This window comes from Callospermophilus lateralis, chromosome 1 (assembly GCF_048772815.1).
Source record: "Callospermophilus lateralis isolate mCalLat2 chromosome 1, mCalLat2.hap1, whole genome shotgun sequence".
Taxonomy (NCBI): Eukaryota; Metazoa; Chordata; class Mammalia; order Rodentia; family Sciuridae; genus Callospermophilus; species Callospermophilus lateralis.
In genome coordinates this window covers 202,320,847-202,428,186 of record NC_135305.1, presented here as the reverse complement: position 1 = coordinate 202,428,186, position 107,340 = coordinate 202,320,847, and the positions used below count along the sequence as shown (strand labels likewise).

Genomic DNA, 107,340 nt, shown 5'->3' with positions numbered 1-107,340 from the left:
GGGGTGATAAGATATCAACTGTGGCGGAAATGGTGTCTCCAGTACATGGCCTCTTTCAGTGAATCAGAATGATAATTTCTGGTGTCTTTCGGAAAGCCAATTAAAAAGGGTAGAGATTGTGACATCAGTTCAAGCAACAATTTGATCAAGTTTCAGAGCAAAAGAAAGTACTACTCTTTCCTAAGTTTATCCCATTCTTTCAGCTGGTGGAGCGGCCACTGATCCCCAGTTCTGGAAGGAAGCCCAGGGGCCTTTCCAGACCCTTCTTCCCTTCCTCCCTGTTCTTTCTACTTAGTCTCTGGGTCTACCTCCAGTTCCCAAACACCTGCTTTCATCCGTATATGAATATTACATATTCTTACACATGCATAATATAAAAATACAACTGGGCCAATATCATTTCCCAGAGGCATGTGTATTTCTAAAAAGCCTTCCTAATTCCCCCTCCCCCACATGGTTAAGAACTTTTAGCTATCACAGAGGTCCTCAAGATCAAAAAGGAACATACAATTGTTCACAGAAGAAACAGAATCCCTAGACCCCAAATGCATCATTTTGGAAGAATAAGAGAACAAAAGGCAACATGAAGGAGATGTGAGGAAACAGGAAGGAAGGTAGGAAATCCAGGGATGTTTAAAACAGATCCTTGACCCTCTGAGCCTGTCTCTAGGCAATGTGACTATTCAGCCCTGACTGAGCATCTCCTCCACAGGCATGCCAACCTTAGTTAATTCTGTGTTTTACATCATTTTCTAGACCATAGGCTTCCAGAAGGCAGGAGTGTATCTTTCTATCTCCACTTGACTATTGCCAAGAATTATGCTTAGCACAGAGTAGACACTGAGGCAACGCTGCTGAATTCAGTGAATGGATATGTGTTAGCACTCTATGCATGGATTTCTCAGGATGTTCCAAAAGCATCTTTAACTCTGAATCATTAAAAGCTGATCTTTTGGCCAAGATTCTGATCAATCTGTTTCTTGATTGGCTGGTGGAATCCAATCACTTAATCAGAGTCCTCAGAGCTTTTGGGTTTCATACTACTTGATTACTCACGGGTTATTCATTTACATTTTCCTTCTTGCGCTTCCTTGCTTCCTGAGTTAATATTCTCTTCTGGTCTTTCTTCTACCTTCCTGATTGCTCTTCCTTTGCTGATGCAGGTTCATGTGTCCAGGGTTCTTGATTATTATTTCTTCTTCTCCTCTCCTTCTCCTCCTCCTCTTCCTCCTCCTTCTTCTTCTTTTTGGTACCAGGGATTGAACTCAGAGGCACTTGACCACGGAGCCACATCCACAGCCCTATTTTCTCACGGAGTTGCTTAGCACCTTGCCATTGCTCAAGCTGGCTTTGAACTTCCAATCCTTCTGTCTCAGCCTCCTGAACTGCAGGGATTACAGGCATGTGTCATTACACCCTGCTTTGATTCTGTTCTTTATTATAGATACTCCTCCAGTGAACTTATCCATGTGTACACCTTCTATTTCCATCTATACCCCTACAACTCACAGGTCTCCAACTTCAGTCTGATCTCTCCTAATGCAAACTCACCTCTTATACCTCTTCACCTGCCCAGCATCTTAAACTAAACATATTGATAATTAATTCATCTTTTTTCATTATCCTCCAGCTCAGTGCGTAGAATCAATGTTTTCCCTATTGTACAATGGCGAGGTGCTAAGCAACTCCGTGAGACCCTGTCTCTAAATAAAATACAAATATATATATATATATATTTTCCCACCTGCCATAGTCTGGCTGGGCACAAATCACGAGCCACTGAAGCAGGAACAAACTTTATTTTTGAACTCCACCAGCAACTCCTCCCGAACGCCAAGCAGCTTGTCCAGGAACCAGCCATCAGTAATATTTCCTCCGGAAATCCCTCCTCTTGCACTTCTCCAACCAATGGGAACTCCTGGGGAATCCCCGGGAATCCCCACGAGAACTCCAAAGTAGCGGGAGAACTCAAAAGTAGCAGCCGAGGTGGATAGTAATGCCTCGCCTGTCAATCAATACTGTTGGCAAAATGCCAGGGGCCATACAGATTCGGCCATGGCTCTCAGCACCCACCCATATCTAATCAATTTCCAGATCTCATTCTTTCTCTAAAATGTCTCTTGGACCCATCAATATTCTTTTTCCCTAATGCCCTAGTCTAAACTGGCTTGACTTCTTCCTGGATTCTGTAGGAAGTCTCCTTAGTTATAATGTGTTATGACACTAAAAAAGAAGAGTGATTAAAAAATTAAAACCACAAAATAACTGTTCAATAGCTTACTATTAATCATAGACGTATAACAAAATGCACTGTATTAATCCAGACATGCACATAAATAAAGTACTATGCCAAATGACAGGAAAATTCTTCTTTATGAAGATGAAGAAATGACTCATGAAAGTAGGAGAAAAACAGTATCTTAATATTGATTCCCCAAAGTTTGCCCATATAGAGAACTGTCTGTAGGTAAATGCCTTTGTGGGTGTGTGGGACACTGACAAGATGCCCTGCATTTTCTCTGGGGCCAACGCATCAGGAAGGAGATAAGACTGGAGTCCTCCATAGGATACATCAGACTAGTGCTGTATGGGGAGCCCACTAGTGAGAGGCCAAAGAGGGCTTTTGAATAACAGGAATGTCTAAGTTGAACTTCCAACTATTAGTAGATATGCTGTGTAATGGTTTAAATGTTTGCATCTCCCCAAAATTAATATTGAAATTTAAGCCCCAGTGCAATAGTATAAAGGGCTGGGGGTTTATTAGAAAGTGGTTAGGTCATTAAGGCTCCTTGCAAATGGGATTAGTGCCCTATGAAAGGACTAATTTGTCCCTTTTTGCCCTTGCATCATGCGAGGACATGGTCTGAAGATGCCATCTTGGAAGCAGAGAGCAAACCCTTACCACACAGCAAATCTGTATGTGTGTATGTATAAAATATATATTTATAGCATCAGTCATGGGCCTAGATAAAAAAAAATATTGGTATCAGAAGTGGTTACTGTTATAACATAACACCTTAAAATGTAGAATTGACTTAGAACAGGGTAATGGGTGAAGGCTGGGCTGTAACATCCTATTCTGATGAGGTCTTACAGGAGAACAAAGCTTTAGGGAAAGCCTCAATCTTCTGAGAGATTTTTTTTTTTTTTTTTTTTTTACATTTTTAGTTGTAGATGGACACAATATCTTTATTTATTTTCATATGGGGCTGAGGATCAAACCCAGGGCTTCAAGTGTGCAAGGCAGGCACTCTACCACTGAGCCACCACCCCAGCCCCTTCTGAAAGAGATTTTCAAATGCAACTATTTAGAATGTGCCAGAAGTATTGAGAGTAAAGGCAATTCCAATGCAGTCCTAGATGGAAATGAGGAACATTGTACTGGGCAATGGAGGAAAGGCTACCCTTTTTATAAAATGGCAAAGAACCTGACTGACTTATATTCATGTCCCACTGTTTTCTGGAAAACAGGACTTGTGAGTGAAGCTTTAGGATATCAGGCAGAAGAAATCTCCATGTCAAGTGTTGAGGGAGCTGCCTAGTTTTTCTTGACTGCTTATCATAAAAAGTAAGAAGAAGGAAATGAATTAAAAAAGGAATTTTTGATCTGGAGGAAAAAAGAACTTAAAGAGTTGGGAAATTCTCAGACCATAAAAAGTAAGAGAACGAGTTCAGTAATGAACATCAGGGGTGTGGTCAAGCAACTGTTTGGCAAGGAGATTAGGTCCGAGTCTGAGGAAGCCAGGTGCTGTTGATCAAGACCATGGAAGAATGACCTGAAGGCATTTTGGATATTGTCCAGGCTGCCAGTCCTAATCACAGGCCCAGAGTGACAAGGCTCTGAGGGCAGAATTATTTTAATAATAAAGGAGGGGACCAAGGTGCCTGTGAGACCATGGGCTCACTGCCCAGCACTGCCTCAAGTCTCTGCTCCCCACATTTGGGCACAGTATTTCTCAGCTGCAGTGGGTCCAGGTGCAGCTCGGGTTCTCTATGGAAGTCACAGGTGATAAACCTTTGTTCATCACAAGGTGATAAACCTTGGCAATGTCCACGTGGTGCTAGTTATACAGGTGCACAGAGTGCACAAGCTGTGGGGAAATGACTGTCTCCATTGAGATTTCAATTATACCCTGGGAAGCCTTGGGGTTCAGATAGAGAACTGCTGCAGGAGCTGGACCATGACAGAGACCCTGGGTCAATGCCTAGCAGAGCCATTGGGTAGAGCTACCCCTGAAATCCCTGAATTATAGAACCTGGGGAAGCTGCAGGCATGAGGCTCTGACTCATGAGAACTTCTGTGTAGACTGTACCCAGCAAAACTGTCAGAGTGGGCTCATACAAAATCTTGGGAGGCCCAGCCTACATCCTAGTATGTCCAGAAGATGGGACATGGAGTCAAAGATTATTCTATGGCTTTAAAATTTAATGTTGTTTGCCATGTTGATCTTTGGACTTTGGACTAGTTACCCCTTTTTTCCTTTCCATTTTTCCATTTTGGAATGTAAGTGTCCACCCCATGCCAGTCTCCCATTGTGTTTGGGAAGTACATAACTTATTTGATCATATGTCTAAGGATGAATTGCACCTTAAATCTCACCCATATCCGATTTGGATGAGACTTTGAATGTAAGACTTTTGAGTTGATGCTGGGATGAGTTAAGAACTTTGGGACTACTGGAATGGCATGAATATATTTTGTATGACAGATGGACATGAATTTTACAGGGCCAGGGAAGGACATTAATGGTTTGAATATTTGTCTGTCTCCAAAATGCATATTGAAACTTAATCCCAGAGGCAGTAGTATTAAGAAGTTGGGAATTTAGAGAGTGATTAAGTCATGAAGTCTCATTCATAAATGGGATTAGTGCCTTTATAAAAGGGTTTTAAGGGAGTCTGTCCCTTTGTACCCTTCTGCCATGTAAGGACACAGTGAGAAGGAGTATCTTGAAAGCAGACAGTGAGCCCTCACCAGACACCAAATCCACTGGAAACTTGATCTTGAATTTCCCAGCCTCCAGAACAGTAAGAAATAAGTTTCTATTATTTATTAACTACTCAGTGTAAGGTATTTTGTCATACTAGCAAGAACAGACCAAGATGTGCTGAGTATATCCTCTCTCTTCTGCTTCTTCCAGCTCTGCCAATCTGCTCTTTGGTGAAGTCAACCAGGGTTGGGTGATTACTCTTTTGTTGTGTTAAGTGAATATGGTGAAACTTTTGAATTTCTTGTTTGGATTCATGTGGTACAAGTCAGAGACTACAACCAGAAACCATTGATTTCTATAACCATAAATCCACAGGCTTTGGGGAAAGGCTTTGGCCTTCACAGGAAATAGAATTAGGGGTGTGAACCGGTGTAGGTGTGAACCTAGATTTTGAGTGGCGTGGTGGGCGCCTACCCTCCCTCTCTCTCTTCACTTTGTTACACTATGATTCTAGGGAAGGGTCGGGGATCATCACGGAGGAGGTGATATTTGAGCTGAGCATTCTTAAAATATGAAGAGGGATTTTTCTATGTCCAAGCAAATCATTCCAGGAGAATCCAAAGTAAAGTGGGACGACTCAGAGTTGAGAAATGTTCTACTTTGAACGGTCTGTGACCCTCAGCAAGTAAAGGGGTCCTGCTAAGAGCTGTTACCTGGAATTCTTATAGGGTTACAGCTCTGATAATGCTTGAAAAGGCTTTCCAATCACATTTAGATTTACCGTTTCAGCATTAGCTAAGAAGTCCATTTTCCCTGCAATCAAGGACAGAGTGCAGGCAAAAGAAGGGAGAATCCTAACTGCTTCAAGTCTAAAAGGGTAACTTACTGCTTGGTCATTACACAATTCATCAATCGATGGGCACCAAGATAATGTCAAGCTGAGTGACATCAGCAAAAACTGTTGTGTCCAGATAGCATTTCTATAGCTCAGACTTATGAGGAAGAATTTCTTCTGAACCCGGAGAACACAGTAACAGCATCATTTAAAGAAAAGGCACCTCAGTCCTGTAGCCACATGACAGCATCCCATTCATCACGAGGGTGGTTCTACAATGACACAAACTTCAAATGGGTGTAAATGCTCCTTCACAGTCTGTCCACAATGGAACATTCATTGCACATAGTCTGTGTTTAACCAGGCAAAGAATTCTTGCCCTGCTGTCCTTCCATAAAGACTGGCTTAGCAACTTTTTTTTTTTTAATTTCCTGGTGCATTGTCGTGAAATGAATGAAATAGTAGAGAAGAATAAATCAGAACTGAACGGTCTCTGAAGGTGCAAATTTTCCTTATTACCAGGAAATAGCAAAGGTCATTTGAAAACAGAAGCACAATAGAAAATATTTATTACCACCACGGCCGACCAACAGTCCTTTGGTCTTCAATTAAGTAATTACCACACTGCCCAGGGAATGACGACAATAATGACATTCCTATCCTCCTGTCACCTCACCACTCAATGCGTCATGGTTATGGCACTCATGGCTCTGAGCCTTCTGGGCCAACTGCTTCTTCTCCTGTTACACGGTTCCTAGAGAAGAAGGTGGCTCTCACAGCCTTGAGGCTGTTGGCCTCAGTTCTGTCTCCTTGAATTTCCAAGAGCAGGTGCAAGACTGAATCCATGGCTGACTTGGAGGGACCATCTGAGTGCCAAGGGCATGCCGAATTGCCCTCTTTCTAGCAGAGTCTAGAGTCTCATGGAAGGTCTTAAGAGCTGACAGATAAACAGGAGGCTCAGTGCACTTCTCCTGCACAGACTTTGCCAAGCTTGTAAGCAGCTGTCACAGCCTGGCCAGGTGGCTTGGGCACTGTGTACCTGGAGAGAGGCAGGACTGGATACAGAAGGAAGCCATTACCTGGATCACCTGCCTCATAACACAGTGTGGCTCTTACCTAGGATGGAACAACACAAATCCCAGGACTTTATTCCTCCAGTGAGGACCACTGATAGGTTGCGGGGTGGGGGGTCCTCTGTAATACCTCTCCACCTGTTCTGCTGCCTGTCTAGGAACTAGGGGTGCCATCAGGAACCAATTGGAAGGGAAATAATCTGTGTCAACAGAAGTGAGCTCAGTTTTCTTTTTCTTATTTGTAGTTGTAGATAGAGAGCATGCCTTTCTTTTATTTGTTTATTTTTATGTGGTGCTAAGGATCAAACCCAGTGCCTCACACATGCTAGGCAAGTGCTCTTCCACTGAGCAAGTGCCCCAGCCCCAAGCTTGGTTTTCTAATAGGTAGATGGTTTCTAAACCTTTTTAGTCACACATCCATCAGTAAAAACTATCTGACAAGGCACCCTCTTGGCATGTATATTCATTTATATATTATTTACATGTACTCTCAAATATCCACATCTTTAGTACTCGGGAGGGTTACTTTTAGATAAAAAGTCTATACAAGTGAAAGGTCTACTATTTTACCTGTCCACAGTTGACCATCTTCTATACCCCATGTGCCATCTGTACCCCACGTTGAAAACTGTTGCTCTAACCTTTGTGCTCCCCATATTCCAGTTTATTTTATTTTATTTTATTTTATTTATGAGCAAAGGAGGCAGGAGAGAGAAAAGATGAGCCATAGTTGGGCACTCGGGCTGTGTTCAAAGAAATCAGGAAAAAGAGTGAATATCTCAAACTCTCCCCCTGACTTAATAATGAGGCAGTAGGGTGCAATGGCATCCAAAAACTCTGTGTTCACTCTTTGCCCAGAGACAGCTAACCTAAGCCAGAGTGGCTGTTGTGTCCTGTCACGACCCATGGGTTGTCAGAGTGTGAACATGGGACTCTGGGAGCAGGTGCTTGGACCACTCATTACCCCCTGGGGTTGCCCCACCTTCTGTAGAAGAGGGGTTGGAGAGGAGGAGAGGTTTGATAAAGCGTCCTCTCCTCCATCTTGGTGTTGGGATTCCTCCTCATCCTTCAGAGCTGGGGCAATTGTTATGGTTGAATTGTGGTTTGTCTCCCAAGGGTTTGTGTATCAATGGAAGCTTGGTCTTCAGTGTGGCACTTTTGAGAGTTGGTGTGGATCTTTAAGAGGTAGGATGTAGTGAGAGTGCCTTAAGTCGGTGGGACACTGACTTAGAGGATTAAGGTGGTTCCCTTGGGACCTCTGACTGAGTTCTCTGCAGAGGATTGTTATAAAAAGAGTTAGCCTGGCCCTCCCAGCTCTTTGGCATCCTGTCTTGAGGTGTGAATCATTGTCCCTTATGTGCTCCTGCCATAGTGATACTATCCTCCAGTGCTGGAGCCATGCCCTTGAACTTCCAGGTCTGCGAGCTAAATAAAACTTCAGTATTTTGTTATAACAGTAACAACAAAATAGAGGGATGCTAACCCCCAACCCCAGGAAGGACCCAGGAGCTGCTCACTTGATCTGCATGATCTCCAGTTCAGTCACTTGGTTTAGGTAACCACAGCTTAGAGCTCAAGCACTTGCTCTGTGCCAGTCTCTGGGCAGGACCAATGAAACCCAGTTCCTCAAGAAGATCTTGGCGCCATGCAGGAGAAAGACATGCAAACACACACATGCAGTACAGGAGATGATTTAATTTGGGCTGTTTCCCAAAGCAGATTCTAAATCAAGTTGCTCACTTGGGATGCAATCCCAGGATACATGATGAGGAGCAGAAATGTGAGAGAAGGAAGAGAGGCAAAAGGGGACATCAATGAACATGTTACCACTGTGCGTAACCACAGGCTTCAATCCCCCGAGGGACCCCTGAGGAACTCTGCTGACCTGTGCTACTAGAAGCATGGCCCACAGCTTTGATTTCACCTTGGAGCTTGTTAGAAGTGCAATATCTTGGTCCCACACCAGATCCACTGAGTCAGAATTGGTCTGCATATTCAAGTTTGAGAAGCACGGCTTTAAATCTTTTATCTTTACCAAACATGACAACTTTGATATAAATATATGTATATATTTTAAATTTTAGGACTTGGTGTCTGCCAGACTGTATCTCTCTAATAACTCTTTTGAAGTTTCCAATATGGGAAGTAGATAACGAAGTTTTCCAACTCCTAGAAAGCTCTTTAAAATGCAACTCCATTTACCTGTACTTTGTCATAATTATAACTCAGTTGCAGAGGCAGAAGGTTCGCATGACCAACTGTTCTGTAAAATGCAAATTTTGTACGGGAAATACTTCTGGGGGAAAATAGGCCATCATGCGATAAGTTATTTTTAAGGGAACATAGCAAATGTCTCCTGTGCTTTAATGTGTCATCAAAAAATTCAGTGAATAGAGGAGCTTTATGAAAGATCAAGGCAGAGAGATAGAGATAGAGATAGAGATAGAGAGAGAGAGAGAGAGAGAGAGAGAGAGAGAAATCCTCCTAAAAATGTAACAGAAGTTTCACACATAAGTTGTTAAATGTCAAAAACAAATAGCTCAATACTAGGCACTGGTGTTGATTTACACATCCTTTATGTAGACATGTGACTTCTGATATTCACTGATCTTCATTTCATTCCCAACACAGGAATAAATCTAAAGGGATAAAACTAATTTTTTTCAGGTAGTGAAAAGTTATAGCCACCATAATGCTGCATAACAAGATGCCCTCTAACTTAGTGGTTCAAAGGATCAATGGTTTATTTTTGCTCACTTGTCTACAGAGTGGCTTGGGTAGCTCTGCCGAGTTTGGCTGGACTCCACTGAGCTTAGCTCTAACTTGCAGATTGGGTCTGGGTCTCTTTCTTGGGCCTGTGGACTGCCTGGAGCATGTTCTCCCAGTGAATGACAAATCCAGTTCTCTAAAAAACATTTCAAGGGCTGGGGTTGTGGCTCAGCGGTAGAGCACTCACTTAGCACGTGTGAGGCCCTGGGTTCGATCCTCAGCACCACATTAAAAAAAATATGAATAAATAAAATAAAAGGTATTGTGTTCAACTACAAAACTAAAAAACAAAACATTTCAAGCCTCTTATGTACCAGCTCTTCTCTTGACATCCCATGGGCCAAACTTACATAGTCAAGTCCAAAATCGGGGAGTGGAGAAGTGTGCTCCACCTGTCATGAGGCAAGTCCTCCCAGAGTTAGGAGATGAAGGGAGTAAATATTTGCAGAACAGTCATCTTTTGTGTCATAAGCATTAAAATTGAGGCATAGGGTTTTGTGCTGTAATAAGCTACGGTGCTGATATTTGAATGATCTCCTTATTCTAAGAGGAAAAGGTAGGGAGAAAACAACACAAAAACAAAACGTGAAGTACCTGTGGTTACCAAGCATTCTGCTGAAGGGTTCCTCATGTGTTATTTTGTTTATCCTTTTTAACAGCACCACAAGGAAGATAAATGTAATCTTATTATACAGATGAGCTGGCAGGTCTTGGAGCTGGTAGACGAAAAGGGCGAGAACAGAGACCAGTTTTGGGGACACTGCCTTCAAAAGCTCTGGATATTGGATCACATTTCTTTTGCCATGGAAAATCAAACATTCATTTCTTAGGAGAAAAATATCTTTGCGCTGTGTCTTTTTAACCCCTCTTCCCCAAACAAGAGCATGAAGAGGTGTGTATTTTCTGAGGAGAGCTGCTTGTCACTTGCGCTTCCCCCATCCCAATCATTCATGCACATGGGTTGGTCATGCATGGTTTTGGGGCATCTGGCTTCAGGAGGCTGAATATGCATGTGATTTGGGTGTGATCTGGACCCTCTTTACTGTATTACATGTTTTGCTTTTTTATGGGAATGGGAGTATAGGGAAATCAGGAATTCTGGCCAGGAAATGCCTAATAGGATTTCAGATGTTGTACTGATGTGCACTCCCTTCTTCCAGCAGAAGTGCCTACATGTTGGCTTATTTGTCAGTAATGTTTAGTGCTGTAGTTTATATCTTAAATGCCCCACAAAGGCTCAAGTGCTGAAGGTTTGGTGCCCAGCCTGGGGTGTTATTGGGAGGTAAGGGAATCTTTAGGAGGTGGGGCCTAGTGGGAGGGAGTTAGGTCATCGGGGATATGCCTTTGAAGCAGGGATTGGTACCCTACCCCTTCTCCTCTCTCTCCTTGCTTTCTGGCTACAATGAAGTAAGAAGCTTCCTTTGCTATGTTCTCTTGCCATGATATATTATCTTGTCATAGACCTAAAGCAACAGGGCAAACCAACTATGGACTAAAGCCTCTGAGACCATGAGTCAAAATAAACCTTTTCTTCCTTTTAGGTTGCTTATCTCACATGTTTTGTAACAGCAATGAAAAGCTGGAGAACACACTTAGCAAACCTTGTGCCAGGTACATTAATGGTGGTGTAAAGAAAGATAGACTGAGGACTGAGAATGACCAGATTTATTCCAGGAATCTTGCTTTCCCTCAAGGAAACAAAATCACCAGGTGCTACACCAAGAAAGAAGAGAGTAATGGGAATAAAAGGAGCCATTTGAAGAAAACTTTCCTGATATGCCTGCAAGTTTAGGTTAGGAATAACAGCCATATATCACTGACATTTTGGTCAGTGATAGGCCACATATACAATGGTGACCACATAAAGTTATAAAGGAGCTGAACATTTCCTGGCACCTATTTATGTGTAGCCATGCTGGTGTTCTGGCCTGTACATCACTCACATGTTTGGCAATGTAGGTATAAACAAAACTATTACACTGCCAGTCATATAAAAGCATAGCACCTAATAATATGTACAGTGCATGATCCTTGATAATGATAATAGATAGCTATGCTACTGGTATGTCTATTTACTACATTATACTTTTTATTGTTATTTGAGTGTGCATTCCTTCCACTTATAAAAAAAATTTACTGTAAAACAGGATGCTGAAAATAGTGGTCTCATAGAATTCCTCTTTATCATGTGTTCAATTTCATCATTTTCCTCTTGTGTTTGATTCAATCTCATTCTGTTGTGTCCTACATGGTCCTAGAAAAAATGGATCATACCATCTACTGACCACATAGCCTGAGTATGCAGTTTTGTGATAGTACACTGCATAATGTTTAGAAAATGACAAAAGATGCGTTTCTCAGGACAAATCGCCATTTCTAAGTGACATGGACTGGATTGTAAGTAGAAAGCTGAGGGGGTCTTTATGGGGGCTCTGCACTATCTCTTTTAGTGGCAATGGAGGAGAGGGAAAGCTCTGAGTTTCCTGTTAGGATTAGAATTTGTCCTGGGGAAAGAAGGGTTGAAGAAAATCCAGAGAAGCTGAAAAGGTGATAATTTGCAGGTACCAGGGGCAGGACTGCTGGACTCACCACATTTTGGGAATGGTTCAGCAATTTGGTTCAACAAAGATTTAATAAAGGGCATTGGTTGCTGGGGATGTGGATTAATCCAGCGTTGTTCCTACTTTGGGTCTAGGTGGGAAGGAGGCACTAAGGCAATACAGACTGCAGACTTGAAACTTTTGACTTAGTGTTTTGGACTTTTGATTTAGTGTTTCTGGCTACAACAAAGTGAGAAGCTTCCTTTGCTATGGGCTCCTGTGCCACATTGGAATCTTGAAAGCGATTCATTCACATGATCATGTTCTTAAAGTATGAAATCACCTAATCATTGGCAGAGTCAAATTCAAGGGTGGATTATCCAGAGTACCAACCTACAGGGGGCACTAAACCATCAGAGGAATGAATTCTTTAAGAAAAATGTGTATGTTCCAGAACTCTCTAAGAGGGTCCTGATGGTGGGGAGATGATTGGAATGCCAAGTACCCCCGTCACTCACAGGCACACTGGAGTAACATTGATTGTTGCTATCCTGGGTTCACAAAGTGGGGTGGATTTTTTTGGGGGAAATGGTGGTGGAGAGAAAAGGCCATGTGTGTTTAAGGCCAGAGCCGAATTGCTCGGGGGGGAAAAGAGAGATGCTGGATGCTACCACTGAGATAGTCAGGAACCATTAGAGGCACAAAGGAATCTGCACTCCTGGACCTTGGCTCATAGCCTGGCCGTCTTTAAAGGTCCTCATTTAACTCATGGTTCTTCATTTAGCCCCACCCTTAAACAGTCTGGTCCGCTTTCAACCCCAGGTGCATCATCAGAGCCAGGTGCCCTCGCCATAACTCTTCCAGTGCCCAAAGGGTAAAGCTGTAGAGGAGGTGCCAGGGGCCCTTAAATTGCTACTTGCTCTTTTACTTAACTCAGCCTTGTCACAGGGCCAGGATGCTGAAGTTAAAAAGCCCTCACGGGCTGCAGTGCACCCAAAGCCAATGAACATTCCTCAACGGCAGCCCACCTCTGCAAGCAGCTGGTAAAACCAGCTCCTTTCTTTTGTTCCAGCAAAAAGCCTGCCACTTCCCTTCTCTCCCCAAGCGGAGCCCCCAGTAAGGGCTTTGCCTGTATATTCATCATCATGTGACTCATTTCTGTCCTCAAAGTTCCCGTGTTCAGAATCACCACCAGGCTCCATTTCTCCTCTGCTTTGGCTGTTTGCAAATCTCAGCCTCTCTTCTAAATAAAGATTTAAAGAATCTCCATTTGGAGCTATGTGACAGTATTAGTTTGCCTGGACACCTACAGTTTAAGCTGATTGATCTGAAGGAGTCAGAATAATTCTCACCTACCATATCTTCAGGACTTTTAATTACCCTTCCTCTCTTAGTTTGATGCCCATAAAAAAAGATCTGTATTCTACTTTTATGCCGTGCGAGATAGGCTATGTGTGCCTGTGAATGCTTTTATAGGTGGATGTTAATTTCATTAGATTAATTGGGGGGAGCCAGATAACCAGAAATAAATTATAGATTAGTTTCATCTGTGTTTATATTATCCTAGAAGAGACATAAAAATTGCAAGGAAAATCATAATTCTTTCTGAGAGCCTCATAAGACTTGCTTTTGTAGACAGAAATGATGTCTAGTTAGCATACCAGTTATTTTACGAAAATGGTGGTACATCCCATATAACGCACGCCTCATTCCTCAACACCAGCTACTTTGGAGGTTGAAACTGCTGTGTTTTCCCACTCAAATCTTCATAGGTTAGCTATTGAGGATTAAGAATTTTTCTTTTTCCTTTGTCTGTGTCTTCAAAAACCCATTTAAATATTTGATATCTCTATCTCTTATCTACTTTAAATAGATAATATGTTTCCGGGATTCAATTGGTACTAAAGGATATAGAGTGACCCATTTACCCTTCACCCCCCCCATCAAAGAGAAATCGTACTGGACATTTGTTAAAAATGGCAGGACAGATTTTATTCAAGCTACTGCAATAGGAGAGAGCTCATCCCTGAGCTCAATTTACAGCCAATTCACAGGGTGAAGGAACCAGTGGATGGAGCATTACTAAGAGGAAGTTGATTTGATGTCAGGGGTGAGGAGGGAGGAAGTGTCTTTATATCAAGGGTGGGGGATTCTCAGGAAACTGACTTGTGGGTACTGGGCTTGGCAGGGTCTTGTCAAGAAGAGGGCTTAGTTTGATCGAGGAGGGAATCCTTGTCACCTTTCTATTACTGTGTTTGTTTTCTTTTAGTATTCTTAGACATCTTCTTTATATTATGTTAAGAGAAGTTTCATTTCAACCAGATCTGAGACAACCTTATGATCTATTCAGGGAAACGTTGGTTCTGGAAAGAACTGTGGGGTTCACCAGCTCGGTATGGGGTCTCAATTTTTCTCGTGTAAAATGAGGTTTCTGGGGCCTCCTTAGAGCTACCATAAAGATCCACAGATGCACGGCGTGAGAACTCACTAGTTCCCGGCATGTGACTGTCATTGGGTAGCGCTTTCTCTCTCATCTGATTACCAAACAAGCTTTACCCTGGATCTCTAATCTGAACCACACTAGCTACAGAGCCTCAGCAGACCCAGGGATTCACACTTGATGTATGTCTGTCTCCCCTTCTGGTCTCCACTGAGGAGCTGTGCATATGTGGGAGGCATCCACAGCCTCTGAGTACCACCACCACCACCACCCCCCCGCCCATACTGTTGACGGGCAGCAACGTCTGAAGAATGAGCTCCTCACAAATAAATGTTCTCAAGCCCATCCGATCACTGTTTTTACCTTCAACACCTTTAAAAAGATTTTCACCTTGTGCTGCATGACATTGGTGGTTGGGGCTCGTGATGTACCTAAATCCTCTGATTATTCTGGAAGTTGTCTGAATGAAAGATTACCTCAATTATGTGAGGGCACCGTAGCTAGTGTTTGTCTGGGTTGTTGCTCCGTGAAGGACACGTTCAAATTCCTCTTTGCCTAGCAGTCTCTCTCAGATATCTCAGTACAATGAGACAGCCCTTTCTCTTACGTAGGGACAAAAAGGCACACTGTGATGTGTGGTAGCGTCCTTTAAATTCTAGCTCCTTCAGTTAGAGTACAACTTTTTCAACCCTTTGAGCCCACCACAGAGAAACCTGTGGACTTCTGTTGGTATTTTCACACTCATTCATTTCAGGTTAGTGGGGGGTTCCTGTTCCTATTTGGGGAGGGCAGGGGCTAGGGTCTGGCTGGAATATTCTTGGGACTCCAGCCTTAGAGGTGCAACAACCTCCTCCTACCCTGCAACAGATGGGGACAGTCACTTTTGGCTTTTGGATCAACTATGCCCACTGCACAGAGACTGGCGGGTGGAGCTTCTCCCCTGATGTCTAATGCAAGGCTATGGCCATTCTGGGTTGCATAATTCTTCATGGTAGGTGCAGTCCTGTGGCTTGGAGGATGTTCAGCAGCACTCTTGGCATCTACCCAGTAGATCCTGGCTGCTGCATAGACCTACTAGTTTGCATAAAAAATATCTCCAAATATTGTCAAATGTCCCCAGAGTGTGTGTGTGTGTGTTGGGGGGGGCAAAATCACATCACGCCATCCTCCTTGAGAACTGCTCTTCTTGCTCAGTTGGAGGTGGTCACTGAGATCAGGAGAACCTGCAATGGGTGAGTGGTGTACTGGGAAGGCAGGTGGGGGCGACAGGCTTTTGGGATCAGTGCAATTGCTGGTCACCTGTCTTCTCTATCCTCTACTTTTTTGTCTGGGCTCCTTTAACCGAGAAACAGACAAAAATCCACACACATGCAAACTATTTTCATAAATGACTTTTACTTCTTTATCATTTCTCTTGACAGAAGTTCCTGGCAATGTGCATATAACATGAAGGCAAGCATAAATCTCAGAGGTCATCAAAGATATTGTCCTAATTTTCTTAAACCATTAAAATATTTTCATTTATAAAATTAATCTAAATATAAATATTGACACTAAAGATCAAAATCACTTGATGACAAAATAATTCTTCTGGAACTATAACATATGCTTATGGTTTTTAATAGTAAATTAAATCTTTGCACTTATTTGGCACAAGGAAACCTTTATAAAAGTTCAAATGCCATGGAGCAGGCTTCTTTTTGTTTTTTTGTTTTGTTTTGTTTTTTTTGCAAGGCTTACACAGTACACGTTTTTGTCAAAGAAAACTGAAGAGTTTAACACTGGAACACAACAATAGTTGCTTTTCATGCCTCTTAAAGAAAACGTTCTATTTGGAAGTCAGATTTTGTTGTTGTGTTTTTGAAATTTGTTTTTGTTTGCTTTTGCTTGGAATCACACCAACAGAACAAAAAAGCCAAAGATTTACTTATTTCAAAGGAGTCGTTTCTGTTGGATAACACATACACAGCATCAGCAAGGAGTATTATTGGAAGATACAGAGACCCCCATCAGGAGTGGATCAGGACACACAACTCGGCAGCCAGTCGGGGCTGGAAATGTACATGGCAGCTAAAGAACAGAGAGGCTGAAGACAATGCAGGCTTTTGGGAGGCATTCCAATCATAATTAGCTCACAGGTGTGGTTCTGGCAAAATAACCTCTCTGGCCTTGGTTATCAAGTCTGAAAAATGGGTATACTTACTGAAATAGGGATGCTATGGAGATTAAAATGAGAACATTGCCTTCTTCAGAGCTGGTGCGTAATAAACTCTAGTCACCCTATTCCCTTGCCTCCTTCCTCAGATCCGTAATCAATGAGGAGCAAACACTTAAAAACATGTTAACATGTTGCTAATGCCCAATTAATTGAGTGAAATTCCAATTCTACTTGCTTGTACAAATACTCTCTGAATAGTCATGCAGTTGAGTCAGATTCAAACAGACCATAAACATGCAGTGAGTGTCAATTCTTGTGTCCCTTAAACTCAGTTTGTTCTTGATTCTTTTCATACTTTCAATTCTCTAAGGCTATTCCCTAACCATTTTTTTTTTTTAAATCCATAAGGTCATTTTGCTACTGTGCTGAATATTCATTAGGAAATCAATTCTGGAGGACACAAGTTTTCGTATGTGGTTATGTTTTGCAAGAATTCATTTACCCAAAACTCATTGAGGTGCCGCCACTGCTCAACCGAGTCACGTTGATTCTGGACATTGTTCTAGAAAAAGCTGAGCTAATGGTGGTCTTCCTCCACCCCTTCTCCTCTTCTGAGTGAGGATACTCTCAGTAAGTCTATGGAAGAACCTCAAATTCTTAAGGAGACATTGTATCAGATGGATCTGGCATGATGGGGACGAGTCAGGGCTTTCCATTCTGTGGCCTGTGGCTGTAAAGCAAGGGGAATCGCTAGTAATGAGGTGGGTGAGGAGGAAGTAGCTAAGGGTCACCTGCATGCTTGACGGTTGAGAGACCCCCAAGTTACACCGTCCTAAGTGCTCGCTACGGGGGCCTTTCTACTTTCCCCCTTAGCATCTGTAAGACAAGGATGCCTGTGAGAGATTTGGTTATGTTGATGAGGAATTAAGTGATAATCTCCATCTCCCTTCCCTCCACCCACCTCCAATAATTTTCCATGGGACAAATGGTTGACACAGAATTCTAATTGAATCAAAGGGACTGAAAAACAAAAAGATTTTTACAGACAACACACAGTAGCAAAGCAAACCAGGAAAAGATGCATCTTTTGAACATGGAGCTCTGCCGTTGGAAGCCAGCATCTTGGTTTGCTGTCTTGGATTCTCCAGGAAGCCTAAGGCAGAGAGTGGGCAAGACCGCAATGCTGAAGTCTGAGGCTGCTTTCTGGGTGAGGTATCAGGACAGCCCTGTGCAGTGGAATGCTGTGGCCACCCCAGGCTCTCTCCTCAGGTGGAAATCCATATGGTATTCGATGGCTGTTGGGTCAAGGCACTGTTGTGTATGGCCGGAGGCAGTGGGTCACTGGCAGTGGAGCTCCGGTGGCGTTAATACAGGGCAGCAGACTCCAGGGCGGGCTCCTGAGGTGACATAGGGAGCACACTGTCACCAACCACTTGGCAAATTGATAATGTTTGGCACTATGATCATAGAAAATGATTTTATAATTTCCACTTTTTGAAATTCATTGAGGTTCTCTTTGTGAATTAGTATGAAATCAACTTTTATGAATGATCCATGGAAACTTAGGAATTTAATGTGTAAAGTATGATGTTAGAAAAATGTCTTAATCAAAGCTTAATAACAACCCCATTCAGGGGCTGGGTTGTGGCTCAGTGGTAGAGTGCCCGCCTAGCATGCATGAGGCACTGGGTTGGATCCTCAGCACCACATAAAAACTAAATAAAGATATGTGTCCACCTAAAACTAAAAAATAAATATAAAAAAAACCCCAACCCTATTCAGGTCTCTAATTGGTATTTATTTCCAGCACACTGGGCCTGCCAAAGGCTGATAGGAGAGTTTTAAACTCACTAACCACCACGGTCGATTGTGCTGTTCTGTTGTGTGCAGAATCAAGATGGGCTCGTGACTCTCCTATTTCATCAAAATCAAAACATCCTTACTCAGCACGTTCTCTGAATACATCTTGCCTTCAATTCTACTTTGTTCGAAAGTAATGTTTCTGCCCTGTCTTTTTTTTTTTTTTGTGTGTGTGTGTGTGTGTGTGCTGTTTAGTGCATATTGTGCCTTGTTTCATTTTTAACCTGTGTGTATTCCTTTAAGGCCATTTATTTTTAATTCACTCAAAATAATCTATCGAAGTGAGAGCCACACAACACAAAACCAACCATTTTCAAGCAAATAATCCAGTGGCTTTGGTATGTTCACAAGGTTGTCCGCCCATCACCTTTGTCCAGTTTTCATACACGTGCATCACTCCGACGTCACCCCTTAGCCATCAGCAGTTTCTTCTTCTTCCCCAGCTCCTCAGCTCCCAGCAACCACTGCCTATGTGCTATCTCTATGAAGGGTCATTCGCCATGTTTTTTATAACCTGTTCCTTCCCTGACTCTCGTGGTCTGCCCTTTGAGTATGAGAAAGCATCTTTTTGGCTCTTGGAAGTAACGGGCAGGAACAAGGTGAAAGGTCAGGGATATTGGCTGACCACGGAAGGGGCGACGAGCAGCTCTGCTGCCATTTGGGGTCACATTGGAATGGCTGTGTCCTCCATGATGCCATCACCTGGCACTTCCGTGTTCACAAGAGAGACTGTGCACCGTGGAGGGGAAGAGGGAGGGAGAGGCTGGTGATGCCCAGAAGGCAACAGAGCAAGTTTGCTCTCACTTCAGTCTTGTCCTCCCAGACGTGACCTGCCGTCAGCGCAACAGGTGTCACGAAGGCAGCTTAGCAGGATCACCACTCCAGTGCAAGCAGCACTAAGCATCTGCTGAAACTCTGATGCTTATGTTGGTTTTTAAGTAAATGATCCTGTAACCCTCTCCTGATGATCTCTAGCGTTTGTACAAATTATCTACGGTCCACACCTTTGCCACGTTTAGGGGCACTGCCGACTCTTAAGGAAAGTGACATTAATAGCTAACAAGAAATTTGAAGAAAGAGTGAATCTGGATCCAAAACAGAATAAGGGCTCCTACACCTCACCCAGACCTGACACACATATTTTTATTTCTCTTATATCAAACCTGGTTTCTCCAAAGAGCTGGAGAAATAATTGAGAGGAGATAATGAAGAGGTGACCACCACCAGGTGGATGTCATTCCCCCTCTCTCTTAGACCCTTATCCCCTCCCACCCAATAGGCCATGAGGCCAGGCAGAAAGGGTGCTTCCTGGGGGCTCTGTTAAAGGAGCCACAGAAGGAAGACTACGGAATGGAGATCCATCAAGAGTGAAAGGAAGGGCATCAGGGCAGAGATGATGACATTTACCATCAAATCCTGGGCGGGGCTTTTCCTTTCTTTGGGCTCATTGGTTGAGGAGCCTTGGAGGATAAAGTTGTGGTTAAATGTTTTCATGGTGGTCACTGAAGATGCCTCCATTTTTTCAGCTAAAAGGAAACAAAAAGGAATAGGCATTACCCAGAAGATGGACTGGTTAGTAAGGAAGAAAGACGAGGTGGTCAGATCACTCAGATTTTTCTCCCCCCCCTAGACTTGGCACTTCCTTCCTGTACATTTTTATTTTTATGATGGATCAAATAAGTCAAGGCATCATGGGTGGCTATCTGGGAAAAGGTATCTCAGGGATAAACCATCACAGTCCCTAAATTCTTCTTTGCAATCCTGAAAAATATAAGAAGCTGTAAAATCTGCACAGTTTTATAAGTTTGGAGTCAAAAATCATCTGATTGCAAAACCTGACCTGAACTCACTTGTGGCCACTGAAGGTTCTTGTCCAGCATGAGGAGTGTGAGTGTCCTCACGCTTTGCCGTAAGGATATTTGTGTTTTGACTGTCAGATGCTGCCTGGACACCATGTTCCCTTTTTGGTACACAAGCAATTATGGAACACCAAGAGATCTGAGGTTTCAGTTAAAGGACTGTGGAACTGTGATAAATTTTAACTGTCCAAAATGGGGGGGGTGGTTTATAGACTATCAAAGTAAACATTTGATAAATATTTATTGAATGCCAAGAGGTGAAAGCAAGGTTCAAATGCACATCTCCTGACTTTCTACTCCCTTACTGTAAATCCGAATTTCTAGTTTGGCATCATCATCATGGGCTCCTTAATCCAAGGAAATGGCTGAACATGAACACAGGGTGATCTGACTGGCATCACTGGAATCCCTTCCTGGTGGGGCACTGTGGAAGATGCTTTTGGTGTCCTCTGTACTTCTTCCCAGTGGTCACCATTCCAGCACATTCTAACAGTATCCAACTGCAAGCACCACCACACTCTCTTGGAAGATTCAGAAGTACCAGGAAGTTCATGCATCAAAAAGTATCCCTCAGCCATAATAGATGAGAGTGGAAGGTCGAACACACCATCTTCCTACCCTGTAGGCAGGAAGCTCTGAGGTGCAGTCAACACTGTCTTCCCGAGGTCCCCAGGAGGATTTAGCTTCATTTGCCCAAAGAAGTAACTTACCAATTAATTAACCTGTACTGGCTTCCTATCTTTCCTTTCCCTGAATCCCCTGCCCACCACCAGTGCTTCCTTGGAACCACTTCCCAAATAAACTTGTATTCCTATCCTTGTCCCAGTGTTTGCTTCTGGGGTGACCCGAAGCAAAGTCAAGATAAGGACAAAGCTGGGTGCGAATTCCCCATTGTACCTGGTCCTCAAACTCAGATCTCTGAGCTACTCAAAGGAAACAATTCAGCCTTCGTCCTTTGGTAGCTCTGTGGTTCTGGTTTGAGCTTACCTTTCACTGGGGGAGCGGGTAGTTTCCTCCTCTGCTGCCTTGATGTGTCTATGGTTTGTACCTACAAACACGACACTGCAATCAATACAACTTTGGGAAAGCCAAAGATATCTTATCTTTTGAACTATCCAGCTCATGCAATGTTCCACCAGAGGGAGCAAGGGACAAACACACCTGGTTCCTTTGCTTCTGATCCCGTTTTCTTGTGAGGCGCACACACGGTGCTATGTTTAAGCCTGCAATGGTCAGGGCTGAAATCCGGCTTTCGATATCAGAAATCTTCATGCAACAGAAAGACGGGATCGGTGGGGAGAAGGTACAGAAAGAATCGTTGTTAAAAGCGTTTGGAGTTTATAAAGAACACATCTGCTTTGACGCATGCACATTCATCTATTCAACTTTTACCAAGCATTTCTCTATTTAGTGTTGCAATGAGAAGATAAGATACAAACTTTTCTTTATGAATTTAAATTGCTAGTTTGGTAGCTCTAGAGTGGGTTAACAACTCTGTCAGAGTAGGCCTAGGGATAAATGGAAGCCAGGCCACTATGGGAGAGCTAGCCTAGAGCCACCTAGATGGGCATGGGGTCGTGGGGAAGGGTCAAGGAAGACTTCTGTTATGGTTTGGACATGGTTTGAGTGTGTCTCCTAGAGCTTCACCTACTGGAATCTTGGTCCTCAGTGTGGTGGTGTGGTGGTGTGGAGGAAGCTTTAAGAGGTGGAGCCTAATGAAAGTTGGTTAAGTCATTGGGGGTGCTTCCCTTGCAAGGGACTGTTGTAGTTTTCACAGGACCCCAGTCAGTTTCCACAAAAGTGAACTGTTGTTTAAAGAAAGCAATCCGGAGTCCCACTGGCTTCCTGTTTCATCATGTATATCAGCCTATTTTCATTACTATCCCCAAAAGCCTGAAATAGGCTAGCTTTATAAAGAAAAGAGTTTTATTTAGATCATAGTTTTGGAGAGCCAAAGGCAGGGCATTGGAATCAGCTTACCTTGGTGAGGGCCTCTTGGCTGAGTCACATGATGGTGGATATGAAATGATGTCATAACAGTGGGAACATGTATGGGAGTGATATAGTACATCCCAAGACAGGAAGCTAGAGAAAGGTGGCTGGAGCCAGGCTGGCTCTGTTTACAGCAACCCTCTGAAGGGAACTGACTCAGGGATTCCATGAGAAGTACTTTAATTCCTTCTGTGGGCAGCACCCTCAGTGACCTAAGGACCTCCCACCCGGCCTCACCTCTTTCCACATTGCCACCCTGGGGGTTATGCTTGTTCAAAGTGTTGTGAGTTTTTAGATTTTTTTTAAAAAAATTGGTGCATTCTAATTATACACAATAGTGGGGTTAATTGTTACATACGCACAAAAAGCGTTCTGCGTTTATAGCAAACAAATGAATACTCCAACACATAAACCCTTGGGGGACACATTTAAACCAGATCCAAACCCTTACACCCCTTGATCTCTTCTGCATCTGTGTTTCTGGAGTTGTGATGCCATCTGCCATGAGACCCTCACCAGAGGCCAAACAGATGGTGCTACTTGTTCTTGGACTTTCAGTCTTCAAAACTGGTGAGTTAAATGAACTTCTGTAAAAAAGCACTCTGCCTCAGTTATTTTGTTACAGAAACATAAAAAAAATATTTATTCAGATTCCACAGGAGGCAACACTTGAACTTTAAAGGGCAAGTATAATTTAAAGATCTTGCTATCTTCTTCCATAATTCTATGAATCCAAAGCCACAGCATGAGGGTTTAGAGGCGAGGCCCAGCAGATCCCAGTCCAAAAACCGTCTCTTCCACTCAGGGGCCAAGTGGCCTTGAGAAGTTCCCTCCTCTCTCTGGGCATCACTTTCCTCATTTGCAACATGGGAAGGTCAGAGAGCTCAGATTTCTTTCCCAGACTCTGAAGGCAGATGTAGAGAGCAAGAGCTCACTCGGTGCCCAGGAAGAGCACTGATCCTCCCCTTCCTCTGGGATGAAGAAGGCACTGTCCCTGCTCTTAGAAAAGTGCACTATGATAAGGGCTTAAATACATGAACTCATTCATGCTTCAAAATAATTCTAGAAAGTGGGGACTGTTCTTTTTACTGTTATTTTTACAGACGGAGAGACTGTGGCTCAAAGGACTAAGGGACATACCCAACAGCACACCACGGAGTGGAGGGGAGAGATGGGAATCACAGACCTTTTGCTGAGATGGTGCTACCTGGGTGTTGCTGGGGCATCAGATAGGTAGCCAGAGGCAGGCCACCAGCCAATGTGTGTGTGTGGACCACTCCCAGACCGCAGTGCCTCCCCAGTCCCTCTACAATTTGTGCTGCTCAAGACAAATCTCACTTCTGCTGTCCTTTACTGAGGGCATCTTTGGACAAAGTCTACAGGGATCAGGTGCTATAGGAGGTGCATAGTTGAAACCTGAAGAGTCAGTTAATATGGAAGATGCTTCCCTTACCCCCTGCCCAAAGCAGGCAGTCTTGATTAGACAAAGAAGAATAGGTATATGAAGACCAAGTCTGTCACAGCTGGTGAAAGAATGCAAGTTAAGCTCACTGACAGCCAATTTCCAGTAGGACTCACTGTGAGGCTCTGCCCCTCCCTGCTCCCCAGATGCCTTCTTGTTTGACTCCTCAAATTTCATATTGAGAGTTGCATTCCTTTCATTTATAGGCCAATAAGTTGCACAAGTCTCTGAGAAAAATTTCAGGTTAAGCTCTTATCAGTCATTTGCAACTGATGTGGATTAGAAGATCAAATTCTTCTCTGGAAGCAATTTTGATGAAGGGCTTTCTCAGAGAGTCCTCAGAGATAAGGTCAATGGGAAAGCACTGTGTTGGCCTTTAATTTGCTGACTGTCAGGTTCTGGAGTAAGAAGCACTAAAACCATCAAGTTTTAGTCCAGAAGACAAAGAACAAAGAGAGACGAAAGAAAGTATTGAGGGCTGGTTTTGCCTGTATCTTATCTTAAGACTGCATGCTCAATGAGCCGTACACTTGCTAAAAGGGTAGACCAACTCAGCTCTGAGTTTCTTGGGAGCCAAAGTAAAGAGCTCAGGGTTGGATTCTATGCCTGGAAGTCAAAAGCCAGTACTCAGAGGAGCAGCATTGACCACAATGCTACCAAAGATGCAGTTTTAAGATGCAAAGTATAGAAATATTTTGAACCAGGGGTCTGTACTGAAGTTATGCTGCAGAGACCGGTGTTTCTGAAACCAGAGCAGCATATGGGCTCCTTTTAAAGGAAAAAACAAACAAACAACAATGGAAACCTGACATGGGCTCCTAAGAGCATGTCCACAAACCCCAGTTTGAGGATTAGTTGTTCTGCTCATGATCAGTTCTGATCCATAGTCAAAGGTCAAGAGAATATCCAAGAAAACTGTCAACAACCATCTTCACCAAGTTATAGAAACTACAGGGATCAATTCTGAAACAATCATATCTAAATCCTGCCTACTCCTCCTGCAAAATATTGGCCTGAGAAACCTATTTATCTGATTACAGTCATTTACTCATCCCATTTTTACCATGTGTCTGATGTTGTGCTAGGCACTGGAGTTGCTAAGTTAAGCTAGTCAGCCATAGTCCTGTCCTCATGGGGTTTTTAGTCTATGATGGGGAAAACTGGCTTTGAGCAAGCAACAGTGTGGTGAGGGCCTTGGAATTAAATGGGAATCTCCATAGAAAGATCCAGATCTGGATGTGGTGGTGCACACCTGAAATCCCAGTGGCTCAGGAGGCAGAAACAAGAAGATTGAAAGTTCAAAGCCAGTCTTAGCAAAATCCAGGTGCTAAGCAACTCAAATTTTTATTTAGAGACAAAATAGGGATGGGGATGTGACAGCTCAGTGGTCAAGTGCTCCCAAGTTCAATTCCTATTAAAAAAAAAAAAAAAAAAAAAAAGGAAGGAGATCCAGGTTTGGGTCAGGTAAGTTGTCAAGAGGAAACCAGCATAAGATTTTAAAGGAAATCTGATGTGTTAACACAGTCATGATTTGGGAGAGTAGAAGGCTGTACTTTAAAAAGTAAGATTTGGTGGAATCCTCCACCAAGAAGGGCCTTTTTTTCCTTGCAGGTCCACTCTGAACAGAAAAGAGAATTCTCACCTGGAGCTCAGCATGGTGGACGTGCGCTGCAGCTGTCGCCACCTGGTCCTCCAGAGCCTCCAACTCAGTCTCATTCGTGCCACTGTGGATACAGCGGGCAGCATCTTCCAGCTCACTCAGTTGGCCCTCCAGCCCATACACAGTGCCAGCTGCCAGGTACACCTGGAGAGAGAACATGGCCTTTGAACTCAGGTCTGCAGGTTCTGGTGGGACTCCTTCAGGGGACCCCGGTGATTCAAGGAAGTGAGAGAGAACTGCGCTCAATACTGGAGGAAAGGAATGGGAACCCCCATTTATAAACATTCTTCACACTTAAGTGGTAGCATGAGATCTTGTCACCCCCATGTCAAGCATACCTCCTGTCCCCTCCAACTTTCCTGCAAGGAAAAACAATTTGCAAGTTGATTTTGGTAATACAGGACAAAATACGTAGAATGAGCTGTTGTAAATTATGAGTTTGTCCAGTGATTTATAAAAACCAGTATCAAGAGAAAAACTTGTGATGGGTTTTTTTTTTCTCAGTAAGAGTTTTGGTTGGCCAGAAATGGTGGTGCACCACCCAGCCTTTCAGGAGGTGGAGACAGGAGGATTGCAAGTTCAAAGTCAGCCTTAGCAACTTAGCGAGGATCTGAGCAATTCATCGAGAACTTGTTTCAAAATAAAAAAACAAACAAACAAACAAAAAAAACAGCCTGGGGAATGTGGCTCAGTGGTTAAGTACCTCTGGGTTCAATCCCTGGTATCAAAAAAAAAAAAAAAAGAAAAGAAAAGAAAAAGAAAAAAAGAAAAAAGTTTTGGTTGGCATTTAGTGATTGAGAAAAATTTAGAAAACATGAAAGGGGTGAAACTGACTTAAAATAATTACAAATTTTGAGCCTGACTAATGACCTTCTGCTTATTTGAAACAAGTTAAGGAAATTAGAATGAACCTAAGGGGTATAGTAGGGAAAAACTTCATTTCTTAGAAAAAAATAGGATGTTAAAGAGAAACATGTGAAATCTATTTGTCAATTAGGATAATTTTGGGGAACTACTGAAAATGAGCAAATCAGGTAGTAATTTGAAAGTGGACAAACAGAAAGTAGAATCATTGGAATAATTCAGACAAAAGGATGCCAGTCAGTGGGAATTTTTGTGACAAACACTTTCTCAGCTTAATCAATAACGTGGTGAAATAGCCCGACACGGGTACAAGATGTATCTAAAGAAGGAAAGAACTTAAAGAGAAGTTCTGGAGGTGTGATGGATGTATGTGAAGTTCTAAAACATGATCACTACAGTTTAGAGTTGATCTGAATGAAGTGCCTGGTCAGGACTTCAAGAGTTCCTGTAACTAGAGTTAAAAATATAACAGAGCTGAGGAAGAGCCAAACGCTTAAGCGCAGGAGTCAAGCACCAAGTGATGGCTGAGTATCAGCAAGGAGGCAAAGAACCCTGAGATGTTCCTATTCTGTCAGTTCCTTGGCATGATTCATTCATCTGTGTTTAAACTGGCAATTTTACAAAACACTTCAAAGTGGAGCAGAGGCAGGTAGAGGGTGGATGAAAATGAATTTGACTGCATCTCCTCACCAGGTGTATTTATCTGGGCTGTGGGAGCTTCCTGCAGTGATGGACACAATGGACCAACATCAAATGACTACCCAGCCACCTAGGGGGCTGTGACTTAGTGAATTAAACGTCTGCTGCTATTGCCACATTTCAGCTTATCCTTTTGTATTTCTTTATCATATCCAGTGTATTAGGGAAATTCTGTTTCTAAAAGATCTTCACAGTTTAAGATAGCCACTTGTTCTTTGTCAAATGAAAGCAATGATGACTGCTTCAAAGGAATTCAAGTGGAGAAATTCTTCAAAAAACATATCTCTTAAGATAAAAAAAAACTTCTCTTGACAGGAGAAGAAAAAAATAAAGGTGGGGAGTCGGGTTTTGGGAGGGACACGGAGGGGCTGGGGAGGTAGGAGAGGAGAGAAGGAGAGAAAGAGAGAAAGAAGGAGGGATGGGGTGGGGGAGAGAAAGGCAGGGTAGTTTGGAGTTTATTATACTTTTGAAATACTTTTCCTTATCTGCATAAAAAGGTAAATTTACCTTAATAACTTTAAAGTGCAAACTTACAGTTTTTAAACAGTGAAACAAACTTTGGAATTACTACTTAAAGGAAATGAATAATTTAAGTGTGGCAAAGGATAAACATGACTTTGGTCTTGGAACCCTCATTTTACCACAAACATGCAAAACTCAATTATTGTCATGCTGCAGGACTGTAGTCACCCATGGCTGTTCACATTTTGAACATGATCATAGGCTGTTTCTTCTGTTATTATTTTTTTTTCTTCCAAGGCAAAACAGTATGAAATAGCTCCAGGTCCTCAGTAAGGCCAGAATGTTCAGCTTTACTTTGTGCTCCCTAAAAATCTGCTTTCCTGACATGAGGAGGAAGGGGACATTGAGTGGTTTGTCAGAGACACCAGCTGAACAGGAACTTCCAACCAGACTTCCAGCCAGAGTAATGACGGTGCCCAAAGGACTGCAGGATGGTGACGGAGGTGCTGGTGGGGATCGTCATGGTGAGGATGATGATGATAGTAGGTATTTCTTGGGCCAGGAATGAGCTAAGGATTTTATATGACTTATCCTATTTAATGCTCATGGCAAGCCTTGAGATAGGGACCATAGCAATCACTATGTTAAACATGAGAATATCTTATGTCTTAGGAAAGCTCAGTGACTTTCCCAGTTCTCACTTCTGGGAAAAGGTGGAACCCGGAAGTGAGCCCAAGAAGGCTGATCCCAGATCCTGGTCCCCTCCCTGCCCTATGATGTGGTGCTTCTTCATCTTAGTTGGAATGTTGCTATGTTCTAAATTTCAAATTTTAGCATAAACATACTACAGTTATCGTGGTTCTAGATGGGCTTGATAATGGCTCTGTTGCTGGTCTGAAAAGACAGAAGTTACATGCCATGTGGTAACAAATGGAAAGCACGTGGAAACGTTATTCTAGCAACCAGATGAATGTTCACCTGCAGTTGCTTGCTTAGTCAAGGTCCACATTCATTGAGAACTATGGTTATCTTGTTTAAGCAATCTATATCCTCTTCAAATTCTAGCCACTGGTGACCCCACTGGCTGGCTCCTAGTTCAACAAGCCTTTCTTTCAAAGTCATTCAGGGTTTGAAACTAGGTATTTCATTAAGGAAGGACTTCATAGTCATATGCTCTAAAATAAAGTGCTCTAACCAGATTTCTTTTCTGCAGGACTTATGGGTTAATACGTATCTCATTTTTCCTGGAGGGAATATACAAATTTCCCAAACTTATTTGGCCCTCGGCTGGTTGGGCTTGGCTTCCATGAAATACACTTCAGGGGACGAAGATAGTAACTGATAGTATTTCTTTTCTTGCTCTCTGGGGGCAGAGAAGCACCTGAGTAACCATGACCACCCACGCGAGTTCTATATCCTCTGTGCTGCTGTCAGTGTTACACAGAGCTTAAGAAGGAGGACCACCATCCTTTGCTGGGTCCTGGACTTGGTGGCAGAGCTGGGCTCTATGGGACAGTTCCGTGGCATCTGAGGCCACTATTATATATTACATGGGGCAATATGGGGCAGAGCTACAAGGAAACTGGGACTGCCCCCACTGCCTCTGTGGCTGGGGAGTATGGGTTACACCAAGTTGCTTGTGTCATACAGCAAAGATGAAAATGAGGTTGGTGCTCGCCTCATCTCTCCCACTCACAGCCCTGTGTGAATCCATAAGGCAGCTGCTGCTACACCTGACGTCTGAATAGTTGTTCTTGTTCTCTGCTGATCTCCTAGGTCTTTTTCTACCCTTCTGTGTCCTGCTTTGTTCCCTGTTTGATTGACTTATGTGAACTTGGCTCCCTGGCTGGCTGGGATGGTTTTGACCAATGGCAGATACCAGCAGGAGAGTAAAGGTAGGAGGAGGAAGAAGTTGAAAACATTTCTTTCCCTGTAGGCAGCAAGGTTCTGGTGGAAGCCCATCCCCATGGTCAGAGCTTCCTTCAGGTAGCCTCTCCTCTTCCCACTCCAGGTCTCCAATGGCTCTGGTTACACTGCCTGAGGAGTAGTCCCACTCTTTTCTACCCCTGCCCTTTGACCCTGTGGTATCCTGTCTTACTTACTAGTGCCCTCTTGAACCGCTCCTCTCCCAGCCAGACCAGAGCAAATACAACAGAACTCTTCACAGCAGGAATTTAAAATACCAGGAGAGAGAGAGAGAGAGAGAGAGAGAGAGAGAGAGAGAGAGAGAGAGAGAGAGAGAGAGAGACACTCAGGCATTCTGCTCAAGGAGGGGAGCCCCCATTGTGTGCTATTGCCAGGTTAGGATTAGCACAGGTCATTGCTGTCTTTAGGGGAGATAAGAGCTGATTTCATACCTAACACCAGGCAGCAGGAGACAGGAGTCAAAGCTGAAAGGCTCCAGGATCTAAAACTCCCATCCCCCTTCTAATTAAGTGGGCTAACAGCAGTTCTGAACATTTGTAGACTGCATATATGAATGTGGTATTTCTTTATCTTATGCAGCTCTGAAAGCCTCAGAAGCATTTTTTTAAAGGTGAATATTCTCAACCAAATGTTCTCTTTCATCTGAGTCCTGGCACTCGGTGGCCAAGGTTCAGGAGAGAATAGTGTGGCTATTTCTATTCCTGACAGTCCCTGGTTCCCCAGCAGGTAGACGGAGGCTAAGGAATGAAGGCGAGCTCTTCACAACCCAGATGGACAAAAGCCAGGATTTAATTAAATCAGCCGCACCCAGAGTCCAGTTTAAGAACCAGCTCTGGCCGCCTCCTGCTGCTCAACTCAATTCCAACCTGGAGACAGACCAACGGAGCAACCTGCCCAGGACTCTGTGATCTGGTGAATTGAAAGTCATCCCTTCTCTGATTAAACATCCTCAGAATTCAAAGGAACCTAGATGGTGTTTCTTCAGAGATGAGATTTGAAAAGCTGGAGGATGGGGAAGCAGGAGGAGGGGAAGGAGGCAGTTAACAGTTAGGGAACGGGAGTGGCATGGAAGGTGCTGGATTGGGGTGCAGTCAACTCCAAATCCAGCCTTGAGCCACAGGACCCTGCTGGGTCTTCTGACCTCTTGAATCCATCCTAAGTGAATGTGTTCTGAATTGAAAATGTTAAAGAAGGCGGGGCTGTAGCTCAGTGGTAAAGCACTTGCCTAGCATGTGTGAGGCACTGGGTTGGATTCTTAGCACCACATATAAATAAATAAAATAAAGGTCCACGCACAACTAAAAAAAAATACTAAAAAAATGTTAATGAATCCCCCCCCCCCCCAAACATAGTGTCCAATAAAAGGAGCTTACAAAAAGAAAACTCAGCACAGGCTAGACCCTTTTCAGTGTGCTCCTTGGAGAGGAAAGAAAAGGCCCACTGTGTTTTGTGTGTACTGTGAAAACTGGCCATTGTCATTTAAATTGAGGTGTTACAGGAATTATGCACCAGCTATCATACTTTGTAAAAAAAAAAAAAAGAAAAGAAAAAAACATTGCTTTCCTGAAGAATCATATTTTACTTTAATCTCATCAATTATTCTGTGAGTCTTAGGACCATCGGCACTAAAAGAAACTATGTCACACAGACACATTTAAAGAACAGAGCCCCTGTGCATCTGAAATAAAACCTTCCTTCCTTTCTTTCTTTCTTTCTTTCTTTCTTTCTTTCTTTCTTTCTTTCTTTCTTTCTTTCTTTCTTTCTTTCCTATTTTTTTAAAGGGCTTCATTCATCTGATGCAATCATCAGTAAACATTGGCTGTGTCAGGCTCTGAACTGAAGACTAGGCGACGGATGAGAAAGACAGCAGATCTTGTTATGCAGGAATTTGTATATCTGGTTTCCAATCTGGGGATGATTTTGCCCCCTCTCCAGTCCCCTAATGTTTTGACAATGCTTGGAGATGTTTTTGATTGTCCTGAGTAGGAAGGTGTTGTTACTGGCAGCTTAGTGGCAGAGGCCAGGTATGCTGTCTGATTGCCTGCAATGCATGGGACAGGTCCTCACAAAATAATTATTCAATCCAAAATGTCAATAGGGCTGGTCTAATGGGAGTCAGATGAATGAGCAGAAAGATGGAAAGTGAGAGATGCAGCCAGAGAGACAAACACTTAGGTTTTTATGGGAGTCCAAGGGGAGCGAGTTCTCAGCTTTCAAAAGTGATATGAATACTGGCATTTTTCACCTTGAGTCATTTTGATTTGTTGTCATTGCAACTTTATTCAAAAATGCCTGTACTAACTGTTGCTGATTTCTGGTAAGAGCATTCACGGTCATGCTCCAAAGGCAGGGCTGACTCTGCTGCTCTGAAAGATGAATCACCTGCCCGGGTGTGATACAGCTTTGTGGGAAGGGCGCATCCACAGGTGACAGTGACTATGATCTGAGTGGCTAATGTCCAGATCTCTCTGTGTCACTCTTGCTGTAGAGTATTGGAAAATTCTCATCATCAGACATGTGCTGAAAATACTCAGCAATAATTGTGGATATTTATATGCAAGAATTAATTTTTCCTTCTTTCTTTTCTCACAAGTAGGAGGGTAGAAAAATCAGTTCCTGGCAGATGTATCTGCACCTTCCCCTCCAACCCCACCCTCCTTTGCAGGAGCCGGGGAGGTCCCACTCCTCCCCTGTGTCCTGACTCTCCTGCAGGCTCTTTTCAGGCAGCGGAGGAGCTGGCACCACCAAAGACCCAGAGCCTACGGAGGGTCCTCCGTAGACCATCACGTACAAACAGGATGAAGGAGGGAGGAGACACTCCCTGCCACCCTGACTACACTGCAGTAAAAATGGATGATTTTTTGGCAAAGTATAATCACCAATGAGACTTATTTTACTTCCTTTCTTTCTTAAATGTCTTTTTCTTGAAAGTAGCAAATGTGTACTTGTCCTAGAATGAGAGAAAGTGCATCTGTTATGAAAGCTGGAATGACTTTTAACAACTTATTCCTTTGTATAGTTTAATGGGAGATTTATGTATAATGTGTGTGTGTGAATATATATATTTACATACATATATAATAAATTATGAAATTTATCAACTATATATAATAAATTGCATATATACATAACTATATACTATATATGTATGTATAAATATATACATAATTTATTTATATTTGGTATTAGGGATTGAACCCAGGGGAGCTCTACCACTGAGCTATATCTCTTGTCCTTATTATTTTTTATTTTGCAGCAGGGTCTTGCTAAGTTGCTGAGGGTTTCACTGAGTTGTTGAGGTCAGTGTCCAACTTGTGATCCTCCTGCCTCAGCCTCCTGACTTGCTGGGATCACAGGTATACGCCACCATGTCTGGCTTAACATGATATTTTAGAAGTTGGTTGGTGACATACCTGAAATATGAATATCTAATGTTTATGGGCTATTTATTTTGAGCTAAGTATTGCATTAAGTATTTTCTTTCCAGAGAAGAAATATATATTTTAAAATATACTTGGGATTAGGCATTTTCCTCTTGATCAGCCAGGTAGATTGAGAAAAGGGGTAGGGAGGTGGAAAGGGAGTGACGGCAGAGTCTGGGACCTGTGTGTGGTCAGAAGGTAATGCAGGTAGTGCTGCAGGGTCTTCCCCAGTTCTCAGAGTACTTGGGTAACTCTGGAGTGAACTGGAAGCCTCAGGAGAAAGGCGGCAGGCTTCCTGCTTTTAATGGCACATGAAGGCTCAGTAAGAGACAGGTTCTGGTGTTGGTGTCTTCCCTTAGGGGAGCAGAGCCAAGCAGGTGTAATGACGGGGCCTCTTTTGGCAGCAACCCTCATTCCCTGCAGTGGTAACTGCCAATATTCCATCTGGATCTCCTTGGATCTCGTATTCTCCACATACTTACCTTGACCAAGATTTTTTGCTTGGCCAAACTTTAGTCAGGCTCTGAACCTTCTCCTATTTGTGTACTTCTTTACAAAATCCAGTTTTAGCAAAAGAATCCTGCTTAATTTAGCTAGAATCCCCCATCTTGGGATCTGATCATCTGAATATCTAATTAGGTTCCTCCCCCTTTATCTCCCAGGGGATGTCCAGTCTTCCCTGGACTGTCTTCAGCAAGAATCCTGTGGATTTAGCTAGAACTGCTCTTACATCTGAGGGTTCCTTTTAGTGACTTTTCTCTCTAGTGACTCTCACCCTGCTCCTTAGCTATGAATCCCCATTTGCCCATGCTATATTCAGAGTTGAGTTAGTGGCAGAGCCCAATCTCTCCTTCTCATCGGAAGACCCCATTGCAGTGGTCCCTATATCTACTGCCATCATCCTTATTAAAGTCTTCCTCATTATATTTTAACCTGTGCTATTGAATGATTTTTAAATACCATTCCTGTCCCTAAACTTCAGTGAGCCTTTTTTTATCAACATCTTGAGTCCATACAGAGGACTTCCTTTGGAGTCATTTTGCAGAGACCAATGTGCCTGCTGGCTGGAGGGAGTGCCAGTTCCTTTGCCTTAGATCAGGACAACTCTGAGACAAGTTACACTTCAGAGCTCCAGTGCAGAATCAGGCTGAAGCTACTCTGGATCTACTCTGTTTGGCTTTTCCCCTTTACCTTCCTTTCACAATTCCTTGGCCAGTTTCTCCCGGGAGAATGTCCCTGCTTGTCACTTGCATCAAATCTTCATCTCAGGATCTGCTTCTGGGGAACCCCATCTAAGCCACTTCCTGAGACTACACAGGTCATGGTGTTGTTGGTGTGTGTGTGTCCTGTGCTCCGTGATGGTCTACAGCATCACCCGTTTCTTCCTTTGCACACCTTCACCCAGACTGGGCACACCCACGCCCTCTTACGTTTTCTTCCAGGGAAGTCAGCTGTTCATCCAGTTTCACTTGGTCTGTCCCAAGAGGAAACGTCCCCTTTTCTTGGTCAGAAGGGACTGGCGGGAGCTCCCAGGGCCCTGTAGACTCCGCTATCAACTCCTCTGTGGCATTGATGACTTTCAGGACTTCTGTGGAGATGTTGCAGAGAGAAACAGCAGAATACTTCTGTTTGGTCCAATAACAGAAGGGGACAGAAGACAAGAACAGCACATTAACAATGACACAGAAATTCTACGTTATCGTGGCACTCATCCTGAGCTTGATTCTGTAATAACACACAAACATCAATGTGTCAAAGGGATGAGAAGATAAAAAGTGAATTACTGCCGATTCGGAGGGAGGAAGTAGAGGCTGCCTGTCCTCTGCCCATTGATGATAGTTTAACATCCATTACTTGATTTTCTGGATGATAGTCTACTTCCTCAATAGAACTTCAAACCACGCAGAGAGTGTGGAACTGAGGGCAGCTATCTGGACTAGGAGTCGAAGACCTGGACTCCAGGTCGGGCTCTAACTTCTCTAGTCATGGAAACTTGGCCACGTTACTTTCCATTTCCGGAACCCACTATGTCATCTGTACAGAGAGGGATGGAGTATAAAAAAGAGCACTGAGAATACGGAATCAACTGAAGTCCTGGCAAAGGCTTCCACGGCGGCCCTGTGGGAGGTACTCGTGCTGATTCACATACCTGTTCTCGCTTGCTTTCCTCTCCCACAGAGGCAAACAGGAGAACACCCCTGCTTCCCAGCCTCCCTTGAGAAAGTCACGGGACATAGTTCTGACCACTGAGCCTGAAGGGGAAGTCCACTGACAGGGTTTCTAGAAAAGCCTTTGTTTTCCTATTCAAGGGAATAGATGCACCTGACCCCTCCCACCTCAGCTTGTTTCTGCTTTGAAGATAGATAAGCAGCTCATGAGCCAAGAAGAGGGAGGATAAATGCCCAGGGCTGAGTAAGATAGAGCAGAAGGACTGAGAGAGCGGGGTCCAGACAGCTAAACCCTAGGGAGCCACCACCAGCCTCTGCATATCTGGTTGCATGAAAAAAAAAAATTAAGAATAGGATTCCCTCTCTGTTGAAGCCACTATTGTTCAGGTTTCCTGTTATTTGTGTCTGAACATATTCCTAACTGACAGGTCACTTCCAGCTTTTACATTCAACGTAAGATAGGTGTCTCCTCTATCCAGGACCCTATAACTCGATGTGGCAGATTTTGGAGATGAGTTGGGTTCAAAATTACAATCAACCCAGAACCAGGCTCAGGTTATTAGTGCAGTAGAGGCATTTCAACCATGAAGAATCATCTGCAATCTTTGAGCTTATCAGAACATATAGCATCCTGCTGAGATGTATAAATGGAGCTGCATGTTGCTTGGCAGTCAGGATTTCCATCTGCAAACAGGTTTGTTTACCCCATCATAGGGTTTGTAAATTAGGCATCAAATAGTGTCCACAAGCCCTTTTGTTTCACCAGCAAAGTGTTTCAAGGTGACCTAAAATGGTAATGCTTTTGGTGGGCTATCTGACTCATGTATCCTGTCCAAAGTATTAATAGTACATATAGCTTGATTTTTGGCAACTTTGTTTCTCTAAGTGGATTCTACTGTATGTTTTGTCTTACTGGAAGGGGATTCTGACAGCCCTCCCACTCTGCAGGAGATTGGAAGGGTTAAGTGATAATTCGTGGCTGAGCTCACAGCTAGAAGCCTCTGGGCTTCCACATGGGTGCACATGGTTTCCTACCCTTGGGTGAGGTCACAAGTGCCCAGAGGCCTCTTTTCTAATATGCCTGTCCCACAACAGATGTCAGACCTGACAGCTGTGTTCCTTTTGGTTCAAGGGGCTTTGCTCCATACCAAAAAATTTGTATCTGGGTTGTCAGGGGAATGACATCAAGGGAAGACCATGCAGAACCATCTGAACAAGGATAGCATCCAAGGAAAGAGTCGTCATGATGCTTCACCTTCAGAAAAACCTGCACAGGGCGTCTCCCCTATCCAGGACCCTATAACTTCATGTGGCAGATTTTGGAGATGAGTTGGGTTCAAAATGATGTTGGTGTGAACTAGCCATCTCTGTTTGCTTATGTCCATTTTAGAAAAGTCAGCATTGGTAGGTGTGAAAACGGATCTGTGATCCTTCTCTTAGCAAATAAGGTATGTATTTAGAAAGTTTGCACCTTGTTTGGTAGATGAAATTCCTTTCCACATCTTTTGGAAAGAAAGACACATGACTAAGAGGTTCGGGGAAAAAAAAGTTAAACCATCATAGGATGATGGATAGTGTGAGAATGTACACACGTTTTTAATAATCCAGGGGCATTAAAGGGCCAAGGTTATTAATGGGAAGAACCTGAAAGACATTTGAATAGAAGGATTCTGACTTCAACTAAAAATCTGATACCAAAGGGTAGGTTGGACATCAATAGTGCATTGAAGTGATTGTCCCATTCTGTCCATAGACAACACTTTGTAAGACATGCAAGCTGGCATGCTTTTTTTTTTTTTTTCCTTTTTGACAAGAATGCCTTCTGTGAGCTACACATTTCCTAGTTCTCTGAAGTCCCTGCCACTTATTCTGCACCTCTTACTGAGGACTTGTGGTGTGTAGACTATGCTCCAGGTCCTTGGATCAAACAGTGAACACAGTGGATGAAGCCTTTGCTTATGGCTTGCCTTTGGCCTTACCCCAGCCATTTGACATGCTGTCCTGGTCCCCAAAGCCACTTGCATTTGCCACTAAGTCACAGTGAGGAATCTCTGGTAGCTGGTGTGTGGAGAGTGCCACAGTGTCACTTGGAGGGTTTGTGGTCAGGATCATTTTCAGAAGGGATTTAGCCTCCAGTTGAGCAAAGTGACTAAAATTTTAAAATTATATGAAATCAGAAAGAGACCTCTCTGTTGCTTGGTGTCCTCATTTTGATCCGGCGAATCAGGATCTAGATGCCATTTCCCACCAGTATGAACCAAGTGTCTCTTGTTCGTACCTAGGAATGATCTGTTTACTCAGACCTGGGGCTGGAGGTGGACAGTGCACCTACTGAAAGCTGGAATTCATTGCTGGATAACTGGAATTTCATTGCTTGTATGACAGGAAAGGGTCACCTAATCTCTCTGACCCTTAATGTCATGGCTCAATGAAGGAGACTAGATTTCATAGATGGCTAACTTTGCTTGTTATGCAAATTTCTCCTTGCTTAGTCTAGAGTTAAAAATTGAAAGCACCTTCTTTCTACTACTGTGTGACAAAAACTATATTTAACAGTGGACAGGATTTTGTTCAGAGAAAAAGCTGGTGGAGATTCAGAGGTGGCTGGCAGGGAGCCCTGCATGCAGGAGAAATGAAAAGCTCAGGGATCTTTTCTGTTTCTATTGCCTACAGCCCCCAGAGCAATGAGCTGAACGTCACAAAGCACGATTTGAGAGCCCAAGAGCATGCTCCATTACGGGAGTCGACACTACTCCAGATATTAATTTCAAGATGAATCAGATGTGAGTTTCATGGGAGAAGCGAAAATGTGAAAAACGATCAACAGACAGAATAGGAGGCTGACCTCAGAGACACTGTGACCCAGGGAGTCTGACATGATGGAATTGAAATAGCTGGTAAATCCCCAAAACAAAATCCAAACCTTCAAGTGATCAAAGAAACACATACTAAACAACAATTTTATTATGTGCCAGATTAATGCATGGTTTTCTTTGAAACTGTCAAGTGTATGCCAACATGCCTTAGCACTGGTATGGCAGGCACCTTGGGCTGCTGACCCACCACGGGATGTGTTTATTTTGATGCATCCACACTCCTGGTCTCCTGATGATAAGCATAACTTCTGAGAGCCCAGGTATCCACTTCTAGGGTTCAATCTGTCACAGCCCCATGGGGTTGGCAAATGCAAATCCATAACATGAGCTAAAACAAAAAGCCCACACTCAGGGTACAGAGGTAACAGTTGTTTAGCATTGCAAGGTTGGAACCCTGCCAGAGGCCACAATGGACCCAAGAAAGAAGGACCATGTCATAAATCTCCTAAATTCTCTCTAGGGGCTTCAGGGTAGAAGGAGACAACTTTACTTTTTGTCTCATGACCTACAAACTTTACCCTTAGCAATCTCTCTATCCTGTCCCCCAGAGGCTTTCTCTTTCTAAAAAAAAAAAAACATGCTGCTACAGACAAATTCTTACTGCATTTACTTTTCCTCAAAAACTGATTTCCAAAGGCATGCAGGACATGAAGCGTTGCCAGGGGGGGTGATTCTGAGCTTGGAGAGTTCTGAAGAAGAAAATATTTTCATTCAAACACCTAGACGGGCAGTACTTATTAGCGATCCTTGCAAATTCTCCTGAAATGTCCCGTGTCATCATTCTTTTCAAAGCTTTGTGCTGGATGGAGAAAGGCAAACTCATTTTGAGCTGTAATAAATGAGAATGCTCCTTCCCAGAATACGGGGCATGCTCCAATCATTGGCTGCCTGGCTGAACAGAAAGAGGCCACCTTGGAGTTAAAGAGGGTGAACCTGCCGGCGTGCCCTTGAGCATGTGCATACCTGCGATTGGATCTCAGCTGGGCTAACACACAGTCAGTGTCAGGTTGGGTGTTATGAGTGGGGGTTGTGCCACTCACTCCAGTCTTTGAGGATCAAGCAATGTGTACAGGTGTCTCGGCAGAAAAGAGATTTTCCTAGCTCTGCCTTGGGGACTATTCTGACACCTATAACAAGAGAAAAATGGCAAGACTAGTAGAAGGTGAAGGGACATTGACGAGAGGTTTTTGAGAGACACAGAAGCAAGCAATCTACCTAGGTGTTCGTGGGTCCATCAAGAAACAGAGAAGGGCAATGGCCAGGGGACTGACACTTCAGGGTCTGGCAAAGGGCCCAGTAGTCACCCATGGGATCCCTTTGGCCCCTATGAAAATGCTTTCTTTTAAAATCACAAGAAAAAAAAATTAAACCTTTGGTCCAGGAATATGTTTTAATATATAATATTAGTATATTAGTATTTAAATGAACACAGCTATAAAATGTGATTTCCTATATATATCTATTTTTTTTAATGAACAAAGAAAAAGTAAAAATGCCTGGGCCCACCAAAATCACAAGATGGCAATGGTCCTGCTAATCTGGAGTCCCTCTCTGAGAGGTACCTGGCAGGGTCCTTGTTCCCATGATGACTGGGCAGGAGCTGGGGGCTGTGCCAACTTCAGACATTAGTGAGGGCCTTGAGTAAATACCTACTCATGAACTCATGGTATAACCCTCCCTGGGACTCCCAAAACTAAAGGAGGGAGATGGTGGAGGCTGGTGCTATGGTCTTGAGGTTTCCTGCTGGGGACTGATGTGGATGTCACCTCCTCATTTGTACACACAGGTCTATGAAGCCCGGGAAATTCAAGTTACACTGTGTGACTTTGTGCAAATAACAACCTCTCTGAGCCTCCCCTATGAAATGGAGCTAGCACTATCTAGCATAAGAGGCTGAAAGCAATGAATGAAACAGCATGTGTCAGTGTCCACACAGCATCTGGGTGCAGAGCTGTGGGCCCCTCCTCAAGCACTTGCTCTTGCCCTACAAGACTGTTTCCTGGCTGGAGGTGGGCACACTCTTGGTGAGGGCCGGGTGGCTCAGCTGCCTCTCCTTATATACTGTATTCTGAAAACATCTTTCTGTGCCTGCTTGGTGTTGTAAAGAATGGTTTTTTACCATTCATTATAAAAAAGTGAAACTTCATTGTTTTTTGTTTTCCAATTATTTTTTTTCCATATTTATTTTGCCAGCTAAGAATACTTTAAAATGGAAATATTTTAAAAAGGGGAAAATCCACTATAACCTATTGGCTACTGCCTCCATAATTTCATAAAGAAGGGACAACTGGATATCAGGAAGGACGTATCTAGTATCAGAACTCAGAATAGTCTCTTCTAAGACTAAGCAACCAACCTCACATACATAAAGAAACACACACACCACACCACACCCATACACACATGTGTGCACACACAGAGGGAGAGAAAAAGAGAAGTCTCAAAAGAGAAGTCTCATTCTGTTCTTTTCCACTCTTTTTTTTTTTTAATATTTCTTTTTTAGTTTTCGGTGGACACAACATTTTTATGTGGTGCTGAGGATCGAACCCAGGCCACAAGCATGCCAGGCGAGCATGCTACCGCTTGAGCCATATTCCCAGCCCTTTCCCACTCTTTTTTTGGGAAAGCAGGGGGGCTGAGGATTGAATTCAACCACTGAGCCACATCCCAGCCCTTTTTTATAATTCAGGGTCTCACTGAGTTGCTTAGCACCTTTTTTTTTTTTTTTTTCTGAGATTGGCTTTGAACTCATGATCCTCCTGCTTCAGCCTCCCAAGCCACTGGGATTATAGGCATGTGCCACTGACCTAGCTCTTTCCCCCTCTTAAAAAAGAGCGTAACAAGAGAGTGGATGGAGGAGGCTGTATTTCCCTTCCTGGGGGTCATCTAAATGGTGCACACTGATAACAATAGACAAGGTCATCACCTTGCTGGGACATTGAAGATAACAGGCCCCAAACATCATTGACTATTTCCCATCCTCACTCATTTAGTTCAAGCCTCCAGGAAGCATCTATTCTATTCTAGATACTGCACTGAGTCCTGCAGGGGATGCAGAAGCAAATAAGCCATGGTCCCTGTCCCAGAAAGCAGAAAGTTCAAGAAGACTAACAGAAGGTAACAGAAGACAAGACCTATCCTGCACGTGAGCATCAGCCTGTGACCTGTAGAGGAGACAACTGGGTTCCACCATATGACTTTGGGGTTGAGTCTGGAAACACAAGAAAGATGTTAGGCTAAAGGAACCACAGTCCAGGGCAAGCTGTGGGTGGGAGACAGATGACAGAAGGGAGGTAGGTCCTGGATTTGGGTTTGTACTGCTGGCAATGAAGTGCCCCTGCAGGTTTTTGCAGCAGTTTTTATCAATAGCTGTCATTTACTGAGCTCTCTGTGTGCCAGGGACTGGGGTTATTATAGTGAACCCTCTCTTCCACCAGAGTCATCATTAAGCTTCTCCAGAGATGCTGACCGTCACTGTTCTTATTAATGGAATATCGGCAAAAATCTTTTTGAAGAACTCAATATGGTTTGAGACTTTCTACTTTCTGTAAGGGCTAAATTTCTCCATTCTGCAAAAGCTGAATTTGCCTGCAAACTTGATGATGTACAAAAATGGCTACTTCTGCTTTCTGTGGTAAAGACTTGCGAAACCTCTGTGTAGCCTCAAGAGGGGACAAAGAGTAACTGTTACATACCCTGCCCCCATGGATACATAACCACACCACTGAGTATATAAAGATTAAAGAATTTTTAGACTCAAGTTCCAGAGGTTGTTTTTTTGTTTGTTTGCTTGTTTTTAGGCAACAGCTGCTCTGGAACACTGTAGCTAATAAACTTGCTTCCTGCTAATTCCTTGGGTGTCCAGCCTCATCTGCTGTACATCAGGGTGAGCACTGTATGTGCCTTGCTTCATTGAACCCTCCTAACCATCCCAGGATGCAAGGACTAGGATGACTGAGATAGAAAGAGCTGAGGCTTCAAGCAGTGACAGGGATTTGCCCTGAAGGAGTGAGATCTGCACCCAGATATGTCTCATGTCAAAGCCTGGGCTCTTAACATGCCAGGGTGGGAGACTTGTGCTTCACAAAGGTAACTGTGACTGTCACAGGAGGGCCAGGGCTAGGGCTGGAGAAAACTGGAGGCAGAGAGGAAATGCAGGAAACTATTATCTGGAGCTCAAATCAAAGGTCACAAAGGTCAAATGTGGGAGCAGCCATTGTAGGGATAAAAGGATATAAAGCGCAAGATTTTGGAAAGAGAACTAAGAGATGCGTGGCTATGGAGTGAGGAAACGGGCAAAGGCAAGACAGTGCTGCTTTTGAGCTTGGTGCTCTGGTAGAAACTGAGACAATGAAAGGAGATTTAAACACAGGGAGGAAGAGAAGCATTCATTAGACTCCTGAAGAGGGGAAAATATAACACCCCAAAACTCCTTTTCTTACAGTCCAAGAGGTTGGGTGCTTATCAAATGCCCAAATGGAATAACATCCAAGTCATTTGTTCAACTTTTATTTTAAATTTGTTCTTCTTGGTGTCAGGTCCTGCGTGAGGGGGAAGGGACATGACTGTCACAGTTGCTTTAGGAAAATGGAGCTATTGGTAATAAGTTGGGGGCCCTCCATTCCTCCTTTCAGCCCTGTGATAAAGAAACTTTCTTTCAGGGATCAGAGGACCCACAAACAACAGAAAGAACTTCATCAGAGCTCTTTTGAAGGCAGCTTTGAAGATAATGGAGTGAATGGGGGAATTATAGGCAGGGCTGAAAAGCCTTCTGCAGTTCAAGTTGCATAGAGTAAATGCTGAATGTTGCTCTGATGCTCCAACATCCAACAGAACTGTTTAGGAGAGGAGAGAAGAAGGGAGGAAGGAAGCCAGCCGGCGGTCAACATGGGTCCATCTTGCTCAGGTCTACTCCAGGACTCAATCTTGGCAACAACCTGACGTGGTTGATACGCTCATGACATCTCTAGAGATGACGAAACTGCAGTGCAGTGAAGAAGATGCAGAGCTAGCTAGGAGCCCAGAGACTGGCCTCCAAAGCCCATGCTCCTTCCCATGGTCACCACCCCCACTGTGTGTAGTTCCCTGGACCAAGTGGGCCATACAAAGCGATGATGAAGAAACAGGATCCAAGGGACCATCAGATCAGTGAACAAGAGATCAGCAAGAGAAGGGTCTAAGGACAGGGAGCCTCAGGCCATCTGCGGCCTCTACCAAGTGGCATCAGCTGGCATAAGCTCATGGAGTTGGCAGGCCCAGTCCAAGCCACACAATGGAGCTGGAGATTTGTCCAGTGATAAGCTTCTGCTCTGAGCCCTCCAGAGCCCACCTAGGGTGGAGTAGCCCATGACAACCAGTGAGAAAGAATGTGCTCTGTAAGAAAATCCAGACACCACCATCTGCTCTCGACTTTACTCTCCCCTATTACAGAGGCTGTCTTGCCATTATGAACTATTTCCATCAAACTACCAGAGCAAGCAGGGAAATTTGTCCCAAAAGCCCTGATTTCATGTATTTTTCTCCCTTTCAAAGGTAAGAAAAGAAACTCCATATGTCCTCCTAAATAGTTGACAGAAATCTGTGAAAAAAATTCAGTGCCAATGTGTTTCAGTTCTCATGAAACATAAGGCACTCTGGCGATGCCTCTAAAACCCGTCAAAATACATTCTCTATGAACAGATTCGTGTCCCTGAAGAGTGACTTGATGAAAGAGGGTGGAACAGAACTGTGGGAAGAAATTGGAACATGAACTTAATAAATTAGCATGCATAATATACCAATACAGCTAGACATAACTGAGATCAGAGGAGAAGAGAGCCAGGAAGAACCTAGTCCTTGGACCATCCAGGTTGTGATGGTCAAGATCATTCATGAAAGAAATAAGATTTTCCTTTTTTAAATGGTGTTATGGTTTAGATAGGAGGTGTCCCCCAAAGCTCATGTGTGAGACAATGCAATAATGTTCGGAAGTGAAATGATGGGGTTATGAGAGCCTTAACCTAATCAGTGGATTAATCCACTGATGCAGATTAACAGGGTGGTAACTGTAGGTGGTTAGGTTGTGGCTGTAGAAAGTAGATCACTGGGGGTGTGCTTTTGGGGTTTTTACTGGGTCCTTGGTGAGCAGACTTCTCTCTTTGCTTCCTGGCTGTCAAAACCTGAGCTTCCTTCTCCCATCTACTCTTCCGCCATGATGTTCTGCCTCATCTCCAGCTCAGAGCTATGGAGTCAGCTGACCATGGACTGAACCTCTGAAACAGTGAGCCAAAATAAACTTTTCTTCCTGTAACTGGTTATTGTCAGGTCTTTTGGTCACAATGAATAAACTTTTCTTCCTGTAACTGGTTATTGTCAGGTCTTTTAAAAAGCTGACTAAAACAAATAGTGGCAAAAAATGAAAATTTAAAAGTGTACCACCTCTAGTTTAGTTCCAGAATTAAATCCAGTATCTGCATGTTTCCCTGAGATCATTTTCTTGTCCTTCCTGGGTAGGAACCTTCGTTGTTGATGTAGGTCACTTGGACAAGGCCCCATTAGGGCCTGGTGAAGATCACAGACAAGGAGAATGCTGAAGCCATCACCTTGGACCAAACCTGCCCTAGCCAGCTGTAGTGCAGGCAGGACTGTTTCTTAGCCCAGGATGTTCATGGCCATTGATCTTTTTTGCTTTTTTTATATACTGGCTATTCCTGATATCAATTGGAAACATTTCTCCATTGCTGATAGTAGCCAGGGGGCCGGCAAGGGGCTAAATTTTGAAGAAGCCATAGGATACAACATCACCTCCCAAGTTCACTCGGAAAGGAATGTGGTAGCCCAAGTGACCTTGGTAAGTGTAAGGCCTCTCTGGTTATTTCTTTGCTCAAACTTTTCTGTATGCCTCCTAACACGCCAGCAGTATTCTGTGTGTCCCACCTGGTTCTGCTTGCTCTGGCCCCTGCTCTCCCTTCTCCTACTACTCTTTCCTTGACCACCATGCTCCAGCCAGAGAGATCCTTGAACTTGTCAAGGTCATTTTCCTCTGAGGATCTCAACTGGCTTTCTCTCCCTGGAGAGCCCCTCCTGAGATCTTTGCCTGAATTTTTCCTGCTTGTCCTTGAGGGTCTCAGTTCAAAAGACACTTGGCCAGAGAGTTCCCTGCTGTCTAAGACTTCATCCTTTGAATTCCCTCCATTACTCCCTGGTTAAGCATCTTTTTAGCACTTAACCACTATTGGACATCTTCCCCTTTATGTGTTTCCATATTTTCAGCTGCCTCCTGCAACATTCGCTCAGGAGAGCTGGGAGCTTTCCTTTTCCGTGCATAATGCATTGTGATTCCTACAATAGCTTAATAATTATTTGTTGAACAAATGGTGAATGAGCAGGGATTCAAACCACAGTTATACCACCAGCCCTCGCAAGAGAAGCTGGCCTATGTCTACTGTTGGGACTGCTTTCTAGAGGGATCCATTTATTCCTTCATTGGAGTAAAAATTAAGGACTTTCTCCTCTTTCCACATCCCCTCTGCCCCCCAGACAAGAAGAAAAAGTCAATAATTGCCACAATATCGGTAACTTTAAAAATCATCTTTTTCTAAATATGGGTGGAAGGTGGGTTAAAATCATGAGATAAAATCTTGAGTTAATTTACATTTTAGGTTGTGCTTCTAGACCATTCCATCCTATTGTCTATCACAAATTTAAGTACTGTGTCTTTAAAACATATAAATAATATCTTCATTCATAGATGGGTCCTCTTCATTTTTGACTATTTATTTTATCTGGTGATTTTAATTTTTTAGAATGTTTTTGAAAAATTAAAAAAAAAATTGGTTCGAATTTTTAATTTGAAACTTCTACCTAAATTTGGAAGAGTTCATCTTTACAGTCTTCCCTTCCAGAAAACAGCTACACTTCTTGGAGATCTGCAGTTTTCTTGTCAAGTTTTAACTTCACATTTTTTTGCTCTTATTATGGATGGAATTAGTTTCCATTTTATCCCTCTGTCCCCCCAATCTGTTTTTGAGATTCATATGCAAATTTCAGTTCCCAGAAAATTAATGGCTGAACTAGAAACTTCTGAAGTGGGGAGTTCTAATGTAAATCCCAGAACCACTTGAGCCTTACTGTATAATTATGCCGAATGATGTGGTTTATGAATAGACTTGCTATGAATAGACCTTTCCTTTGACAAGAATGGATTTTTAATTTTGCACTTATTTGCATTCAGGGTTGCTGTATTCTTTTACAGGCTTTTTGTATTTCAGGTAAATGTTCATGATCTGACCTCCTGGAGGAATTTAGTGCTGTCTGGGGATCTTCCCATTTCTCCACATTGTTTTTATCACATTCTATGGCAGTAGCTGTTTCAAATCCCTTCTACAACCTTAAAACTCCAAGTCTATTATTCTCTCACTTTCAGAAGAGAAATTTGTCTTCTGAGAGAGAGAGAGAGAGAGAGAGAGAGAGAGAGAGAGAGAGAGAATAACAATAACAAAACAGCATAGAACACACAATAACATCAAACAGTGTCCCAACATCAAATTCACCTGCTCGCTCAGATCTGACTGAGGCCACTATTCCAGTGCTTATCCCCCATTTGACTTCTGGACCTCATCTTCCCCATCTCCAAGAATCCCTTATTGTTGGACATTTAGACCATTTCCAACATTCCACTACAATAAAAACCCAATGCTTAATGAGCTGCATTAATACACCCTTGGCTGCTTGCCCCATTTCTCCTGAGGATAGGTAATTTACTGGATCAAAGGTTACGTCCACTTAGATGGTTTTGGGTTACCAAGTTACCAAGATGCTATTATGGGTTGTCACTCTTTCCTGAACTCTTAACCATCAATTACTTTTTTTTTTTAAAGAGAGAGAGAGTGGGGGAGAGAGAGAGAAAGAGAGAGAGAGAGAGAGAGAGAGAGAGAAAGAGAATTTTTTAATATTTATTTTTTTAGTTCTTGGCGGACACAACATCTTTGTTTGTATGTGGTGCTGAGGATCGAACCCGGGCCGCACGCATGCCAGGCGAGCACGCTACCGCTTGAGCCACATCCCCAGCCCCAATTACTTTTCTTTTTAATCATCTAATTTGTCAGGCAAAAGTGGCATCTCATTCTTTCAATCTGCATTTTTATTGACTGAGAAACAATAAACTTTTCTCTGTTTATGGTTATTTCCCTAATGCTTCAATAGTAATGTATTGAAGCATTTCTGTATTTTCTGTGTTTTATCAATCTTTTTGCTTATCCAGTGCTGCCCATACTGCTATTATGAGACACTCAGTAAACATTTGCTGAATGAAAGAAAAAATGAAAGTAGGCCATATGATAAATTCTGGGTTAGGTGTTATATTAAATCAAATTGTAATACAGTTGAAATTGGACATTTTTTATATGCTTATTAACCATTTACATTCTCTTTTGTGTGGATTGAGAAAGACTAGCATTGTTATGTGCATTCTCTTTAAATATTGATATCATTAGGAAAATAATTCTTCACTTGTTCTACATTTAGGCAGTGTCATCCTAATTATTGTTTTCTTTTTAATATTATGGATTTTTGATGACTGTAAGTTCTTTTTTTAAAATTCTTTTTAGACATACATGACAATAGAGTATATTTTGACATACGATATATACATGGAGTATAACTTCCCATTCTTCTGGTTGTACATAATGTGGAGTTAAAGGGTTGTGTACTCATATATGAACATAAAAAAGTTTTTTCTGATTTATTCTATCTTTCCTATTCCCATTTCCCCTCCCTTCCCTTCATTCCTCTTTATCTAATCCAAAGCACTTGTATTCTTTTCTCCTCCCACCTCCCTTATTGTGTTAGCATCTGTATATCATAGAGAATATTTGGCCTTTAGTTTTTTAGTTTTTTTCAGTTTTTTTGGGGATTGAATTATTTCACTCAGCACGATAATCTCCAGTTCCATCCATTTATCTGCAATGCTATAATTTCATTTTTCTTTAAGGCTGAGCAATATTCCCTTGTGTGTATATACCACAACTTCTTTATCCATTCGTCTGTTGAAGGGCACCTAGGTTGGTTCTATAGCTTAGCTAATGTGAATTGAATTGCTATAAACATTGATGAAGCTGCATCACTGTAGTATTCTGATTTTAAGTCTTTTGGGTATAAACAGAGGAGTGGGATAACTGGGTCAAATGGTCATTCCATTCTAAGTTTTCTGAGGAATCTCCATTCTGCTTTCCAGAGTGGTTGCACCAATTTGCAGACCCATCAACAATGTATGAGTGTACCTTTCCCCCCACTTCCTCCCCAATATTTATTGTTACTTGTCTTCTTGATAATTGCCATTCTGATTGGAATGAGATGAAATCTTCTCAGTGTAGTTTTGATTTGCATTTCTCCAATAGTTAGAGATGTTGAACTGATCATATTTATTCTTCCATGAAGAGTCTCTTCAGTTGAATACAAGATCTTAAATTTATGTGACTATATATTTCAATCTTTTAAAGTCTCTGACCTTTCTTGTTTGAATGTTACAAAATATCCATCTCTAGTGCATGCTAGTAATTGTATAGCTGCTTTCACTTAAATTTTAAACTCCTACCCATTGAGAATTTATTGTACATGGCATGATGTATGAATCTTAGTTTTTTCTTAAAAGATTAACCACAATTATTAAAGTATGATGTGCTACAAAATTTGTTGAATAATTCAATATCTGAAAAAAGAATCTCTCCTCACTGATATTAAATGTACTGTCATATGTCATATTATATCTCTTTCTGTATTTTCTGTGTCTTATCAATCTTTTTGCTTATCCAGTGCTGCCCATTCTGCTATTATTGTGGTTGAAAATTTCTTGACTATCACCACATTTCGGAACATTCATTCTTCCAGATGAACTTCAGAAAAACTTCATCAGGTTTCAAAGGAATTTCACTAAGATGACTGGAATTATGTTAAATGCATGCATTCATTTATGGAAGACTGACATCTATAAAAGTCTGAAATGTTCCCACTGACACACAGGATACATTTCAATATTTATTCATTCTTTCTTTATGTCTCTTAGCAAAGTTAGTTCATTTTATTTGTGGATCTTACACATTTCTAGTCAAATTATTCAAATCCCCCATGTTTACATTTGTCAATGTATGTGTGTGTGTGTGGGGGGGCGTATATGTGTGTGTGCGTGTGTGTATTACATACAGAAAAATTCACCCTTTAACGGAATATAGATCTATGAGTTTTGACAAATGCATGCAGTTGTATAGCCACCATCCAATCAAAATATAAAATATTTCCTTTACACTAAAAGTGTTTCTTTATGTCTCTTCTTAATAACCTTCCACCCACCCTATCCTCTTGCAACCACTCATGTTTTTTGTCCCTTTTCTAGGATGTCATTTAAATGGACAATATGTAGCCTTTTGAGTTCTTTTTATTCATTGTCATTCTCTTAAGATTAATTGAAGTTGTATGTTTTGGTTAGTGATTCTGTTCCCTTTTCTTGCTGAGTAGTATTCCATGGTAGGGGTATAACACTTGTCCACCCACCAGCTGATATACATTTGGATTGTTTCTAGATTTTGGTGATTTCAAACATTTCCAATCCTGAGTGTGTATGTACATAGATCTTCATTTTTCTTCAGTAAACACTTAGGAGTGGGATTGCTGAACTGTATGCTAAGTAGGTGTTTAGCATAGATATTTTTGTTGCTATTGCAAATAGAGTTTTTCCTCATATTTTCTGAGAGGTTATTGCTGGCACACAGGAAATCTTTGCTTAAATATTACTCTTTTGTGATAAGTCACCCTGCCCCACTCCTTATTTCCAATAAGCTTTTCAGTTGATTTTTATGATCTCAATTCAGATGTGTACATCATCATTTTGTTTTCTGCTGTCCAGGGCTGGTAACTTTTCTTTCTTATTTAATACACTGGTGAAAATGTCAGATCATGACTGAATAGGAAACATAACAAAGACATCTTCATTATCTTCCTGTTATTAATGAGAACTTTTAAAATTTGGGTTGTATGGATGAGCTTCCCGGAGTTGGTGAACTCTCCAATTCTGTCCAAATCATTTTCATCTTTCACACTTAATGGAAAGAGGGTCCACACATTATCAAATTCATAAAGAGATCCAAAACCCACAGAAAGCAAGCAGCCTTTGTTATTGAATTTTTAATGATGCCTCTACTTTATCGGTTGCTATTTTGGAATTTATCAATTTAAGAGTTTAATAAAATAATCATGTTTTTCTCCTTTTCACTTATAAATGTGATGAAAAATGATAAATGTATTTCCTAAAATTGATATTATTACATATATTCCTAGAATAAATTCTATTTGACCATTGTACATTATAATTTGCTAACATTTTAAAAATTCTCTACATGTGAAGAATTAATATGTGAGTTAGTATGTAAATTGGTGGGGGTGAAATGATTTTTTTTGTGTGTGTGTGTGTATGTGTGTATCAGGTTCAGACTAAGATTTAATTAAATAAAATGAATTTGGATGCTTTCCAGGTTCTTAATGTACGAGGACAGTTTAAAGAGTATGGGAATAATTAGTACTGGAAATGTTTGATAGTCTTTATTGTCAAAGATAACCTGGGACTAGCTTCTTTCTGAGGAATAATTCTTTGACTACTTTGCCAATTTCTTCCATGGTCTGTTCAGGTTTTTTAATCCTTTCAGAATCAGTTTTGCTCATTTACTTCTTAAGGAATGTGCACTATTTTCTGAATAATTTTAAATGACAGATTATTCACCTATAATTTAAAATGAATCTAAAAACCATACATATTTATTATCTTCAAACACATGTACATGCTGTTTAGATTAGCAAAATACACATTTATGTAAAAATATTTACAAATTCATCTCTTTATCATGTATTTTTTTGACCAATAGTAAATATTATAACGTTCATGATGTCTTTGATATTTAAAACGAGTTTTCATCCAGAAAAGAATAAAATATAGGATCTCACCATGTTGCGCTGAGATGGATATCCTTCATCACATTACAGAATTATCTTTGAATGTGTTGAATGTTTCCAAGTGCTATTTTGGCATCAGTTGAGATTACTCTGTGCTTTTAAAAGACAGTATTTACTAAGTGATTTATTATAACTCTGAGGTTTCCTGCTATTAACTTTATTTTAGAATCTCAGAATAAAATATATTTGATATGTTTCTCTTAATATTGCAAAATTCAGCTTGCTTTAATTTTACTTTGGATTAAGGACTTTGTGTTTGTAAGAAACGCTGGTATATATGCATTTCTCTCTCTTTCTCTCTCTCTTCTTCTTTTGGTACCAGGAGATTGAACTCAGGGGCAATCAACCACTGAGTCACATCCCCAGCCCTATTTTATATTTTATTTAGAGACGGGGTCTCACTGAGTTGCTTAGTGACTTGCTTTTGCTGAGGCTGGTTTTGAACTTGCAATCCTCCTGCTTCAGCCTCCCGAGCTGCTGGGATTACAGGTCACACCTGATCTTTCTTTTTTTTAAAAATAACTTTATTTTATTTGTTTATTCTTTATTATATTTATTTATTTATTTTTTTAATGTGGTGCTGAGATTGAACCCAGTGCCTTACATGTGCTAGTCAAGTGCTCTACCCCTGAGCCACAACCCCAGCTGCCCTTCCTTTTGTTTTTACAATCTCTCTACCCAGAAACACTTCCCAGGAGCAAATCCTGTTTATTCTACTGAGCTTCAGATGCACAGGATTATCTTTGCCATCTTTGCTTCTGTTCCCCTCTCACATCCCACGATCCTGCATTCCCAGGGCATCTGACTTTGGGGCTTCTGTTGGGAAGAGCTCAGTGTCTTGGTTTTTAGACCATTCTACTTACAACCTTCTAGAGAAATTATGCCTTTCTCTCTTTCAAATCATATCTGTCCTATGTCTCATCCCACTTCTGTGGCTGGAGTGATCTATTTTTCTTGTCTGTTCTGCCTGTTGCAGACTCAGGGAATATCTGTATTGGAGTTCTGGGCAATCTTTCCCTAGAGCCCTGTCCACCTTTTGTCTAGAGAGGAGGATATTCTGCTCAAGCCAAAGTGATCCAGGAGAGGGCTGGAACTCTGCCTACCTGGCCAGGCTGACCCCCACCCCGCACACACTGGACACCCTGGAAATGAATCATACCAGTGACAACATGAGTGAATGAAAACTTCTCGCCTGCTCAAGTGCTGTGGGTAAGAGCTCTAACTCTAAGTGGACAGCGAAAGCTTCTCTCTCTTTCCCTCTGGGAAGCAGTTAAATAGAAAGTTAGAGATGTTAATTTCTCAGTAGGGATAAGACCTACAGAGACCAGTGTGGCTGGGAAGTTACAAGGGTCCTCACACCATATTCACTATAGCATCAAGTGGGAATAAAACGATACCAGGTGGCCTCACAGGAATGGGAAGGTATTTTTACAAGGGTGAGATACCCATGGAAACCACATTTGACTTAACGTTAACACCATGACATCAACACAAATTTTGTCACAAGCACAATGTACTTGAGAAACCAATAGATAATAGTCATTAATTCTGCCTTTCACCTGTCCTAGTATTGTGTTTCCAGGTGGCTTCAGTAACTGGGAGCAGCCATTTGAAAATTGGTCTCTTATTTGGGGAGAAAGACATTTATTGGTTCAGCAAAGTCTCAGGACTTTGAGGAGCATAATTCTGTGACGCTATAAATATGGTAGATGTCTGCTGGTCTGTGACTCCCTTATGAAAATAAGACACAGTGACTCAGCTACTTGTGGTGATAATTAATAAACAAAGACACTTTCAGTGTTAAAAATATTTCAGGATATTGGAGATACAAATTTGACTGTTGTGCATGAATTTACTAATTTGGGCCTTTAATAAACATTCATGTTCCTAAAGTACAGCACATCTTTTGTCACATAAATAGTATTTTAAGTGACACTTAGTTTGGAAAACAAAAAACCTATGAAACCTATTAGATATCTAGCATTACAGGATTTTGAAGCTGGAAGGGTCCTTGGGAGCGGCTCATCCAGATCACAAAAGATTAGGGGATTTGTGAGACCTTTGGTTCCTGAAATGTAATTTTCAAGCCCAGGCCAGGAGTTCTAGAACCTTCTTTACATCCTTCTTTTTGGAGCGCAGCACCTGCACTCCTAGACGCAAAGAGTTCCAGGAACCACTTCAGCCAGGATTTTTTTCCCAGAACCATTGGCAAGGCCACCTGCCCAGTGGTGGGGAAGCAAATGCTTATTCCCAGGCTCTGAGGACCACAAAGCTTGGAAGGCTGACCACTGATGAGTGATGGGATCACGTAGTTACTCAAAGAAGAAACATGACCCTTTGGGCAACCAGATCCTGAGAGGGTTTTGGATGGACCCCAAGTTCTACATGCTCATTGAAGGATATGGAAAATAAGTCCTAGAACATTTTCCCTAAGCTTTTGTCATTTAAAATCCCAAGCCTCAACAACCCAATCCATAAGTGGGCTAAGAAGCTGAAGAGACCACTTCTCAGAAGATTTACATTCAATCAACAAATATATAAAACAAATGTTCAACATCTCTAGCAATTAGAGAAATGCAAATCAAAACTACTCTAAGATTTCACCTCACTCCAGTCAGAATGGCAGCTATCAAGAATACAGACAACAATCAGTGTTGGAGAGGATGTGGGGGAAAAGGCACACTCATACATTGCTGGTGGGACTGCAAATTGGTGCAACCAATCTGGAAAGCAGTATGGAGAGTCCTTAGAAAACTTGGAATGGAACCATTTGACCCAGCTATCTCACTCCTTAGTCTATACCCAAAGGTCTTAAAATCAGCATACAGTGACACAGCCACATCAATGTTTATAGCGGCTCAATTCACAATGACTAAACTGTGGAAGTAATCTAGATGCCCTTCAGTAGATGAATGGATAAAGAAACTATGATATATATATATATATATATATATATATATATATATACACACACACACACACACACACACACACACACACACAATGGAATATTACTCAGCAATAAAAGAATAAAATTATGACATTTGCTTGTAAATAGATGGAGTTGGAGAATATCATGCTAAGCAAAGTAAGCCAATCCCCTAAAACCAAAGGCCAAATATTCTTTCTGATAGGTAGATGCTGATCCATAACGGGGAAGGGGCAGGCATGGGAAAAATGGAACAAATTTGATTGGGAAAAGGGGAAGGATGGTAGGGAGGGGGCATGGGGGCAGGAAAGATGGTGGAATGAGATGGACATCATTACCCTAGGTACATGTATGACTGCACATGTGGTGTGGCGCTACATCGTGTACAACCATAAAAATGTAAAGTTGTGCTGCAATTATGGACAATGAATCAAAATTCATTCTGCTGTTATATATACCTAATTAAAAGAAATAAATAAATTTTTAAAAATCCCAGAACTCAGCCAGAGGGAAGGAACTCAAAAGGAACTCAATCTGACTGGAACCAGACCCCCTACTCTAATGGGTCACCTGATGCAAATACAATAAGCCCCAGGAAATTCCCTTTTCACATTCCTGTCCCACCCTAATGGGTCAGCAGGACCTCAATACAATGGACTCCAGGAATTGCCCATCTGCCCCATCCTAAATAAAGCCTATATAACCCAAGCCCTTGCTGAGCCCGGTGCCATTTTCTGCCCTGCCTGATTCTGTCGCTAAATACTGAATAAAGAAAAGCCTGCTGATCGGAGGTTTGTCCTTACATTCATTCTTCAGCTAGTTAAAATTCAGACAGGAGGGGCCATCCTTAAATCATCACTGGTCCACGGAGAACCAGCCAAAGCAAGACATTTCATGTAACTGGAGGGATAAGTCTATCTATAGCAAAGGTCTGATTCCAATCACAAAAAAAGACTGTTTCTGAAATGGTTCTGCTGCTGCTGATCAGGATTCTGAAGACACAATTCCTAGATAGGAAGCCATACTAAGCCATGAACTACCACCAATGTCCCTGTGTCTATGCTAATACATATGCACATTTCTCTGCTCTGGCTCCCAGAGAGCAGGGATGGGGGTAGCTGCAGAATGGTCCCCTGGGTAAGATCAGGATGATCTTATGGTCTAGGACTTGGATTTCCACACGGCTTATTTACTACACCGAAGTGAGATGTGTAATATGGGGACTGGGCTCCCCCAGAGACTGAGCCTGAGACATGGACCTGAGTGCAGGTGGTTTACTTGTGAGTCGATCCCAGGAGACAGAGGTAGAGGAAGGGGGATGTGAGAGAGGGAAGGGAAAGGCTGCCTTCTTAAGCCATTTACAGTGTGGGTACCTAGAGCTAAATCTGCTGAGGAACTGGGGATCTGCATATAGCTCACACCTTGCTCAGCATTACCACTCCTCTGGGGCAGAGGAGGTGGGATATTTACGTTCTAATCAGTCACCTGCTGGGGTGACTTCTGAGAGTGGCATTTCTGTGCATTCCCAGCCCACCTTCTGTCCAGGAAGAGGAGCCTGAGAAAGCTGCCTGAGAAAGCTCTTGGGCAGTTGGACTTTAGGCCAGTGGGCACGTCCAAGGTAAAGAGAATGGGTGGAGCACTGGCTGCTTCTGGAAAAGTCACATTAGTGCGGATCCACTGCCCAACCAGGGTGTGTGTGCGTGCGTCTGTGCACTGTGCAGACTAATATGGATGGGTCACAGGGGAAGCCACAGCTACTGTGATCCTGAAGACAGGAACCTGGGGGTTCATTCTGATGCAGTTTCCCTTTCTGCACAGCATGGAGGAGCACCAAATGTGGCCACAGACCTACTGTCTTGACGCTGCAAGCGTTGATTGGAAGTCGGCACAAAGCTCGCTCTTCTTTTAGTACCGGCAGATGGATGTTTTTCATGACAGGGAAGTTTATTTTCCTTGAGATTGTTAAAGGGGATATGATAATTAATATTTGCTGGGCTCCTGCTATGTGCTAAAGCCTACACTGCATAATGCAACCTTCACAACTCTAAAAGATGGTATGATTATCCCTGTTTTACAAATGAGGCCAAGATGTGTTTATTCACTGAACAATAAAAACGTGGGCTCTGCCTAAAAAACAGGGCAGACACGGACCTGTTGACATGCTGAGAGCAAGTACAGGGACAGCATGTCAGCCCGGGCTGCTGGGTGGAGAAAAGACTGGAGGGTCCAAGAAGGCTGGAGTGACAAGGACACCATTGAGGATGGGAGGCATAGCAAGCAGGCAAGAAATGACACTGGCTTGTTCTACGTAGTGGCAGTGAGTTAAGAGAGTCACCAGAGTCTACGGAGATTGCAAACTGCATAGTTGCATTTCAAGAGAGTCTAATCCTGAAACCTATCTATGTGGTACACTTTGATTTTATATAATATTCATTATGTAAATCTGTATTTCTGCTTCCCGTTATCCTACCAGATGGGGAAAATATATTAATTGTCTTTTTTTTTGTTGTTGTTTGTTTGCTTTAAGGGTTTTTACACATAAAAAAAAAGATATCTGTTGATTGAGTATGGTGGCGCATGCCTGTAATCCCTGCGGCTTGGGAGGCTGAGACAGGAGGATTGAGAATTCAAAGCCAACCTCAGCAAAAAGCGAAGTGCTAAGCAACTCAGTGAGACCCTGTCTTTAAATAAAATATAAAATAGGGCTAGGAATGTGGCTCAGTGGTTGAGCACCCCTGAGCTCCATCTCTGGTACTAAAATAAAAAAAACAAAACAAAAAGAAGATATCTGTTGAATATTCATTGGTTTATGGCAAACTGGGGGGTGTAAGACTTGAACTTGAAGAAGCTGACACATTTGGGAGCCTGAATAAAGTCAGCTCTTCTAATTTTCTGCTCAATGAGGGCATAGGCCAGTGATGGGGGGCTTATTCCGGTCCCTAGGATTTCCCCACGGTGGTTCCTCCTTTCCCTGCTCATATTTGCAGAGGAGAGCATAGCATAGGCTGGTGGGTGTGCCTCAGAGGTCACTCCCTGCAGCCAGACGATGGTGGCAGTGTGTGACTCATCAGGGCCTGGCAAGCCATTGGTACAGCATGAATTTTTAGATCCTTGGGACCATCAGGCAGCAAAGCCAGCAGAACATGGAGTCATTGTAAGAAATAATGTGACATTCTTCAGTTACCATCTGGCTCTCAGCTCTGAGATACAAATGTGACTATAATGCAGCATCAGTTCAAATAACAGAGAAGATCAGAGCCCTTTATCATTAAGGAAGCAGTAGGTAGGAGGAGTCCACTTCCATTGGGAAGTGGTCTCTGGGGACCAAGCTTCACTCTGCAACCCATAGATATGCTGGGGGGAAAATTTATGGGGGATTTGATGGTCATGGAGGGTGGAATGGGAATGGATGACAGCAGAGTCCCAGGTGTTGGAGGGTTCAGGGGCTGGCTATGGGTGACAGTCCCTGCTTTCCCCAGGGCCTGCTCTTGACTACTCATGGTCATTCCTGGGTGGCACCTGGCTCCTCCACAGCATCAGTTCAGCCGCCAAACAGATGAAGGGAGCTCATTTGCCATAGACACGGGTCACCGACCATTTGTTAGCTTAGAAGCACACACCCAGAATAGGAAGAAGACCTGGGAGGTGTTCTCTGGCAGAACCACCGCTCCAAAGATGAAGTAGAATCTTTTGAACTGACTGTATCCCAAGTGCAAAGCAATCTACATGTTAGCAGACAAAACCTTGTCTGAGCTACTGAAGAGGCCCCTGCATGTTGTAAAGGAAGGAGCGTGGGACTTGAGGCCAAGTTGGTGATGCAGCCTCAAGCCCTGGGACTCACTGGCTGTGGGCCTTGGGCGTGTTCCTTAATAGCTCAGTCTCAATTTCCTCATCTGCAAAATCTGCATCTATTTCAAAGGGTTATTTAATAAGCGAATTCATGTTCACAAAGCAATAGGCACAAAGGAGACATGCAGCAAATGTTAGTTACTTCCCCTTCATGGGGGACAGGCAGGGCTACCCTGCCTGCAAAATGGCTGAGAGGAGTGTAAACATGAAATCTAGGTAAAGTGGGCAGAGCGCTGAGTGGCTTGTTGAAAAGCAAGGGGGAGTCTGGGATCCCTTTCTTCTAGGGTTTGACTCTATTTTCTGTGGTTTTCCAACCATGTTCTTTGAACTTGAGAGCAACTGGGGAAGGGAAGGAGGAGTAAGGAACTGAAGATCAAGTGGTTGGGGGGCTTTGGGGACCTGACAGCAGGAGTACTTTCAACTGTTTGAAGCCCTGGGATACCGTGTAAAGTTTGTTTGAAAAAAAATCAACCAACCAGTCAATCAGGATCTGGAAACTGCTGAGATGAACAATCCAGATGACCGCTTTTAACACAGAGCCTTTATATCATGGAACAAAACTTCGTCATTGTTTAAATGGGGGAATGGCCATAGAATCCCAATCTATGAGCGAAATTCCTCAGGGAGACATTGAGCAATGACAACATTTAAAAAATCAAACCAGTGAGAGGGAGCAGGGGTACCAACTTACGGACCCAAAGACAAGGGACTATTCTGATGAAGGATAGAAGGAGGGGACAAGCTGTCTTGGGAGACTTCTGATGGACATGTGGTACTATTTTCCTGATTGAGAAGGGTTCTCTTGAGCTCTCCCAAGCGCATAGCAATGGGCATTTTAGAGAGAGCTCTTTGGAGGCCCAGGACATCATTAACCAATACGGAGTCTTTTCCCAACACTCCAGCTGCAGCAACTTGAGTTACATGCAGGGGGTTGCAGGGCCCTTACCTTTTTCAGCTCTTCCTGGACACTATGGTTGTTCTCTTCAGAAGACAGACTTTCCTTTTGGTTCTCAGATTCCGTCTTGGGCTCAGACTCCTGATCCTCCCCCGAAGAAGTCTCCTTTTCACTCATTTTCATTGCTAACTCGTACAACCTATTTCTCAGCTTTTCCTCCTGGGTGTCTGTGCTGGTCCGAGAATTCTGAGCCTCATTGCTAATGTCGGTCTCTGATACATCCCCTGGTATCTAAAAGAAAGCAGAATCATGCAATCAGGACCCCTCTGCTAAGTTGTGCTGCCTTTTGTCCCTAGTAACGCCTGAGGGGAGGAACAGATAGTCCAGGAAAGCAGCAAGCAGCTCTCTTTCCTGATCTGCTTTCTTTTCAGAGGGAGTTAGCCTTCCACTGACTCAAATGCATACATTATAACATTTTGCTAAAGGGCTCAGATAGGTGAGCATCTGTACTTAGAAAAAAATGTTTGGACTCCTTCCATTTAAAAAAAAAAAAAAAAAAATTCATTCACAGCATTCTCCTTGAGTTCTCATCAGCACTGAGCAAACCTGACGGCCCAGTGCCCCAGCCAGCCCCCTAGTGGAAGACATGCCAAAGCTTTCCTGCCAATTATTCATGTTTCCATGGTGGCTTGGTATAGAGAAAATAGTGTGTGTGTGTGTGTGTGTGTACATGGGTATGTATGTCTGACATCCCACAAGCAGGTAGGCTCTTCCATGTAGAAGTGATGCTTGAGTTGAGATTCAAAGTGTAGCAGTCATCAAGTTAAAAGAGGCAGGATCACTATTCTAGGCAAAGGGCAGAGATGTTGAGATGGAGCAAAGTCCTTCCACCTGTGTAAGGGATATTGTGTGACCTCCCCTTATTAACTAGAGTTCCAGTCTAATAATGAGCTACCTCTTGATCCACCTATCCATCTGGTGAGTATCTCCTAAACTCCTTCCATGAATGAGGTCTTTCCAAGACCAAGGGAAACTCCAGGATGCCATGGAGATGGTGGCTCATCTCTATTCCAGGCCTTCAATTGGGGAGATGTGCATGGAAATAGTCATGTGTACATAATATGGCACACCATCTGGGTCCTCCGGACACAGTTTTAGTTTCTGAGTTTCCCCTAGGAGTTGTTCTATTCGTGAGGATTGATCTTTCATAGCTTTATTTTCTTCAAAGGCCTCCAGAGAACAAAGAGAAAATTTACTCCTTTAAAAATTGGAATAAAACCATTATATTTTGCAATTGCCCTATGCGTTCATTGACTATTTTATAAATCTCAGATATATGAGAGGATCTTCTCTTTTTAAATATTTATTTTTTAGTGTTGTAGTTGGACACAATACCTTTATTTTATTTATTTATTTTTTTATGTGGTGCTGAGGATCGAACCCAGGGCCTCGCACGTGCTAGACGAGCGCTCTACCGCTGAGCCACGACCCCAGGCCATGAGGGGATCTGGATACTCTGATTTTTCTTATCTTTTGAAATATTTTGCTACTCCTCCTCCTCACAATTATTTTCCATCGTTACTCACCAGTTATTCCAAATTATGCTAAAAGTGACTGAAAATAATAACCAGGAGGAGAAAGGAATTGCCTAGAAGGAGGATCCAATAGTGAAATACATCCTCACCGTGTTGGCTTTCACTGCACACCGCTGAGAATTAAGAAATTTTCATTATGATCAAGAGAAGAAAACCAACAGAGAACAATTATTGGAGGACTCGAGATGAGTTCCAAGAGGAAAGCAGCGCTCCAGATTCTGACAAGGGTGGAATTCGTAGCGTTAGGTGAAATCTGACTTCTGATGACAGTGTCCTAGGTGAATATTCTCCAACTCAAGCATGGATGAGTAAACATTATTGACAATGTTGCTAATTACAAAAAAAGAAATATTATGGTGTTTTCCTCTAGTTAGTCACTCAACAGGAAGGGCTGTATCACCCGGCATTTTGTAGCAAGAATTTGGGTGGGTGACAGATTGTTTTATCCTTTAGGATGTTGTGCGCCGAATTTACTTGGTAGTTTGCAATTAAATGAATTCTAAAGGCAGATGTCTATGTAAATGTAATTAGAGGGACATGTAAGAAATATAAATTTTAAAAATCCACTGAATTAATTTAAAAAAAGGATCCATTGGAAATGTCTCTTTCTTTCTGGTTCTGAGAGAGAATCAAGGATGAAGTCCTTGTGAGAGTGCTACATTATGCTTGAGAAGGAGGAGTCCCTTAGCTTGGGATGCAGGGACAGTCCATGGGAAGAATAGGCTCTGGGCTGTTCTCAAAAGATGAGGAATGTTTTAAGATATAATCCTGGGGACTGGCATTCTCGATGAGAAAGCAGCAAGACCAATGAGACCCATGGTGTAAGAGCGCTTGGCACACTTAGAGGAACGAGGCTTGGAAGTAGAGAGGGTGGGCAGCTTAGGGGTATGGAGAAGCAGGCCTGGGTCAGACTGCAGAGGCTGAACCATCAGCCTAAACAATGGGGCTTTATCTCTCAAATAGTTTTTCTGCTACTGTGGTGTTAAGTAGCAACTAAGTTGGCCAGGAAGTTAGCAACTGGCTACAAATGCACCCCCCAGTGACTTTCCCTGATCTCTCCTCAACATATTTAGCACACGGAACTGTCAACTCATTGCAGATTTGTTTTTCTTTAGCTTTGGCCTAATTATTCTCTGGATACACAACAGTGGAATATGAATTTAGAAGGCTAAAATAGTTAATCCAAAAGATGAAAGCCTGCCTGACACCATCCGTCCATGTTTCAGACCTATTTATCACATGAGGACATGAGAAGAATTAGTTCACTGTAACATGGGGTCTGTGGATGGGCCTTTGAGGACCCCTAATATTGTTTGCAAATTTTGGATTACATGCACAGCTTTCTGGGTCTTTCTGAGATGGATTCACTCAGATTTCCTCAGAAGACCATCCTGACTTTCAGTTACCCTAGCGATATGCATCCCCTGAAATCCTGCCTGTTTTAATTTAACACACTTTTTATTCAGCCTCATTATCTTCCTTGTAAGGGAGTGACGTCTATGTCTTGTAGGTAAGCAACTCTGGTCCAACAAGCATTTTTCACAGAGCCTATTTTCTTACCTGCCAGGTTACTTTGGAAGATAGGGGAAGGTTATGGGTTTTCTCCACTGTTACGGTTTAGATATGAGGTATCCCCCAAAAGCTTATGTGTGAGACAATGCAAGCATTTTCAGGACTGAAATCATTAGATTATGAGAGGTATAACCCAATCAGTGGATTAATCAACTGATATGGACTAACTGGGTTATAATTAATTATAGGCAGGTAGGGTGTGGCTAGAGGAGGTAAGTCACTGGGGGTGTGCCTTTGGGGTATCTATTTTGTCCCTGGTTAGCAGAGCTCTCTCTATTCCTGATTGCTACGACCTGAGCTGCTTTCCTGTATTATACTCTTCCGCCATGATGTTCTGCCTCACTCAGGCTCAGAGTTATGAAGTTGGCCGACCAAGGACCGAACCTCTGAAACTGTGAACAAAATAAACTTCTCCTCCTCTAAGCTTATTGTCAGGTCTTTTGGTCACAGTTACAAAAAAAACTAACACTTGTACTTTTGCAAGAGAGCCTGGCTAAAGGATTACTTTCAACCTTCGTTGAATAGATCCTAGTGTCCTGGTGATGAAAGACACTACACCTGATCTAAATATCAAAGTTTCGGCACCTTGCTTCTACACATTATGTTAGTGGACTCGGGAGAAAAGGTCTAACTTACAGGTTAAATAGAACTAGGGGAAGTCTATGTGGCAAATGCTCCTAGTTGTACTTGTGAATCCCTTGGCACAACTGTGCTGAAGTAGGATCAGCAACGGGCTGGCTGGCTCTACCACTGACCTGTCTCTCTCTGAGGGCCCAGAAAATATCTGTCTCTGGTACCCGAAGGCAGAAGTCAGTCTTCTCTCAAGGTGTTGCCATTAACCTAAAACTACTGTTATTCACATACCATACCCTGGTGAATAAAGCATTTGTTTTCATTATAATGTGTGTGATAACAACAGTCAGACACACCAGAAAATAAATGTCAAACGCTGATCACATTAGCACAGAGGAAATGGGAAGACATCATCTGGCGTCTTATAGGATTTAACATTATATTTCTCACTGCCACAAGGAAGAGGCTGTCACATGGAAAGACTTGACTTCGGTCAGTGGGACTGCTCTGAGGGTAGGTCTGGGGACTCTCAGCACCACCGTGTTATCTGAAAGACTTGTTTTTAATTTCTATTGTTATAGATCAGTCACCTTGGTATGGATTCATGCTGTCAAGTTCTTTGTATTTAAAATTTATTTAAAAACAAAAAAACAAAACAAAAATCCTTACTCTAATCCGGGCACATCTCCCCGCTCTGAACTGTTGGGCTCTGCCTGACGACTCTGTTTTCCCTTTCTAGTCTTCTCTCTGACAGAATCAGACCATGCCATGTTGACAGGGCAACAATTATTTCCCACAGTTATGATAATCTCACACAAAATATCAGGGAAATTTCCTGCATGAATTCTTTAGGTCAATGTTTACATAACAAAAGGGCAGATTTAAGATACAGTTATTTGCATACTCACCATAATGGGTCTGGGGTCAGGATCTGGGGCAGAGGGACTGGGGTATGTCCCAAACACCCCTCCTCCTTCAGTGATCCCTGATGACTTGCTCTCCATTTTGAGTGAGCTGGGCTCTTGGGTCTTTGCCATAAAGAATGGAGAGCTCCACATTTTCTTTCATGGGGTCAACATGGTTTTTACAGCCTCATTTAATTAAGAGTTAGCTCTGCTACTTAATATCTGTCCAAAATAAAATCTGAAAGAATTTAACTATTGCAACACTAAAGTCATCATTTTTTGGAGGATGACCTTAATACCCAATAGACTCCTGGTTAAAAACCCTGTTTGGAGAGTCTCCACAGGGCCCTGAAACTCCCTGACCCCGGATGTAAAATGTCATCGTGTTTACCTACATCTTTTGCTGCCAGGAAGAAGACCATTCACCAGGTTCTTAAGAGGCCCCATGACACAAAAACATGTGAGAAGCACGGTTACTCAGCAAGTTTCTGGTTGTCTAGACATGTCCTCTGCAGCCAGTTTATCTCAGAGGCACACGCAGCAGGTCTCACACTCAAGAGGGACCACTTGACAAATACATGACTAAGATTTCTCTTGTGCTGATGGGTGTCTGAGCACACCTGCTTAAATTGTTTCAAGGTTGGTTTTTGAACTGGATTAGGCGGTTGAGGTTGGTTTTGAACTAGATTAGGCGGTTGAGGATGTGGAGTAAAGGGCCTGGGGAGAGGGCAATGTTGGCTTACAGCAGTTCTGCCTTCAGCCATATTATAATTTGTCTCCTCTTTAGATGTCATTGAAGGAAAGGTCCTATGCCTACAAAAATTTGAAAATTAATGGCAGAGAACTGAGGGGTAGAGTGGACTATCACCCTTTGGTCTGTGCTCTGGAGGAAATTCAAATATAATACTGATTAAACTGTAGGGCCCTGCTTAGGGACGTTCTCTTGGCACATTTACCACCCCCGGCTCAGCTAACTGCTCATAGGCAGGGTCTCTCAACACTTGTTAGTGAGCATTCCCTTGAACTCAAGAATCCACAGCACTCAAGAAACAGGGCTTGGGGTGGAAGCTATCCACTCCTGTACATATACCCAGATTTAACCCCGCAGCCACCCAGGGCAGCCACCTGGGGCACCTTGGCCCCTCATAAACCTGACTTGACTGAACTGTGCTTGCTGGGCTGCATTGATTGACACTGAGTGACATTACGAGATGCAGCCTGCAAAGCATGTATTTACTATAAGCAGTTCATAGTGGAGGGTGCTGTATTCTGCATTGTCTTCACGAGGATCTTGCCCTACTTTGGATATTGAATATCCCCCAAAGGCTCACGTGTTGAAGGCTCAGCCTGTGGTGTTTTGGGGAGGCACTATGGACCTTTAGGAGATGGGGGCCGAGTGGAAGGCAAGTTAGGTCATTGGGGATGTGCCCTTGAAGGTGATATTGGGATTCTAGTCCCTTCTGTTTCTCTGTGATTTGTTGTTGCCACTAGGTGAGCATCTTCCTCCACCACGTGCTCCCTTTCATGAGGCTCTGCTTTGCCACAGGCCCAATAGCAAAGGGGGCCAAGCAGCCATGGAGTGAAATCTCTGAAACAATGAGCCCAAACAACCTTTTTCTCCCTACAAGTTGATTATCTCAGGTATTTTGTCACAGCATCATAAAGCTGACTGACACAGATCTACAGGATAAGTTTCTTTTAGATCTTAGCTCTCAAGGCAACATTTCTGAAGGAACAGTTTTATTGACCCATTATGACTTCCATGACCCAGAAAACTGCTCATGTCTCCCTTCTTCTATTGTCTTCTAGAAACCCAGAGCTGAATTTTGGTTATCTTTTGCCTACAAGTAGGATGTCATTGTTTCCATTTTGGAAACTCATGGTACTCCTGGCTTCATCTTATCTTCCCTACCTTGATTTTTCCTTTGACCTACTTTTCCCATCATTGTACTTTAATTTTATTTTCTTCTACTTATCTTTATGTAAACCACTTTAGATTATTTCTGAAGCAAGGCATACACATATTAAATAAAGGAATATTTACTGATTATTAGTTATATAAAAATTAGGAGCTTCTTACTCTGGCAAGATTCTTTAAAACATTTTAAAAAGAATAATTAAGATCCAGAATGCTAAATGGGGGCAAATTTACCCCCAAGAAAACAAGTTTTGCTAATGAGTACAACCAAAAATGAAACACTGGAGGGATCTAAAATAGCAGCCCCCTGTAATCCTGAAGCCTCAATCAACAGAAGATTAATCAGCAGCCTTCCATTTAAAAATGGCATCTGGCACACATCTCTCATACAACCACTCCAAATTTTCCACCAAATTTGTGTGGGATGATGCAGAAAAAAAAAAGAAAAGAAAAAAAGAAAATCTGCAAGACTAAAAAGCTATGGAAGTCGGCTTATTACCAGCAAAGGATGGGAGAATTTTTCATTAAATACAAGGCCCATTGAAATGACTGAAAAATGCATTTGTAGACCATCCACTCTCCCTCTTATAAGAAGTTAGAATATAATTCCTGGTCCCTCCCACGCCACCTCAGTATTCTCTCAGCCTCAGAGCTTGGTCCAGAAATGAAAGATAAATGTTAACCATAAAAATAAAATAAAACCAACACCAAACAAACAAGAATATAGAATCGGAGCCTTGTGTACTTGTTCTTTTCAAGCGTCTAAGGATAAGCTCTAACTCCATGTTCCTTCAGTGCCTCCCCCAGTCTTATGGCTACTTGGAAAAGATATCCACTCAAAAACATGTAGGTGGTGTTGGGAGAAGAACTAGCCATGGTACGGTGTTGCATCCTGGGAGATGTAGTCATGAAAGGTAAGCCCTGAGGGCAGGGGACACAGAAAACACAGAAAGTGTTCAGCAGGGTTTGCTACTCATTGATCATGCATTCTATGTATATTCAGTACTGTGGCTAGGTTCTTAGCCCCCTGTTCAAAAACACAGAGCCAGGCTGTAGGAACAGAAAACATCCATCTTAAGTTAGCAAAGTGGAAATAATTTTTTTTTGTATACTAGGTATTGGCAAACAATGGTGTGCCAAGAACAGCTCCTTATTCAAGAACTACTAGCAGAAAAATTGAAGGTGGAACCCATGGAAAAATGCCCCAGAGCAATGGAAACAAATGTTAGCCTGAAGGCATCATGTAGATTTTTCTAGCAACCAGGACTCAAAGTCTGATGGTGGTTTTGCATTCTCATTAGAGAGAAATAATACTGTCTCCGTGAAGTTAGAAGGGATAATCACTTAGACTAAAATAGTATAAAATGAGCTGAAAAGGGGGCATCCCTAGGATGAAAGACCGCAGACAGATGGAAAATCCAGCTTCAGATACAGACCTGCATTGGAAGATAGTAAGAGCAGAATTAACATTGGCAAACGAAGTAAGTGATAGGAGGACACAATTTGGAAGGTTTCCTACAAGGATGAGGAAAAGAACAAAGTGGGAAAGCAGTAAGAGAGAGTGTTAGGCGTGGAAGAGGAGAACAGAGATCAAACCTGTAAACGATGGGTGCTCTGGAAAAATTAATAATCAGAAAGATAAAAGAAATTGCTCCTACTGGAAAAAAAAAAAAGATTTGAACGTGCAAAAAAGCGCTCACTGTGTTATGTACAAAGGCACCAGATGAGTAAGTACTTACCATTCTGGCAATACGTTTGCTTTTAAAAGATAAATCTGACAAACATCTAGAAGAGAAAAATCTTATAAACAAAGGAAAAATAAGACTGTGTTCAGGCTTCTCTTTGTCATGACATGCTAGAAAGCAAAGTAAAAACCTCCGGCAGAGTGTTGGAGCAAAAGACTTCTAACCCACAGATTTTATGCCATCTACAGACATCTAGGGATTGGTCTTAGGAGGCTAGAAGAGTGCACTGACTTAGCAGTTTATAATTACAGGTTACATAGAGGCTCCATGTCCAAAGGGATGTGTGGAGATTTGAGGCCACGGATAAAGGTAGAGAATGTGGGGAAGGACCTCTGCTCTCAGCTGGCCTTATCTGCTAATGTTTGCTAGCATCTAGCACAAAGTGAAAGGGCACAGAATGAGTGCCTCGCCAGAGTTCAAAGAGATAGGAATTAAGAAAACTTAGGAGTGGTGAGGACAATAGTAAATAAGGGTGGGGAGTCAGAAATGAAGACTGGCAGAAATGAAGACTGGCAGACATGAAGGTAAAATGAACATGAACTTCCCAAGGCAGGACCCTGTCTGTCTTGTTAAGATCCAGAACGGTGCACAACCTAGTGTTGTCTTTTCCAATGCACATAAACATTCACAAAAAATCAACCTTTTGCTAGGTCACAAAGGAAACTGCAACAAATTCTCAGCAGACTTCACATAAGACATATTCATTGTTCATAATGCATGTTAAAAATGAGCAGCACAAATCAAAACCCAAACCAAACCAAAATAAAAAGCAAAATGTTATCCATTTCTCTAATTTGCTCTTAATTTGATGAAAAAAGAGAATTATATTGAAATGATAAGCTACTTTGAAAAAATTTGGCAATAGGAACATTCATATCCAAGCCTGTGGGATGCAATCAAAAGTGCATTAAGGGAAAATTCATTAGATATTTTAGAAATGTGTGTGTGTATGTGACATGTTTATATATATTGGAATATACAGAAAGATATGTGAAAATAAGAAAGCAAAAGGAAGGCAGCAATAAATACAAGAGCAGAAATTAATGACTATGAGACACCCCTGCTTCCCTCCACCTTCCTAGAATTAAAGAATAAAACTAAAAGCTGGTTCTTTGACACTCCTGGGAAGATTATAAAATGGATAAATCCAAGCAAGAAAAGAATGAGAGAGGGGTCAAAGGGTGGTAGGGGGGAGTGTTTTATGTGAATGAAAGCAAGAAAGAAAACAAATGTTAGCATTAGAAACAGAAAAGGTAAATAACATCAATGCAGAGGAAGTTAAAAAAGAACTTGATGAGAATATTAGGTACAATATTATACCATCAGATAAATGATGGATTATTTAATAATAACTTAATGATGCCACATACTCTGGTGCATGCCTGTAATCTCAGAAGCTCAGGAGGCTGAGGGAGAAGGATCTGCAAGTTCAAGTTCAGTCTTAGTAACTTAGTGAGAGCTGGTCTCAAAAAATAAAAAGGGTTGAGGATATGGACCAGGGGTTGAGCACCCCTGGGTTCAATTCCTACCGCTACTACTACTCCTATTACTAATCTGGTGACAAGTGATCAATTTAATCAAAAAGTCTAGCTCTTACCTCATAATAAGAAAAGTAAAATACAGATTGACCAAAGAGTTAAACGGAAATAATAAAAAACTACAAAGCATTTGGAAAAGAATGGAAAGACATAAGAACAAGGAACTAAGGTCTTCTTAAGGCATGACATACAAAAATAATAAAGGAAACATGTGACGGATTATTATTAAGAAAAAATTTTGTAGGTAAAATAACGTTAAGGCAAAAGTGACAAAGGAGAGAATATTTTCATATGTAACCATCACAGAACTAGAACTTGTAATATGATTAGGAAATAAATTCAATTCCTAAAGTCAATAAGAAAAAGATAAAGAGTACAATAAAATAATGTGAAAAAATATAAATGTGCCTTCAGAGAAGAAAAATGCAAATAGCCAAACATAGGAAAAAACTGATTGGTCTTGGTAGTAATTATGAACCTACTAACTAAAAAGAACTTTTTCTAACATAAAATTGGCAAAAACCGAACAGACCGACAATGATATCGTTGACAACATGCGAGAACACACTGGTGCGGCTATGGCTATGTAAATTGCTGAGGTCTCGGGAGCTCAGTTGGCAAGTCTATTTTAAAATTAAAGATCCACACACACGCCATCAGTCAGCAATTTTACTTTTCGCATAAAAAGATGTGTGCAATGACAATCTCTGTAGTATGTTCCTAACAAGGACACCTTGGAAAGCCTTTAAATACCCATCATTGTGGAAAGTTGTTGTAATTAAAATAGAGTCGTTTTTATGGTGAGCCAAGGGGTCCTGAGTGGGGCTCTGGAAGTGCCTGAGCCAGCAGGTGATTATCACTAGCAAGGCTTAGCATTGTCCTGACAGGACATGATGTGGGATGAAAAGCAGAGGGACTGTCAGGACTTCCTATTGTTGTAAAATGTTTTACAGATAATACACCCCTTAGGGCCTGCTCTGGAGATGAGCAGCTCCCACACTCACACCCCTACCCCTGACATACCACCTTCATGTAATCTTTTGCACATAGAATGTGTGGATCCCTGTGTGCTGACTGACACCTCTACTGCTTGGCTGTCAAGAGACAGGAGTGGAAGAATATGGACAGCCTGATGCCAATTTTGCTACGGCACAGATACATTTTCTCAATTGTATTTCTATATGTACTATACGGATACGGACACATGGAGATGGGTTGACACCAAATACACCTGTAATTACTTTGGGGAAGATAACAGGGATTTAGAGTTGTGATCAAAGGGAACTTCGTCTATACACTTTAAGATTTTTTTACATGGTAGGATATTCATTTTATATTATGCTAATTAATTTATATGCTTAAAAAGTAACAATTTACATATTTTATTTATTTGGAGAAGGTACCTGACCCTCTCCCCCACCCCTTTAGTAAACTAAATTGAAGGGAGGACGCAGAGGGCCAGGGTTTTGATGCCTCTGGCAGCGTCACACTGGCTCCACCTAGTGGGGATAAAGGACATTGCTACTCGCTCAGGGCCACTCCCAGGGAAGGAGTGGCCCAGGTGCCTTTTGGCTGGCCTGAGCCTTCTCCCTATTTATACCTTGCAAAAGATTAACAACAGAACATAAATAGAAGGCTTCAGGCACCTGATTGTGGTAAGGATGAGGCATTTTATATCCTTACATGAATCATGTGGTTGACCCTCAGGAACATCCCTTGAGGCAAGTCACTCAAAGTCTCTGCACAGAGTCTCTACTTGAACTAGATAACAATGATTGGCAGCAGTTGGACTGAATTTTTTGTTGCTTCATTCTATGATCACAACAGTCCCATGAGAGGGATTTTTAATAATCTTACGTTATATGGAGGAGAAAATAAGAGCTTGGACCAAATAAGGTACTGTTTTATAGGCACTATATTAGCAGGTCAGGTGGAAGTGATGCCAGATTCTGTGTTCTGAGGCCTTTCATGGAGGGTCTCAGGATCAGATCTGGCTGATGGAGTCAGAGAAAGTCTTACAGCAAACACTGGTAAAGTTCCAGCCTGAATCCCATGGACCTTCATGAATTGCCTGCAGCCTTGAAGGACAGTTTCTGGCCCACTGACATCTTCCAAAGTCAAGTTTTCACATCTCTCTTCTTCACCTGAGGAACTTCTCAGGTCCCAACTGCACAAATATGGCTATGTTCAGAGCTAATGCCCACCCTGGGTGAGGACAACCCTCTACCAATGGAGGTTGGGAGACGTGGATCAATGCCTCCTGTCCTCCATTTGGAAAATTCTGAGCTGTGTCCTATGTGGTTTCCTGGAGAGTCTCTGGTAGGACTGCCCAGCTGCCTTTAGCCCACCTTAATCGACATTTCTCACTTCCCTGTGTCATACTTGGGCTTCTGGGATCCAGTTCCTAGACTCAAGTTTGATTCTGGTGGTACCAAAACCAAGAGTGCACAGTTGCTGGGTACTGTGGGAGTCATGGTGACATTCAGGAAGGGGATGTGGATTCTCCGGGGCATGAAGTCAAGCTGATGGTGATTTGATCAATGGCTCTGTGCCTACAGGGGCATGGCAATATAATCAGATTTCTCATAAGACTTCCAGTTTCAAATATGACAATTCATGGCTTCTATGAGATTATTTAAACTTTCTGGGCCACGTGTGTCCCTTTTGAGTTTGGAAACTACTGCTAATGAGGAGGCCATAGTGGGCTCCATGAGGTTTGGTGGTGGGTCTGCACTGATGTTCAGCAGGACTTCCCCTGAAGAGTCAAAGGCACAGGAACAGAAAAAAAAAAAAAAAAAAAAAGGATGTGGAACTAAGAATGAGCAGCGCTTTTAGGAATATGAGATCGACCCAGATAGGGGAATCCATGGCCTGAGATTGCAAGAAAAACTATGTGCGCGCATGTGTGCGCATGTGACTGTGTGTGTGTGTGTGTGTGTGTGTGTGTGTGTGTGTATGGGTACATTTTTCTAGGGATAGTGTTCAAAGCTTTAATTGCATGTTCTAAGTGGGCTCAGAAACTACACCACATGATCAGAGCCACCAAGGATCCTGAGAGGGCTGTGAGGTAGACTAAGAATCCCAGAATGTTAGCACATCACAGAAGGTTAGCAATTGCAGAATGTTCAGTATGATAACGGCACCTTGAGTTATCATACTGAAACAGCATTTACTGCGTCCCTGTGCAATGTCTGGGACAGATCTGAGCTCTTTATAAACATTCGCTTGTCCCAACCTTCCTCTGAGCCATCTCCATTTTACAGATGTGGCAACTGAGGACTTGAGAGATGTCTTGCCCAAGGTCAGACAGTTGGATTTGAACCCAGGCAGCCTGACTCTAGAAACCTCACCCTCAACTCTACATCACTGGCCTTCCAACTTGAGCACGCAGTAGAATCTCCAGGAGGGTTTGCCAGGACAGATGATCTAGCATGTTCTAGGTGGGGCCTGGGAAGCTGCATGGTTAAGAAGTTCCCAAGTGCGCTAATGCTGCTGGTGTGGGGAGCACACTTTGAAAACCACACTTTGAACTCTAAGCTACTGTCTCCGAAGAAGAGGACATGGGGCATTGAGGTGACCTGGCAGGAGTCACTCAGCTACTTAGCAGTAAAACCAAGATGAGAATCTGCTTCTGTGGATTCCAGAGCCAGGACTCTTGAGGCCACTTAGCTGGGAGGAGCGCATATTCTACTTAAGAAGTGTGTGCACCTGAATTTTCACACCGAAACCACAGGGGTGCAGTCTGTTACCTGGGGATGGGCACTGGTGGAAGATGGTTCCTTGTTTGGCTCCTCTGAGCCCCCTCGGGCCCTTCTCCACCGCCTGGCCCGCCGGTCTACAGTGTGTGGGGCCTCCTCTGGCTCGCTGCTGTCTGAGGTCTCTCCACTGGCCACCTGGGGGTTGAAGTTCACGTCCAGCTCTCCCTGTAGACGCATCTTCTCTGCTGCGGGGTTCTTGGGGACCTTCCTCTGCATCCAGGACTGTCTGGTCCTGTGCCCAGCATCCCGGGAAGAGCCTGCTGAGGAGGTCTCTGAGTCAGAGCACATAGCCTCAGGGTTGGGGGAGATCCCAGATGAGGAGATGGCTGAGGGGCCTTGGTCAGAGCCCGGGGCCTGTGCAGGCTGTGGCTGGGGGTGCCTGGGCAGACCCTGGGCCTGCGGACATAGCTTGCTTAAAACCTCACTCCAGTCATAGTCCTCCTCGCTTTCGGAGCCCATCTCATCATAGGCAGATGCCACACTGGAGGCCACCTCCAGGGCCTGGAACGTCCCACTCTTAGGTTTGGCCAGCAGGCGGGTTGGGGGCGGGGCACCGTCCTTCAGAGCCACCCAGTTCCCATCCGGGCTCTGCAACACTGGAACCGGACCTGAGAGAGGACAGGAGACAGAAACCAGAGAGTGGTTATCATTAGAGAGCAAGGTGAGGCTGTCACTTGTCACCTCCCCATGACGGGCTCCTGGGGGTGTTAGGGAGCAACAGTCTTTAGGAAGACCCATAGGTCACACTTCCCTGGGGAAGAAGTTGAAGGATCCTTAGGAATTCTCTTGAGGCCTCACAGCTGGAGAGAGGCTTGGAGATGTAGCTCTACCTGAGTCGATGGCCTCCTCAGTCTCCTAAGAATCACCCTGCTCCTGCCCTGGGCTGGCAGGAAGGGCTGCAGTTGGCTCTTTGACCTTGGGTCATGGTTTTGTCTCTGAGATCCTTGGCTTCCCCCCACCGATGGAAAATTATTCCCCCACCTCTCCTGATTGACCTCCCAGCTAAACATGTCTACCCTTGGGACACAGATGTCGCTCAGCAGCCCGTGAGATGGAGATGGAAGTCTACTGTGAAGTCAAGGCGCAGGCCTCCTTCTAAAAAGGACTTGAGGCCAAGGAGGTTGGCATTTCCAATTCATCTTACAGAGGAGGAAAGGACGATAAGCAAAGTAACTGGTTAAAGGTCCCAGAGAGCAACTGGTAGAGCTGGTTCATCATGCATTCTTCATCTGGCTCCGGGTGGCTCTAGGTTGTCAGCTGTGCAAGGGAAGCTCTTGACTGGCTGAAAAGCTGGGGGCAAGGGCAGACTGCAGCTGGCCGTGGTCTGGGTTGGTCTGAACTGAATACAGGTCATCTGGGATGGCTGGTACCTGGCCCAAGGGCTGGTCTCTTTGAGGGAGTAAAAGTTGCTTTGTCTTGTTTTTGTTGAAGGCCTATAGGAAAGCGTTATCTGCCCACGTCCCTGGAAGCAGGAGTAAGATGACATGTGCTTTTTTTAGTGGGAGGTGGCTTCGGCACAGCAACTGCCAATAGAAGCTGTTTTAAAATGAGGGACTTCTCAGGGTGCTGGGGATGGGTGAAAAGGGCCTCAGGGGTTTGAAAAGGGGCCATTCCCCAAGTTGTGTGTGGACTCCATCTTCTGGGCTAGAGGCCTTTGGGGCCATAGCTCTCTGCTGTAGGACCTTGAGTCAAGGACATACCTTGTGCTACTTAAAGAATGTGGATTTTCTGCCAATTAAACCATCACTGCTCCATATAATGGAAACGAACTAGTGTTTGTGGTGTTGTCCAAAGAGCATTGTCCTAGCTAGGCCCACTTTAGAACCAAGCCTTAGGAGAATTGGGATGTCGGTGGGACATGTGTTTCCAACTGAGCGACCCAGTTCCACTTCAACTGCCTGCCTGCAGCTCAGGCTGGAAGGACATCAAGTTCCTCTTCCTTTGAAAGTCAGAAAGTGGGGCTTTCTCTGGTCCAGGAGGGCAGTGAGCCCCAGTAGTTGGCTGATGTAAGCAGGGGCTCCTGGAAGACTGAAGCCAAGTGGCACCCTTTCTCCTGCCTCCTCCGCCTTCATTATCTGTCTCTACAACAACACATGGCGAAACCCCAGGGGCACAGCCCCTATTCCAGTAGCACGTCTGACCTCCCTGCCCAGGTGTGGCCTGCTCCTCTCTGAGCCCTCCTGGCTAGTCATGATCTTGGAACATGGAAAGCCACCCTGCAGGCGACAAGTCCTCTGAGGTAAGGTCTGCCTCTCAGCCACCTCCTTATCCAAGAAGCAAATTAGCCTTCTCTGCCCAAGAGCCGGTTTAGGCAGCAGAAAGGACAGAAGTCTCCAAGTCAGAGGGCTTGGGCAGGAGCCCCTCTCAGCCACTTAGCAGCCTTGCGAATCTCTGAGCTTGGGCCTCTTCACTGATGAAAAGGAATAGCTAACACCCCACTGAATTGTTATGAAGATGACATGCGAGGATGCTACCCACACCTGCTCAGGGCAGATTAATTCCTGGTAGCTCCTTTTCCTGTCTTCATAAATGAATGAAGCTGCTTTTGTGCAGGGCAAAGAATAAGAACTATGGATTCAGGCAGATGCAGGGCTGATCCCATGTGACTGAATTTATTCAAGAGACCTGGGACAGAGAGCCTCGGAGCCTGTTTCCTGGCCTGCCAGTGTGACCCTCCCTGGCTGTTGCTGGATTATTATGAGATGTAATTCATCCATTATAGCATCTGCCACACCGAGGGCTCTCAGATATTTTTATCTTTAATCTGTTTAATTGCATCACAGTATTAGTATTCAAAACCTGACTCACCACTCATATCTCCCGTCTGTATCTATATAAAGCAAGTAAGAGTGGCCACAATTCAGTATTAAGTATTAATGTGTATTATGTATTAATATGTATCCATTGACTATGTAAGTAGTTGACAGAGTGGTTAATGAGGGTTATTATTACCACCTAGAGTTTGTGGGTGGGAGTGGATGGTTTTCTGGGCAAAGTGTTTCTGTCTTGCAGGCATTCTTCCAGTGTTGTGTCTGGAGGCAGCTGAGTTTCTCAGGACACTCAGGCTCTCAGGGGAGCTGGTGTGAGCCAGTAAGGAGCCACATAGCTTTTCCCTGTGGGGGCCCTGCCTCAAGCCTTAGCCCTCATCCCTTCATCCCACACCTAGTGGGCCTCCAACTTCCACCACTTGCAATTCTTTGCTTGAGTGTTTGATCTGGGTGCCAGAGCGTATATTGCTCTCAAAGGCAGGGTGAAGTGCCTGGAAATCACCTTGTCCCAAGAGCAGCCCTCAGTTAGTGGTTGGGGAGGCTCATGGCTAAGTTCCCAGCTCTCTCGCCTGCCAGGCAGGTGGGTCTTCTACATGGACTCCCAGATTCCCCCGTGGGGACAAGCTCCAGTCACCCACAGTGGTGACCTGCTTGGTAAGAGTCATTTGCTGCTTCCCTTTCCTTACTTGTTTCATGTCCCCACTCCTTTCTCTGTGAGTTTTCTGGGCTCATGTCTCATACAAGCCACATGACCTCAGATCCTCATGTTAGACTGCTTCTAGGGGGGAGTCGAAGACACCCAGAAGATGCAAAGTAGACTGGGCCTACTCTCTGGAGAAAGGAAAGGCCCTCTGGGCCTTTGAATTAGTCACCATGTCTGTTCTCTGGACATTGGCTGAAACTGGATTCAAACGTCACTCTTCAGTGGCATATGCTTGGCCTGTCTTCCTTGAGGAGCTGGGTCTTGGCTTCTGAGTTCTGACAAAAAGCTTTAGTTCTTTCACACTTCACACTGTGCCGTGGTTTATTTTCTTGGTTGTTCACTCTAGCCCCAACCCTGACTGTGAACTCTTGGAGGACAGGGTCCTCCCGACTTCTCTCCTGCTGTGCTTTCATCTGCTGCCCAGCTTTGGGCCCCATCCTGGGTACCTAAAGACCATTTATTAATGAACACAGGCACCAACAGGCTTTTGATTTTTCAGCTCTCAGTGAGCCCTGCTCTCTACAGATTCTCCTGGGGCCATGTGAGGAAGCTGGAGAGGAAATCCCCTGATAGTGCCACTCTGTGCCTGGTTCCAGGGTTGGCCATGTTGTAAATGTGGTCCTTGGACTCCAACGTCCAGTACTTAGTGGGACGAGATTCAGCTCATTGCCAGCTCTTCCCTTTCTCCTGATTTTATAATCCTAGTTTCCCAGGTGCTTCCGGAGAAGTTAAGAATTGACAACTTTCATCTCCAATGAAAAACCCATCCTTAGTAAAAATAGATGTCTCCCTGTCTGCCTACTGATGCTCTCCATCCCTATGAGGAACTTTGCTGAGCACCCCCAGAGCTGCTCAAAGCTGCACCTGGGCTCCAATATCCCATTCTCTTAGTCTGACAGGAAAATTTCTTGGGGACCCTGCTAGCCCTAGTTCCCCCTTTATCAAAATTCCTGCTCTTTAATTTGGCAGAGACAATGCTCCCTGAGCCACCTCAGAGCAGTGACCATTCCCTGGTTTTTATTTCCCCAACACTGAGCATGTGCTGTGTATACAGTAGGTGCTCAAACTCTATAAAGGGATAATGCATTTTGGGGAAATCTAATAACTGCTCTAAGTGCTGTCAAGGCTGAAGGTAAAGTTGCTGTGGTTTCCCTAAACCACAGTGTTCCCAGGGCACTAACGGCTCTGACCAACCCTTCTGAGTATAAACACAGTTGCTGAAAATAGTCCAGTAGACATTAACCTTCTACCATGACCTCCACCTCTGGGCCTCTTCTGTTCTACATTTCTGCTTTGTGGAGACTGAGCAATGCCTCTGGGAGTAATTTTCTTTCTGCTAAACATGCCACATGTCCCTCAAGACCTCTGGGGTTGGCATGGACATTTTAACATGTTAAGGACTGAACATTCCTCAAAAAATCAACTGCTTTAATTTTTTTTTTGTTTTAAATATTTATCCTGTGAGATGCATGGATTTGTGTGTGTGTGTGTGTGTGTGTGTGTGTGTGATATTATTGAATTATACTTTATGTTTATATACAACTAACATGACTGCCTAACTTTATTGAAAATTATGTACCCAATCATGTTGTGAAAACAAAATCCCTTTGTAAATTTATTAGGAATGTTCTTAATTCAGTGGGGAACCACTTTGTGATATGGAGAATCTTGAAGAAGTTTTAAAAATATCCTACAAACCTACCACTTTGTAAATCTGAATTTTGACATGATTTTTTATATGCTTATTTTGATGATAGAAAGATACATATTATGGAGCAGCAGCTGAAAACCCCCACATGTTGGAGTCACCATGTTGGGGTGTGAGGACCAGCTCTGCTTATGTTAGCTGTGGGGTCTTGGACGAGTTATGTAACCTCACTGCCTATTGATGCTCTTATCTTCCAAACAAAATAAAAAGAGCAGTTAGCAACAGCCTTGGAGGAATAAATAAAATGGACCCTGCACTTTATGAAGTGATTTTAAAGGTTAGCTATTATTGTTTAGTGAAGATCTATTACATAATATTCTCATAAGCCCTGTGGAATTACAGTCCTTTCTCTGTGGAAATATGCAGTTCATAAGGAGAGGGACATGGAGGGTCGGCGGGGGTGGTGGGGGGAGAGTGAGTGACAGAGGAAGAAAGAAAGAGGAAGAGAATGAACGAATGAATATTAATTTGCTGGGAAACAGGAGGAAAGAGAAACAGATCTAGAAATAAACAAATGCACTTAAAAATAAAAACAAAAACCAATACATAAATAAAGAAAATATTGTGTGCTTCTGCAATTTCCTGGCTCTGCAGTTTCTACTAATAGGTGCTAAAGGATTAACATGGAAACCCATCTTTTTTGGAAAAATTTTTGGAGTGATAGTTAAAAATATTCCATGTGTATGATTCTTTGCACTGTGTGGATTTTGCTTATGTAGCTGTTGGTTAAATTATTTCCTTATACAGTAGAAATGACAGCTCCAACTTTAAAAGCTTATATGTAGGATGATTATTTTGCTATCAATCTTTTTTGTTGCTTTTGTTGTTCAGGTTAGGGTCTGACATACACCATGGGTGAGAATACCACTGGTAGTTCTTCATGTGAAGACAAATGTGCCTGGTTTCCATTCTGTGGATGTACATACCACACAGAAAGGTGGGAAAGGAACAGATGTGTTCTGAGGCTGGGTAGGCACCTTTACTCCAACAGTCACGGGGTCTAGGAGACCCCTGAGTATGGGGGCTTCCTGGCCCTCAGCGGCTGGCCACATGGTTACAAGCATCTTGCAGCTTTTGATTTGACTTTAGGAGAGTGACTAGCTAATTTGAACCTCTTTATTTTGAGGTTCACGACTTAACAATTTTGTCAAGGACTATTGTTACAGACGTTGAGCTCAATTGCTCCTTGCAGTGCTAGAACATTCTAGGAAAATAAATAGAAAGAACACAGACACTAATGAATCAAAGTGCTACCTCCAGGTGTGGCAAGATAAACATTATTCCATCTAAGCCTCTTTCATGGCTGGGTGACATTGCTGGGATACCTGAGCCACACAGGGCTACATTCCCCAGGTTCCTCTGTATGGAATTGTGGCCACACGACAGGTTTCTGCCCATGAGATGGGAGTGACAGGGTGAGTGTGTTTCCCCATGGAGGGGTTAGGGAGTAGAGGTCCTCTGCCTCCTTCATTCTCTCTTTCTCCACCTGCTGGCTGAATGTGGATGATCCAGTAGAAGATTCAGGTCCTAGAGGGCAGTGGAGCCACAGTGTAGGAACCTTGGCCTCTGCAGGCCTCTGCAAACCAGGGACAATTGCACTGCATGGGTGTGAGATGAAAAAGGAAATGACTGCATTAAGCCCCTTGATTGTTTTGTCTACTTGTTATAGCAGCAAGTGTTACCCTACTCATGTATCTGGTTTCAGAAAGGAATTCCTTAAAACCAAATTGATGCTGGGACCCAAATCCCTTTGAAAGTTGAAATGCCCTAAGAAGTTGGTTTAGTGAGCCTGTCCTACATAAGATGCATCCTCCTAGTCTACCAAGAACAGGGGGCTACAGTGGGGCCATGCAGCCGAGACATTTTAAAACACTTGCCCAGGAGTATCTGTCTCACAGGTCTCAGCAAAGAACATGGGATATCAATGGCACATTAAAAGCCTTCATTCCACCACAACTAGAAAAACTGGCCAGGTTATATATGGTGTGCTGTGCCAGAGAACTTCTGACTTGGCCCAGCCGCCCTGAATGGGCGTACACAAACTTATGAGCTGAGTGGCATGCAACTGCTGAGAAGCCTCTGGGCAGCACTTATGAAGCCCACAGATCAAGCAGAGGCTGCTTAAAACCGTTACTTTTTCCATCCAGCCCATCCATGCTCTTCCAGCTGGTCAGAGCAGACTCCTTCTTTCGATGCTGGCTCCAGTGCCTCGGGTGCCTTGACACAGTCTCCTGGGAAGAGGGCTTCAGGATATCTTCACCAGAGAATGAGAATGCAGACTGGGACCGCTGTGGGAAGAAAAGAGGGGAAGGGATGAGCTCACGGGGCACAGTCCCTGGGTTGAATGCGTTCAGCTTTGCAGAGGATCATGTTTAATACTATGGACTTTTTTTTTTCTGGTGAGCCTTCAAAGCTGCAAATGAGTACACAATGCCACGTCACTGTCACTGTACAAATGGTTCCCTGTTTATTCCACTGCAAGTGGCCAGGCTTACTAGATAGCGTAGAGGTGTAGAAGAATCCTATAGGGCCAGTTCTCACATGGCTCCTTCTTGTCCAGCCATTCTCCTCGTCCATATTTCTTAGGACTAACTGCGTAAAGACCTGCTCTAGGTCATAGAAAAACAAAAACATTTTCCCCTCCAAGACTTTCAAACCCACAGGAATACAAAGTTATGGCACAATATATGGGTTATAATAGCTGAGCAATCAATACAGGGTTAATCCACAAGCCCAAGAATGATCACAGCATGTTCCCATTTAGCCCATGAAACAAAACACAATGAACCCAAACCTAAGGAGAACTGTGGAAATGGGAATTCCAATGACTGACAGGAAACATATTTGAATTGCTTCATATATCTAAAGCTCAAATACTGTATACAGAGAACTTTATCAAATATGAAGAGACCAATTTTTTTTCCTTTGCCATTTAATGAAGGAATTTCATGGTTATTTATTTTGGCCTTTCATGGTTATTTATTTTGGTCTTTTTTATATTGATGACAACATTAAACAAAGTACTGATCTGTAATTCAGGTCCTGAGCAGGGTGCCTCCCCCTGCTGGCTGATGTTATTGCCAACAGCACCTCTCTCTTCTATCCCAGTGACAAATGTGCTGTCCTCCATGTTCTTATGCTAGTCCTCGCCCACCCTAGGTGCTTAGGATAGAAGACCCAGGGACATGCTCAGGGAGAGTTCTGAGCAGGGCTGTGGCATAGTTTGGAGTTGGACTTGGGAGCCACCTGTCCCTGGGCTCAAACACCACCTCCACTATGATACCTTGGCAAAGTGACTTAATTCTGGAAACGAGCTTGCCCTGCGCTCCCAGTAGATTGCATAATAGGTGAAAGCTTAAAAAAGATATTTGATCATAACAAAGAAAGCCAGCAAAAGCCATCATGGGATATCTGGGTGACAACTCTGAGCTTTATGGTTGGAGTCTGGAGAGAAGGTGACACACTCAGTGGCCTTTCTTCCTAAGGACACAACCAATCTGAAAAAAAAAAAAACACAGACAGATGTGGCTCATCACAGTCCAGCATGCCATTACTGCAGGCCAGGTACCCTCTGGCACAGGCACAAGGCACCAATTCTCTGTGCTGCAGAGTATGCGGCAGACTAGCTTGGGTCCTAAGCTACGGGAAAACTCTAGCTCCCTCCATAGGACTTTTGAGCAATCTAGGAGGACGATGGGCTTACAAGACAAATAAGGAAACTTCTAAGCTGTGCACCAAGGGTTACCACCTGCTCCCATCTCTATGAATGCAGAAGCAAGGGCATAATGGGCCTCCAGAGACGCCTTTCAGTGCAGTGACCATAGTTAGCGTGGTTGTATGGCGAATGAGCTGCATCCTTATGGATTCCACAAAACTCTGTGCACAGGTCTCATTTCCAGCAGGTCCTGGCCCATGGAACTCCACGGACTGCCCCTTCCTCAAGCTGGTCAGGGACCTGGTTTCCTCTGCTTATTCATGCTTTACTGCACTCTACTGCAAACATCTGTCTTCTGACTGGTGTGCTCACTAGACAGAGGAGCACCCAAGGGCAGTTCATGTCCTGTGAGTGGTGACATTCCCAGGCCCTGGCACAGTAAGTGGTACAGAACTACAATGAACACTTGCTGTGGACTTAAGGCTGGCTAGAGGAAAGGTTTTCAGAAATGCCTGAATTATTTTTCACTAATTTCTTAGGTACAAGTGGGGAGTAAGAGGAAATAATTGTATCCTGGAGAGCAAGGTTTTACTTGGAGAAGAGACAAACACACACACAAGTGGCTTGCGGCCAAATGTTTCCTTCATTCTGAGGACACAGCAAGGACTCCCTGTCCCCAGTGTTGGGAACGGTTCTGATGATGCCACTTGACAAGCCCAAAGGTTTTCATGGAGCTGGGGATTCAAGGAACTGTTTGTGATTTTGTGAAATCCTTGAAAGATAATGAGAGGCTTTCAGAAAGCACAGAGATCAAGGCTGAGAGTCAAGTGCAGGGATGTTATTAGAAAGAAGGAAACATCTTCCTAAGGCAAACCCCATGTTGTGAGGGCTTATGGCCCTGGTACTGATTTCACCCAGGACTGGGCAAAGGTTTTTCTTTGAGACCACACAGGTCTTTCCACACATTGATTTGTGAGCTCCTTCACAGACTGGGAGCTCCTTGAAGGCAGGAATGGTCTTCTGTGTGTGATCCTCAGACTCACGTCTGCACCTGAATTTGCAGGATATATGACAGTTCTGGCTCTTAAGGGGCTGCCAGTCTCATCGCCAAGTCCGGTTATGACTGCAGCTACAGGATCCATTCTGTGTATTCCAACTTTAAAACAAATGTCTACAAGATTTTCACTGTAAATCACTAAATACATGTTTCAAAAAGGGAACCAAATAATATATCATATTTTATTTGTGCTAGCTCAAACTATATCTTATGTGAATAGTATATGTATGTGGGAGGTTGGTGGGGGTCCATTTTTATGAGGAAAATGCTCCCTACCCCCCTACAAAAGTCAAGACCAACAAATGAAAACTCTCCCTAATCCCAACAGGGAAAAATGGATTCTGTGTTTTTCATGAGAGCTGGGGATGTCAGGTTTTTATAATCTATTTAAAGCAAGCCACTGGTACATATTTAAAAAATTATAACCTGACAACCACAAAATGTAATAGGACTGTCTCCTTCCAGCCCAGGATACTGGGCCCACTGCCTCCGGCCAGGGTGGAAGAGTCTGTTAATATCTAGACCTGGTTTTGCCACGCATTCACTGCAATAAGCAAAAACACCAGCAGATGGTGCAACAGAAGCACTTTTACTACTCGGCTGGCTCCTGGGAAGCAATAGGAATTTTTAATAATTTATTTATTCATTACCCTAGCCAAGCCTTTGTGTCCACCCTTTCTTTACCACTCACATCCTCGGCTTTTTCCTTCATCTTACCCACCCAAGATCTGCCAAAGAAGCAGGACTGGGGACGTCTGGAGTGGGGGTGGTGGGGTTTCCTGTATTCAGCACATCAACACCTTGGAAAGATGGACATGAAAATTTGAACTTCCAAATAGGCACTGGCTCTTTACTCTTTGATTTTGCTTATTCATTTTTACTTTTCAATTTTTTTTTTTTTTTTTTTTTTTTTTTTGTGGCTCTGGAGATTGAACCTAGAGGTACTGTAACTACCCACCAAGTCTCCCCACCCAGCCTTTTTTTTGGACAGGGTCTTACTAAGTTGCCCAGGCTGGCCTTGAACTTGAGACCCTCAGACTCCTGAGTTGCTGGGATTATAGGAATGTGCCACTGTGACTGGCCTGGAGTGGCTGTTTACTTTTTGGGCACTAATTCATGGGTGAAGTTTCAGGTAGAGTGAGTCAGTGGGTCCTCCTGGGATCTTGGAGGAACTTCAACTGTTCTGAGCCTCAGTCCTCACGTTAATGGATCAGTATCATGCCCAGCACAGAGAAGGCACTTAATAAATATTAGCCCTAATAAGAGCATTTATTAAGCCCCACCACTGGTTCTAATCCATTAACCCATTCAAAATGACTGGGAGCACATGGGTAACTGAGTCGGTTGAGTAACTTCCCCAAAGCAGTTGAGGGACAGAGGCAGGGTTTGAGCTCGGATCTGCGTGGCTTCAAGTTGGTCCCCTTCCGTGCTGTCCCGGTGTGCACCTGCAGCCCCTGATGAAAGCCTGGGAACAACGTGCTCCAACCCAGCAGGGTCTGCCATCTGAACCTGCTGGCTGTCAAGCTCTCGGTGAAACACCCCTGTGATCACCAGCAGCCTGTGCCGTCCTTCCTTTGCAGTCCCAGCGTCTCCTATGTGGGCAGCAGCAATGTGTTCTGCCGAGAGCTCTCTTGAAATGACAAATTGTTGTGATGATTGCTGTGATTATCATCATTGCAAAAGGACAGGCTTCTGAGACACTGAACGTGGCTTCCAAATAGTCTTTACTCTCAAAGAGCTCACAGTTATTAAAAGAGGGACAGAATATTTTTATTATCCAGGCGTTGGATACAAGGAGATCGATAAGAGTGCTCATATGAAGAAAGAACTGAGAAAGCTTTGCTTTGTATTTTTAGGGTCAGACAGAGGCATTAAATTTAGTCCAATAATTATGACCATAATAAAAAAGTATTTTAATTCTCTATTATGGCTATTCAGAGGAAAGAGCAACTGTGAGGGAGGAAATGAGGGAGACACAAAGAGAAAAGGCTAAGGAAAACAGAAAGGGGCCAGAGAGAAAACAGAGGAAGAGTCACACAGAGGCTCATCTTAGTCACTGGGCACATAGTCAGCATCTGGTCCCTGCAGTCATTATCAACAGGATCACCAGAGTATTACAGACACCCTTTCATATGCACTCGCCCACGGGGCCATTAAATGATCACAGCCCTTGCATTAGTGTCTTCTAGGATATTGCATCTTAAGGCTTTGAAAGCCAGGTTGCACCGACCCCCTACTAGCAGAGAGCCACATAATGAGAGAGGAAATTAAAAAAGGGAACAATCACACGGAACTGTCTTGCAAGAGAAGAGATGAGAAATCCCATCTGAATGGAGCTGAAATAAGTTTTGAGTATTACAGTTAAGTCCAAGCAGTGGGGCTGGCAGGGTTTTGGGGTTCTGCACCGTTATTCCCTAGACCCCAGGTGTCAAGGTTGTTGGAGAACTGCAGAGAAAGGACAAAGTCCTGCCAAGAGCCCAAAAGTTTAGGGTCCTTTACAATTTGAAGGTCAGGAAGCCCTACTCAAGACACCATCCTTAAGCCCAGCAGCTGTTGGCATGGCCTTGGAATATCTGGTAAGAATGTGGAGGCCCAGTCTCTGGCCTCGATCCCCTGAGTCAGACCCCCTGGAGTGGGACTCAGACAGGTGAAGTCCTAAGAGCTGATTCTTAGCCTGCTGGTTCATCTTCCAGGCTCTGGCTAGTGTTCACATGTATTTCTGACTCTGTGCCCTTTGTTTATCTCTTTATTTAAGCCACTAAACAACTTTTTGGGATGATGGAAGTATTCTGTATCTGTACCATCCAATGAGTGGCCACTAGACACTGGTGGAATTAAGTAGTTGTGGCCAGGGTGACCCAAGAATGGGAGTTTTAATTTTATTTAACTTTGTGACTTGGGCCACCGTACTGGAGAATCTCTGAGCTGAAAGGAACCTTGGAGATCACAGAGTTCACTGATCTCCTTTCAGTGGGGCTTGCGGATCCCAGCATGTCAGGGAGACACCAACAGCTGCTGTTTTCTGGGCTTGGGGCCTGGATGGCCAAAACATGGAGAAGTTCAGCTCATGACTCATAGGGGTTACTTTGATGATACAGTGACCTTGATTTTGAAATGCAGAAATCAAGTAATACCAGAAAGAACATGAACTTTCATTCAGAGATGATACTTATGTGCTATGCGGCCCACACCTGCTTCTCATTTAGCCCCTAGTCACGGAGCTCCAGCCAGGTGACTGCTGTTCTGTCTCTTGAACAGGCCTGCTCAGAGCCTCCGTGCACACTGTCCCCAGTGCAAATGCTCTTCCTTTCATTGCTCCCAAAGCTCTCATCTTTCAAGTCTTGGTTTCAGGTCACCTAGGAAAGAATCTCTCGGATGCTTCCTAATCAAGCTTTCCCTCCTTCCTTGCCTCCCTCTGGACAGCAATGACTGGAACGTGTATTGCTGTTCCCCCCAGATTAATGTGCAGTGTGCTGAACTGGAAGGAAACCTTGTCTCTGTGGCACCTAGCACAGCACCTCGCACCCAGCAGAAGCTCATAGAAACTGTTGACTGCATAAAGCATCATCAGAGTTGTCCTTTGGGGCAGGTCTTTTTTATACCATTTTATAGACAGGATATATATAATACAGTTATTCAAGTTCACAGAGCTAACCTAGGGCAAATTCAGAATCCCTCTCGGGAGTAGCAGAGGCAGAGTCTGAGTTCCCTAAACTTAGCCCTGACCTCCTCTGCTCATGGCTGAATCTGGGGGTGGTGGAAATTTCTAATTCTTAGAACCCCCAAAGTTGACTCGTTTGCAGAAAATACTTCAGAAAGGCTCCCCAAATGCAAAACAATATTATGCATGCAGCCTGAGCCTAGAATGGCAGGTGTGATTCAGTGACAGGTCTGAATGACAGGCTATTTGAAGGATATTGGCATCCTTGCTCCATCCTGTAGAAGGCTTTCCCCTCTCATCGTCAGAAGGGCCTCTCTCTCCTGTGAATCTCAAATGCCTTTGCCATCTCCACCTTGCCACTGAGGGTCCAATTATGCGCTGACTTCTCTTATCTTCTTTTACGAGTCTTAACTAACTAATAAAGTTGGGGGCGGGGTGCAGGGACTGAGTCTTCTACTTATTTTGTTCTCTTTGGTGCTGAGTGTGTGACAGTAGCTGTAAAGCAAGCTGACAGTGTGCTGATAGGGAAGGTTCTGCCGATGAATCAAAGAAATGAAATTTCTGATAAAGCCATGAAGGTCCTTGTTACTGCCATGTGCCCAGTGGCTTGTGAGGGTGTGGGGAGTTTATGTAGGTGAGTCTGTCTAGGATGTAGGTGAGCCTGTAACTGCACGCCACTGTGTGCTGCTTTGCACACTCTTTTATCAATCAGCCACATAGGGATGGATGTCACTGGACCTTTAGGGGAGCAAACTGAAAACCTGGCAATGCCTGTCCACCTTGTCTGACTTTCCTCTATTAAAGGGCACCCATGTGTTCCTGTCCATGCCCCAGACTCTGACCACCAGCACCAGCAGCTATCAGAAACCTCGGTTTCTGGCTGACCCTGCTCCTCTGACTCCTTTCCCAACATGCTGCACCTCCTCTGCTGGGTTACTTAAACAGTCCCCAAGGAATTTTCTAGGCTCAGTGACTACTGCAGATATGAACAACCTAGACCCACGGGCTCACAGGAAGGCCACTGTGCTCTGTGACTTGGCTCTTGGCTTAATTTCAGGGTAACAGACAAAGAGGGTGGCTCCACATTGTGACTTCCCAACCCTGTCTAGAGGTGACCACTTGGGTGGCTGAAATGGCCCTGGCAATTTTCTCACGGTCACTTCTGCGTTTCAGTTAAGCAAGCGATCTAGGTTTAAGAATTCACATGGCCATCATAAAGCTATTTTCCCCCTCACACATCTTTCCAGAATGAATAAAAATCATAGCCTACCAACATCTTCATTTTTCTTAAATTGGTCTCTGCGTAAAAACCCACTGCATGTTCACCCACAGTCCTCCTGTGCTTTTTTTTTCCTCATTCTCTCTCTCTCTGCTCCCACACCCCACTGGGCCCCCACTCACTCGCTCTCTTGGTTTCTCTCCTGGCTGACCTTTAGGATCTAGTGTGCCCACGAGACAACCACAGGTGGCTAAGGGCCTGACGCGCACATGTGCAGGGTTGGTGGTGCTGCTGGGGACTCACCCAGAGGGTGGGGAGTGCTTGGTGGCCTGGTGGGGAGGCGGCGTTCCCCTTGTCTGCCTTCTTGGAGCTGCAGCTCTGGGGCTGTGGCCACTCGGGCTCCTCTTCCACTTGCTGCTCACTTTTGCTTTTCTGCTTCCTTATGATCTGGTGGGAGTGAAGGGAGGCCAATGAGGACAAGTTATTGGGAAGGATGCCAGAGACCTGGGACCACCTCTGGGATTTTCTTTTTCAGCTACTTAGGAGTTTATTTTCTATAGAACATTAGCTTGGCTCAGATCTGTCTTTTGATAAAATAGCATGTACAGCCTTGCTGTGGTCTGTGTCTGGAATGTTCCCTAAAGGCTCATGTGTTAAAGGATTGTGGTCTCCAGTGCAGCCATGTTCAGAGGTGGGGTTTTGGGGAAGTGACAGAATCATGGGGGCTCTGACCTCATCAGTGAATGAATTCTCTGATGGATTAATAGGAATTATTGGAAGGTGGTAGAAATGGTAGGGAAGCTAGTTGGAGGAAGTCAGTCATTGGGGCATATCCTGGATATTTTTTTTGTCCCTGCCCGTTTCCTCTTCCTCTTTCTCTTCCCAGGTCCTATGAGCTGAGTAACTTCCTCCGCCATGATGTTTCCTTGGAGTCAGTGGACCATGGACTGAAACTTCTGACACCATGAGTCAAAATAAAGCCTTCCTCCTTTAAGTTACTTATGTCATGTAATTGGTCACAGCAACAAGAAGCTCACTAATACAATCCTTGAATGTTCTGCTGCTCTTTACACTTTATAAATATAATTGTCCCTCTGAGAATTTGTTCCAGGAACCTCTCTCCCCTGCAGATACCAAAAAACATGCACGCTCTAATTCCTTTTAAAAAATGGCATGGTATTTGCATGTATCCTATATACATCTTCCTGTGTACTTTATATCATTGTAGATTACTTTAATACCTAATCCATTATAAATGCTAGGTGAATAGTTGCTAGGCTACATTGTTTAGGGATAAATAACAAGAAAAAGAAGGCCTGGGTGTTCAGTACAGAGGCAACCATCACAGATCTGGGTACTTGGTAGATACCAGGGGAATGATGCTCCAATGAGTCCTGGAGAGGAATGAAGGGCCTGTGAGATGATAGAAGGCTGCAGCAGGTATGCTGGAGCATGCCTTCATTCATGTGGACTCGGACTAGTACTTAGTGCATGGCCAGTTCAAGTTTTGCCCTTTGAACTTTCTGGAACTTTTTCCTCCCTGATTAAATATTTTCTATCCATGTTGGTTATGAAATACAACCATGATATACATCCACAGATATAGACCATACACCAACTAGAACCCTGTTATGATGTTAGCAGCTTTTTCTATCTAAGTGTCCACCATGTTGGACTGTGTTAGGTACCATATAGGCTTTACCTCATTTAGTCCTCAAGATATCTATAAAAGTTATGCACAACAATTCTCCCCATTTCACAGATGAGGAAACAGGCTCAGAGAGATTAAATTATCAGTTAAGACCACATGGCTTATAAGTGGTTGCACTGTCACAGGGACCAAAAGACCTGACAAGAACAGCTTAGAGGAGGAAAAAGTTTACTTTGGCTAATGGCTTCAGAGGTAACCAGTGTCTCTGGATGCAAGTCCTGACATTAGGAAGCATCTGAAAGTCCTAAGGACAGGGCAGACACCAACATCAGATGGGGGCTGGCTTCAGCTCCAGCCAATGAGCACCAGCAGTAATGTAGGTCTTAGTGGGGCCATCTGTACAAAGGTCTCTGGGCTCTCAAATTCTATAGGCAGGAAGCAGTCAAGAAAACTGCCCGGGGAACCAAGATGGGCATATTCTTCAATGCCCTTTTAGACTAGAGAGGATAATGAAAGGAAGACTCTGTGAGCCAGGGAACAAGGAACTGAGGAGTCTGCTCAGGGACAGACCTGGGTCTAACTGGGGTATATCCCTTACCTACAGGGTGGGGACCAGCCCTTTGTCATGTGTTTTTGCAGGCCCTCCCAGTATAGGGAGAATATACTTCTCAGTCCTTGGCCTTGATCTTGACCTTGGGACTTGCTTCTGTCAATGGTATCAGTACCAGTGGTCAGGGCTGGTTAAGAGCCACCATGTGCTCCTTGCTCTCCCTTTGCTCTTATCATGGCCCGGTGTTTGCTCTTCAGCTCCCCAGGTCCCTGAGGCTGCCTGCCTGGGAGGCTGCAGCCATCAGGATTGCCAGGGCACACCTACCTTCTGCAGTATTGTGGTGGCCAGCTCCTCAGTTAGCTCCTCCTTGTGATCCCGCAGGTAACTGGCCTCGTTCTGCTTGTCCTGCAAGGGAAGGGAATTGGAGGAATGAAGTATCACTGTCTTGGAGGAGTCCTGACCACACGTGCAGATGGGGTTGGACACTGGTCTAGTTAAAGCTGTTGGGTCACTGACCTCCCAACTTACCTGAACCACATCCCGGCAACAAGGACCCTCACCCCAACCTCCCACCAGGGAACAGGGAAGCCCTACCAGACTGTCCCCATGGGCCTCGGCTTTGGAAATGGCTTCTTCAATGGCCTCTTCTGCTACTCGTAGGGCGACGGCCAAGGTGTCCATCATGCTGTGTCCTAGACATGAAGCAGAACAGGGAGCACTTTATAAAGTGGAGTGGAAAGCCACATGACTGCTTTACCTTCAGCTTCTGCTTAAAGCCTTTGGGGTGCCAGGACAAGGTCCAACTGCTTTCAGTGGCAAGTTCAAGTTCCTTGACCTTCCCGCCTGCCTCCCTCTGACTCCCACTCTTCATTCAGATCTCACACCCCAGACACAACAGGTGTGTTGGGATTCTTTGAATACTACCACCTCTCTTCTTAATTCTCTTATTTTGCTCCTCAGCCCTGCACATACTGTATCATTGTGATGACAGGGACAGGAGTTATCATATGTCCTAAGGACACAGGGCTGTGCCGGAGGTTTAATGCAAACAAAACTCATGGGAGAATTTTTTTTTTTTTTTTTTTTAGACCATAAATCAACATCACTAACCAAGACACTGGCCAAGCTCACAGAGTTCAACCAGATGCCAGGGCCCAGGCTGAGAGTTTCACATGGGCAACCACACTAAATCCTTCCCAAAACCAATGAGTAGGTACTAGGCAGAGACCATTTTACAGATAGTAAATTTGAAGCACAGAGAGGTTAAACAACTCATCCGAGATGAGACCATAAGACAATAAAAGAGCTAAGATTTGAATTAAGTACTCTGTGTCTAAAGCCTGTGATTTAAACCATAAAAGTGAAATGAATACAAGCTAACATTCCTTTTAAAAATAGTGCAATTGTATGTTTTAGCGAACACACTCTTTGTATATGGCATTGAATGGGAAGAAGTATGTCTAAATCAAAGGACTTCCCCAGGTGACAAAATTCTTTTTTGGAGGTAAGTGCTGGGAAGAGTTCTGCTTCCCTTGAGGTACTGGAGTTTTGCTTCATAAAAAACTCCAAATTCTGTGGGAATTTCTATCATCTTTCCGTGAGTTTGCTTCAGAAACCCAAGTTATATCAGGCACAGGAATGTGAGTCTGAGAGGGTTGGGTGCTTAGGTTTCTTTCCCCCTGATTTCAGCCTCCTATTTCCATTTATAATCTCCAAGCCATGTATTATTTAACACATGCAAATCCCCTGAAAGCTGCTGAAAACTCCTTATGGAACAAGACAGGAGGCAAACACATTAATTCATTAATTAATCACTTGCTCCATTTAAAAAAAAAAAAGCATTCAAGCTTCTTAGACTCCTAAAGACACAAATGTGAACAGAAACCAGCATTTGGCAAACATAATAAGTTTCTAAAACCAACATAGTTAGTGCAGGTCAAAGTGATTTAGCCAGCTAATGCAAACATGATGGAGCAGCACAGGGCAGCCGAGCCTGGGGCTCTGCATTCCGTAGTGTTCCTGACTGAGTGCACAAAGAGTTTTCCCAATGTTTCAATAATCAGAACCAACAAAATCTAAGTTGTCATCACACCAAGTGCTTCCTGGGGAAAGACCCTATATCCCCTTGTCTTTCTTTATTGTGATGCCATGAAGAGGTCCACGTTCTCATTGAACAAACTTTTGCTGAGTACCTCCCCTGAGCTAAGCTCTGGGGTGTCCGCAGTGATGCTCTAACGGACAAGGTGAGTCCACATTCTCGTGTGCTTTCTAAGCTACAGGGTGACCAGGTACCCAATTGATAGGGAATTACCAAGTCCCATAGATCCCTGGAAAACAAGCAGCTGAAGCCATAATTAGAAAGACTTTGGATGCCATATTTATTTATTTATTTATTATTAATTAATTTATTTTAATTAGGTATACATGACAGCAGGATGCATTTTGATTCGTTGTCCACAATAGCAGCACAACTTTTCACTTCTCTGATTGTACGTGATGCAGCGTCGCACCATATGTGCAGTCATACATTGTACCTAGGGTAATGATGTCCATCTCATTCCATCATCTTTCCTGCTCCCATGCTCCCTCCCCACCTCTCCCCTTTGCCCCATCAAAGCACCCTTTCATGTTCAAAACACTAGAAAAACTAGGGATAGTAGGAACATATCTCATCATTGTGGAAGTTATCTATGCTAAACCCAAGGCCAACATCATTCTAAATGGTGAAAAATTGGAAGCATTCCCTCTAAAAACTGGAACAAGACAAAGATGCCCTCTTTTACTACTTCCATTCAATATAGTCCTTGAAATTCTAGCCAGAGCAATTAGACAGACGAAAGAAATTGAAGGAGTATGAATAGGAAAAGAAGGACTCAAACTATCATTATTTGCTGACGACATGATTCTATATTTAGAGGATCCAAAAAACTCCATTAGAAACATCCAGAATTAATAAATGAATTCAGCAAAGTAGCAGGATATAAAATCAATACCCATAAATCAAATGCATTTCCATACATCAGTGATAAATCCTCTGAAAGAGAAATTAGGAAAACTACTCCATTTACAATAGCCTCAAAAAAAAAAAATGGGAATCAACAAAAGAGGTGAAAGACCTCTACAATGAAAACTACGGAACACTAAATAAAGAAATTGAAGAAGACTTTAGAAGATGAAAATATCTTCCATGCTCTTGGATAGGCAAAATTAATATTGTCAAAATGGGTGTACTACCCAAAGCGCTATACAGATTCAATTAAAATCCCAATGTCATTTCTTACAGATATAGAAAAAGTCATCATGAAATTCATCTGGAAAAATAAGAGACCCAGAATAGCCAAATAAATCCTTAGCAAGAAGAGTAAAGCAGGAGGCATCACAATACCAGACCTTAAACTAGACTACAAAGCTATAGTAACAAAAATTGCATGGTATTGGTACCAAAATAGACATGTAGACCAATGGTACAGAATAGAAGACCCAGAGACAAACCCACACAAATATAGTTATCTCATACTAGACAAAGGTGCCAAAAACATACATTGGATGCCATATTTATGATTCTGAGATCAGAATGATGTGGAAAACTGGCTGAAAAGTGAAGGTTTAGGCTGGTGTTTCAGAGAGAAAAACTGGTGGGGAAGTAGAAGAGGGTTTGTTAAGTGACATGATGTTTGGTTTTATGTGTTACTTGGCTAGGTCATTGTATCTAGTTATTTAATCAAGCATTAATCTATGTATTTCTTTGAAGTTATTTTGTAGATGTGGTTAATGTCTACAATCAACTGACTTTATGTAAAGTAGATTACCCTCAGCAATGTGGGTGAGCCTAATTCAATCTGTTGAAAGGTCTCAGAGCAAACACCTATATTTCCCAGGGAAGAAATTGTATGTAAGGACTGCATCATACACTCCTGCCTGAATTTTCAGACTGCTGGCCTACCCTAAGGATTTCAGGTTCGCCAGGCCCCAATGACTGCAAGAGATAGTTCCTTGAAATGCATCTCTCTGTGTATGTGTCTACATACCCATATGGCTCCCATTGGTTCTGTTTCTCTGGCGAACTCTGTCTGATATAATGGTCACTGAGATTAATATTAATACAGAAGAATTTCATGCTCATACCATGAGCCTCAGAGTGGAAAGAAAAGGCTGAGATTAGAAACAGAGGCGGTAGGCAATGGGTGGACGGGTAGAAGTGGGGAAAGAAACTGAGGAAAAGATGACTCTCGTTGGTGGACCTAAGGGGCTAAGGGGCTTGATTTGGATATGCCGAGGTTAAGAATCCTATAGGATCATTGTGTCCTAATGACTAAGCATTAGATTTCTGAGTCTAGAACTCTGGGTTGAAACCAAGGCTGGGCATTTCAGGGTCAGCGACAAACAGCCGTGCACTGAGGCCATATGATAGCATGTGGTAGCCCTTGGGGATGTTACTGGCAGTAAGGGTGACTGAAGATAGAGTCTTCATGAGAATTTTCAGGAAAGATTCGTCTGTCTGTCTATCTATCCATCCATCCATCCATCTATCTCTTATGGAAACTGGGTCATACGATTATGGAGACTGTCAAGTTCCATGATGCAAGCGGAAGTCCCAGGAAGGCAGGTGGTATATCCAGTCTAAGTCTGAAGGCCTAAGAATTGTGGAAGTCATTTGCCTAAGCCCTGAAGTCTGAAAGCTTTAGAAGTTCTTAAGTCTGAGGGCAGGAGGGCATGAATGCCTCAGCTCCAGAAGAGTGAGTGAATTTACCCTTCTACCATCTTGTTCTGTCGAGCACTGTTATGTTCTGGATATGAGGTGTCCCCCCAAACTTCCCGTGTTAATGCAGTAATACTTGGGAGGTGAAATGACTGGATTGTGAGAGTGATAACTGGGTGGTAACTGTAGACAAGAGGGGCCTGGTTGGAGGAGGTGGGTCACTGGGGGTGTGTCCTGGAAAGGTTCATCTTCCCTGATACCCCTTCCTCCTTCCTTCTCTCTACTTCCTGACCCCACCTTGAGCTAAGCAGCTTTCATCCATCCAGCCCTTTGGCCATGATGCTCTACCTCACCTTGGGCCCAAAGCAATGGAACTAGCAGAGATGGACTAAACCTCTCAAACCAAAATAAACTTTTCCTCCTCTAAATCCTTCTTGTCAGGTGTTTTGGTCTTGGCAATGCAAAGTGGACTACACACAGGTCCTCAAGGGATTGGAGGATGCCCACCCACATTGCTAAGTGGATCTTTACTCCATCAACTGATTCAAATGCTAAACTCTTCTAAAAACACCCTCACAGATGCACTCAGGAATACTGTCTTACAGGCGGCCTGAGACCTCCTTAGTTGAGTAGACATGAGGAATTAATCCTACAGAACCCAGAGAAAGAACAGAGACGGCGCAGAGGAGCTGTGGGCCTCCCACAGGAGGCGGATGATTCAGGAGGCACTGGTTATCAATGTCTAGTACTTTAGAGAGGAGGCAAATTGATTTTATCCTATTAGAAGTTTGTTTCACTTTAACTATTGCTCTAGAGAGCAATTATATTGATACCAACAAGTAGAAGGTAATCAGTAGTTTATACTTTCTTTATAGGGCACCATATTTTAATGAGATGCACAGGTGAATGGATTATTATGTTCCAACTCCAGAACATTAACTAGTGGATTGTAAAATATCCAATGATCGGGTGGTGAACACAGCTCTCTAGGCCATGCTTGGGATATACTCACCTATTTTGATGATGGATTCTTCCAAATAGCAATAAGAAGACTCATACAGACTAACACATAGCAATAAATGGTGGCATTGGGGTGTGGATACGACTGGGAGACCCTGACAGTCTGATGGTGTTTATATTCCTCCAACTTCCCAGGAGCTGTGATCTCTTAAGCAACCTTACCTTCTGACTGCCTATAAAATGTTGAGTCACTGCCTGAAATGCTTCCTTCATTCTCCAGGTTAGACTCAAAAAAGCCTCCTCCTAAAGGAGAGAGAGAGAGAGAGAGAGAGAGAGAGAGAGAGAGAGAGAGAGAGAGAGAAAATGATTAGCCTTCAGCAATCAATGAGTACTGATGTGCTGAGTCCTGGAATTGGCAGCAGACCATGACACACTTTTGATTGTCTGTCTTGCAAATAGATTGAGAGAGTCACTGGGTCCTACAGTGATGATCCAATCTTGGACCTATGTTTTTTTTCTTCTCACACTGATTTCTGGACATCCCCTGCAACTTTCTTCCAATACATTTTCCTATGGTTTGAATGTTTGTTCCCTCCTGAACTCATGTTGAACTTTAATCCCCAAATGCAACAGTGTAGGGAGGTGGGGCCTAGTGAGAGGTGATTAGGTCCTGAGGGCTCCACCCTCATAGGTGGATTGATGCTGTTACAATAGGAGTGGGTTGGCCTTTGCAAGCAGGCTTGTTATCATGGAGGGCTCCTCTTGCTCTCTTGGCCTCTCACCTGTGATCTCCTGCTGTGTTCCACCTTCTACCATGGATGACATGTTCTTAGACTTCTCAGCCTCCAGAACTGTGAGCCAAATAGACTCCTATTGTTTATGCATCGCCCTGTCTCAGGTATTTTGATAGAGCAACACAAAACAGACTGAGATTCCTTTAAGGCAATATGGAGTCAAAGGCAGAACCACATATCAAAGTCTGAGAAATGTGAAGTCAGCTCCTGGACATGAAAATTACTAGTTGTGTGACCTTGAGCAAGTTACTTCTCTTCTCTAACATGTGACTTCCTTACCAGAAAAACAGGAGTATCAATTCTACTCTCTGATGTGTGAAGAGACAGTCCACACATCATTAGCTAGAGGCCATGGCATCCATCCAAACAGAGGCCTTTAGCTAATGATTTAATGGTGGTAATTTTCTTCTGCAGAAAAGAATCCACATGAAGCAAACCCAGAATGAGCCAGGTAAGCCTGGTATTCAGTCTCCTAAGACCTACTGCCACTTCTCTCAAGTGAACACATAACCCTGGTCTTCATTCCAGTCTGGGAAGAGCAACTGGCTAAGACCTTTTTTAAGCCCTCTTTCTGGATAAGGATTGTTAACCTGTGCTCCCATAATAACTCATCAGCTGAGATCTCTGGAGGTGAGGATAATGGCTTTTCTTTCTTTAATCACTGTACCTCAGAGCCCAAGATAGCAACTAGACATCAGGTGACTCTAAAAATTAAAAATAAATATATTTTGAATTAGATGCTGGTGGAAGACACAGACAAAACCCAAGAAAATAAACATGGACCTACATTCCTTAGCTCCAAAGGGGGCAAATGCCATTGATCCCAGGCCAAATAGGCTGTCATGGAAGCATCCTCAGGGAAACACTGAAGGTATTGGCTGTGGATATTTGTAGTGGGTTTGGTAGGCTACTGCTGTCTTTAGGAAATAAATCATTAGTGGGCAGCCTATCATCGTAATTCAGTCTGACCATATGTCACACTCTGTGTTTGGGTTTTTTTCCTGAAGTCCATCTACTCTAGCTCTGTGACCTGAGAAAGAAACTCTCTCTCCCTGTGTCTCAGTTTCCTTACTTTGAAAATAAAGTTTTTGGATAAGCCATGTCTGCAGTTCCCAGTCTGTCTGTGTGAGAATGGTTCTCTTTGGCAAAACCTCATTCAGCATTCATTCACTCATCTTGCAAATAAATAGTCCACAGGTATCTACTAGGTGTCTGAGCTTGAACTAGCATTAGGGGTACATTGGTGAGCAAAGGTGGAAACCCTCCCTGCCCCGAACAATCTTGAGAATATTGTGTAGTCAAAGACTTGCATAAATAAGTAGCAAGTGGTAGATATGTTAAGTGCTCTGAAGGGGCAGTTAACAGTATAGTGAAAATGTTCAGCAGGAAAGACAGTTCTAGTCTGTGAGAACCAGCCAATAGGTATGGGAAGGTGGGAGATCAGCATGGGCAGAGCAAACAGCTGGTGCAGAGACTGACAGTAGGAGAGCATGGTGCATCTGGGGACCCAACAGAGAGGCAGCATGGCTGGGCTGAGAGAGGAGAGGGCATACAGGTAACGTGAACTGGGACACAGGCCTTACAGGTCCCGATGGCCACATTAGTGCTTGGATCTTAATCCCAATAGCTTTATGAAGCCTTCAGTGGCAACTGAAGGCTTCATAAAGCTATTGACACAGGTGACCTCTGTGTTCTGATTTGTGTCTCTGAAATGTGCTGTGGCTGCTGTGTGGAGAACAGCGTGGGAGGGCCAGAGGTTGGGTATAGAGTTGAGGAAGCCCACTTTCTGGGGTTCACCTGTGATGAGCAGGAGTAGCAGGGTGGTAAGTGGAGGAAAATGCAGTGAAGGGAGAGTTTAGGAAATGGGAGAGACTGGGGTGTGTTCATAAATTAATAGGAAGGGCCCAGTTAAGAGTTTGAAGCCCCGCACAGTGGCGCACTCCTGTAATCCCAGCAGCTCAGGAGGTCGAGGCAGGAGGATCATGAGTTCAAAGCTAGCCTCAGCAAGTTAGCAAGGCTCTAAGCAACTTAGCAAGACCCTATCTCTAAATACAATATAAACAAGGGCTGGGGATTAGGCTCAGTGATTGTAGTGCTCCAGTGTTCAATCCCCAGTACCAAAAAAAGAGAAAGAAAGGCAAGCAGTAACATTCAGGCCTTCCTGGTGGGATCAGATGTAGAGAACAAGGCAGGGGGCAGATCACAGAGCAGAGGGACAGTGGCTCTCACTACAGGAGCACAGAAGGGGGAGACAAGACAGTCCCTGGTGTGCCCCATTTGCCAGGGGTGGTAGAAGGTGAGGTCACTTGTTGAGAGGATGAGGACAGAGATCTGAAGACGTCTTTGGGGGGCCTGAGCTTCTCAGAGGATAAGCTGAAGTTCTGTATGACTTTCTCTCTGTTTCCCTTTAATTTCATAGGTAGGAGCATTGGTGTCATTTAGGATGATGTGATTTTCCCCAACGGCAGAAAACCATCAAATTGTTCCTCAAAACACTGACACAGCAGCCACACGACATCAAACCACTGCTCCTCGTGAGTGGAAGGAACCTCTGATGTCATGTGGCTTAGTATTTTCAAAAGATCACATGTGTCAATCAAATTCCAGATGAAAGGTGCAATAGACCCTTTCTGGAATCATGTCAAAAACAGATCAAGAGTGGTAATAAATAAAAGCAGAGTTTATTTTTCCACTTCATTTATCTAATACTAAATAAAAATGTCTTTGGATTGTCTGATAATTAAGTATATTAATAATGGCTGCTTTTACCTTTCCAGGTAGTGCTTCTTTTTTAGAATAACTACTAAAAATGTCGTGCTGGGACTATCAATAAGCGCTCACTACCACTGGGCATTATATTATTTATAAATGTGTTCATTTATTTATCTGATTTCTCTATTAGAAATTTATTATCCCAACACTTCAACCGGGAGGGCACATAGTAGGTGTTCAGTAAATGTTACTAAAGTAATGAATACGAGCTGCATTCCCAACCCTAAATGAATGGGTCCCCTTTTGGGTCTAACCTGGTCATTTGATATGGGCTGCAAAAATAGGAGTACGGGTAGCTGGGGAAGGTTGGGGAGGGGTTGATGGCAGGACAAAGTGAGCATGTGATGGGGAGCCTGGAAGATACTGTGGACTTCATGAATTTTCCATGGACTAAGTGTTTTCTGGGAAAGTACACTGGCCCATGTAATGGAGATGTGTCATAAACAAGAGGAGTTTTACAATGAGTGTCCTGGATGCATTGTGCACTGATGGTTTTGCCGATTATATTTTGGCAATGAAAATAAGTGCCCTTGGATGGAGCTGAAGATTGAAACATCTTATTCAGAACTCTGCTGAACTAATTATGGTGAAGTTCTAACTGAGGTTCTTAGTCTTGGATGTACCTTAAAATAACCCAGGGAACTTTAAAAAAATATGTATATTGGCTCACCTCTGGAATTTCAGAATTAATTGACAGCGGGTGGAAGACGATCCTGGGCACTTGAATTTTTTTCCAAAGCTGCCTAGGTAATTCTAATGCCTCATCAGGATTGAGGATGGCAACCCTAAATGGGTGTTAGGTGACAGGTAAAGCTAATGCTAATGACTCCCCAGTGATTGCACATAACCAAGAAGCCTCTAAGGCACTGGAGGATTTTTTCCAAACTTGAGTACCTAACTTTCCTCATGGCTTGTAGAACACATTGCATTATTTTCTGATCATGGCTTCACAGATTTGAGTGCTTCTTCACTAACTGTCTACTATCTGCTTGTCTCCATTTTTATCAAAAGGAAGTCTTAGTTTGAAGGAAGATACCCATCTTTATTTTTTATTTTTTTCCTAGTACAGGGGATTGAATCCAGAGCCTTGTGCATGCTGAGAATATGCTCTGCCACTGAGCTACATCCCCAGTCATACCCTTCATTTTAAATCAACTGATTCCAGTATTTCCATGAAGTGTCTCTTTATGCATAAAATGCTAAGATTGGACTAGTGCAATATAGAGAACATAAAGAATTGGGCCAGGCTTTGGGAACGCAGACATAAAGAAGCTTTCACCTGTGTACCATGGGGACACCTGAATGTACATGGTGGACACTGACTGAGCTGCAGATGACAGGAGATGAATCCTAGTGGGTCCAGCACCTAATCTCCTTCAGTTGTGGAGATACTTATTCCCAGAAAATGATTCTCCTTTCAAAATGCCACTTGTATTTTGAAAACCCTGCATTAGCCCACGTGGGATTCATGTCTGCCTTCTCTACGTGTGGGGCCTTAGAGAGAAAGGGAAAGAAATTGGAATTGTGTTCTGTTCTTATAGAACTCCCCACACATGTTTGCTCTTCTTCTTAATTTGCATGAAGTGGTAGAAAACGCTTAGGAGATTTAAATGTGGTGTCATAAAGCCAGTACCTAAGGCAGACCAGGGTGCACAAGGGAGGAAAGAGAGGAAGGGATATAAATGAGTGAATGAATTCTGTTCTGGAAACTTCTTCAGATATCTGTTTGAGTCAAAAAACTGTTAATAGGGCTGGGGTGTGGCTCAGCGGTAGAGTGCTCGCCTGGCGGGCAGGAGGCACTGGGTTGGATCCTCAGCACCACATAAATGTAAAGATACTGTGTTCACCTAAAACTAAAAAATAAATATTAAAAAAAACCCTGTTAACAGCATTACTTTAAAATTTTATTTCTTTTTTGCTTGGTGAAAAACTTTTAGAAAAATAAGTAAAAAGAAGATAAAAATAACACGTGGAAAACCCTTGGCTGCTCTCAGCTCTAGGCTTCCTGAGGAGTTTGAAAGACAGCGAGTCTAACAACGACCACAAAAGGCCCTAATGATTCTCTGAGTTTAATACCTCCATCCTATTTCCCTCGTTATCTAAGTGGCTGGCATATTTTTAGATAAGACACAACCAAAGGCTTTACTGAGAATACAACAATGTAAAATAATGATGGCAAGAAAGCTCCAAATGAGATGGATGAGATTTTTTTTTTTCTTTCCTTGTTTCTCATGGACAAAAAGCATTTACCTGTGTCAGCAGAGTGATGGAAAAAATATGCATCTAGATATAAAAAAACATCCTTTTTAAGAGGACATGCTGTTCATAATATTTTTTTTCCTACAGGTTGGTCTACTAAGGTATAAAGAACATAATCTCTCATTCTAATTAACTTTGGTGTCATGATGGTATGAAAACAGCATAGGTAGAAAGTCACCCTTCAGCTCTCCTAGGAGGATGTTGATGCTCTGGTAAGTTCCCCATGACATCAGACTCTGGGTCTGGTAAGAATAGACTTTTGGGGTATAGGAAGAAGAGAAAGACAGGGACACAGCCTCAGAGTGTGGACCTCGTCTCTCTCAACCAAATGAAAACGACTTTCAACTGTTTTAGTCATCGGGGAATGATGAGCAAGAAACTTTCATCTCCAGGGATCCAGAATTACAATGTCCATAGTTTGCAGAAATATTTTGGTCTTCCTGGCTCCTACCATGGCAGCTCTAGCCCATTTGGGATGTTGGGACCCAAAGTCAAGTTTTAACCCTGTCTGGTACCTTTCCTTCTCTTTCTGCTGCTCACTAACACCTGATCTTCAAGCAAATCTCTCTGTTTCACATAAGTGTGCTCCAGTGTGCAGGAGCTCCAGGCCGGGCCTTCTTCCAAACTGTCCACCCACCAAACACTCCCAAGCCGCAGACAGCCAGGGTACCTAGAATGTCCAAGCTGGCACCGCTCTCCAGCCGGTGTTTCCGGTACAGGTTTTTTAGGACCTTGGCACTGCCGAAGCGCTTGAAGCGGCTCTTCACATTATTGTAGAACCATTCCAGAGACTGAGTCCTCAGAAGTCTGGGGAAACAGAGAATTAGGATTATTAAGTGGTGAACTGTAAAATCGCATTAGGCCCCTTGCCTTAGGAAGTAGTGTTTATTTTTTGCTTTAGTTTCTCAGCCCCTTGAATCTGGGCTGGCTTTATCACTTGGTCTGATCATATAGAGCCGCAAAGTGATGTCGGATCCTTCTCTTGCTGCTCTTGGGAATCCTGTAAACTTATGTGAAGAAGCCCAAGCTGGCCTGCTGTGAGATGCCATGAGAGACACTAGGCAGCTCAATTATCCCTCTTGTCCCGGCCATAGCCAGACAATCCTCAGAAAGGTGAGTGAAGCCATTGACTGCCAGTTGACTAGAGAGGCCTGAGATGAGTGACCCTAGGTGAGACCGTCCATCCAAGTCCATCCCAAGAACAAGCCAATAAATGCTTGCTATTTTACTGTTTTGGGTTGGTTCATTACACAGAAAAGCTAACGGGTCCATCTACTTGATGGCAGCTTTATACTTGACACTTTCATTGCATTAAAAGTTTGAATCCAGCCTGGGAAAATAAAAAACATAAGTGAAATAGCAAAGTTCCCCAGCCTCAACCCCAATCAATGAAGCACTGAGGGAAAACCATTTCTTGGTTAGCACTGCAATGGCGCGTATGAAACATTTTGACAAGATTCTTCTCTTTTATGCAGATAAGAACATACTTCTAAATTCCTCCATTTTAAGGAAAGCTTTTGTTGTTATTTTTTCTTATTATGAATGTAATGACAAATCCTCATTTTAGAAAATTCAGAAAAATGAAACGAAATATAAAGGATTTCAGTTCAATAGAGGTACAAGCACACATTTATCAGCTCTCTTTTCTTTCCCAAACTCCAGAGAAATGACAGAAGATGTTGAAGGGGAAAGCAATGTATAAAAAGTATGGGGAGTGAGGGCAGAATCAGAGATTTTGACAAATTCCTGGAAATTCGGAGTGAATGAGAGTGTACAGGTAACAGAGAAGGCCATCCTTCAACATAGAAAGAAGAACTCAATTCTTTGGATTGTCCAGTTTTGAGTGGGGTGATTTAGAGAGCAGGACAAAAATATAGCATTCAGAAAAGGATGCTGAATGGTTATGTAGAAAAAAGTGCGGTCACTTGGCCCCACCATTTTTCTCAAAAAAAGTGGGGGGGGGGCATTTGGTCCAAGGATGATTTGTCTTAGGCCATAAATAGAAAGCAGTTTTCTGTGGAAATTGCACAATCTACTGGAGAAGAGTTAGGACTCCAATATGGAGGTTAACATCACATAGGTTCCCCATCAATAACATGGAGATGATGGCCTCATAAGGTTATTTTGACAACTAAAAGACATAACAGAAGCATTAAGGTACCTGGCATTAAAAAGGGCTTGAAAATTTCTTATAATGACTTTACAAAGACGAGTCCCTTCCTTATACATGTGTAAACTGAGATTAGTGTCTTGCCCCAGGGAGCCAGCACTTGTGTAGGGATTTAAAATATGGAAGCTCTTAGCTCTCTTAGTGGTGCACACCTATAATTCCAGGTACTTAGGAGGCTGAGGCAAGAAGATCACAAATTCAAGGCCAGACCCAGCAACTTAGTAAGACCCTATCTCAAAATAAAGATAAAAAAGGGCAGGCAGTGTAGCTCAGTGGTAGAGTACTTGTTTAGCATGTGCAAGGCCCTGGATGCGGTCCCCATCATTAGCACATACACATACAAAATGGGAACTCTCAACCATGCACACGTGGTACCCACAGGCACCCAGTGTAAACAGGGACAGGCTCCAGTTAATTTTCTGTAGCATTTCAATTTGTTACAAAAAGCATCTGTCATTTTGATTAAAAACTCCAAAAGTTATTTTCAGAATTTAGAATGATTTAACAGAAAAGAAAGAAAATGCAGGAAAGCTAGTCCCTTAAAAATCGTAACCTCTGGGGATGAGGTTTATTTGAGCTTTACAAGCACCAAGAAAATGCAGGAAAGAAAGTTTCAGCCTGGCTGTCTCCTCATAACTGTCCCCTGAGCGGCTGGCCACAGCAAGGACATGCTGGAGGGTACTCTCTGTTGCTGGAGGGGTTTACACTGGTATTGGGGGACAGTTGTTGCTTTCCCCCAAACCAATTCTTCTGACACGAAGGACATTTCTTTTTCCTATAGGATCCTCCGTCCCCTCTCCCCAACTTGGTCTTTGTGGTGGAAGGGTCTTCTCACCCGCTCAGAATCAGGGTTTGTCCTTTTGCTGCCCTGGCTCTATGCAGAAGGGAAGATTAGAGTTGCTGGGGTCATCTTTCCCATCACTTTGAAATAGTCATGGTTTTCTGAATAAAATTTAGGACCTGAGTTTGAGATGCCCAACACATGCCCTGGTGAGTATTTCTGAACAAGAGCAGATCTGACACTGGAAAGGGACAGGATGCAGATATGAGCCAACAAATTCTGAACCGCCCCCCCCCACCCCCACTTTTTTTTTTTTCATGTGAACATTTTGAGTTGAGTTTCTATTATTTGCAACCAAGAGTCCTAATGCTGAGTTCTAAGTTCCAGATAGCCCTAAAAGACTATGGTTGGATCATCAGACAAGTTCTCCATTCACTGTTTACAAACACTTCGGGCCATTCAGAAGCCCTCTGTCTTAGACCTGTTCTTGAACAGCCAAACTGCTGCTTCTCAGCCTTAATAAGCAACAGGTGAGGTGGCTTAGGAAGGGTGGGAGGTAAAAGAATTTTCATTGACAACTGCTTATTGTTTCAAAGATTCCAAGAATCATCCCTGAGGATGATTCTGCAAACTCTGTGTAGTCTCACAAACTGAAGCATGATCATTTCTTACGGACTAAACATTTAAAAATTTCTGAAAATATTTTAAACATTAAAAAAAATGTATGTAGTGGTAAACACCTGTAATCCCAATGACTCCAGAGTCTGAGACAGGAAGATTACAAATTTGAGGCTGGCCTTGGAAATTTAGTAAAAACTTGACTATAAACAAACAAACAAACAAACAAACAAACAAATAAATAAACAGGCCGAGGTTGTAGCTCAGTGGCAGAGTGCCCCTCGGTTAAAAAAGGAAAAATCAACAGCGAAAATTTATCAATCACTACATAGGTGGAATGGATTACTTTTAGTCTTTGGACCTGAAGTGTCCTCATCTGCAAACTGGGGTATTAACTTATAGGGGTCGAGAAATAAATGACTAAGTCAAGAGTGTCCAGAGGAAGGCCAGAGCTCTAGTGCCTACTTGGTACTAGAGCCATTGAATCTGAGTGTGAGTGAGCACATCTTTTTAGCATGGAATTTGGACACCTGTCCTGTGCCAAATACCTCAAATGGGTGGTTGGTTCTTAGTATGGGGTACATGTCCCCACAGGAGACATAGCATAATCTTTTGGCTGGAGAATTTTTTCTTGAACTTACATGTTTTTGGAAATTCTGATAAGACCTCCTAATGGCCTCCCTCTGCCTCTACCTTACTCCATTCCTATGGAGATTAAGTGTAATGAAGGATATTTCTGGTGAGGCAGAAAACAAGACAGAAAATAACAGACCACCAAATGATGAGAATACACATCTGACACAGATGTGTGACCAGACCTGTCGTCTGAGAACTCAAATAATTGTCAAGGCAATAAGAAAGTGCCCTGGAAGTCAGAGGCTGGGGACACTCATCTTACTATTGAAAGTATCCCTGAAGGATGGAGCAGGAGTGACAGTTCCAGGACAGGCTGGCGAGCCCTGGGAATTATGCGGGGAAAGCACAGAATTGTGGATAAAGGTGAGCTTCTGGCCCAGAGAGAATGGAGTTCAAATTCTGGCTCTCTTGCTTTCCCAAAGTGTCACGTCAGACAAGTTAGTCCAGCCCTTGGTGCCTTGGTCCCCAGCAAAATAGAAATAACAACTGTGACTCCTCTACCAGTTGTGGAGGGTTAGCGACAGAATGTGAAGCATGTAGCAGACTTTCTGCATAAAATCACTGTTCAATGTGAAATATGGGTTATTAGTAGCATCATTCATTAAAGGCACAGGTTCCGATCCCAGCTCTGCCACCTGTTAGCTGTGATTTGGGGAAAGGCACTTAACCTCTGTGTTCTGTTTCCTTACCTGGAAAACAAGGGATGATAAGGGTTCAATGGGGTTTTGTGAGCCATGGATGGTAGAGTCCATGGAAAGTGCTCATTCTTGACACAGTGAAAGCAACTACTAAGTCCACCAACCTCAAGAGTGCTTTCGAGGAGGAAGTTCATGCAGATGGGGAGGGGGAAGGGTCAGGTGTCCTACAGTGAGTGTGGCTAAGGAAGTGGGTGACCAGAAAGCTGCAGTTTGGGTGGGCAGGTGAGGCTCCCTTTTCCTGCTGTGGACAAACAGTAGGAGGTAGGCCCGCATGCCTACTTATCTCCCTTTCACAGATCCAGCAGCTGGCTGCCTTCTGGTTCCCAAGTAGTCCATTACTTTCATTATGGGGATTTGTACTCTGTGAAGTTTGCACAGGCCTATCTGTCCTAATAGTCCAGAAATGCCATCCTGGGACTCTCCCAGGAAGCACTTGTATGTGTCCCTAAGAATGTTCACTAAGGCATCGCCTGTGTAGAAAAAGATGCAAACAACCATGGCTCATTCATTCTCTTTTCATCCACTTACTTGCTCATTCATCAAATATATACTGGGCACCCACCATAAGCCAGGTGCTGATGTGAACACGGCACAGTGGATGAGGCTCCCAGTCTCAGGGTGTTTATTCACTAGTGCAAGGGGCAGGAAGTTAAGTGAAAAAAAACAAGATACATTCTACATCAGGGGGAGTAATTGCCATGAGAAGAATGCAGTGGGATCGGAGAAGTGACGGTGACTGGGTGGGGAAGGAGTGCTGTTCCATGCAAGGTGGTCAGGGAAGTGCTCTCTGGTAAGGTGGTTTTTTTTTTTGAAAAGAGATAAGATGGGGTGAGTGGAATTGGGGGCAAGCGCCCTCTAGGTGCAGGAGTGGGAAGTGCAAAGGCTCTGGGGGCCTGCGTGTGCTCTGCACGTCTGAGGGACAAGGAGGACACTGTGGCTGGATTGAAGTGAGAGGCACAGAATCCCTCCATCAGACAATGGGGAAATAAACCGGGATTATTCACTTTGTTAAGGGATCACACAGCAGTATTAAGTGAAGAAGCCCAATCTATCTTTTTTAATATGTCTAACCTTAAAAGGAACCCGTCAGAACACTAGGTACAGCACTATGCCATTAGTGAAAATGAAAAATATCATACAGGGCAATTTTAGACATGTTTTTGTCAGACGTAAGTTGTAAAACCAAATAACATGCCTAGGAACAATACATCCTGTTTCAGGAAGGAAAGGAAATGGAGTCCGAAAAGAGCTCACAATGGAGCTTTAATGATACCAATAACTTTTCATCTCCTGGACATGAGTTCTGGTGATGCTAGGGGTTGGAATTTAAATGTCTCCCCAAGGCTCAGGTGTGGAAGGCTTGGTCTCCAGTGCAGCAGAGTTCAGAGGTGTGGCTTTGGGAGGTGTGGTTAGATAATGGGGGCTCTGACCTCATGGGTGGATTCATGCATTTATGGACTCATGGCTTAATGGGTTTGGGGACAAGGGCTTTATTATAAAAGCAAGTTCTCTGTTTCCTCACACCATGATGTGAACAGTTTTTCTGTGCCACTTGGTCCTCACTACAGACCTGGACAAAAGAGCCGAGCGACCATGGACTGACCCTCTGAAACTGTGAGTCAAAATAAATCTTTCCTCTTTTTAAGCTGATTATCTCAGGTATTGCGTCTCAGTGATACAAAGCTGACTAATGCAGGTGGGTTCAGGAGAGTCATCAAATCTGGATGATT

At 43.3% G+C, this 107,340-nt stretch overlaps 1 protein-coding gene across 1 annotated transcript; it reads right to left on the bottom strand.

Moving 5' to 3' along the window:
- Window positions 1-16,030: 16,030 nt before the first annotated feature.
- Myrip (myosin VIIA and Rab interacting protein) lies at window positions 16,031-101,448 on the bottom strand. The gene is made up of 14 exons (XM_076869264.2): window positions 101,378-101,448; window positions 95,105-95,185; window positions 89,818-89,915; window positions 89,548-89,628; window positions 87,326-87,469; window positions 79,565-79,718; window positions 72,243-72,859; window positions 58,699-58,938; window positions 34,383-34,577; window positions 25,562-25,723; window positions 21,627-21,731; window positions 21,453-21,513; window positions 20,014-20,132; window positions 16,031-18,143 (listed from the first exon to the last, which is right to left on the bottom strand). The coding sequence occupies exons 3-14, from the start codon at window positions 89,905-89,907 to the stop codon at window positions 18,111-18,113; spliced, it is 2,001 nt and encodes a 666-aa protein (XP_076725379.2). The 5' UTR covers window positions 89,908-89,915; window positions 95,105-95,185; window positions 101,378-101,448; the 3' UTR covers window positions 16,031-18,110.
- Between the last annotated feature and the right edge of the window lie 5,892 nt (window positions 101,449-107,340).

Coding starts and splice junctions, on each gene's coding strand:
- Myrip (XM_076869264.2), bottom strand. CDS start 89,907: ATGATGGACACCTTGGCCGTCGCCCTACGAGTAGCAGAAGAGGCCATT. Junction 25,724..34,382: donor TGACTTCCCTGGAAGAAAAC/GTAAGAGGGCGT, acceptor TTCTCTCTCCAG/GTGTACCTGGCAGCTGGCAC. Junction 20,133..21,452: donor ACCCGCTCCCCCAGTGAAAG/GTAAGCTCAAAC, acceptor GTTTCCTTTTAG/CTGAAAAAATGGAGGCATCT.